The 127,415-nt window shown below is 55.4% G+C and overlaps 1 protein-coding gene across 2 annotated transcripts; it reads right to left on the bottom strand.

Annotated features, from left to right (window-relative positions):
• Positions 1-8,355: 8,355 nt before the first annotated feature.
• Positions 8,356-124,196, bottom strand: IQSEC3 (IQ motif and Sec7 domain ArfGEF 3). Of its 2 annotated transcripts, XM_069491021.1 has the most exons (14): positions 123,658-124,196; positions 93,664-93,741; positions 66,423-66,702; positions 54,654-55,774; positions 52,922-53,083; positions 39,658-39,780; positions 39,035-39,201; positions 20,351-20,490; positions 19,012-19,137; positions 17,170-17,269; positions 16,835-16,996; positions 13,816-13,905; positions 11,903-11,952; positions 8,356-8,787 (listed from the first exon to the last, which is right to left on the bottom strand). In XM_069491021.1, the coding sequence occupies exons 1-14, from the start codon at positions 124,194-124,196 to the stop codon at positions 8,356-8,358; spliced, it is 3,570 nt and encodes a 1,189-aa protein (XP_069347122.1). The 2 variants fall into 2 exon arrangements, with proteins under 2 accessions (XP_069347122.1, XP_069347123.1); XM_069491022.1 differs by lacking the exons at positions 8,356-8,787; positions 66,423-66,702; positions 93,664-93,741; positions 123,658-124,196 and adding an exon at positions 11,744-11,818 and having other exon boundaries at positions 54,654-55,768.
• Between the last annotated feature and the right edge of the window lie 3,219 nt (positions 124,197-127,415).

Genomic DNA, 127,415 nt, shown 5'->3' with positions numbered 1-127,415 from the left:
CTGTCCCTTAGATCTCTGGGGAGAGGGACCCCCTAGTGCTCTTCCTGTCCAGGCCTGTGCCTTCTTCCCACCCCTGTAGCTCCTCTGACCCCTCCAGGGCCCTTGCTGACCCTGGACCCATCCTCTTCCCCTGGCTGCCTCTGTCCCTGCCCCCTCGGTCCTCCCCTGCCCAGCTCCGCGATGAGCGAGCCCACGTGGCTTCCCTGCGGGTGTTGCTGCTTGGTGAAGTAACGAGGGCTCGTTGGACCCGACAGGGAGGAAAAGCTCGTTAACCGTCCATCGATAGAGAGAACAGGGGAGGACGGGGGACACCCAAGAGCCAAGCCGGGTGGTTGCACCCGGTTGAGGTGGGCCGGTGCCCTGCGCCACACACCCGGCACTCTCTGCTTCTGGTCGGACGACAGCAGGGGCAGGTGGCTCGTCCTGGCCGAGGAGGTGAGCACAGGGTGGCCAGGTGAGGTCACAGAGAGAGGAGCGCTCACCTCCTGCCAAGGTTGAGTCCTGCAGGGTCAGTGCCCAGCCGCTGCTGTGACCGGAGTCCAGCCGGAGCTGCGGCACAGCCAGGCTCCCAGGCTTTCTCTGCACACGCCCGTTGCACCTGCGGGCCAGAGCTGGGGGGGGGGGGCGGGGGGAGGCCAGGACCCTCCCAGCAACACCCCATGCGCAGGCTCAGTTCCCGGCCCAGCGGGACTCCCGCCCCACAGGGCGTGTGCCGTCCCTGGCCAGACTCGGTCCTCAGAAAGTGCAGTTGGGATTTGGGTCTGTCACTGGGAGGAGGATCCCAGGAGGAAAGCAGGGCGGAGAGGGCCCAGGACAGGCAGGGATGCCCAGAGGGCCGCCCTCCCCAGCTGCCGTCGGGCCCCCGGTCCCCTGCCTGCCTGAGCCTCTTACTCCGTCGTAATTCTCATCGCGCCTTCTCTGATTCTTCAGGGCTTGTTGCATAGACAGTCAGACTGTCTGGCAATAATGACAATTTTATTTCTCCAATCATTATTCCTTTTATTTTTTTTCTTTGTCTTCCTTCACTTGGTAACTAGAAGTGGTGGCCACAGGCGTCCTTGCTGCCTCCTCGTTGACAGGAATCCTGACATTTCACTGTAAAGTGTGATGGTTGATGTGGGTTTTTGGTAGATGCCATTTGTTAGGCTATGACGTGTTCTTTTGTTCCAAGTTTACTGTTTGTTTTCAAATCTAGAATAAGTGTTGAACTTTATTGATTGCTTTTTCTGAACCTATTGGGATGATCATATGGTTTTAATTTGTTAATGTAGTCAGTTACATTAATAGATTTTTCTAATATTTAACCATCTTTTCATTCCTGGGACAAACCCAACTGGGGTCATGTTAGATTATTTCTTTGTTATTCAGTGCTAGGTTCAGTTTGCTAGTATTTTTGTTAAGCATTTTTGTATTTCTGCTCCAAGCAAGCTTGGTCTGTAGTCTTCCTTTCTCACATTGTCCTTTTTTAAAGGTTACACGAGGCTCATGAAAAGAGTCTGGGGATGTTCTTTTTCTGTTTCTGAAAGAGTTAACATGAGATTGGAACCATCTTTTCCCTGAATTTGTGTAGCGTAATTTTGTAAAATCATCTAGCCTGGTGTTGTGTGTGGGGTTTTTTTTTTTTTGAGGGTTTGTGTATAGACTTTTAACTTTACATTCAGATTTCTTTAATGATTATACATCTTAAATTTTGTTTGTTCTTGAGCAGATTTTGATCTTTTTTCTAGGATAGTATTCATCTCGTGAAGGTTTCAGACTCCCCGCCATAGGCTGCAGCTTATTTCTAGTGTTCTGTGTTTCAGAGAAGTCCCTGCAGGGTTCCTGTCTTGTCCTCCTTGTTGGTCCTTGGGGTCTTTGTGCCGACTCTCCTCTTCACCATCAGTCTTATAAGAGGTTTGTCAACTTTATTAGTCATTTCTTAGAAGTAAGTTTGGTTTTCTTAATCTTTTCTATTGTATATGTATTTTTCATTTCATTATTTCTGCTTTTGTCTTTATTATATCTTTCCTTCTACTTACTTTGGGTTTATTTGTTGTTCTTTTAGTAACTTCTTTTTTTTTTTTTTGTATTAAGTAGAGATGGGATCTTGTTCTTGCTTAGGCTGGTCTCAAACTCCTGGCCTCAAGCCTCCTGCCTCGGCTTCCCAAAGTGCTTGGATTATAGGTCTGAGGCAGCCGACAGGCCTGTTTTTGTAACTTCTGAAGTTAAATAGTCCCTTTATCCATAAGAGAATGACGAACCCGTGAGCCTGCCTGCAGGTCTGACGATGGCATTCTGCAGCTCCCTGGGAGGCAGGACGGGCCAGGCAGGCAGGATGGTGTCTAGCTGATGTCTGGGAGGGGGAGCTGGGCTGGGGCAGGGAGGGCGAGGCAGGTCTGTGTGGGAAGTTGGCCCTCCCTGTAGCCAGTCCCCACAGTTTTCCCAGAGCCAGCCTTGCGGTCACAGGCCTTAGGGTCGTGGGGGCAGGAAACACTGAGGGTCTACTGGGGCCTGGCTGGTGGCTTAGGCTGCCGGGTTCTCCAGGGAGAGAGCCCCCTAACTTGCAGCGGGGCGGAGGGAGGGCAGGGGTGAGGGAACCATTCCCATCCCTCCTCCCTACCTCTTGGGCTCCAGCTCCCTCATCCTCCAGCCTCATCCAGAATGGAATTTTCCCCGTGGGACCAGTTCTGGACCTGCCCCCACCCCCGCCATTCCTGCTCCCCCACCTAATCTCCCTGACTCCAGCTAGGGCTTGGGGTCTGTGTCTGGGCCTGGCTGGCTTCCTGGGGAGGGAAGGGGAGTGGATAAGGACTCAGGGCGGTTGGCGGGTGCTGTGCGGAGTCCTGGAGGAAGGCAGCCCTGAGCGTCCGCGGGGCAGAGCCCTGGGGAGCTAAGGACAAGAGCCCCCAGAGCCCAATGACCGGGAGCCGTGGGCACCAGAAGGGTCGGATGGGCCACACCTCTCCAGCCGCCGCCTCCCCTGGGCACCGTGCTGCACGGTGGCTCGTGCAGGCCCCGCCGCAAGTTCATTTCGCCCTGGTGTCAGCAGACATGGATGTTTGGTCACGCGCGGAGAGCAGTGGCCAGTTAGGGCTGGCGATGGGGGAGGCCTGCCTCGGCCCACTGCCCCACGGGGCCAGCCTGCCGGGGGGAGCCAGTCCTGCCGCGCCCCCGTGGCGCTCACGCTGAGTGCGGGGCTGCCGGCCCCAGGACCAGTGGCAGTAGGCCATGGAGTCTGCTCCACCGTGATTTTACCGCGGCAAACCTGAGTCCGCGAGGCCTGGGCGGCAGAGCAGGAGGTGGACGCAGCCCTGCCTGGCGTGGACGCCTCCCATCGGGAGTCGGGGTCACACCAGCACGTCTCGCTCTGGGCAGTGGCGGCCTCGGGGTCAGAGCAGCTCAGCCTCACTGCTGCTGCTGCTGTTTTCTGGGGTCTACTCCGTGGCTGGGCCCCCTGTGTGGCTGCCACCCCCACCGTCTGCGTGGCTGCAGCCCCCGACGGCCCCCCTTCGACACTTTCCAGGGGCTGTGCCTATGCTGACCATTTGTCCTGGATTTTCTACGAGAAGACCAATTTCTATTTTCTCAATAAACGTGGTTTTTAAATCAATTTTTACACTTTATTAAGATTTGTTTTTCATGTAAGTAAATTCCTGTATCAGGAAACAGTCCTTTGGCAGATCGTCCTGGCCTCTGCCTCAGGAAGGTGTGGTCAGTCCACACTGTAGTGGTGGCCTCCCAACGGTTCCCCTGCCCTCAGACCTGACCTTGACCTTGCTGAATTTTCCTCTTGGAGAGGCCTTCCTTGAATGCTCTCTGCAGAACAGGCTTTCTCCACCGTGTGGGGTGTGTCCCCGTCTTCTGTGTGAGCACAGTCCATTGCTTGCTCATTTCTGATGGCCCCTGTGAACCTGCAGGCAGGAACCGGGCCTGTCCTGCACACGGCTCCGTGCCCGCAGCGCGAGGAGGGCCTGGCGCTCACAGGCTTGTTGATTCACCTGGTTTCTAGCGCGGGCATTGTGCTCAGCCCGAGACCAGTAAACCCCAGACCTCACTGGAAACATTCTGCATCAGTGACTGATGGGTTTGAGGCCCCCCATCTGCCAAGGGTCATTGCAAGGTGACACGCACTGTCTCTACCTCTCCATCCCAATGGCAGATGGCACCAGAGGGGCCCAGGATACCTTCCTCTCTCGCTGGAGCCAGGGGCACTCCTCCCAGATGGTCGCGGGGCCCAGAAGGCTTGGAGAATGGTGCCGCCGCCCCAGGTCCGGCCTCCTGGCCGCCATACCCCTCCCAGGCCTGGGCTGAGCCAGTCCCCTAGGATGCTCTCCAGGGGCTGAGCCTCAGCTGCCTGGGTCAGAGAATTCCCAGGATGGGACAGGTCATAGCTGGCCTGTGCCTCCTTCTGGAATTTCCCATTTCCTGGGAAGAGGGTGAGGTCATGTTCGCTTTCACTTTCGCAGGGGACAAAGGAACCCAGCCAGGGAAGGAGCTGTCTGGATTTCTGGCCATCCGGAGTTCTGGTCACCAGGAGCGCCAGGAGTCCTGGGAGCGGCCGTCTTGGCCAGCTTGGTCCTTCCCCCTCCTCCCAGGACGTGGTGCCCCTGATGCCCCGGTGCTGCTGGAAGGCTCTCTCCTCTCTCCCCTGCCCGGAGAAACTGTGCTATCTCAAAGCCCGTCCAGGAGCTGAGCCGAGTGTCACACCTGGCCGTGGACACTCGCCCAAGCCTTCCTGGCTTGCCCTGTCCTCATCGCCACCCTCCCTCTGGCCTGAAGGCCCTCGGCTGCTGCGCCTCCTTTGCAGGATCCTGGTTTCCGTCTCAGCTCCCGGCGGGCCTGGCCCACTGCAGGGCTCAGGGAGTGCTGGGCACAGTGCTCTCTGCGGCTCTGGGCACTGTCCCAGCCCTTTCCCTGAGCCTGGGCCGCTCCCTTTCAGGGAGAGTACACCTGGCGACAGGCCCTGCCATCAGAAGGGAAAACCAGCTGAGGTGAATGGTCACACTGGGCAGTGGGACGGCTCCCCGCCCCCCACCCCCCACCCCCTCGCTTCCCGCTGCGGAGAGCACTGGGCCAGAGGCGGCCGGGTCTCCGGCTCGCTCCCTGGACACACGGTGGCTGTGGGGGCGCCTCCTCCCTCCAAAGCAGCCTGTGGTCTCCGCTGTAACTTGCTCTTGCAACCGCTAAGAGCTGTGTGTGTGTGTGTGTGTGTGTGTGCACACGCGTGCGTGTGTGTGTGTGTGTTGGCGTGGGGGGTCAGGCCTGTGTGTGCACCTTTTCCCGGCCCTGCTCCCCAGCCCTGCCCAGGGCCCCCCGTCAGACAGCTCCCCTTCTCACACCCAAGGCCCCTTGCTGTCAGAGCCCAGTGCATGTCCTGGGGTGAGGGGGCGCTGCTGTGGCCAAGAGGGGCGGCCTGCACCCCCGGCTGCCCCAGGCTGTAGCTTCGAGGGCGGGGGCCTCCGCGTGTCCTCCTGCCTCAGCCCTCCCCGATCAGAGGCTCTGACTTAGGGGGGCCCTCCCGCTGGGAGAACAAAAGAAATTGAACCAACACAGTTTGCTCAAGTGACATATTTCAATATAATCTCTAAAACTCTATGAATTGAACAGATAAAATACCTCTGGGCTATTTTGTTACAAAATATCTGCCATTTGGATTAGTTGCTGGGTGCAGCCACCCTGCCTTTCCCTGGAGAGGCTTCTCCCCAGGGGGTGAAGGGTGGGGAGGGTGCAGCAGGAAGGCATGTACAGCAGCGCACAGGGGTGGGGACGCGCCTGGCGGCACAGACGCCCGGCAGGCCACGGGAGGACAGCCGGGGTGGGGTCAGGGCCCAGGCCCGACGAACGTGTGTGGGATCACGGCGCCCTCGGAGACAGGCGGGCAGGGGGCTTCCAGGACACGCTGCGGGCAGGCCCTTGCTTCGGCTCTGGCGAAGCTAGTTTCCTCCGCCACTCCTGAGTCTGGAGTCGCAGCCACATGGACAACATTGGGAGAGGGCCCAGGTCCCTAAAGGCAGGCCCAGCAAGTCGGTGGTGTGGGCCATCTTGGGGTGGCTGGGTCAGGGGCTGAGTCAGCACTGCGCTGCCGCCTGGCCTTGGCAAAGCAGGGGCCTCCCACCCGCCCTCCGAGAGGCAGCAGGAGGCTCTCCCAGGCGTCTGAGGGCCCGGAGCGGGTCCCCACCTTGGCGGGTGGGCTGGTCAGGGGCAGAGGCGTTGCAGAGGCTGGTACCTGCTCCCCCTGACAGCAAGCAGATGTGTCCTGGCCTGGCCCCCAGGGGTGAAAAGCCCCTCCCAGCTCAGGACTGGCTCCACAGGCTGCCCGGGCTGTCTGCTTCCTGCAGCAGGACTCCCCGTGCTGGGAGGACCGGCGCAGCCACCGCCCCTGCCCGAGGGTGAGCCTCTGCCCTGGGGATTGGGTGCCAGCCCTGAGGCCTCTGCTGGTCCCGGTCTGGAAAGCGGGGGCTGCCATGGAGGCGGGAGGGAAGGCCCAGGGCTGCTGTGCCCACAACCGCGGCGGGGGAGGGCACTTTGTAAGCTGGAAGTGCCACATGAGCAGGTGGCAGGGGTCCCGTCTGGTGGGACACGGCTGGCTGGGACAGTGTCCCTCCCTCACAGCCCCAGGCACCCCAGCCACACTCACACTCATGGTCTCCCGTACCTCACACTCCTGCCTCCTGTTCGTAACCTTCTATTTTCAGGTCCCCTCATTCAGGATTCATTCCTTCCATCCCCACAACCCCACTTCCTCCCGAGGCCCTGGCGCCTCCTGCCTGGGCCTCCACTTTGGGGCCGTCCCTGCCCTGGCCCCGGGCGCCAGGGTGCCTGAGTCTGTGCGCTCCACTCCCACGGGCTCTGGCTGGGGCATCCCCATCACAGAGAAGATGCAGAGGGGCCAGGGTGACAAGGACAGGCAGAGCAGACGGGCTAGGGAGCCACAGGGGTGACGGCAAACTGGCTGCAAGTTGCGGAGACCAGCTGACAAAGATGCCAGAAATAGACTCACTGGGTGACATCACAGTGACGTCTGGGTGACCACACACAGACACACACAGGAAACTGGGTCACCTGCGCCCTCCGAGAGCAGGGCATGATCCACGCCCTGTCCTCCTGGCCAGGTCCTACAGGCTCACCGGAGACCTGGCCAGTCCCCCTCCCCCCCGCCCCGCCTCTCGGGAGGCTCTGACCGTGGGCTCCGGGGGAGGGGTCTGCACGAAGGACAGCACAAGCCTTCCCACAGGCCTGGGGGCTGGGCCTGCAGGACAGAAGGGGCCTGAGGGCGGCTGCCTCTCTCCCGGCTGCTGCGGAGGGACCCTTCCGGAGGCCTGGGCTCTGTGGGGCCACCGACGGCCAGCTGTCCCCGCCTGCTCGGCCCTGGGAGGTCAGTGAGGCCTGCTCGGCCCTCCTTGGCAACTGGACTCCTTGGCAACTCCAGGGACTTTCAGTCACCCCTGCTGGCGGGGGGTCCGGCACCTCCCGGGAGGGGGAAACATCAAAGGCTGAGGGGCACAGGGGAAAGGCAAACGCCTCTGGAGCCCCTTCTCTCTCACCCCGCTCTGCACCCAAGTCCCTCCTGCCGGCCAGACGTCTTGCCAGAGCGAGCCCCGCCTCCGGCCAGAGCCCCGTCTCCGTGTTTCTGCTTCCGCAGTGGAGGGCGTCACCCAGCCCTGCTCTGTGTCTACGTGCCCATGTACACCTGGTGTTGGCTGGGTGCTGTTTGGGGCTGGGGAACTAAGAAATTCTTTAAAAAGGTACATTTTGCAGACGTAAGACCCCGTTACTCCTCGGCCCTGTTGACCTGGCCCAGGGGGAGCTGAGCGTGCTCCCTCCCGTCCTCCCTTTCCCGACGCTTTCCTGGGGTCCGGGCAGCTCTTGAGAAAGCAGAAGGCCCTGGCGGGAGGGGGAAGGACAGCCCACGTCCTGGAGACCAGGGAGCAGCCTCTGGACCCCGCTGGGCTTGGGGGTGCGGGGGCAGCAGAGAAAGCCCCCAGGGAGCCCGGGCTAACCCTCCTCCACTCAGCGTGGCACAGACCACCACCCTGGGCTGTGCCCTGGCCTGAGGCCTCTGGGCACCAACAGGCTCAAAGTCGCAGTTCAGCTCTGGTTTCTTCAGGCCACGGCCCCACGGGGGACAGTGGGGGGCAGAGGAAGAGGCGGCCGCCTAGTCTGGCTGTGCAGGGCCCAGGAGAGTGAAGTGGCGTCTCCAGATTGGGGAGGGGGTGCTCAACTGAGGTGGGGGATGGTGGGACAAGGCAAACCCAGGTGCCAGGGAGTGGGGTTCTCTTTCCAAAACTATGGCGATCAGTGACCAGGAATGTATTGTGCCAGCAGGTGGGAGCGGCAGGGGCGGCCAGGCCCCCGTGGCAGCAGGGTTGGCAGAGGCTACACCAGGCTCCTGGAGCCGCTGGAGCAGCGGCGCCGGTGCAGCAGGGACCCTGGGGGGCAGAACTGGTGAGGGTGGTTGTAGGGCGGCGGGGGCGGGGGCAGCGGAGGCTGGTGGACAACCTTGACCGGGGAGCCCAGGCCGCCCCGGGGTGTGGAGCCGCAGGAGTCGGAGGAGGACGAGGTGTAGCAGGAGAGAGCCTGGCTCAGCAGGGGCTCCATGCGGGCCAGGCAGGGCTTGTCCAGGACAATGACCTTCACAATTTGCTGGCACTGCACCAGGGTGCCGGGGGGTGTGGGCGGCGGCGGCAGCGGTGGGGGCTGCTCTCTCGAGGGGCTAGGCTGCAGGTCTGGCAATGGTGCCGGCGCTCCGCTCTCGGCCCCCAGCCCGGGCTTGTGCTGGGACGTTTGAAGCCTGTTGTGAATTGACACCTAGTTTAGAAACAGCCAGAGAAGCATGAAATGTTACAAGACTAATTCCCAGCTGCCAGGAGGGCTACCCTGAGCCTCCCTTGGCCCCCCTTCTGCTCTCTGCCCCGCTCGGTCTCTCTACCCAGAGGAACCTGGGACCTGACCCTGGCTGTCCCCGGGAGGGAGCGTGAGCAGAGACACTGCCGTGTGCTGCCGCTGACCATGAGCAGCGCCGTCCCCCCGCCTCAGTCTCCCCCTCTGTGAGGTGGGCTCCGCTGGGTGGCTCTGGGCCACACAGACTCTCCCCACCTCCTTCTCCACCAACTCCGGCTTGCAGTGCAGGGCCAGGGGTCTCGGCCCTCCCCGCCTCCCTGGAGTGTGTGCAGCCCGGGAAGGCAAGGCACAGGGACAGAGTCCGGCACGTGTGGGCCATGCAAGCCTCACTTTGTTAAAGAAGAGCCTCCTCGTCGCTACCGACATCACGAAGGTGCCCAAACCCCAGAATGCCAAGGACCCCTGCAGGGGTGATCTGCACCTCCCCCGTCCCCGGGACTCCCCGAGGCCAGGGCCCTGCAGTCAGGAGCAGCCCAGACAGCCAAGGGCGGAGTCAGGGCCCGGGCCTGGTCAGATTTGCCCGGGTGCTGGAGGTAGCCCTCCGAGAACGGCTCTGATCTGTCCCCCCTGGGTGGGGCAGGAGGTGGTGGCCCAGACACACTCAAGAGCCTCCTCCCTCAGACCATGGAGGTCATTGTCAACCTGCCAGGCAGGGGAGGTGGAGGAGATGGGCAGAAGGAGGCCAGAGGATTCTGGAAGGAGAAGGATTTAATTCCACCCCAAGCTCCCCAGGCTGTAGCTAGGACACACCGCAACCTTCTCCCAACACCTGGGCCCTTCGGGACTGACTGGGACTCTGCTTCTCTCTGGGGATGCTTCCTATTGGGCACCACCACCGAGGGCTGGCTGCTCAGAGCACAGAGGGGAAACCAAGGCTGGAAGGCGGTGCCTTATCCCGGGCCTTGACCAGGCTGGCCAAGCCCAAAATGACCCTGGAGCCCTAATCCCGTTTGGCGGCTACAGGAACAGTTTCAGAGACCCCTTCCTGGATCTGTGCACACCCAGGGGGCTGCTTTCCTCCCAAGGCTCCCAGGCCCTTGTCTGCCCCTCAATAGTCACAAGGCCCCGCCCCCACGCTCCGCATGTTGCAGGCTTTATTTTCCAGGCCCGAGATCCCCCTGGACAGACGAAGGAGCCCCTGAGCCCCTCACTGTCCTGCCAAGACACATGGCAGCCAGAGAGCGTGGCTGGGGCCGCCTCCCCTCGCGGAGCCCTCTGGTCCTCACGCGGGCAGAAGGCCTCTCTGTCACCACCGCTGCTGGAGGCACGGGCTCCTTCCTCACCAGGACTTGCTCCCCAGGAGAAAAGCGGCCTGAGATGGCCAGGGCGGGCTTGTGTCCCCTGCCTCCCTCCCCTGGGCTTCCCAGCTGTCCTGTGCAGACCCCTGAGCCTTCTTTCTCCTCCTCCCTGCGGCTCCCACCGCAGCCACAGCTCTGGGCGGCACCTGGCACCCGCTTCCCGCCCACGCTCTGGGCGGCCTGCACCCCAGCCCCGCCCCAGAGGGGTCCTTGATCTTTAATGGTAAGTGAAAAGCAGGAAGTGACAGCAAAATGCCCTCTCATTCTGACCTTCTCACCTCCCTGCTCATGAAAGAAAGAAAGAAAGAAAGAAAGAAGGGGGCTGGGGGCGGGTGGAGCGTGAGCAGCAGGTAAGGACGGCTCAGGGAGATGGAGAAGCGCCTGCCAGAGGGCTCGCCAGGCGATGGCAGAGGGCAGGGGACAAGAGAGCTCGGGTCCAGCTGCGAGGCCAGGGCGGCGAGGCTGCCCTCTGTGAGGAGAGCAGAGCCCAGCGAGGGCCCTGGAGCTAGCTGAGGCGGCAGCCGTGCAGACGGCCACCCGCCCGGGCGGGGCAGGAGGGAGCGCGTCCCGGCAGCTCAGGCTGAGGCAGGGCGGGCTGGCAGGGCGGGCTGGCAGGGCGGGCAGCCGGGCAGCCGCAGAGCGCGGGGCGGGGATGGAATACCCACCCTGGGGGCTGGTCGGCTGCCGGGGCAGGAAGCTCCTCCGAGTAAGGTGCCTCCTCCAGACACGGGCGTGTGGGGTGGGGGCCGTGGGACGGGGAGAAAGAACTGAGCCCCCCTGGGGCGTCCTGCCCTTCCCAGAGCTTAGGCAGACTGGGGCTCCTCCCTCAGACACCTAAGTGGGGGCCCCTCCAGCTTGAAGTGGTGGCAGTGGGTTGGGGAAGGAGGTGTCTGTGGGTGCAGCTGGGGGTCCCCAGGCTTGGGGGAAAAGTGTGGGGTGGGGTTCACTGGGGTGTGGGGGATGGGGCGGGAGTGGGGTGGGGGAGGGCAGGGCTGGGGCCGCTGCATGCTCCTCCCACAGGTGGCACTTTCTTTGGGAGCTTGGCAGGGGCCAGCCACTGCTGCTCCCCTGTGCCCCCTCCCCCCCGCTGGAGGGTCTTCACATTTGTCAGCTCTTCCCCCAAGAACCCCTGAGGCAGCCCCACTTTCCCTGCCTTGCTGTCTCCTGCACCGTCCCTGGCCTGTGGCCACCTTTCCAGACGGACCGGCCGTTCCGGGGGCAGCCCCCTCCCACCCGTCCCCACCCTCAAATCTCCGGCCTCCGCTGTCAGAGAGGGCAGGGTCTGCCCCAAAGTGATCCCTTGGGGCCTGGACTTAGGGGTGACTCTCTGGAGGGAACCCAGGCTCCCCATGGAGCTCGAGGAAGGATGCTGGCTTCTTGGGTACGGCGGGTACTGGGGAGCAGGAGGCAGTTTGCTGGGAAGCGGACCTGGGGGGCCCTGGGTGTCAGGGGCTCCAACTCCACCTGTGAGTCTGGGAGCTGGGCCTTGGAGGGGCAGTGGGCCGGGGAATGGGGAGAAAGTGCTCGTGGCTTAGTTAGGCGCTGGAACAGTGGCATTACCCATGCTAGCAGTAACTTTTAATTGTATCTCTTGAAATTGGTAAAATGGTGAGTCGGGCTGGGGAGGCATTGATTAACACCTGAGAAGAGAAACAACAGAGACGGTGAGAAGAGGGACACGTCGGCAAGGAACCACTCACCTGGGCGACCAGGCCTCCACTCACCTCCACCGCGCTCTCCGCCGGCTGCTCCCCGAGCACAGCTCCGCTCTTGGCTTTGAACACAAAGAGCACAGGGCTGTTCTCCACCGGCCCACACACACCCTCCCCCAGGCACCCCTGCAGTCGGAGGAGCAGGCGTGAGACCCAGACAAGGCCCTGGGCCTGGAAGGCGGGGCCCAGTTTTGCCACTTTGGTGTGTGACCCTGGGCAAGACGCTACATCTCTCTGGGCCCCCACAGACCGGAAGGTCTCTGCCACTCCCTCTGATGTTGCCATCGTCCAGGCTAATTTACCCGCAGTCCAGGCCTTCCCGGCGTGGGCCGTGCAGGTGGCGTACGGGGCAGGCATGGTCTCCGCACCATGTCGGGCGGCCTCCTTCTCTGCAGGCTCCTTGTTCCCACCCCTGAGACCCCGCTGCGTGGGGAGGACTCCAGGGGCCAGGCCTGCACAGCACTCCCCACAGCGCTGGCACCGTGACGGCCCATAATGGCTCTGTAATTACTGCCAGGCCTTCTGGCTGGCCTGATGTAGCAGCAGGGACCCTGTGGACCCCCGAGGACAGCTTCATGGCGCTTTTTGGCTGAGTCACCCCTGGCTTCCACCCCCACCCCTGGCAGGGGCCCCTCTGATTTCCCACCGCCCTGGGGGTGCCAGTTCCCCTTGCTGGGCTCCCTGCTTTCTGCAGCGTTAGAGGGAAGGAGACCCGCCTCCCTGCCTGGCCAGGGCTGCAGCTTCCACGGGAGAGGCGGGTGGGGATGTGGGTGCAGGGTGGGGTGGCAGGGAATAGGTGGCCCTGAGGACTGGCTCTAGGTCTGGACGGTTGTGAAAATGAGCGGAGGCCCCGTCCTGTGGCTGTGCGGAAACCAAGGGCCCACCGAGAGCTGGTGCGGAGATGCGGACGCACACGGCAGGCCAGACCCACATGCAAAAGTTTCCGCGACAGCAAGAACCTCCTCCTAGCAGAAGGGGCCCCATGTCCTGCTTGGAAAATGAATCGCATGTCTTCGCTGTCCCAGGGCAGGCGTGAGGGCCACCCACGGAGGGCTGTGGCCACATGGAGCCACCGGGGCTCCTCAGCCCAGACCGGGTGTTGCTGTGACCCGGCGGTGGGCGTGCGGGCAGTGGGCCCTCGGGAGCCCCGCGCGCGAGAGGGACCACCGGGTCAGCAGGCGCAGGTCCGGGTGGTTTGCTGGGTCCTGCTGGGACGGGGTTTAACTCTCACGCCTGCTCTCCTCCTCTTTATCTGGGGCTGGGGGAGGGAGGCGGTGCTTCCTGGGACCCCCGCAGGGGCGTAAGGTTCAGGGCAGGATGTGTAGGGCAGGGGTGTCAGAGGCAGGAGGAAGCAGGTCTAGAGAACGTGGCCGAAGGAGGTACCAACTCCGAAGCTGACTTGATTCGGCTGGAGTGAACATTCAACTTGGAGAAACTGAGTTTGGGGGTCTGTCTGGATTTTGGGCTGAGCTGACCTGGCCCGGGGTTAGAGAGTGCTGCCAGCGGGTTAGCGAAAGGACTGCATGGGGCAGAGCCGGATTTCCAGACTCTTCTGGCCACCCTGCCTTCTCACCGGGCTCCCGGCTGGGGAGTTTTTCTCGTGGGGTTTCTCCTGACCACCCTCTGATCACCCCAGTGAACCAGCAGTGTCAGAGAGCTGGCTGCAGGGGAGGGGCCAGGACAGCAGGCCTCTGGCCCGACTGCCGCAGGGCAGACGGCGACATTGCACATGGACTCGCAGCTCTGGTGCAGTTTGCAAAACGGACACGTTTCTCTCCCACCTGCCTCCTCACGCCCACGCCCGCAGCCCCGGTCAGAGAGCACGGCTGGCACCGCTCAGCAGAGAGCAGCGGCCACAGGAACGGGCGCCTCTCCCACCCACACGCCCCAGGACGTGCCAGGCCCCAGGCCAGGCCGACGCTCACCCGTAGGCGATCCTTGCTTTGACTGCGGGTCCCCCTGGGCTCCGGGCTTGAAGGACAGCGTCTTTGTCCCCTGCTGTTTTTCCAGCTCCCCTAAGGGGTGGAGAAACCCATGAAGGAGAGAAGCCCTGAGCTCGGCCAGGCGCAGGTGAGGGAAGAAACGAGGAGAGAGCAGGAAGGGGAGGAAGGGGAGGCGGGCAGGGCCTCCCATACACGCTAGGAAACAGGGACTGGAGGCTGGCCACAACCGACAGCAAGTGAAACGCCCCAGAGCTGCAGTCTGTCCCCCTGTGCGGGACGGTAGGACCCACTCGCATGTCAGAGAGGCGGCAGGAGAGGCGGGTACAGGGGAGGCTGACTGCTTGGGTTTGAATCCTGGCTCAACACTCTCTAGCTGTGTGGCTTTAGGTAACGCCCCTAACCTCTCTGGGCCTCACCTGATGGGACACGTGTGCCCACTTCGGGATTACACGAGGAGGTACACGTCCAGCACTCGGAGCCAGGCCTGGCTGTGGTAGTGCCCAGTATGTCTTAGCTTCTATCACAGAGCTCTCGGCACCGCAGACCTCAGTGACAGCTGGCGACATCCTGTCCACACCCCCTGCACCTGGCAGGACTGAGCCTGCCTCTGCCGCTGGGCCTCTGCAGGGCGCTCAGAGGTCTCCCAAGGAGGAAATGGAAATTCCACGTGCCCAAGGACCTGTCAGTGCCACGCAGCCTGCGTGGCCAGGACGTCTGTCTCGGCACTGAACTTTAATTCCTCTCTGCACTGGAAACCTGTTCCTTCTTGTTCTCCTCGGTGGTGCTTCAGAACTGCCATCCTCGGGGGTCTGACAGTCATTATTAAATCACTTCTCTGGCCTCTCTTCCCGGAGACATGATTCAAGTTCCTTTTATCAAAGCTACTCCCCCGGGTTCCACTGTCTGTCTTTCTGGCTGTCTAGAACCCAGGGACATTGAACTGCACACCTCCACACCAGAACCATTTGTCCTGCTCACCCGGGTCACACCATCAGTCACGCCAAACATTCGTGCTGAACTGGGAGTTGTTTCTCTCCCCCAGGGGGGTCTCCTGGCTTTGGAGAAATTAGCGCCGTGATTACAAGCTTGGGTCTGGGGCACCTGGGTGCAAATCTTGTGTTATCACTGACTGTGAACCTGGACCACTTCCTGAAGCTCTGCTACCCTCGGTTTCCTCATTCGTAAAATGAGGACGATAATGCCCACTCGTGGAAAGTTGAGAGAATTAACAGGCTCAGCAATGAGCCCAGTGCCTGGCGTGAAAAAGTGCTCAGTAAATGGAAGCTGGGACTATTTTTCATTCTCTTTTTTTCTGACTTCTTTCCCTTCCTTCTTCCTGGCCAGCCCTCCATCTGTCCTCAGCTGTCCCCTCCCTTTCTCTGCGTCTGAAGACTGGGAGCCGAGCGTGGGCCTTTTCCCTGCCCCTGCCACCCATCCGCCCCTTGGCCTCACAGACTGCCGATGCCCAGTCCCGTGCTGCTTCGGGAAGGACGGCTGTGCTGCCCCGGGGCTGGAGGAGCCTCTGCCGGCGGTGCTGCGCGAGGTGACGTGCTGTGGCTGCAGGGCCACCCGGGACATTCTGACACCAAGAGAAGTGAAGCCATTTCAAGGTGCATCCTTGAGAATGTTCCAGAACAACAGCCGAGGTGGCCTCTCTGGACATCCAGTCCAGCCCTTGAAAAGAGTCTGTTTGTTAAACCGCTGAACTGAAATGAGCCAACAGCCTGGGAAAGGGAGTCCACGTGCACCTCTCCCCGCCGAGCGGCTGCCGGAGCCACACGCCTCGTCTGCGGAGCTCTGTTTAGCCCCGATTCAGATTGTTTTCTTCGGAAATTATAGACGGAACCTCTTCTCTCACTCTCACAAGTTCATGAACCGTGGAATCAGATTTAAATGCAAACGACAGCTCCTCCACTTCTGATACGCACGACCTGGACACGCTACTTACCTTCTCTGAGCCTCATCTGCAGGGTGGGGACAAACACCTGCCTGGCAGCATCACTGTGGGGACTGGCGGGATACAAACAAACTGCCTGGCACATAGTAGGTGCTTCAGAAATGACGATTAAAAAGTACCACCCTGTCATATTGGTCCCTGCTCAGATACTCCCACTGCCTTTCCTGTTGCCTAACGGTTTACACTGATTTAGAAACACTTTCCAAGTAAGTGGCCACAGGAGCAGACCTGAGGTCTATTTTTAATTTTCTGTTTGAGTTTCTGAATCCATTCGTATTTAATTTTCCCTTAAAATCTACCTGAAGGCACTGCAGTGCTTCAACAGTAAACGTTTGCAGAGGGGCGTGGCTGAAGGCCGTTGCTGCTCTTCTCTGACCCAGAGAGCAGCTGGTGAGCCACCTGGGCACACGGGGAGCCCCGCGCACTCTCTGACACTCCTGGATTGGAACAATCCAGAATCTAGGCATTCCTTAGACGAACACAAAGACAACAGCAAGATGAAGGAGAGTGAGCACACCAGCCTGGGCTCTGCCAAAAGCCAACGTCATGAAGAATAAAGTGGAGGGATGAGTCCAGGTTAAAAAAGATTAAAGAAGGGAAACTAACCAGATGCAACACGCAGACCTGGACTAGATCTGGGGGAAGGCGACGAGAGACCATGGGGTGGGAAGAAAGGCCCCGAGCGCGTGGACCTCACGGTCTGCATGCCTGCCTGGGCCAGCTCACCTGGCGTCCTGGGCAGACGCAGCAGAGTTCTCTGTCCCAAGGGGCCCACCTGCAGCCCCAGGTGCCCAGCGAGATGCGCACACATGTGGCGAGAAGGTGAGAAGCAGTTCGCTCATAGTGGCCCTTGTGACTGAGAGCCCAGGATGGTGCGGGGGTCAACAGATGGGAGGGGCCAGAGGAGGGCAAGCGCAGGACAGGGCGGCTCCCAGGGGTCAGGGGCGTGTCTGTCTGCAAGCTGCCCCTGCCTCTGGTAGCCCAGAGCCTACCCGTGCACCCCTGCCGACTGCCTGGGACAGCCTGGGCACCCCGCGTCCTTACACTCTATCCGGATCTGCTCCAGCTCCGTCACCTCGGCGATGGACTCCTTCAGGTCCTCCACGAACTTCTGCATCTCGTCTGAGCCCAAGGCACAGAAATGCAGCACCTGCTTCTTCTCAGAGCCCGAGAGCGGGGTCACCAGTGTGATGCCGTGAGAGTAATCTGGAAGCCAGACCCCAGGCCCCGGTGGGCCGTGAGCAGCAGCAGCTGAGGGCTGGGGCCAGCCAGCCAGCCGGGGGGACGGGGTCTGTGCGGCACTCGCCTCCACCCTGCAGCCAGCCCTTCTCCCCCCACCCCCGCCTCTCCGGGCCGTCCACCCGCTCTCGGAGACTCACACTCGTTCTCAAAGAGGTGGAACTGCACGCCCAGAAGGCCGACCGCCTTGCAGAAGGTGTACGTGGAGGAGCTCTTCTTCTTCGGGCAGAGTTTGAGAATCTGGCCAAGGAAGGGAGAGTGACACACACCGATGGGTGTGCAACAGGTAAACATACGTGTGCACACGTGGATGCAGGAACATCCAGGGAGATGCATGAACACATGAGTGCACACACACACAGATACATATGTACACACACGCACTCTTAAATACATGCACACACAGATCTACATGTAGATACGCACACACACACGTACATACACACACTGTGTCAAAGTATGTTTCTTCACTGCATAGAACCCTCCAGTGGTTCTTCTCTCCGCATGGGGACGCCGACCCACACCCTGCCCTGCCCGGGTGGCCGTTCCCGCCACTCTCCCTGCAGCTTTCTGCACGGCTGGTCACTCTCACTCCTTGGGTCTTAACTCAAATGCTGCCTCCTTAGAGATGCCTTCCTGGGCCACTCTGCCTAGAAAAATAAACAAAATAAACCCCAAACCGCCCCCTCCACCCCAGTCACTCTCTGCCACCCTGTTTACTGTCTTCACAGCACCTTCTCTCTCTGTTAGGTTGTTCGTTTGTTTCCTTAATTATTTTCTCTCTCTCTCCACTACCAAAATGGAAGCTCACTTTGATAAAGTCAGCACCACCTATGCGCTGGGCTGTGGGAGCACAGGAGACGGACAGAGCCCGCCCTGCAGGTGCGGCAAGAGTGGAGGTGGAAAAGCGTGACAGCAAAACACAAAGTGCAGAAAGGATGCGTAAGGGAATTTCGGAATCTCTAAGTGCTCTGGAGAAAAAGGAGGCGGGTAAGGAACACAAAGTGAGTGGCAGACCTCCTTGCCAAGTGGGCAGGAGGGCCTCCCCGAGGAGGTGGCCCCCGGTGGTGACACCTGGAGGCAGAGGCGGGGCCGGGGTGGCTCTGGAGGAGCTTTCCAAGCAGCGGCAGCGGCCAGAGCGAGGCCTGGCCGGCAGGGGGCAGCTCGCAGAGCCCGAGGAGGCTGCAGGGAGGCAGGCTGGGGACCTGGGCCTGGCAGGTCTGGACTGTGGCACTGCGCGGGGAGCGGGGCAGGTTCTGGGCAGGGTGGCCACATGGCCTGCTGTGCCCTCTGGAAGGATTGCTCCTGCCGCTGCTTGGTGCAGGGTGGGCCTCGGGAGCAGGCAGACCTGTGTGGGGCTGATACGTGAGCCAGGCCTGTCCCTGGAGGCAGGACTAGAATGCAGTGGGGCGGTGCCGTTAGGCTTGGGATCACTTTAGAGGGCGTGCCCGCGTGGCTCACGGATGGAGAGGAAAACACAGGGGAAGACACGTCTGTCCAAACCCTGCTCTGCACTGTCTTCTGGCACTGAGAACAATGCCTGGCACAGTCAACGTGATAAATATGTGTTGAATGGGTTCCTGTTTTCAAAGAGCAGAGGACACGCAGCCCACAGACGTGTGTGTGCACACGCACACCCACGCAGCCCGGCCCTCCCAGGCCCAGGGACAGCGCCTGCCCCACCCAGCCCCGTCCCTCCCAGGATGGCGTGTCGCCGAGCCCTCCTGCCCTGGGTTTCCTGCACGTGGAGAGGCAGACGGGCAGGGAGCCGGCTCCTTTGCACCTTGATTGCGTAGCTGTGAGCAGACCATTTAGCGTCTCTGCCTCATGACGTGGAAAGTCGAATTATCGTACCTGCCTGGGCTTCCTCACGCCCACGCTGTGAAGGCGCTAGGAAAAGCTGCATCCGTCCCATGCAGGGAGCCTCTGCTGGAAACCCCAGACGCCCCCCTGCCCTGTCGGGGTCCCGGGTGGGCGCTCACCACCAGCAGGTCGTTGAAGAGGAACACCTCCCGCTGATGGGCCGCCTGCTTCTGCGGCCTGTTCAGGTCTGTCACCTCGAAGAGCCGGCTGCAGCAGACCAGGCGGCGGTGGGGCACGGACAGCACCTGGACACGAGGACGGCACTCGGCACCCCGCGGGAGGAACCCCAGAAACCACGGCCCCGCCTCACAGCACCCGTTCTCCAGGGAGAAGGGAGGGGGCTCTGGTTCTACTGCAGGGCCTGAACTTGACCCTAAACCTGCTCTCTCCTCACCCAGGACTCTTTCCCTTCCTCAGGCCTCTTGGGGAGCAAGGCCACAGGAGAGGGGGTTCAGGAAGCTGCAGTCAGCGGGGAGTGGGTGGGTGGGGAAGGACACTGGCAGGAGCTCTCAGATTGTTCCGCCCAGCCACTGTCGACCTTCTGCCCTCTATGACCTCGAGGGTGTCCCCATGTCCTGAGCTGTGACCTGCAGCTATGACACCTCCACCTTTCCCTGCCGCGCACCCAGATACAAGTGTGTAAGAGTGAGGGGCTCACAGGGACACCGCACGTCTACCCCAGTGTGTAAGACAAGCCTGTCACTTGCAGCCAGACAGGCACTCAGACCGCAGCAAGGAAGGCTCTAGAGCAGAAAAGGCCAGCCCCGCACAGGCTGGCTGGAGGCGGCCCGGTGCAGAGCCTCAGAGGAGGTCCCCAACTCTCCCAAACTGCGTCTTCCCTGAGCCAGCAATGGAGGCAGGAGGAACGGGACACTTCTCTGCGTCCTTTATATTCACGGTACAAAGTACCTCTGCTGACACAGGAGTGTGGTGACCTACAGAGAACGCTCACTTTAAAAATCATTGCACGCTTGGAACGCGTCGCAGCTAATGGGCACCTCAGTGGTTTGAGACAGCACAGCCCAGAGCCTACTCCAGTCCATTTCCTGCCTTCTATTTATCAGGACCATCCAGGAATGCCTGGTATGCACCCCATCCTAGGAAAGGCATCCCCAACCTCCCCACTGGCCACCCAGATGCTTCAACCCTAGACAACTGGGCAGTCCTTCTTGACATCTCACCTCAGTCTCTCCTGCTGCAGCATCTGGTGGCCAGAGGCAATGAGGAAATTAGGCAATGGACAAAAGAGGAGCCGTGCCTGACACACAGTAGGCACTCAGTAACCATTCAGTGAAAGAATAGCAGGAAGGGTTCAAAGGCTTTTGAAAGGGAAGGAGGAGAAAGGCAGGAGCTACCAGGAGGAAAAGAAGCAGGGGGGACGGAGATGCGTGAGGCTCAGCAACCGGGGAGGCAGCCGACCCCCTGTGTGGCAAGTGCTGCTCTGCGGTGGACACTTACTGTCTTCATGCCCACGATGGACTTCTCCACCTTGGTGACGTACGTCACGTGGTCCTCATTGGACTTGAGCTCCTTCTGCTGTATCCTCTCGTAGATGCCTACCACCAGCTCCCTGGGGATGTCGGCGCCATCGTCCACACCTACCAAAGGGGGGCGGGCGGGGGGAGGTGGAGGGAGGCTGTCAGAGCCCTGGAGCCAGAGAGGAAGCCCCTACCACACGGGGGCTCCTAGAGGTGGCCTTGATTTTGCCATGTCCTTGTTCCAAACCCTTCAGTGCTGAGCCCCATACACATTAAATCAAGGGCAAGTTCCTTAGCCAGGCACCCAAACTACCACAGTACGGCCCCAGCACACATCTCCAGCCTCGTCCCGTGATGTTCCCTAACCAACCTCTTCTCCCTTCTCCCAGGACGCCTTCCTGATTGTCAAATACAGCCTCCATGTTCCTGCTAAGTATTAATAGCTTTGCTTCTGCGGTTCCACTGTCTTCTGTGTGTTTGTTCTAGCCCCTCCCCCACCCCCGCCACGAGGGCATCTTGACGACTTCTGTCTTGTTCTCTGTTGAACCTCCTCCTCCTGGGCCCTCTCTGCCCTCCTGTAGGGAGCCCGGTGCTAAGTGATTGGTCCTAGAAGGGGTAGCAGATCCCTCCCTAATGAGGACATGGGGACAGGCAGACCCCCATGGTGATGTGGGTGGTGAGACCCTCACCCTATCTTCTGCTGTGTGGTGATGATAAAGCTCTGATGACAAATAAATCCTGGGAGGAAATATAATAACATGCAAACAAATTTCTTTTGGAGGTAGAAACAGAGGTGATAAAAAATGTCTTCTTTCTACTTTTTCCAATTCTTTCTTTAATGACTATATGCTTCTTTTATAAGAGGGAAAAATGAAAAATAAAACCACTTCAGCAAGTGTCCCCAAAGAGTGTTCCCAGCTCCTCGGAGGACATCATGTCTTCTAGGAGCAGCTCCCTGCCTTGCCCCGGCTTCTTCACATCTGATCTTGGTTTGTAAAGTTGCACAAATGAGCCATGCAGCCCGGGGTGCTGAGGCACACAGGCTGCAGGCAAGGAAGGGCGGGAGAAAGACCAAATCCACAGCAGTCCCAGTTCCAGGCAGTGGGCCGCACGCCTCTGCTGCGTCTGCAGACTGGGGAGAAAGGAATAAACCCACAAAGACAAGCGGGGTGGGGCAATGAATGGCGCCCGCGACCTGGAAAGTGGACGAATGAGTGGACGGACTAGCAAGGCTGAGAAAGCTGAATCCGGAGCCAGCAGAGAGGCTCGGAGCCACGGGCACCACAGAGCCACCAAGGGCCTTGGAACTGGTGGCAACAGCAACCCTGGAAGTGGAGGTGAAGGTGGGCTGGAGAACAGAAAGCAGGTCGAAAGTCAGTTAAAAAACGGTTACACTTCTCTGTCCCTCTTCACGCCAGCAGAAGACTGGGGGCTCATCTTCTAGAACCCTGGGCTGGGGGACCCCAAGACCAGCCAAGGGTGGGAGTCTGTGCTGAAAACAGGGGGATGAAGTTGATGTCTACATATTAAGAGACTCCTCAACCCTGTTTCTCACAAAGGTCTCAGAACTCTGGCAGCCAGAATCATGCCCTCTGGGCGGCAGATCGGACATTTACCTTCTGGGCGATCAACCAGCACAGGAGAAATATCAGAAGATGCTGTAGTTGGGGTCTCCCAATGAAGCAGTGCAACTAAATCACCCTCCAGGAAAGCCCACCAGTCAGCAGCCCCCACCCATGCTCACAGTTTTTAATCAGTTTTTCAGCAGCTCATCTTTTTTTCTTTTTGAGACAGAGTCTTCTCTGTCGCCCAGGCTAAAGTGTGGTGGCTTCATCACAGCTCACTGCAGCCTTGAACTCCTGGGCTCAAGCGATCCTCCTGCCTCAGCCTCCTGATTAACTGGGGCTACAAGCATGTGCCACCAAGCCTGGCTAATTTTTCTTATTTTTAGTAGAGACGGGTCTTGCTCTTGCTCAGGCTGGTCATCAACTCCTGGCCTCAAGTGATCCTCCTGCATCGGCCTCCCAGAGTGTTAGGATTGCAGGCATGAGCCACTGCGCCTTGCCTCACTCTTAAATATGAATTGACAACCAAATTTTATTAATTATACTTGGAAAGTCTATAACATAAAAGAGAAAGAAATATGGGTAAAAACAAGAACCCAGAAGAAATAGAGGAAAGTAGGGAGAAACCAGAGCAAACAAACAAAACATATTAATATCTTCAAAGAGATAGGAAAAGATATTGCATCTACAAAACAAGAATAAAATGCTATAAAAGAGAAATATTTAGAGGACAAAAGAGAGCTATTGAAAATGAAAAATATGAGAGCAGGAATGAAAAACTTGGTAGGAGGCTTGAAAAATAATGCCACGGACACCTTCCGGAAAGCCGAGCAAGAAAGCGAAGACGGCATACAGAAAACTGTAAAAGTTAAGGAGAGCGGAAATGGGGGGTGGAGGTGACCGCCTGGCTCTCTGCTCCCAGAGAGGGAGGTGAAGAACTCGGAAGCCACACACGAGTGGACCACTCCCCCCAAGGACAGCGCTGTGACGCTGCAGAGAAACAGTGTGGGACACACAAAGCAGGAAAAAGAAAAAGGTGACTGGGAGATAGGGTCGCCAGTCCGGAGCCCCCGAGATGAACAAGAGCGCAGCGACCCGCAGGAGGACCCGGCTCCCCGCCGACGCCCACATCCAGTGGGACAGGGACGTGCCTGAAGTCGGTGCACAGTCGCCCGGGGCGCCGTGGAGAGGGGACAATAGCGGGCAACATCTTGAACTCCCCGTGCTCTGTGCTAGGACTGCCTGGTCTGCGTGATGGCTTCCCGCGACCCCACGGGGCACCTGGCCTCCGGTCAGCGGGGCCAGAGCAAAGGCGGTGAGCACCGAAAGGGGGCTCTGCCCCGGAAGCCGGGCGATCCAGGCGGCTCGGGGCGGGGCAGAAAGAGCACGACCTTTCGCCCGACAGGCGTGAGATTGCGGGACTGTGACACGCAGGAGACAGCGGCTGTCCTGTTGATTCAGCCCTCTGAACTTGCGTCTGCCAACGCCTGAGCAGTCGCCCCCAGGGCCGGCTCTCTGCGGGCGGGCGGCCGCCGTCCGGGGGGTCCGCAGCTCGGACGCGGCTGCGCCCCTCCGCCAGCCCCGGGACTCTGGCGCCAGTGCGGTGGGCTTCGCCCTTGGAGGCGCGGGAAGCGAGAAAAGCCGCTCGCTCCTCCGCGACCGGTCGTCTCTGCCAGCTGGGCCTGTGCGGGCGGGCGAACTTGAGTGCTGCCCCCACGGCTAGCTCCCCAGGGGAGGGAGCCCCCCATCAGAGGGGTCCCCAGAGGCTTGGGCGCTCGGTGGTCGGGCAACAATTCTCCCCTTGCCCAGCGACTTTCGCGCTGCGCACGGTGGGCTCCACCCCTGGAGGTGGGGAGAAGCGAGAAAGACCGCTTGCTCTGTGCGCCCGGCACGAAGCTGCGGGACCTGGGTGCTCTACAATGACTGACAGCGCATTGACGTGGCCGCCCCACCGGCTTAGGCCATCTAATAAGAACGTAGCTCTAGGGCTTGCTCTCCGCATCCGGATGGCTGCCGACAGTGGGGTCTGCAGACGGGAAGGAAAAGCCTGGTCAGAGACCTTAGCAACTCCAGCAATTGACCCCTCTCAGCAGAGGCAGCTTCCCAAGGTGGTGAAAGACCCCCGAATAACACATCAGCGGCTCCCCCAGCTGCAGGTCAAGACCACAGAAGCACACACACACACAAGCCCGCAGGCAGCAGCTGGGATCTGCCCTGCCCCTACCTCAACTTTAACGGGGAATAGCTTCCAAGTAACCCTCGGGAGTGGCGAGACCCTTCCTAAAGATTGGGGCATTTGTATTCCCCATCCAGGGGACCAGAGACCAACACAGAGGGATCACATTACCTCGATAACTGGCTCCTCCACGCAATCTACAACCAACGACAGATAGGGTGACACAGCTTAACACAGTGCCCTCCATCTGAAGCTATTAGAGGGCAGTGGAGTCATACACACAAGTGAGATTCACCATCTGGGAGCTTAAGCTGGGGGACCAAACTCACTAATCTCCACTGGCAAGAGGTGAACACAACAGGTCAGAGGTAACCAACTTGCCAAAATATCTCTAAGGCAATACAAGACCAGCGGGCCTCTCCCACGACTGTTAAGGAACGTCCCTTAGGGGCTTGAAGTTAGGGGCAAAAACCAGTCCTAGCACTCCCAGTTCTCAACCAAGTACCTTGATGAGAGAGAACCAGAGAAAGAACACAGGGAATGTGAAAGGTCAGAGAGAAAAGTCACCCCCAAAAGAAACTATGAGGGAGAAGGAGGGGAGGAAAAAAAAGAAAAAGGAGAAAAGAAACCATGAGACCCTTAAATTCAGATACTAATTTAGATGAAATGATTAAAATGTTGGAGGAAGAATTCCAAATATGGATTGTAAGGAAACTCAATGGAATTGAAGAGAAAATAGAAACCCAACACAAAGAAACCATGTAGAATACAGGAAATGAATGAAAAATTCTCTAAAGAAATTGAAATATTATGGAAGAGCCAAACAGAAATCCTGGAAATGAAAGAGGCATTCGAGGAACTTCAAAACACAGTGGAAAGCCTTAGGAATAGGCTGGATCATGCAGAGGAAAGAATCTCAGAGCTTGAAGATAACACCTATGTGCTAAACAAATCAGATGAAGAAAAAGAACACAGAAGCAAGAGACAAGAATGAAACATACAAGAAATGTGGGATTATGTAAAGAAACCAAACATAAGAATTATAGGCATTCTGGCCGGGCGCGGTGGCTCACGCCTGTAATCCTAGCACTCTGGGAGACCGAGGTGGGCGGATCGTTTGAGCTCAGGAGTTCGAGACCAGCCTGAGCAAGAGCGAGACCCCATCTCTACTAAAAATAGAAAGAAATTATATGGACAGCTAAAAATATATATAAAAAAATTAGCCGGGCATGGTGGTGCATGCCTGTAGTCCCAGCTACTCGGGAGGCTGAGGCAGTAGGATCGCTTGAGCTCAGGAGTTTGAGGTTGCTGTGAGCTAGGCTGACGCCACGGCACTCACTCTAGCCCGGGCAACAGAGAGAGACTCTGTCTCAAAAAAAAAAAAAAAAAAAAAGAATTATAGGCATTCTGGAGATAGAAGAAAATACACAATGGCTGGAAAATCTATTTCTTGGAATACTGGAGGAAAATATGACTTGCCTGGCCAGAAACCTATATATCCAGATACAAGCAGCACACAGAACTCCTGGGAGTCTTAATGTGAAAAGGCATTCACCACATCACATAACTATCAGACTGGCCAAAGTAAACACAAAAGAAGCAATCCTTCAGGCATTAAGACGAAAACAACAGATAACCTACAAAGGAAAACATATCAGACTAACTGCAGACTTCTCAACTAAAACCCTACAAGCCAGAAGAGACTGGACACCCATCCTCAATCTTCTAAAACAGAATAACGGCCAACCTAGAATTTTTCACCTGGCAAAACTAAGCTTTATCTATGAGGGAGAAATAAAGACTGTCCCAGACAAAGAATCACTGATGGAATTTGCGGAAGACCAGACCTGCCCTGCAGGAAGTACTCAGACCTGCATTATACACTGAACAGTGCAATAGACACTCACCGAAGTAAAATCACTCAGGAGTTAAAGATCAGAACCTGGATTCCACAATGGCTCAAGAGGTAAAACAAAACATAAGAATCTACCCAACGATATGAACAGAAATGTACCCCAAATATCAATGCTCTCAATAAATGTGAAGGGCTTGAATTGTCCACTGAAGAGACATAGACTGGCTGAGTAGATAAAAAATTATAAGACAAGTATCTGCTGTCTCCAGGAAACGCACCTCACCCACAAAGACACTTTTAGATTCAAGGTCAAGGGTTGGAAAACAAACTTCCTGGCAAATGGAAGCCAAAAGAGAAGCGGAGGTAGCGATCCTTCTTTCAGACAATATAAATTTTAAAATAGCAAAAGCAAAGAAAGACAAAGATGGTCACTATATAATGGTGAAAGGAAAAATCCAACAAGAAGACTTAACAATTCTTAATATCTATGCATCCAACACAGGAGCACCCAGATATATAACGAAAACTCTGTTGGATCTAAATAGCATGATAAACAGTAATGCCATAGTAGCTCGGGATTTCAACACCCCACTGACTGAATTGGACAGATCTTCCAAAAAAAAAAAAAAAAAGGAAAGAAATAATGGACATAAACAGAGCTCTAGAACAAATGGTTTTAACAGACATCTACAGAACATTCCATCCATATAAAGCCAAATATACATTCTTCTTATCAGCTCATGGAACTTTTTCCAAAATAGATCACATCCTAGGCCACAAATCAGACCTAAACAAGTTTAAAAAAATAGAAATTGTACCATGTATCTTCTCAGACAACAGTGGTATAAAACTAGAGATTAATTCCAACAGAAATACTCATCACTTCACAAAGTCATGGAAATTAAACAATCTATTGCTGAATGACTACTGGATTAAGGAGGAGAACCAGATAGAAATCAAAAGATTCTTTTAACTAAATGATAACAGGGATACAAGTTATCAGAATATGTGGGATACAGCAAAAGCATTCCCGAGAGGAAAACTAATTGCATTAAATGCTCACATTCATAAGACAGAAAGGTCACAAATCAACAAACTAATAAACCATCTAAAGGAACTGGAAAAGGAAGAGCAAATTAATTCTAAACCTAGCAGAAGAAAAGAAATAACTACGATCAGAGCAGAACTAAATAAAATGGAGAATAAAAGAACTATATAGAAGATCAATAAAACCAACAGCTGATTTTTCGAAAAGATAAACAACATTGATAGCCCTCTTGCTAGATTGACAAGAACTAGAAAGGAAAGGACTATAATAAACTCAATCAGAAATGAAAAAGGAGAGGTCACTATAGACATCACGAAAATACAAAACACTATCTTTGAATACTATAAAAATCTATAAGCACAAAATCTGCAAAATGTGGAGGAAATGGACAAATTCTTGAAAACACACAGCCTCCCTAAGCTCAATCAGGAGGAAACAGAATTCCTGAATAGACCAATATCAAGTGCAGAAATTGGAGCAGCAATAAAAAAATCTTCCAAAAAAAAAAAAAAAAAAGCCCCAGACTAGATAGGTTCACACCTGAATTCTACCAAACCTACAAAGAAGAACTCATACCTATACTGCAGAAATTATTCCAAAACATTGAGAAGGATGGTATCCTCCCCAACTCATTCTAGGAAGCCAATATCACTTTGATACCAAAACCAGGAAAGAACACAAGAAAAGAAAACTACAGACCAATATCCCTCATGAATATAGATGCAAAAATCCTCAAAAAAATCTTAGCAAATTGAATCCAACAGCACATCAAGAAAATAATTCATCGTGACCAGGTGGGCTTTATCCTAGATATGCAATGCTGGTTTGACATACACAAATCTATAAATGCAATTCACCACATAAATAAAAGCAAGAACAAAGACCATATGATTCTCTCAATAGACACAGAAAAAGCATTTGACAAAGTCCAGCACACTTTCATGATAAAACCTCTTAATAATATAGGCAGAGATGGGACATTCCTTAAAATTATTAAGGCCACATATGATAAATCGACAGCCAATATCATACTGAATGGGGAAAAACTGAAAGTATTCCTGCTTAGAACAGGAACTAGACAAGGTTGCCCACTATTTCCACTTCTATTCAATATAGTGCTGGAAGTCCTTGCCAGAGCAATCAGGCAAGAGAGGGGAATTAGGGGTGTCCAAATGGGGGCAGAAGAGGTCAAACTCTCACTCTTTGCTGATGATATGATACTGTATCTAGAAAATCCCAAGGATTCAATCAAGAGACTCCTGGAATTGATAAGTGAATTCAGTAAAGTCTCAGGATACAAAATCAATGCACACAAATCAGTGGTATTCATATATGCCAATAACAGTCAAGCCGAAAATCAAATCCAAGACATGACACCTTTCACAACAGCATCAAAGAAAATTAAATATTTGGGAATATATTTAATGAAGGAGGTGAGTGACATATATAGGGAGAACTACCAAACACTGAGAAAAGAAATTGTAGAAAATCTAAACAGATGGAAATCCCTACCATGCTCGTGGACTGGTAGAATTAATATTGTTAAAATGTCCATACTACCTAAAGTGATCTACAGAATTAATGCAATCCCTATCAAAATACCACCATCATTCTTTACTGATTTAGAAAAAATATTCTATGCTTTGTCTGGAACAAGAGAAGACCTCATATAGCCAAAGCAATCTTAAGGAAAAAGACCAAATTGGGAGGCATCAGTCTGCCAGACTCCAAAGTTTACTATAAGACTATAGTAACAAAAACAGCATGGTACTGGCACAAGAACAGAGATATAGACCTTTGGAAGAGGACGGAGATCCCAGATATAAAACCATCCTCATATTGTCATCTAATCTTTGACAAAGCAGACAAAAATATACATTGGGGAAAAGAATCTCTATTCAATAAGTGGTGCTGGGAAAACTGGATATTCACATGTAGAAGATTGAAATGGGATCCCCACGTCTCACCTCTCATAAAAATCAACTCACAATGGATAAGAGATTTAAACCTAAGGTGTGAAACCTTAAGAATTCTGGAAGAAAATGTTGGGAAGGCTCTTTCAGACATCAGCCTAGGTAAAGAATTTATGAAGAAGACCCCCAAAGCAATCACCACAGCAACAAAAATAAATAAATGGGACCTGATCAAATTAAAAAGCTTCTGCACAACCAAGGAAACTATCATTAGAGTGAAGAGACAACCTACAGAATGGGAGCAAATATTTGCTTTCTACATATCTGATAAAGGGCTGATAACAAGAATCTATATAGAACTTAAGAAAATCAACAAGAAAAAATCAAACAACCACCGACAGCAATAAATGGGCAAAGGACATGAACAGAAACTTTTCAAAAGAATACAGAATAATGGCCAGCAAACATATAAAAAAGTGCTCAACATCTGTAATCATCAGGGAAATGCAAATCAAAACTATAATGAAATATCACCTAACTCCAGTGAGAATGGCCCTTATCAAAAAATCCTGAAAGAACAAATGCTGGTGTGGATGTGGAGAGACTGGAACACTTTTACACTGCTGGTGGGACTGCAAATTAGTACAACCCCTGTGGAAAGTAATTTGGAGATATCTCAAAGAGATAAAAATAGAAATACCATTTGATCCAGCAATCCCACTACTAGGCATCTATCCAAAGGAAAAAAGACATTCTATAATAAAGATATCTGCACTTGAATGTTAATAGTAGCACAATTCACAATTGCAAAGATGTGGAAACAACCCAAGTGCCCATCAACACATGACTGGATTAATAAAATGTGGTGGCCGGGCGCGGTGGCTCACGCCTGTAATCCTAGCACTCTGGGAGGCCGAGGCGGGTGGATTGCTCAAGGTCAGGAAGTTCGAGACCAGCCTGAGCGAGACCCCGTCTCTACTAAAAATAGAAAGACATTATATGGACACCTAAAAATCTATATAGAAAAAATTAGCCGGGCATAGTGGCGCATGCCTGTAGTCCCAGCTACTCGGGAGGCTGAGACAGGAGGATCGCTTAAGCCCAGGAGTTTGAGGTTGCTGTGAGCTAAGCTGATGCCACGGCACTCACTCTAGCCTGGGCAACAAAGTGAGACTCTGTCTCAACAACAACAACAAAAAAAATAAAATAAAAAAATAAATAAATAAAATGTGGTATATGTATACCATGGAATACTACTCAACTACAAAAGGCATGGTGAACTAGCACCTCATATATTATACTGGACAGAGATTGAGCCCATCCTTTGAAGTGAGGTATCACAACGATGGAAAAACATGCACCACATGTACTCACCATCAAACTGGTACTAACGGACCAACACTAAGGTGTTCACATGGTAGTAATACTCACTGGGTGCCAGTCAGGGGTAAGTGGAGTGGGGGTAAACCCACAACTAAAGGAAGCAGAGCGCACTGTATGGGGGAGGGACGGTTTGTAGCCCTGGCTTGGGTGGGGCAAATGCATTACATGTAACCAAAATGTTTGTACCCCCATAATATCCTGAATAAATAACCCCCCCCAAAACCCCACCAACAATAGCAAAAAAAAAAAAAAAGAAAAGAAAACTATAAAAATTAGACGGTCAAACTAGGAGAAACAACAACTGAATAATAGGAGCTCAAGACAGCAGTCACCTTTGTGCCTGGAGGTACTTACTGCCACAGAAGACTAGATAAATAAACAGGATTTCAGGTGAGAAGAAAAAATAAAGAGGCAAGACTTAGAGTATCTTGTGAAATAGAGCAGTTTGGCCTCTGGCTCATGCCTCCGTGGGAGATGGTCTAACTGCCTTATAAAGGGGTGGGGGCCCAGATGGTGGACTAGAAGCAGCCCACACATGCCGCTCTCAAGGAGAGAATTGAACGTTGCAAGTAGATGCCCACATACAGAGGGGCCTCTTGGATAGAGCATCGTAAATCACCAGAGAAGCGACAGGAGACACTCGTAGTGAAGGAGAGGGAGACGAGAGAGAGGGAGACCCACTTGGCAAGATCGGAAGGTACCTGGGGGAGGTGTCTACACGTGGGCAAGGACAGAAGGAGGGAACCCCAGATCTCCATGCTCTCCCCATAGACACTGTGACTTGAGGTCACATCAGGGAGATCAGGGAGGTACTTGGAGACTGTGCAGGAATATTGCACTGGAGAGTGGCTGCAATGGGGACCTTCTGTCTTCTTGCTCCCACGTAATTGCAACTAATACCATTCTGAGCTCTCGGGTCTAGAGTGCCTGGTCTAGGCTTTGCTACAACTGCCTCCACATCCCCCCTGCTGGGCCAGAGAGGGAGCAGGAAGAGCAGATGCTCCCCTCCGACAAGCCCCATGACTGGGAGCGAAGTGTGCCCCCACAACAATGGGGGATTCAAACAGAGTAGGAACTGCTGATGCCACCTGAGGTGCCCTGTGGCAACTGCCTCAGAAAGACATGTGCAGACATAGAACCCAAGCTGCCTGTGGCCTGGGCCCATGGCCCTGCCCTGTGGCTCCTGTGCTGCTACCTGGCCCTGTGGCCCTGCCCCATTTGCTGCCTGGTAGAACTCACCTCTGTGATCCAATGCTCTGCCACAGACCTGCTGGCTGCATATCACCAATGCACCTGAACCCAAGTGGAGTAAACACCTGCAGCCTTGACACCTGCAGCCACTGCCTAGCCAGCCTCGCCCACCTGCCACTGCCACTGCACATGGGGAGACCCAGGCAAAACAATCTCCCACAATGCCCACCTATGTAGAGAGGGACTCACCCAGCCCCCTGCCCAAGCTTCCAACAGTGGCCTGGCCACTCTGCATGGAGACCCTCCAGCACCGGCTTGGACTGTGACAGCCATAGGGGAACAGGACAATGCAGAATAGCTACATTACAGGCTCTCAGTGTATCTTCCCCTTCCCTGCCATGTCAATTTTCTGGAGTAGGACACAAAAGCACCATCTAGGGACCTCTCCTTCTTCTCACTAAGTACGAGAGTTTCTGGCAAAGGAGAACAGGTGCGCCACAAAGCTATCTGCCCTGAGCTGAGAGAAGAGGTTTTAAATGAGAAGAAACCAGCAAAAGAACTGTGGTCACATGAAAAAACAAGCTAGGTTGACACTCCCAAAGGATCACAATAGATCTACAACAATGGACCCCAACCAAAAGGAAATTGCCAAAATGTCAGCAATGGAATCCAGAACATGTATGTCAAATAAGATGAATGGGATTGATGGAAAAGTTGAAAAGCAATACAAGGAAGCCAATAATAATTTCAGGAGATGAATGAAAAAAAAAAAAGAAAGGAAAAGAAAAAGTCACTAAAGAGATAGACAACATAAGAAAAGATATAACAGAACTTAAAGAAATGAAAGAGTCATTTAGGGAATTTCAAAATACAGCATAAAGCTTAAACAATTAGTTGGACCAAGCAGGAGAAAATTTCAGAGCTTGAAGACAAGGCTTTCGAACTAATCCAGTCAGTAAAAGATGCAGAAAAAACAATAAAGAAGAATGAATCACTCAGAGAAATATGGGACTATGTAAAATGGGCTAATATGAGTTATAGTTATCCCTGAGGGAGAAGAAGAAAAAGCAAAAAGCATGGAAAACCTACTCAAGGGAATTATTGATGAAAATTTTCCTGGTATCACCAGAGATTCATATATCCAGATACAATGTGGTCATCAAACACCAGGAAGATTCATAGCAAATGGGACATCTCCAAGATATATAGTTATCAAACTTGGCCAAAGTCAAAATGAAGGAGAAAATTCTACAAGCTGCAAGATGAAAGTAACAACTAACCTACAAAGGAAAACTCATCAGGCTAACATCAGAGTTCTCAGCAGAGACCTTACAAGCCAGAAGGGATTGGGGCCTCATTTTTGGTCTTCTTAAACAGAACAACTGCCAGCCAATAATTTTGTATCCTGCAAAACTAAGTTTCATAAATGAGGGAGAAATAAAGATGTTTCCAGATAAGCAAACACTAAGGGAGTGTCACTACTAGACCTGCCCTATAGGAAATACTCAAAAGTGCATTATACATGAACAGCACAATAGATACTTAACAATGTAAAAACACCCAAGAGTTATAGCTCACAGGTCTTGTGAAACAATGACATAAGAGGGAAAGCAAAACAACAAGGTATCAATCAACAAAATGATCAGGACAGTACCACACATATCAATACTAACATTGAATGTGAACGGTCTTAATGCCCCACTTAAAAGGCACAGATTAGCTGAATGGATGAAAAAATACAACCCAAGTATATGTTGTCTCCAAGAAACCCATCTAACTTGCAAAGACTAGCACAGACTCAAGGTAAAGAGACGGAAAAAATATTCCATGCAAATGGAAACCAAAAGTGAGCAAGTGTAGCCATTCCCATATCAGATAAAATAGACTTTAAATCAACAATGGTGAAAAAAGACAAAGATGGTCATTATATAACGGTAAAGGGAGCAATTCAACAAGAGGACATAAAAATCATAAGCATAGGTATATGTGCACCTGACACAGGAGCTCCCAGTTTCATAAAACAAATTCTACTAGATAAGCAAAGAAATAAATAGTAGCATCATAATTGCTGGGCACTTCAACACCTCAATAACAGAACTGGACAGATCACTGAAGCAGAAAATCAACAAAGAAACACTGGACTTAAATGGGACTCTAGAATAAATGGACCTAACACACATTTACAGAAAATTCTACCCCAAAACTACAGAATATACATTCTTCTCAGCAGCACATGGGACATTTCCCAAGATTAATCATCTCTTAGGCCACAAAAAAAGTCTCAGCAAATTCAGAAAAATTGAAATCCTTCCAAGAATCTTCTCAGACCACAGTGGAATAAAACTAGAAATCAATTCTAAGAGAAACTCTCAGATCTACGCAAAGTCATGGAAATTAAACAACCTGATACTGAACAATCCTTGGGTCAATGATGAAATTAAGATAGACATCAAATTGAATGACAAAGGGGACACAAACTTTCAAAATCTGTGGGATGCAGAAAAAGCAGTGCTAAGGGGAAAGTTCATAACCTTAAATGCTTACATCGAAAAGACAGAATGATCACAAATTAACAACCTAAGGTCACATCTGAAGGAACTAGAAAAAGAATAAACCAAACCCGAAGCCCACAGAAGAAAAGAAATAACAAAGCTCAGAGCAGAACTAAATGTAATGGAAACCGAAAACAAATGAACAAACAAACAAAAAAGGATCAATGAAACAAAAAGTTGATTCTTTGAAAAGATAAACAAAATTGATAGACCACTAGCCAGATTAACCAGAAATAAAAGAGAAAGGACTCAAATAAGCTCAATCAGAAATGAAAAAGGAGACATTACAACTGATACCATAGAAATACAAAATGTCATCTGTGAATACTACAAAAACCTTTCTGCACACAACTAGAAAACCTAGAGGAAGTGGATAAATTCCTGGAAACACACAACCTCCCAAGGCTGAATCAGGAAGAAATAAAAATTCTGAACAATGTGTAATGATCAGCGAGATTGAGCCAGTAGTAAAAAAAGCTCCCCAAAACAATAAAAAAAGCCCGGACCAGACAGATTCACTGACAAATTATATTAGATCTACAAAGAGAACTGGTACCTATCCTACAGAAACTATTCCATAACATTTCAAAGGAGGGAATCCTCTCTATCTCATTCTACGAAGCAAGTATCTATCACCTTGATACCAAAGCCAGGAAAGGACATAACAAACAAAACAAACCTAACAAAAAACTACAGTCCAATATGCCTTATGAATATAAATGCAAAAATCTTCAACAAAATACTAGCAAACTGAATTCAACAGTACATCAAAAAGATAATTCATCATAATCAAGTGGGTTTTATCCCAGGGATGTAAGGATGGTTCAACATATGGAAATCAATAAACATGATTCACTACATAAACAGAAGCAAAAACAAAGATGACATGATCATCTCAATAGATACAGAAAAAGCACTTGCTAAACCCCAGCACCCTTTCATAACAAAACCCCTTAACAAACCAGGCATAGAAGGAACACACCTCAAAATTCTAAAAGCCATTTATGACAAACTCACAGCCAACATCATGCTGAATGGGGGAAAAATTGAAAGCATTCCCCCTAAGAACTGGAACAAGACAAGGGTTCCCACTATCAGCACTTCAATTCAACACAGTACTGAAAGTCCTAGCCAGAACAATCAGGTAAGAGAAAGAGATAAAGGACATCCAAATTGGGAAAGAGGAGGTCAGACTATCCCTGTTTGCTGACAATATGATCTCGTATCTAGAAAATCCTAAAGACTCCACCAAAAGAATCCTAGAATTGATAAATAAATTCAGCAAAGTCTCAGGTTATAAGTTCAATGTATACAAACCAGTAGCATTTCTATATAACAATAACAGTCAAGCTAAGAGTCAAATCAAGGACTCAATACCATTCACAATAGCTACAAAGAAAAAAAAAATACCTAGGGATATACTTACCCAATGGAGTGAAAGATCTCTACAAGGAGAACTATAAAATACTGATGAAAGAAATTATAGGTGACACAAACATATGGAAAAATATCTCATGCTTATGGATTGGTATAATCAACATCATTAAAATGTCTATACTTCCTAAAGTGATTTTCAGAGTCAATGCAATCCCCATCAAAATACCAATGTCATATTTCACAGATCTAGAAAAAATAATTCTAAGCTTCATTTGGAACTAAAAAAGAGCCTGAATAGCAAAAGCAATCTTAAGCAAAAAGAAAAAATCTGGAGGCATCACATTACCTGACTTCAGATTATACTACAAGGCTACAGTAAACAAAACAGCATGTTACTGGTATAAAAGTGGAGACATAGACCAATGGAACAGAATAGAGACCCCAGAAATATAACCATAAAGCTATGACCAAGTGATTTTTGACAAAGCAGACAACAATATACACTGGGGAAAGGAAGCTCTATTCAATAAATGGTGCTGGGAACACTGGATAGCCACGTGCAAAAGCATGAAACAGGACCTCTATCTCTCATCATATACAACAGCTAATTTAAGATGGATGAAAGACTTAAATGTAAGGCATGAAACTAAAGATTCCAGAAGAAAACATAGGAAAAACTCTTCTAGACATTGGCCTAGGCAAATAATTTATGAGTAAAACTCCAAAGGCAAATATGACAACAACAAAAATAAATAAGTGGGACTTAATTAAATTAAAAATTTTCTTCATAGCAAAGGAAATAATCAACAGAGTAAATAGACAACCTACAGAATGGGAAAAAATATTTTCAAACTATACATCTAACAAAGGGCTAATATCCAGAATCCACAAAGAACTCAAACAAATCAGCAAGAAAAAGCAACCTCATCAAAGAGTGGGCAAAGGTGTGATCGGAAGTTTTCCAAAAGAAGATGGACAAATGGCCAATGAACATATGAAAAAATGTGCAACACCAGTAATCATCAGGGAAATTAAAATTAAAACCATGATGAGATATCACCTTACCCCTATCAGAATGGCAATATTAAAAAGTCAAAAAGCAATAGATGCTGGCATGGATGTGGTGAAAAAGGAACATTTATATACTGTTGGTGGAACTGCAAATTAGTACAACCTCTATGGAAAATAGTACGGAGATTCCTCAAAGATATAAAAGTAGACTTACTATTAGATTCAGCAATCCCACTACTGGGTCTCTACCCAAAGGAAAAGAAGTCATTTTATTAAAAAGACACCTACACTTAAATGTTTATTGTGGCAAAATTCACAATTGCAAAGATGTGGAATCAAGCTAATTGCCCATCAGTTAATGAGTGGATAAAGAAAATGTGCTATATGTATATCACGGGGTACTACTCAGCCATAAAAAGGAATGACATAATGTCATTTGCAGCAACTAGGATGGAACGGGAGACTATCATCCTAAGTGAAGTATCTTAGGATTGGAAAAAGACACCACATGAACTCTGTAATGACTGGGACCTAATTCATGGGCACACACGGACACGAAGAGATATAAAGGACATTGGAAACCAAGAAGCAGGTTGTGGGGGTGAGGCATAAAAAGTTACCTGTTGGATACAATGAACCCTATGCTGGTGAGGGGCACAGCGGAAGCCCTGACTTCAGCATTATGCAACGTGTCCATGTAACAAACATTTGTACCCCCTTAATATTTTGATAAAAAAATAAAGAAAATGATAAATTAAAAAAAAAGGAGTATGGAGAAAATGGAGGGCAGAAATGATCAAATACAGTATGTAAGAAAACTTCCCATGTGTGGACGACACGTTTCTACACTGAGGAAGACAACCCAGCACGGAGCACAGTGGATGAAAAAGAACCCTAACAAGGCACATCATCTTGAAACTTCTGAACACAAAGGGCAAACAGAAGAAGCAACGAGCTTTGAGAGCGAGAGAAAGAAGAACACACAGAAGGGGAGAAGCCGGAGCGGCAGGGCAGCTGGCAGCTACAGGACGATGCGGCAGCGTCTCCCAAACTCCGACTGACGAGTTTCCAGACTGGAGTTCCACTCCCAGCCAAACTCCCAATCAAGCATGAAAAAGAAATGCCAGGCCTCAAAAAGCTTGTGTCCAGTGTGCCTTTTCTCTGGACGTAAAATAAAGATGAAGAAGCTGTGAACCTGCAGGAGCCAGGAACCCGACCCGGGGCGGGAGGAGGGAGGGCCAGCCGGGCAGCTGTGTGCTGGCCGAGCCACCGAGCAGAGAGCAGACCCGGGGCTCTGGGAGGTGACACTCCCGGATGCCCCCACGTCTAAATGTAGTGAGAGGAGCTTGACGCCGAGGGAGGAAAGCTGGGGTGGATTCGGGCCAGGTCTGCAGACAGCTGAGCACGTGGGAGAAGGTGGCATCAACTGCAAGGGGCAGAGAAACAGAGAGGAGCTGCGGCCACACATGTTCAAGACTCAGCTTCGGACTGCGCCCGCCTGGCCTCGATGTTGGCGCCGTGAAGACTGATTCTAGAGAAAGTGAGCTGGGGAGTGGGTGAAAGAGAGCTAAATCCTCATGCTCTTTAATGGGAAATTAATAGATAATGCTTAAAATCAAAACTAATCATTAACAGCAAGCAGCAGTATATAAAAGAAGCCAGATGCCAAAGTGCACACACTGTGTGACCTCGTTTAGAGGAAGCGCGAGGACTGGCCAGACTAATGGGTGGTGACAGCCTCAGGCAGGCTGTCACTGCTGGGCGAGGGTACTGAATGAGATGGGACCTGAGAGAATGTTCTGGGGAGATGGAAATGACCCAGACCTAGATCTGGGTGTCATTACACAGGCGCAAATGAACACAGACACGCCTCGAGCTCTCACACCGCACACCTCACACACACGTGCGTTTTACACCAACACGAAAAGGAACAGGGGAAAAAGAGGCAGGCACGCGCTCTGTCCACGCAGAGGACGCACAGAACGCAAGCTGAGAAAACTGAAAGTGTCTCTAGAGAAGCAAAGTGGGGAGAGAGAAAAATTTTTCTGTGCTGAGCCTTGTAGGATTACTTGAGTCCGTGAAATTATGTGCATGTATAACTTCGGTTTTGTAAAGGCTGAAACGAGAATCAACTGAGCACACGAACTCCCTGCCGCTTTTGGTTTGCCTCCTGCCAGGCGAGGAGCACACCAGACCTTTTCTTTCGATGAGAAAGGTCTGGGCAGGAGATGCCATGGGGTCATCCGCAAGGCAGACCTGAACGGCCCTGTCCCTGAGGCCCTTCCCTGCTCTCCCCTCGCATGTGGGTGGCACCAGCTCTGGGCCAGGGCCTAGAGGTCAACCGACGAGGGTGTCCTGTGGCGGGCAAGAGGCACTGGCCACAGGCCCCCGTGGCTTTGACAGGGCAGTGGCAGTGGCTCCTGGGAACTCCCCAGACGCCTGGCTCACAAGCGACATTTGCATCCTGCTGCATGTGACCAGGCCCAGAGAGCAGGTGACAACACGTGGCTGGGCTCAGACTCACCGAGCTGACACTGCATGGACAGGACGGGGCCTGAGCAATGGCCTCGCCTCTTACCCCCCACCTGCTCACCTCGCAGGTTTCGGATAAAGTCCTCCAGCATCATCTTCCGGTCAGGCTTGATGTTGGGGCTGTACATGTCGGTGTTGAGGAGGATGATGGCGAAGGCGAGGATGAAGATGGTGTCAGGGTTGTGGAACTGCTGCACCACCTCGGGGTTGCACATGCAGTAGCGCTGGCTGCGGCGGGAGACAAGCGTGACGCTGAGCCCGCCCCACCTGGGCTGCAGCAGGGGGGCTGCCGAGGGGTGTCCCTGCTCCCGGGGGGGCTGCAGGCCTGGGGAGATCACTGCCTGCCCTGGACCCCGGTGCTCTCCCCCACTGAGGGGAGAGGCCGATGTCACCACCTCCGAATGGCACCAGCCTGGCACAGGGGCTCAGCGAAGGCCGGCGGGTGGGTGGGACGCTGTGCGGCAGCCCCCGAGGGCGGCGCCACTCCCAGCCTGGGAGCTGCAGGGCGCCTGCCCCTTTGCTTGCCCTCCCGCCTTTCTCCCCAGCCCACCCTCCTGCCACACCAGAGGGGGCTCTCCATCCCCCCCCCCACGATCCCCCGGCACCTCCCACCCCCAGGCACACAGCGGCTCTGCTTCCCGCCCGGGGCATCTGGAGGGGTCTGGCGGGGGCTGGGGGGCCCACCTGAAGGCCTCAATGAGTCGCTCCACCTTCTGGGCCTCCCCCTGCACGCGGATGTGCGCCTGGAACTTGCGCAGGGCCTCGTCCAGCTCCATGCTGGAGAAGTCCATCTCGTCCACCACGCAGCTGAGGGCAGGAGCGGGCCGTGAGGAGAAGCGGGCCCCTGGACTCCCCTGCACCCGCCCCCGCTGGCCCCTGCCACCAGCCAGGAGGGACAGTGCAGGGTTCCTTAGTGACCCCAGGGCCCCGCCTTGCCCCACCTCTCTCACACCCAGGCGGCCGCTGCCCTCCCCCGGCCCAGCCCAGGCGCAGTGAGGCCGGGGCCAGCGAGGTCGGGGGCAGCGAGGCCCGGGGCAGCGAGGTCGGGGGGCAGCGAGGCCGGGGCAGCGAGGCCACAGAGCAGAGCTTCCGCCCCGGATCCCACGTTCTCTCCTCTCAACCTCAGAGCATGTCAGAGTCAGACACGCCTTTAACAATAAATAAGACAAGAAACACATCACCCCCAGGCGAACTTCCTCTTTCCCCTCTGGGCCTCCGGCCGACTGAACTGTGCCGGTGCCCGTGGCGCAGGCCGGACGCTGAGGGAACCAGGCCCCCAGGCCTCCCTCCAGCTGCCCCCAGCCCACAGGGGAGGCTGTGGCGGGAAGCCCGTGTCCTCTGACGGGCAAGTCACAAACTCAGCCTAACGTGAGGGGACAGCGTGACAGGCAGGGCCAGGTCCCAGCCCTCCCCGGGACTCAGTGTGACTCCGGCTCACCGCCTCGCTCTTGCAGCCCCGGTTTGTTCTTCGGAAAGGGAGGAGGCTGGAGTCCCTGTTCCCGAAGGCCTTTCTGTCTCTGAAACGCCACCTCTACCCTGGCGGGTGTTTCCGAATGTCCTGCTTGGGTGCGTGGGAGGAGGAGGGGTCACGTGCCAGCCCCCCAGCCAAGCAGGCTCCTTTCTCTGGCCAGGCCCCCCCCCCCCCGCCACAGGTCTGGGGCCAGGGCCCACCCAGCACCCCTCCTGCCTCACGTGCCCTGAGCCAGGCTTCCGTCCCGCCGCTCGGCCGTGGAGCACAGGGGCCAGCAGCTCCACGGCCGGCGTCTCCACCTCCCCTTCTGCCCCCGCCGCGCCCCAGTCTCCTCTTGGCTGGCTGCTGCCCAGCCCCATGTCACCCCCACACTGCCCACCCCAGGTCAGCAGCCCCTGTCTGCTGCCATCGTCCCCTGGCAGACTCCATGGCGTGTCACATCCCTGGGCACGGAGGGCAAGACGGGCCACGGCTGGGAGCCCAGCGCAGGGAGGGCTCAGGAAACGCCTGCCTGGTGGCAGCGTGGGTGTCGGGCCAGCTCTGAGCGGGACCTGTTTCCTCCATGATCCCAGCCCAGTCTGGGCCCACTGCCTAGAAGGCTCAGAGACCCCAGCTCTGCTGCCCATCTGCAGGAGGAAGCACGGGGAGACGCCACGGTGGTGGCGGTCGGGGGCCCTGGGGTCCGTGGACCTCCCCGTGCCTTTCCTGGGGAACGAGGAGAGAGCACCGCCGGGGGCTCCAGAGAGGGGCGGGCCGGGAGGGAGCCGGGGCTGCCTTTCCCCCTCCTCCGGCCAGGGGCAGGGCCCGCAGCCACCTTCAGGCCAGGAGCCCACCCGTGGCCTGGTCAAACCCTGCTCCTCTCAGGCTCGGGCCTGGAGGGTGAGGGGGTGACAGGGTGGGCTGGGGGGCAACGCCAGTGTCTGTGCATTTGAGGTGGGCAGCTGGGTCGCAGAGGCCTCTAGGCCAGCAAGGTGAGAGGCTGCTCTGGTTTCTTGGTGGCCCCTGTCACCTCTCCTCTGCACTGACAGAGACGAAGGGTGAGTCAGTGCAGACTGGGTGGTGTCGGCCTGGAGCACCTCTCACCCTCATGGGGCCCAGGAGGGCGGCGGGCCCAGGCTGGAGAGGCCTGGATCCCCGCAGGGCCCCAGAGTGGCCCCGTGTCCCTCTGGTCTGGCACTGGCGGCTCTCCAGGACTGCCCCCATCTGTTCTGCCCCATCCCTGTCCCTCACTGCCCTCCCCCTGTGGGGCCTGAACCCCGAGGGCCTGCACCCGGCTTCCTGAGTCTGTGTCCCTCCCAGAGTCCCTCTCTGTGCACCTTCTGCCCCAGAGCTTGGGCCAGGCTCACCCTGCGGGGATGAGGGCAGGTGCGGGTGGCCCAGGGCGCCGTGGGGTCAGGGGTCTGGAGGAGGCAGCAGGAGCAGCTGGCGAGGGTAGGATCTGCTCAGCCAAGCGCGGTGGCCTAGTTTCCAGCCCTGCACGCAGGTGACAGGCAGCCGCTCACTGTCACCCTCGGGGCTGCTGCTAAAAGCCCCAGTGATGAGCTGGGAGCCCAAGAGCCAAGGGTGGGAAGGGAAGCCGGGTGGGAAGCCCACGGGAACCGAGCCGAACACAGTCAGGACCCACGGGCCGCAGGGCTACGGGGGAGGACCCCAGGGGGCTGGAGGGGCTGCTGCTCCAACATCTCCCAGTGTGCCCCGAGGACCCCATGTTAGAGCCAGAAGGTGGCTGTTAAAATGCAGGTCCCCGGACCCCAGCCCAGATCCAGGGGATTAGAACACTGGAGGCAGGACCTGGGGGTCAACATTCTTCACACCATCTCCAGGTGATGCTTAAAACCAGGTGATGCTTAAAACGCAAAAACCAACAGCTGAGCTGAAGGCAAGGGCAAGAGGGGGCTCGGCCCATTGGAGGCTTTTAAAATGTGAGCCCAGGAACTCACAGGCCACCAGGCAGCAGCCCTCGGGGCACGTGTGTCCCCACGGGCTATCGGCAGGGCGGGTGGTGAGGGAGGATGGATGGAGGCATGGAAAAGCGGTCCCGCCATGTCCCAGTTTCCTGCCTTGTTCCCTGCAGTTGTCACCGTGGGCAGCCGTGCTTGGTGAGCAGGTACTGGCCTGGTCCTCAGACCCTGGGGGAACCCACAGCCCCAGCCGGAAGGGAGGAGGCTGTGCTGAGTGGTGCGAAGGCATGACCCTCCTCCTCCAGGCAGGCCACCTCCTCGCTGTAGAGCTCAGGGTGGGACCAGGTGCCCTCTCAGGCCCCCCCACCTGACATTCTCTGACGATGACTCAGAGGCAGAGAGAGCCACAGTCTGTCTCTCCAGGCCCTGCAGGTGCTCCCACGGGGCGGAGGGCAGGGGACCGCAGGGCCTCTCTGGCTGGCTTTGGTGCACCTTGCCATGACTGGCAGCTTCTTCCCCTCGCTCCTCCCAGGGGGATCACTGTTTGCTTTCCTGGTGGGGCCTGTGTCCTCCCGGGGAGGGGGGCTGGGAGCGGGACTGGCCAAGAACCGTCTCTCCTCGTTGATCCTCTTTAGGTGGGAAGCATCACACAGGTGGTCTTTCCTGGTGTACGGTCTCCCCATTTTACTGAAAGCAAAACTAAGGCCATGTAGGGGCTTGCCCCACGCCCCCATTACTAGGAAGAGCAGGCTTTTGGCTTCCTGGTCCGTGAGCTCCACCCCCACCCACAGCGGTGGGGCCGTCTGCCCCTCCGCCCTGCACGTGTGCTCATGGGGTGGCAGGGGACGCCAACTCCAGGGCAGCAGGTCCTAACCTCTGAGTTCCCATTACTGAGTATGTCCTTAGTGCTTCACTAAGTGTGCAATGACTTTGTCTTCTCAAAGGCCTGTGCAAACTCAACCACTATCCCGTGATTTCTATTATATACGAGGTGACTGAAGCTCACAAGATAGCCGGCCCTGCAGGGGGACTGCACACATCCCGTTCCTCGCTGCACCTCCGGGGCCAGGCAGGCCCCCCGTCCCTACCCTGGCGGGCTCTCTGCCACCCGGCGCCTCTCCCCCAGGGCTGCGGTCTCACCCCGACGGCTGGTGGGGCCTGTTAGGCACCGGGCGGGGGGGTGGGGGGAGTACTGTCACCGTCCCAGAGAACATGTGGTCGGCAGTCAGCACGGAGCTGGCCTGGGCACACGGAGCCCAAAACTGGTGGGGTGGGGAGGACGGCAGTGTCCCTGGCCTCCTGCCTGCCCCTCTCCAGGGCTGTTTCTGACCCCGTGGCGCCCGGCTGACTCTCCTCCTTCCAGCAGACATGCCCCGAGTGGCTGCCGTGTGCGAGGCTGCGTAGGGACCTGGGCTGAGTGGCAGGCAGTGCACACTCAGTCTGTCCTCGTGGGAGACACAGGCACGAAACGGTCAAAAGTAACTCTTTATAACTGATGAGTTCTACAGCGGGAAAGGACAGGGTTCCACAGAGGACAAAGCTATGCTGTGTCTGGGAAGGCCGCTTTGGGGACAGGACATTCGAGCTAAGACCTGAAGATGAGTAGGAGTTGGCCAAGGGAAGGGGTGGGGAGAGCTTTCCGCAGAGGCCCTGCGGCGGGAAAAACTTTCAGGGACCCAGGCTGAAGTGCAGAGGAGCGGGGAGAACGGCCCCTAGGGGGTGGGGCAGGCGGCAGGGGCTCCATCCGTCAGCTTTGCGGGTCAGGGGAAGGATTTTGGAGTTTATCCCGAATGTAGTGGGAAACGACAGAAGGGTATGATCAGAGGTGTGACACGATCCTGTTTGCTATAAGGAGAAGATCTCTGTGGCTGTTGGGGGGAGGACGAAGGGCAGGGAGGGGCAGGGAAGGAGAGTGAATCGGGGGCCTGGCTGTGGTGCTACTGCCCAGGTCCCAGCTAGAGGTGACCAGGGGCTTGGGCTGAGGCAGGAGCCGCGGAGAAGAGCTGAATGCGTGATCTGAGGTACATCTTAGGAGAAGAGCTGATGGGACCAGGTGACAGCCAGGATGTGCGCAGTGAGGAAGAGGAGGAGTCAACAATGCGACCCAGAGCTCAGCCTAGAGCACTGAGCCCACAGGGACTCTTCCCTGAGATGAGTGTGTGACGCGTGTGCTGGGGGAGAGGCGCAGCCTGCAGTTTTGGACACAGGAGTCTGAGATGTCCTTTCAGATAGTCACAGTGTCTCCCTCTCTGCTGCGTCATTCTCCTGGCACCCAGACGCCTGTCTTTTTCATCTTGCAAAGTGAAGCCCTGCTTTGACCCTTCAACGCTCTCTAGTCACTGCCCCTTTTCTCTCCTCCTCTGTGGAGCCAAACTTCTAGAAGACGTCCTTGCTCATGCTGTCCCCACTTCCTCACTTCCAGCCACTTTTCAACCTGCTCCACTCAAGCGCCCCCCACCAGGACCCCACTGAAACGTCCCTTGTCAAGGCCACTGCTGGCCACATGCTGCCAAATCCAGTGGACTCTCTTCCGGCCCCTTCCCAGCCCCTTGGCAGCATCAGCATGGTTAAATCTCTCGCTCTGGAACCCCCTCTCTGGCTCCCATCGCCCCGTCCTCCCCAGGCTGGCTCCTCCTCTCTGGAGGTCCTGCTTGTCCCCTGCAGCCCCCTCGCCTGACCTGACTCAGGGCCGCCCCCAGAGCCCGGCTCCCCCCTAGCAGCCCTGTGCAGGCGTCCTCCCCATTCCGATGGCTCCAGATGCCCCTGCGACAGCTTGTGAGGGTTTGCCTCCCGCAGTGCCGCCCCCTACGCCTTCATTCGTCACCAACCAGCTGATTTCCCCTGGGCCCATCCCTGCTGTTTATAAGAGACCACGTTAAGCGACGGTGCTGAGTGTGGACGGCTTGTGTGAACGACCGACTCTGCGTTTGGTTCCGCTGGACCAGCGCCCTCTGCGCCGTGCCGGGCTGGGCGCGTCCGGGCGCGCAGTCCCAGCGTCACAGCAGTCGCAGGAACACACGTGCGCAGCATCTCTGGCAGGGAAGTCGGGTTCTGCGGATTTTGTTTTTCCTGATGTTTAACAGTTTAACTTACTTGAGTAAATATGTGACGATGTCTAGTTTGATAGATTCTCCAGACAAAATGTCCCCAAACCCAGCATCTCCCTCCCCCTGAAACTGACCGTATCCGCCTGCTTATCATTTGGGGGGACGAGCACCAAGGCGGTGGGCCTGCGGCACAGACACGTCCTCGTGCAGACAGGGGTGTTCCGCGTCCTCAGGGCTCAGGAGGCTGCTGGCTGAGAGCCGGCACCTCTGCCCCCTCCCGTGCTCGTCACAGCCCTGCTGCTTCTCCAGGGCTCTGCCTCCTTGTCCCCTCCCCGTGGCCACTGTCATGGTTTAGGGCCTCATCCTTTCTCGCCACGACTGCTACAGCGATCGCCTCCAAACCCTCTTCCAGAGCAGTCCTCCCAGGCCGCTCCCTGGGTGCCCTGGCTCACGCCCCGCTCGAAGGGCTTCCCACATCCCTTGCGTGAAACCCACGTCTCACAGCAGCACAAGCGCGGCCTTGCGAGCTCCCCGTTGCTCTCGCCCCTCCCGGCCCGGCTCCCCTTCCCTGCACGCGGTTCTTCCTTCCTGCTGCCCGGCCCAACCTCGCGGCTCTCTGCCACCCAACCTTGCAGCTCTCTGCCGCGCTCTCAACCTCTCTAGGAGTCTCCCCAGACCTCCACGGCACCCTGACGTGGCTCCCGCCACGGCGCAGGTCTCCCTGCGTCAGACTGTTCACTGGCCCGTCTTCCCCGTGGGCTCAGAGCTCCCTCAGGAGCTTGCCGAGTGCACGAGGAACTCAGTCAATGCTCTGCAGGATGAACGAGCGAGAGATCAATGGAAAAGTGAATGAACGGGACCTTGTGCGTGTTGGCAGCTGGAGAAGGAGCTTCAGTGGCCTTTGGAAGTTCCACCCAGGGGCCAGGGTTGCCCAGCCTGCTTTGCCAAGATCATCTGGAACTGGCCCCAGGCCTGGACACGGCTGTGGGCAGTGGAGCGGTGTGGAGGGCACCGCTTTGCTCTTCCTTCAGCTGCGGCTGTGAGCGAGGGAGCGGGCAGAGCCGGCAGAGCGGCCTTGGCCAGACGCTGCCCGCCCAGCGGGCTGGCACCTGTCTCGGGGGAGGCTGCTGCCGGGGGCGTCCAGTGGGTGGTGCTGCTTCCCTCCCTTTTCTGCGGGTTTCTGCAGGGGCCGCGGCTGACTCCTCACAAGGGCCAGGGAAACATAAGCACAGACATTCCTGCAGCTGCAGAAACAGGTACAATCTTGCATAAAATTGCCTGTTAACACTGATCTACGTGTGGAATCAGTTTGTGGTGCAGGGAAATGAAGTGTCCTACACACCTTTGATCAGAATGAATTTTGTCATCTCAACTTTTTTTCCTTTCTTATGACAGCAAGACAGTGTCTGGCAGAGGAAACTGGCTGTCAACTGCAAGTAGGTAACTGTAACAGCAAGGCTTTCTAATTGCCTGGAAGAGACACCAAAGATCTGGAAGGCCAAGGCCAAGCTGAGGCCTGGGACGAAGCGTGTGAGCATGTGCTCTGGGGGAAACCAAGCCCAGGTTGGAGGATTAGGAGGGAAAACTAACCCGCCTGTGGCCACGGGAGGTAGGAACCCTGCTTTGATCCTGCAGCTCTTGGCTTATACAATTTGACCAGAAATATCCCCCTCCACCAGAGACTTACTTTTGTTAGCTGGAACTCATAACATGCTCAACAAAGGTCAAGACTTTTTGGAAAAGTGCAGTGTGGCTAAGAAAATAGAGGAGGAGGAAGCTGACCCAGGACCTGCCAGCATTCCTGATGACGGCGTGGGGACAAACATCTCATTTGAGGGGCATCTGCTGGGCTGGCTGCCAGCCACACACTGAGGACTCAGGGCTAAAGAACTGAGTGGCAACAACCCACATAAAATGGGAGGTGATGGGGACACCCGGCGTCCCTGTGTGCCAGGGAAGCACGCGTGGGGATCGCCTGGCCGATGTGTGGACTGTGGGGTGCCGGCCCCACCCCCGGAGCTCCTGGTGCGGCGGCTGGAGGGGCTGAGAGTTCGCATCATGAATCAGCGTCCAGGTGCCACTGGTGCTGCTGGCTGGGGACGCCTTTGAGGAGCACTGCTCTGTGCCAACTCCAGTGGCTGGGGTGGGCAGAGGCCACGCCTCTGTGTCACACACCCTGGGGTTTGCGCCTTGTTCCTGCCATCGGGCTGTGAGTTCAAGTCACGTGGCCCCTTGGGGCCTCCCTCTCTTCACCTGTAACATCCACTGGGCAGGGCTGTTAGGAGTTTTAAAAGAGATAATGGATGTGAAGTTCCTGGTACACAACAGGGCTGAACAAATGATCGTTTTCATTATGTTCCTGGAGACCAAGTCTGGGCTGACATGCCAGGTGAGCTAGTGCACGCGAAGTCCCCTCGAGCTGAGGTTTTCAGAAGACCCTGCCCGTCACCGCCACCAGCTGCCTGCAGTGGCCTCACTAGTCGGCCGGCCAGTGGCCCTGTCGCTACACGTATGCCGGAGAGAGGAACCGAGCCTAGCTCAGGCCTCTTCACAGATAAAGCGGTTTCTCAGCTCCTTCTTCCCAAGGGAGAGGCTCAGAGCACAGCAGAAGAAGTGGAGTCAAGGGACGGGTGGTCCCTGACTCCATTCAAGTCCTCTGCCAGTGGCCAAGAGACGAGTCCTTTCTTCTCTCTGGGCCTCCGTTTCTTCTTCCCGCACCGTGACTAATGACTGGGCACAGACAAGCACCATAAACGCATTCAGACCACGCTTGTCTCGGGACGCAGTGCAGAGGCCGATGGTGCAGGGTTGAGGGTGCAGGGGACGAAGCCGTCCTGCTGGGCTTCAAACCCCTGCATGGATTAGCTCTGTGGCTGTGGGCAGGCCACCCAGCCTCTGTTACTCGGTGCCTTTGCTGGAACAGATTAGTAGCCCTCCCCACAGAGCTGCTGCACAGACGGGACGAGGTTGTGCACGTAAGGTTCTTGGGACAGTGCCTGCTGGCACACAGCAAACGCTGGATGTGTGAGAGCTGTCATCACTATGTCTCACGGCCCGCTCAGTCCCTCGTGGCCCTCCTCAAAGCGCCAGGAGACAGCGACTCCCTGGGAGCCCCTCCAAGTGAGAGGTCCCCCTTCTAAGAGAGGCCAGGTGCAGGCACAACTGTGCGTCTCACAGGGTTGGAGACAGACCTGTCCTGCGCTGGGCTGAGTGCCAGGTGGGGCTGGGTGTGGGTATGTTCAAGGGCATGAAAGCCCGACGTCTATGCTGCAGTGACGCAGCCACAGGGACGCGCAGCCCTGGCCGGGCGCCACCACGCCTGGGGACTCGAGGTCTCCAGACACAGGAGTAAACGGTCCCACACTTGCATGACCCTTCACTGCTCAGGGAGTCCCTTGTCTGTGTGTGTGTGCTGGGGGGCACTGGAGAGGGGAAGGGTCCAGGCCCCCAAAGGCACCATTTCCCACGCGGCGGCCGTGTAAAGCACTCGAAGGAGTGGAAGTGACCCTGGTCTTCTCTCCCTGCCTGCCAGGCCTGTCCGGGCCACCTGGGCCCAGCCCACCCCTCCTCCTGGACTTCCTCCAGGGAAAGGAACCTGTTCTGAGATGACACAGGGCACCACGGGCGGGACGTTCCCAAATCGTTTCTTCCTAGCGATGAAAGGCCAGAGCCTTCCAGGCTCCTGAGTTTGACAATCTGTCTTCACTTCTAAATGTCACCTAAGAAGAACAAATCTGTTACACTCTGGCCAATACATCTCCATGGCAACGAAATAACAAAATCTGACCCAAACGCCAAACTCTGACATGCCTCGGAATTCAACAAAGGATGGAGCAGACGCAGCGGAGGGAAGGGACGCCCAGGAAACTGTCTCCCGGCAGCCCAGCCCCAAGCTGCCCTGCACGCATGTGCCGGCCACGGCAGGCGCCGATGCCCTCCCTGTGCCCCTGAGTCACGTCGGGAAAAGTCGTCCAGGCCAGCAAAGAGACCGCCCGCAGCCAGGAGCATCCCCACCTGCCGGCCTCCACACGCTGCAGAGAGCGACTCGGGAAGGGGAGAGCGGAGCCAAGTTCCCGCCACGCGGAAGCCGAGAGGGAGAAGCCTCCGGCCTCGAGGATGCCAGGCTTGGCTGTGCCTGGGTCCCCCAGCCGGGCGTGCCACTGCCCAGCCCTCCTCAGCATCGGAGAGGCCTCCTCAGACCACAGGAGGGCCGGGAGCTGCCCCTGCCCCGCAAGTCCCAGCAGGTAAGTTCTTGCTGTCTGCCGAGGAGACCTGACTTCAAACCGGACCTGCGATGCTCCGGCGTCCCTGTGTTGGGGGAGTGGGACGGGGGCTCTAAAGCCCGTGCTTTCAAGGGGGAGAGACAGTAATGGAAATAGCTGACCTCCGTAGAGAGTGTCCTGAGCAGGCCCCGAGTTGAGCACTTCAAGCTCATCCTAGACATTGAATCCACAGGAGGCAGCGCTATCATCACCATTTTACCAACGAGGAAACAGGCTGGGTTCTCCCTTACAACACGGACCACACGCAAGCCTTCACACGTGGACACTGGGCTGGGCGTGGCCCTGTGAGCTCAGATGACTTCTAGTGCGTGCGATCTGTGGATGTAGGACACGCAAGGGTGGAGGTGGGAGCTTCCGGGGGCACTGAGGGCCCGACTCTGGGAGCAAAGGTCACCGCCGGGACACTGCTCGTGTCCCGCTCCTCCAGCCCCCAGAGGGCTTTCCGCCTCGCCCTGCCTCCTCGGGCTGCCTCAGTCTCCCAGGGGATGGCTGGTTTATGTCTTTTTCTTCGGCAAGCAGCTTTGTACAGAACGGTGCCACTCGCTGAATGTCACCAGGCAGGGCAGGGGGCCGTGTGGAATCCCTGTGAAGCCTGCTAGGCCTGGGCAAAGTGGGAGAGGGTGATGCGGTTAGTGTGTGTGTCTTCCCTGGGGGGAGTAAGGAAGAGGCGGCGATTCTGGAAGGCTCCAGGCTGGCTGGAGTGTCCCGGCTCCCCTGCCACAGCCTGCCTCTTCCTGCCTCTTCCTGCCTCTCCACCTGCCCCTGGCTCTTTGCAGGGGAGGAAGGCCCTCCCCAGCCCGGAGACAGGCAACCCACAGACTTGGGGCGGGACGCGGTCCTCTCGGCGGCGCCGCATCGGCCTGCCTCGGAGCCCAGGGCCGGCGTGGCTGCAGAACAGAGCACAAGGGGCCGAGGCTCAGCTCTGTACTCAGCCCTGCCTCGCCCACGGTGCCAGGGCCTTCAGCGCTCTCCCCGGCTCCTCCTCCTCTTGCCCCCATTGACACTGCTCTAAGCTCCGGAGACCCCGAGCCGGGCCTCCCCCACATGTGCACACGGGAGGCCCGGCACAGCCCCAGTCTCAACACACAGTAGGCACTCGATGTTTGCTGAATGAACAAGGAACAGCCAGCCCGTTCCCCCACGAACCCTGGCACCCCGGCACTGCCCTGGAGCCTGAGGGCTGCTCTGGCAGGGTGACAAAGCAAGGCCCCAGTGCCTAGCACAGGTGCTGCAAACACCCTAGAAATGGGAACGCCGAGAAATCCACAGGACTTGGAGGGGCCTCCGCGATCCCACTGCCCAACCTTCTCAGACAGGACAGGGACACTGAGGCTTAGAGAGAAGGGACTTGCCAACGCTACACAGCACGCAGCAGCAGAGCCAGGCTTGCCATCTGGGCCCCTGTCCCAGGTCCAGCGTTTGCCCTGCCCCACTGCACAGCCTCAAAGGCGCAAGAGCTCCCCATGACGGCGGCAGGAGTCCAGCCCTGCCCACCGGGCAGACCCCGCCTGGCCCAGCTCCCTCCCCAGCAGGGCTGCGGCCACAGGCTCAGGCTCCCAGGGAGGATGCAGTTAGTTTACTGTGTTCCCAGCACTGCAGGACAGTGAGGGCCTGGCAGGCTGCACTCCAGGGCTGGCCCCACGGGGACTGGGGACGGCAGAAGAAAGGGATGGCAGTCAGGGCCTGGGAGGCAGAGTCACTCCTGCCCTGATCAGAGACACAGCGAGGCCTGGGGTGGGGCAGCAGGAGAGGAGGAAGCCACAGGGCCCAGCACCTCCCCTCTCCCTGGAAGGAGCAGAAAGGGGACCAAGGCAGGGAGGAGGCAGAGAGAGGCACCAGTGGGGGGAGGTGGGGGAAGGAGGGAAAGGAGGGAAATGTGATCTCTGCCTTTCTGTGTCCTGGACACAGTTCCTGGGGCAGCCCCACAGGGTCCCCGCACAGCAGGGCTGGTGGGAAAGGGAAGAGGTGCCCAGGGAGGCGGGGAAGGAAGGGGTGAAAGGGAGACGCAGCCCACTACTCAGTTCTCTTTCCTCCTCACAGCCCTCGACAGACCAGTTCCAGGAGGGACGACGGATGAAGCCACCGAGAGTCAGCGGCAAGAATTGGCTTCTGCCCAGCTTAGGACCATCCGGGGATTTCAAAGTCCCCGAGGTGGGTCCAAGCCCTCGCTCTTCTAACTGCACCCAGACAGCCACCACATCAGTGGTTTTAGGGATGCGACAGAGATTTCAGAGGGCGACTGGTCCCCCACGCACAGTCCACACCACTCAGAGGCCTGGAAACGGAGGCCCAGAGGGCAGGGACTTCTCCACATGGCGACACAGCACCCAGGCTGCTCCAGAGACAGAAGCCAAACCTCTGCGCCCCACGCCAGGGACGCTGGCCACAGCAGGCCACCGGGTGACGTCAGAGCTCCCACACCCTCTCAGACTGGCTGCTCCGGGGCGAGTATAAAAGGTAAAGGTTCTCCCAGGGCTCCTGGGCAAACACTTCTGCTCTCTGTCCCCCAGAGAAATGCAGCAGGGTCTCTACAGAATGGTGGCCTTCAAGAAGGAAGTGAGCTTGGGGGCCTAATGGAAGCCAGAAGGAGCACGGGGCGGGGGGGGGGGGTGGCAGGGGCCAGAGGGGACCTCCTGGGGCCGCAGCCCTTTCCCAGAGAGAAGGCTCAAAGGCCCTGCTCCCCAGCCCCAGGGGACCCCCCTCTGCCCTGCCACTCTGGGGAGACTCTGCCACCCACACGCGCAGGGTTGAGCCCTGGGAGGGCAGCCCCATCTGCCCCCATCTCGCTACTGCACTTTAAACTCTTTTCTTTGGTGGTTGTGATTTTGTGGTTAATCTGTCTTCACGGATCACATTGTTTTCCTGCTCTAAAGCCCTCAGTCTAGGCTCCAAGGACATGAGGAGGAGCCCAGCTGACAAGCCTTCGTCTTTTCCTGGAGAGCGCCCTGAGAGAGGCAGGGAGAGAGGGCTTTTGTCTCCTCGGAGCATTTCTGTATCCCTGGACCCCCGGACAGAGCCTGGCCCTCAGCCACTCTATCAGCGAGTGACCAGGACAGACAGTGGCGCAGTCCCACTGGGGTGATGGGCCAAAGACCGGGATTCTGGCCCCTGTGGCCAATCAGGAAGCTGTGAGGAATGGAGGGAGCATGTCACTAAGGAAACTGCCAAGGTTTCAGAGGTCCTGCTGGGATCCCAGGAGAGCCGGCAGGTGGGGTGGGGCTGGGGCAGCCGGGGCTGGGCACTCACTCCAGCACGTCCCGGTTGAACTGCTTCTTGCTGTTGCCCAGGAACTCTCCGATCATCTGGCGGCTGAGGCCCTTCCGCTGGAGGAGGAAATGGGCCACGCCAATGGGGGTGTCCGGGATGAAGCCACGAGAGATCAGGAACTGGATGCCCTTGTCCGGGTTTCTGAGGGTGGGGGAGAAGCACCAGAGTGAGCCAGGGCCGCCATGACTTCTTTCCTCCGTGTCTTCCAGCCCAGGAAACCCATAAACGTGCCCGGAGGCCCCTAGAAACTGACTTCCCAGGAAATGCCAGGATCCCTCTAGATGGGAGTGTTCCCCCATGGGAAGCATCTCTCACCAGAGCCTCCAAGTCCTGAACTTCCTCACACAGAGGACAGTGCGGGCCGGAGATGGGCAAGGGGCATCTGGTGCGAGCAAGGTGCATCCCAGAGCAGGTGGAGGGGAGGGGCCCCTCTCTGTCCCTGCCTCCGGGGTCTCACCCCAGGCCTGCCAAGGAGCCCCCCACCCCCGCCTGTATCCTGTAGTCAACACCCAGGTTCCCACCCTGGAATCCCCCACCCTGGAGACAGGGAAAGGGAACAGAGGTGGGCTCTCCCGCCACGCCCCCCTGCCCTCCTGCCCTCCAGGCTCTGATCCCAGGCCTGAGTCTCTGCCAGCGGGCGTGGTGCCCTGTCTTAAGGCCACCTCACCCCAGGGTGCTCTGCAAATCCTTGCTGCTCCCTGAGCTGTTTCTTACTGGCCCCGGGGGAGAGAAGTACAGAAACAGAGGGTGGCATTTAGAAGCCTTTATAGTGCTTTGACATTTCCAGGACAACCAGGCATGTGATTGTTTTTCTAGCAACTCATTTCTATTGTATTTTACAAAAGTATCAGCCCGCACTATATTGGGGGGTAAAAAACTAAACTGGTCCTTCATTATAGTAACTATTGCCCTGGAATATGAACTTCTTGAACCCAGGAACATGTCCCACTGTCTTTGTGGTCATGGTGCCTGGCCCCAGTGAAGAACAGCTGGGCGGATGAATGAACACAGGTGCCCGCAGCAGAGAGGCTTTAGGGCAGGGCTGGAAGGGGACAGCGCCTGGAGTGAGGTGCAGAGGGCCTGCTGGCCGCGCCTTCCCCAGGCCGACCTTGCGCTTCCTCTGCTTGGCCTGTGCACACCCGGGTTGCAGGGCTGGTCCTGTCGGGGTCTCAGAGCTGTAGCAATTGGTTGTTTCTCTCCTTCTATTCCCCTGTTCTTTTTCTATCGCACCTCTGCCTGCTTCGCTCTCTTCCCGCCTCCCTCTCCTTCCCGCACCCCTGCCCTCTCCTGCACCCCTGCCCTCTCCTGCCTTCTCCCTGTTTTCCCTACGCCACCCAGGCCCTCATTTCTCCAACCCCACGAGATACTGCAGTTTCCCTAACTTCATGCTCTACCCTAATGATTTCTGCAGTCCTTGCACTGCCTGTACTATTATGTACTTAATAATGTCTTGTCTTTTAAATTCTCTTCTCAAACCCTAGCTTCATCTTAAACAGTAACAGTGTGAAAACAAGTGTTTGATGTGTTATTTTTTCCCCTTAATCCTTCTTAAAATAAACTCAGAACCATTAAAAATAAAACGTGTACTCCCTAAGCACTCTCTGGGGGCTCAGGCGTGGCACCGACGCTGCCCGGGAGAACCGGGCCACGTGGCAAGCTCCCCGGCCCCCTGCTAGGCGGAGGAGGGCCCTGCCGGGCCAGGCTCACTCACATGTTGAAGAGGTTGAGGCCGATGCGGTAGAGCCGCTTGCGCAGGGTGTCGGTGGAGAGCGTGGGCGACCTGCAGCTGGCCGGGTTCTCACAGTGGTAGCGCGGCAGGCTCAGGATCATGGCCTGCAGGGCCTCCTTGGACGCGGAGGCCGACACTTCCGAGCCCGACTTGGCCGACTTGGTGGACGTGCAGCTGCTGCTCAGCTGCTCTGGGTTGTTGCCCGCCTTGGCCTCGGCCTCTTTCCCTGCCTCCTCCTCTTCCTCCTCTGCCTGGGCGACTGAGGGCTCCTCCTCCACCTCCTCTGCAGCCCCCAGCACGGTGGCCCGGCTGGCCTCTGCCTCTGCCTCTGCCTCTGCCTCTGCGCACGTGTCCTCGGCGGGCACGTCCCCGCGGCCCACGGCGGGGGCTGGCAGAGACTCCTGCCCCGGCACCTCGCCCCGCTCCGCCCGGCCCGGCGCGGGCTCCGCGGGGGCCGGGGCCGTCGTCGCGCCCAGGCAGTTGGCCACCGACAGAGCCGCGGAGGAGGAGACGGAGATGTTCTGGCTGGCGATCTGCACCGTGACGTCCCGGAAGGCCATCATGAGGGTGCCGCTGTGGCCCTGGGGCAGGCCGGCGGCCTCAGCCACTTCTTCCGCGGGCCCCGGGCCCGCGCGCTCCGGCTCCGGCGTCTCGGCCTCCAGGTCGGGCGGCCCCGCAGCCGCCTGCAGGGCCTGGCGCAGCTGGTAGGCGCCGCTCTCCTGCAGGGAGCACACGGTCTTGAGGCTCCAGGTGCTGAGGGCGTCGTCGATGGACTTGGCCAGGGACTGCACCTGCTCGGCGAAGGAGTCCTCCAGCTCGGTGAGCGCGCCCGCGAGGCCGGGCGGCAGGGCGGGCGAGCGCACCAGCGGCAGCCCCGCGAGGCCGTAGCCCTCCAGCAGCGCCTGCTCGGCCGCCGCGCCCTCGGCCGTGGGCGCCCGTGCCTTTCGCAGGGAGATCCGCCGGGGCAGGCGGCTCTCCAGAAGCGAGTTGCGGATCTTCTCGAAGTTCTTGCTGAGCTGGTACTGGCGGAAAGCCGTTTGGATGGTGCAAGCGGCGCGCCGGGACACCAGGTGGCCCCCATACTTGTGCTCTAGCATTTCAATCTGCAACAAGGACAGAGAGGGGAAGGGCTCAGCCGGGGAAGGGGCGGTGTGGCGCCGGAGCGCTCGGCCAGGAGTGCGCAGCTGGGGGCCGCTGGCGGGCTCTCCTGGCCAGTCACAGCCCAAGATAGCGGGTCCTTGGCGAGCGAGACCCCTAGAGGTGGAGGGTGTAGGGTTCCATTCTGGCGGTAATGTCCCAGGGGGCAGGAGAGCGAGGACTGGGAGTCGGGTATCGCTGCTGTGGTGAAGACTAAGAAATGCTCATGTCAGAGGTGCCTACGGAAGAATCTATGGGTGAAATGCATGATATCTTGAATTTGTGTTAAAATACTGTCAAAGAATGTGGAAGGGTTAGATGGCACAATATTACCATTAATAAAAATATTTATAAAAGTGATTAGAGCTTGGCGATGGCAAGAGGGGAGTTTAATACACTATTGTTCCTACTTTTGTGCACATTTAAAAATAATGAACAATGAAAAATTAAACAGAAATGCTAAAAAAAAAAAAAAAGTGCTGCCTTTCCTGCTCACCTGCTCCCCCTCTCAGCATTCCTGTCACTGCACTGGGGGTTTCTCTCCTTGGGAGCATCCCTGGGGTTTGACCATCTCTGTGTTCCCAGTGCCCAGCCTGGGGGCCGGCACAGGGTAGGTGCTCAGTAACTGTGAATTTGGTAAAAAGATGGATACATGTGTCAAGAGTGGGCGTCCTTCCAGGCCACCATGACCAAGAGTCCCACAGTTGGGACTGCCACAGCGGGAGCTGCCCCACCCAAGCAGGGCCTGGTGGGGTGGCCGATGGGGGGTGGGACATCCCCTGGGCAGATGTGACCCCAGGAACCTTCTGACGGGACCAGCATGTGTGCTGGCTGCTCACCGGCTCTCAGCTCTCTCCTGTCCCTGGACTTTCTCCTCTCAGGTTGCTGTACTCTCACTTTTTCGCAGCATCAAAACCTCTGAAGAAAGGACTAGGAAGGTGTGAATGACCAATCACGCTTAACCCTGCCCCCTGGAGGCTTCTGCATTTAAATAAGGGACAAGGCCTATGTTAAGGGGATGGGCTTAATTGGTGGCACTGTAGACTCTGATGAGCTCTCAGAGAAGTCTGGGGAGTGAGGAGGTGTCCCTGGCCCTGAAGCTATGTCAACCATACGCTCCACTTGCACACTGTGTCCTTCCTTGAACTAGAGCCAGAGAGGCAGCTGAGATGAACAACGAAGGCAAGAACGGCATCCTCACTCCCATGTTCTCCAAGGATCGTGGTGCGGAGGGGACAGGTAGACAGGCCACGTTTTACCCCTCGATTCAGCACTTCAACTTGCTTTCTGCTCCACTTGATCCCGCAGAGGCTGCCACTGGAATGACTGTCCCCCTTGACCCTGGCACTGTCCTCTTCTCCCTCCCTGCTGGGTACGAGGGGTGACCCCCACCCCCCGAGCAGCAGCACCCCCTTGGCCCAGGAGACCTTGTGGATACAGCTCCAATCCCCAGGGACAGCCCCAGGAAAAACGGGGCATTCTCAGTGCTTGTCTTCAGCTCTCCCGGCCGTGCCCTTCCCCACCCCGGCCCAGGACATCGAGCTGTCTCTCCCCATCTAACCCTACTCTGCGGAGGTGGCAGGAAACATGCAGAGTAAAGTGTGGGTGGCCAGTAAGGCTTCCCACATGGGTTCTCCCAGATGAATTTGCATTTGCATTTTACAAGGTACAAGGCCCTAAGCAGGAGAAGAAAGCTCCACCAGTACCGTCACAATTCTCCTATGTAGGGCTTTCTAGGTGCTCTTAAAAATCATTACCACGTGTATTCATGATGCTGCCTAACGAACTACCACACACTTAGCAGCGTAAAACCCCAGTTCATTTTCTGCTAGTTCTGTGAATCAGTGTGGGCACAGCTCACCTGGGTCCTTGCTCGGGCTCTCTCCAGGCTGGGATCAAGGCATCAGCTGGGGCTGTGACCTCCGCTGACACTCGGGGTCCTCTTTCAAGCTCGCTTTGGCAGAATTGGGTTCCTGGTGATTGTGGGACTGAGGCCCTCAGTTACTAGAGGCTGCCTGCTGTTCCCTGCCACATGATCCTCCCACAACATGGTACTGTGCTCCCTCACGGCCAACAGGAGAGTGCCTCTCTGGGCTTCACCTTCTTTTAAAGGGCTCACCTGATTAGGCCAGACCCACCCAGGGCGCTCTTCCCTTTGATTAACTCAAAGTCAGCTGATCGGCAACCTAATCATGGGAGTGCTATCCCATCATATTCACTAGTTCCACTCATGCTCGGGGGAAGGGGCTCATACGGGACACGTGTACGGGGGGTAGGAGTCGTGGGGGCCACCTTAGAATTCTGCCTCCCATGGCAAGTGGACACTGCCTACCTGGTCCAGGTATGACCTCACATCCCCATCAGGAGTGCAGGTATCTGCCTTGGGCGCATTCTGCTCCTGCAGAAGTCATGCCAGAAGGAGGGCACAGTGGTAGCTTGGCTCATTCTCCCTGCTGGATTCTGGCATGTTCCCTGAGGTCTAAAATGGAGGTTTGGCCTTGGTGTAGGCGCAGTGTCCCTCCCCAAGGGCAGCGCAGAGAGGGAGGAGCCCGTCGCTTCACTGCCTCCTCTCAACGTGTCCGCCTTTCGGCTCCCTGGAGCGTGCGAGAAGCTGCCAGGAGGCACGGGCTGCACATGTCTCTCCCACCTGGCCTGTACTTCCAGGGAACCCCAGGCCAAGAACATCCTTTCAGGTTGTGAGGTGCTGTTGGCAGCAGAGGGAGGGTGTCAAATCCATTGTCTGAGATGCTTCCAAAACGGTAAAGTGCCCATCGCCCTGGCATGGGTCATTCCACTTAGAGGCAGAAGACTGGCTGAAATGACCCTTGGGAAGCTCCTCCTCCTGCTGGCTCACCGGAGGGTCTCAGGGAGGCCAGCAATGCCCTGCTCTCCCGTCAGTCCCACGCCCATCCCCAGCCTCCCCCTCCCTCCTTTCTGCAGCTCTCCACCACCTTGCAACTCTCCCCAGCACTCAGGACCCATCTGCCTCGCTTTTCCTGCCTCCCTAGAGCTCCTTAATCCTATGTTCTGGCCACAAAATCCCTATGCATGCTAGTCACCAGTCACACACGTGTCACCTTCCAGTCTCCACACACATTGTAATTTTCCCCGTGACTTCTGTGTTGGAAGTCACTGGAGCAGTCCCTGATGGGTGATAATTAACGACTAAGTAAGAGGGAACCGTGTCAGGCAGAGCTTCGTGAGACTGCGTATGTCCCCAGGCTGACACCCCCTCAGCCCTGCCTGCCTCCCCGTGGAGACCCGTCCACCACCCCCTCACGCCACCGTGAGGGACTGAGGAGCAAGCACTGTCCAGGGGAGATGCCAGACCCAGACCTGCCCCTTCCCTGCCCCTGCCCCTTCCCTGCCGGTTGGCCTCGGACAAGTGTAACACCTCTGGCTCTCGCTTCCCTGTCTGTCAGGTGAGGCTCACCTTGCTGACTCTGCCTTGCTGTGAGGATTGGATTATTTCACGTAGCACAGAGCAGGTGCTCACTAAGTGGTAAGCTACTCGGTGATGACAGTGACGATTATGTGAGTGAGCCTACAAGCACCGTTCCTAGCCTTGATCCTACACCTGCATTCCCAGCAGCCCATGGACCCCTGTCTGCCTCTGCAAAGCCACTGTTTCTCCCACTTTGCCCAAAGCAGCTCTCCATGACTTCCTTATTGGCCTAACACCACCCAGCCTGGCCACCTTGCCTTTGTCCCTGGGTCCTCGTTGTCCTGTCCTCTGCATTTCCCAGCCTCCTGTAGTCCCTGTGGCTCCTCACCCCCAGTACCTTTTGCAGTCACCCTTGAAGTTCCTACCAGAATGTCCCACATGGGGCTCGCTTGGTCTACCCATTTGGGCCACCCCGGCAGCCCCCTCACCACCTCCCTCGTCCTCGCTCCAGAGCAGATGTGACACAGGCCTTCCTTTGCTTGAGAACCACTGCCCCAAAGAAGCGCAAACACTTCCTCCTGGCTTTCCGACCCTCGCAAATCCGGGCCTGCCTCGCAGCCTCCGCTGACAAAGCCCACACCCCACACCCCACACCCCACACCGGTGGCCCTGCTCTGCCCCATGCACCAGGGGGCCCTGCTCCAGTAGTCACTCAGCTTCTCCTCTGCCTGCAGCACTCTCCCCACCCTCATCCCCCTTCCTCCAGGTAGAAATGTCCCCTCCTGCAAGGGGACATCTCAAATGTGCCTTCTCCAGGAAGCCTTCTCCATCCCCAACCAGACGGGGCGTTCCTGCTGCGGGCGCCAGTGGAGAACGCTGCTTTAGACTTCTCTTTGATTTCATAGTTTCCTCCCAAATCTTTATGGTGTTTACCTACTTCCTCCTCCCCCTGCCCCTCCCCCAGGGTCCAACAGAGCGTAAGTCATTTGCGCATCAAGTAGGTCTTGGTTGTCGTCTGCCCCCATAGAACCCCCAGCCGGTGCCGGCGTTGAGAGCTGCTCCCCAGAAGTGGCTGAATCAGTCCTGGGCTCGCCACCGCTCCGTCCAGTAGTCCAGCAGGACCATCTCCTGCTGACCCAGCCCGTGCTGCCCCCCTCACCGCGCCCGCTGCTTCCTTCCCGCCCCTGCAGCCCGGTGGCCTCCGTGCTCACCGCACCCCTGCTCAGAGAGCTCTGGTCCCCCCAGACTGCCCCTCGCAGGCAAGATGTCATTCTGTGTCTCCGCGTCCCTCGTGCCACGACGGGGCCTTCACAAATGTTTGCAGACATGAACTAAGCTGAACTCTCCTGTGCCCCAGGGAAAAGAAACATCCGGACACTTTTCTGGATCTGGGCTTGGCGCCAAATGCTCCATCATTCCCCCCATTCTCACAGGACCTGGGAACTGACCGGTGGCCCAGGTCAGCTCTGTCCCCCCTGGCCAGCGCCCTCCGGGCAGGTGTGTATGCGGGGACAGTCATGGAGGGATGGGTCTGGGCCAACCCGCCAAGGAGCAGCTCTGCTCCCTTCTCTCTACGCCTCAGGAGTCACGGGGGGTCTGCCTCGCCTCTCCCGAGACACCCATCCCTCAGGTCCTCAGCCAGAAGCAGCAGAGGAGGGGACAGGGGCTCCACTCTCTAGTGAGCCCTCAGTGTCGATTAGAACACGCTCTCTCTTCTCAGGGTACTGTGGCAGCTGAGGGGCTGGGGCTGCTGAGTGCTGGTGGCCGAGCCAGGGCCTGGGAGGCAGAGCGGCTGGCTGGGTGCTGAGGAGCGCGGGCCTGGGTGCGGGGGCTCTCAGACGCGGGCCAGGATCTCCTCCGACCCGAGATTTCTCAATGAGACCACGAAGGCATTGCATGTTTGGAGACTCCAGGACTCGGCGGGGCAAGCCCTGGCGTGAGGCGGAGGAGCAGAGAGCCTGGGGCGGTGGGAGCTTTGGGGGTGCCTAGGGTGGTCCCCAGGAGAGGCAGGCCTGTGCTGGGCAGGGCTGTGGCCTCCCGGAGGGCAGGGGCCGCGCCTGCTCTGTGTGCCACCTCCCAGCCTGCTGTCTGGAATGCAGCCCGGGCTCAACACGCGCGGCACCGGGGCCTGCCCAGAACCTCTCCTGACCGTGGCTGGGCGCGGCCGGGCACGTACTGTGGCTCAGCCAGCACTGAGGGCGTGAGACCCCCTGGGGGAGCTGCCCCGGAGCCGGCCCTGAACCCCAGGCCAGGCTGCCTGCCCTGCCCGGTGCTCCCAGCCCCCGTGCGCAGCTTCACAGAGCCCATCCCCTGCTGTGATGCCAGAGGGGCAGGAGGAGCTGGGACAAAGTCACCGCTGCGGAGGCCGGGTCTTGGCTGTGCGAATTCCCAGGGCTGCGTCCCAGGGCAAGTTACTTAGTGTCACTAAGCCTCAGTCTTCTAGTTCCGGAAATGGGGATAGTAACGGTGCCCACCTCGGGGGGTGCCGTGTAGACCTGGGGAGACGACGCACAAGTGCTCGCACTGGCCCGGCACAGGCCTGGTGCTCAGGCAGGACGGCCAGCACTGTGCACAGCAGTGGCCACCGCCGGCGTGTGGGCGCCTTGAGGACCGGGACTGTGTGAAGTGCACTGTGGGGCCCCCAGGCCTGAGGGAGCAGCTGGGCAATTCGTTCTCCGAGCTGAACAGAGGCGGACAGACGGACGACCCCTGCGGCGCTCGGCCTTCACCGCCGTCCTCTGCAGGCTGCCTCCCTGGTGGCCTCCGTGCCCGAGGTGGAATCTCACCTTTGGAGTGGGACGGAGCCTAGAGACGCTCTGGTGCAAGCCCTTGGTTCACCACGCAGGAAACTGAGGCCCCGAGAGGGGAAGTGACTTGGAAAGGTAGGGCCCACTTCTTGGGGAGGGGCCCGTGCTGAGGCTGAGGCGTGGGGCTGGGGGTCCGTTGGGAGGGGCTGCTCTCCAGGAGGACGTGCTTCTGCCCAGATGCTGGCGTGGGGAGCAGGGCCTGGCTGCTACCGACCACAGCACACGGCCCGGCTTGGACAGCCCCGAGAGCTCTGCTGTTGGGGCAGCCAAGGTGGGCTCCAAACGCCTGTTCCGCAGCAGGATACAAAGTCCCTCGAGAGCGTGAATGAATTTCAGAATCACACCTGGGGCCTCTATATTCCGGCCACAGCCACTTTCCTAAAGGGCCCCCAAAGGGACCTGCATGCTCCCTCCCTGCCCCCGGGTGGTGGCCCCCAAGCTGTCTGAGAGGGAGGAGGGTGCAGGGAGGACTCCTCACTGGGGAGGAGCAGCTGGGAGAACAGGGCAGCCGGGGCAGCCTCACTCAGTCCTTCCCCTGCCCACCCGTTGCTGTGTCCCTTGCGTGTTGCCTCGCGCCGGGGACGACGGTGGGCAAGAGCAGGGCGGCGTCTAGGGCCCCTCTCCCGAGTGCTGCTCTGCACGCAGCACTGGAGGCGTCTGGAGAGAATCTGCCAACTCTGCCATAGCCCTGAGGATGACAGTCTTGCTCTCAGGCGGGAGCAAGTGACAGGCACTCAGTCAACGCACATGCCCAGGCCCCGGTCTGAGCTGAGCCCTGAAGTGTGAGCAGGAGTCACCCAGGACTGGGGACAGGCGGGAGCATTCCCGGCGGAGGAAGGCCCAGAGGAAAGGTGGGCTCCAGGCACTGGTGAGCAGGAGTGGCTGGAACCCTGATGGGGCTGGGTCTGAGGCAGGGGGCCTGGAGAAGCCTTTGTCCTACACACCCTGGGCGTCTCCAAGGTTTTCATGCAGGGGACAGCACGGTCAGAGGTGCACTTCATGAAGACGACTCGGCTGCCATGTGCAGGTGAGGCTGGATGGAAGAGGCTCGAAGCAGGGGAACCAGCCGGAGGTCTCCCTGGGTACAGGCAAGCGGGGGGAGGATGGCCTGGCCTCAGTGGGGGCAGTGGGGACGGCAAGAGAGGGTCAGATTCGGGAGCCAGTTACGAGGTGGCATGTGGGGTTGGGGTGAGAGCGGAGGTGGAGAGACAAGCTGAGGGGACAGTCCTGGGCTCTGGACGGGCCGGCGGAGGAGGCCTGGCAGGCGGGTGGGCTGGGAGGCAATGGCCGCACGAGACTCCTTCAGTCCAAGGGCTGCAGGGTGCTGTGCGGCCGGCGTGACCGTGGGGCCAAACAGGCCTGAAGTCAGAGTCAGGTCCTGGCCCCTGGCTGTGTGTCCGTCCCACCCCTGCATGTCACTGAGTTATCGCTTCCCCTTTTCCTCCTCGGAGCGTCTTTGTCATGTCAGGCGCCGCGCTAGGCAGGGGCTGCGCCGATGAGCGAGTCATGCGCTGGCCTCCAAGGAGGAGCCAGCAAACGGGGAGAGCGAACGCAGTCTGCAGGGCTGCCACGGGGACGCCTGGGGCTATGGAGAAGGGGCCCCCGATGCAGCCTCGGGAGGGCAGGGAGAGCTGCCAGAGAGGAGGAAGGAGCACCCAAAGTGAGTCCTAAAGCCAGAGAAGGCCAAGGGCAGGAGTGATGAGGGGAATAGGACCTGCAGAGATAGAGGCAGAGGGAACAGCGTGGAAAGCCCCAAAGGGATACATGAGGCAGCTGAAGCCCAGAGAAGGTAAGCAACTTGCCCAGGGTCACACAGCTCATTGGCAGAAGAGAGAGGAGGAGAGCTCAATCTTTTGTACACTGAGCCATGTTTTCAAATCCTTTTTGCCCTCTTCCTCCCACCGCCAGCCTGTGCTTGGCCTAGAGAGATACATGAGTCAGATACATGAGCCCAGCTGTTCCCCAAGGCTGGACTCACTGGGCAGGAGGCCCCTGTTACACCCTCTGCCAGTCCTCACCTCGCCCAACTGCATCCCACCGGCCTGAGTGCAAACCCCTCTCTTAGACTCACGCCAGTGTGGGGACAGCCCGCAGAGCCCGCAGAGCCCTCACAGCTCCGCACGCCCCACCCAGCCAGGCACGTCAGACTCGCTCTCCCGCCCGAGCCAACGCACATGGTGTCTTTGCTGTCACTGACTGGACGCTCCTGAAATGGAACCGTAGGCTCTTTGGGGAGCAGGTAAGGGGCAGGGTTTTTTCCTCTTGGTGCCCCACTCCCTTGTTGCTTGGCACATCATAATTATTAACAAATATTCACTCAATGAACTCTTACTATGCCAACGACACTCTGCTAGATGCTGGGGGAAGGACAGGGAGATGAATAGGGGATGTTCTCTGTCCTCGAGGAGCAGAGAGTCCTGTGGCATTGAGAGGACTCGTCGCCTGAGCCAACTGCCCCCGGATCCCACGACAGTGCCCGGACGGACGCCATCCAGCCCTCCTGGGCAGCCACTGTTTCACATGCAGGATGCCTGCATTGGTAACAGGTCTAACCGTAATTAAGCTAAAATCTTCCCCTCCTATAGCTGTCGTACACTGGTGCCACTATTTTTGTCTGGAATGATAGAAAATACATCTAATCCCTTTTTCACATGCCAGCCCTTCCAGATTTAAAAGTTATTTTCCTGTCTACAATTTCTTCATCTGACCCCAGCCCATCCTGTTCTTCAGGAACCTCAGAATTCTCATTTTTTCTCTTAAAAGAAGCCCCCAGAACCAAGCCCAGGATCCAGACAGTCCCTGACTGGTCACCGGCGTGGGGCTGCTGGCGGCTGCTGCCTGCCCAGGGCTGTGCGACCCTGTGCCGGCTGCCGCGGGCTGTGCTCATTCGTCCTGAGCCAACAGTCAACTGAAGCCCCCTCCTCTTATACAAGTTCTTTGGGCTTTTGAAAGCTAAGAGCAGAACTTTGGATTTCTCTCTATTTCATTTGACTTTTTTTTTCATTCAAACCGTGTTTCTGTCCTGATGAGATTTAAAAAAAATCTTGGATTCCATCACTGAGGTATTAGCTGTTCTCTTTCAGCTTTATGTCAACAGAAAGTTTGGTAAATGTAACTTTTATGCCTTTATTCTGTGCCTGGTCCAACTGCTCGACCTGGACAGGACCAAGGACAGCACCCCACTCACCTCCCCAGGAATTGGCACTTATCAAAGTTTATTTTTTGACCATTCTGTTTGAGAACAACCCACCTGACTCTATTGTCATCCAATCCACATACTCCTGTCTTGTCTACATAGTTATCTTTGGAGATTGGTCGAATACTTTGCTGAGAGCCAGAGGCACTGCCGACAGCTGGCCCCGACCCAGGGTACCCGCCTGGCGTCAGTGCCCAAAGAGAAAAATAGGGTTAGTTCGGCTTGACTCAGTCTTAGTGCCCTCTGACCAGCTTCCTTCCCTAAGACGCTCCTCGTCTGCTGGCTGAAGAGTGGTTGTTCAGAACCTGCACGCTTTGGAGCCAGGAGGAACCTTGGAGGTGACTCAAGGTCTAACTCTCATTTTTGCTGATGAGAAAACCAATGCCCAGAGTGCTTCACTGGTAGCCCCAAAGCCACAGGGCCAATCAGAAGAAGAACAAGGCCTGGATCTCATGTCTACGTCTCCAAGTTCCAAGCTCCCTCTGAACACTGTCATGTCGTCAAGTCTTTCTCTAAGCACATGCGCGCACACAGACACACACACTCACAGGCCTTCCTTTGGGTGTCTTGACTGCCCACCTAGACAGACTGAGGCTGCCTCTCTGGGGGCGCAGCGGGGCCCATGGCTGTGCCCTGTCTCCCTGTGCTTCACAGAAGGGAAGACGGAGGCCTAGAGCCCCCCAAAGGTTTCTTCCCTAACAGGGGAGCCTCACACTCCCCATCCGACCGATCTCAGGACTCCTCAGGTTACCTCCAGGAGACCACTGTCCCTGCCCCTCATCTCAGGGTGTGCGTGCCTAGGGCTCGGGCTTCCCCTGGGTGGGCACGTGGCTGGGCTCTGTCTTCTGAGCAGCAAGTGGAGGTGGGACTTCCCCAGGGAACAATGGGCCACCTGCCCAGTGGCCTGGGGGACAGCTTAGGCTTCCTGTGCACTGCGGGAGGAGCAGGGCCCCTGCACACGCGGCCTGAGGGCCTGGCGCTGCAAGGGCGCGTGGCCTGTAGTGTGAAGGCCATGGGTGGGAGTCAGGCAGTGGCCTGTGGCTGGTTCCCAAGGAACTGGATGACAGGGTAGGGCAGATTAGGTCCTCAATTCGAGAGAACTGTGGCAAAAGAGGTGTGCCTGCAGCAGGGTGGGCCCAGATGGGGAGGTACCTGGCGCCCTGGTCAGCTCCCAAAGGCAGGGCCTCTTCACCACCCTCGCCACCCCCCTTGGAGGCCCTGGGTACCTGTTTATTCTTTAGGTCAAGGGAGAGTTCGTAATCGGAGGCAGCAGGGGTGTGGGAGCAGAGCGCTGTCGCCAGGGCAGGCTGCTGCCGGCCAGGGGAGGCCACACTGGGGGGGCCAGCCCTCGGGGAGGCACCCCCCGCCCCCGGCTGCTCCTCCTCCTCCTGCAGCTCCAGGTCTTGAGCCTTCGGGGCATGGATACTGGGTCTGCCGGCTGCCACCACCGCTGCTGCCACCATGGAGTCCTCCATGCCCCCACCGGCCTGGGCGCAGGAGCCATCACTGTGAACAAAAGGCAACGGTGCTCGGTTGGGGGAGGGGGATGCGTGCATGTGGGCGTGGGGGTGGGGCAGAGAAACCGGGGCCCTCTGGGCCAGCCTTTCCAGTGGGTGATGGGCCTTTCTAGTGACAGGGACTGGCGGGGGTGTCTAGGGAGGGCTGCCCTGGCAGGGCAGAGCCCCAGGCGAGGAGGAGGGGCAAGGCTGAGACCCTGAGCCTGGGGAGGTGTTCGCGACAGAGGGAGGGGCAGCTACGGCGGGAGCTCAGGACCCTCTGCTTGGAAGCAGCAGAGCAGAGTGGGAAGAGCAGACTGTCTGCATCCAACCCTGGGCTCTGCCTCTCATCAGCTGTGTGATGTGACCCCTAGCAGGTCACTTAGCCTCATTACACCTGTTTCTCCATCTGTAAAATGGGCATACTAATAGCACCTACCTCACAGGGATGTTGGAAGGCTTAAGCAAAAACTCTTAAGACTGTGCCTGGCTCATGGTCCCTGCTAGCCACGCGTTAACCGAGATACTCATCAGTGGCCTTGCTCCCTGGCCGCCGGCTCAGGAAGCCGCCTCTCCCTGAACCAGCTCCATCTTCTCGCGGCCCAGATGGGTCTGGGGAGAGGCAGGGGTGCTACAGACCTGGCCCCGGCATAAGCCCCTCGGGGGTGGGTGGACTCCAGTTCGGGGGCTGGGTCAGTGAAGAGGAGGGTTCCTGCGCTGTTGGGTGCCAGAAGCTTCTGCTCCTCCATGGGAGCCAGGCTGCGGCCCTCCTGCCTACACCGAGGGGACACCTCCTGGGCTGGAGCAGCCACTGTCCAGCCCACCCAGGGGGTGAGTTCCCTGGGGCTGCACCCTCCCCACCAGCCTCCACGTTCTGCCTGCCCCGGAGGCCCAGGGCCCAGCCACCTCCTCCATGAAGCTTTCCTGAGTGATGGCTGCTTTCACGGCTCGTCTCCGAGAACACAGGAGCTGTCCTTGGAGAGTCCCTGTCTGTTTCACAGAGGGGGAGCGGTGGCCTGGTGAAAGCACGGGCGCAGGTCCAAGCCCTGCCACTGCAGCTTCGGGCAGGTTGCTTTTCTGCTCAGCCCTGGTTCCCTGCTCTGTGTGATGGGGGTGCTGTGTGACGCCTGCCGTGTGGGTCACGGTGAGGGGGATGGGTGTTTAGCGCAGAGTGTGACGTCTGCTGTGTGGGTCACAGTGAGGGGGACGGGTGTTTAGCGCAGAGTGTGACGCCTGCCGTGTGGGTCACGGTGAGGGGGACAGGTGTTTAGCGCAGAGTGTGACGCCTGCCGTCAGGGTCACGGTGAGGGGGACCGGTGTGTAGCGCAGAGTGTGACGCCTGCCGTCAGGGTCACGGTGAGGGGGACGGGTGTGTAGCGCAGTGTGTGCCCAGCGAGTAATCTCTCAGTCAGGCCCTTCCTAGAGGACAGGGCCTGTGTGTTATTCTGTTTCTGTCTCCCCACGTGGTTCTGGGCAGGCGCGGAGTGCTCGGTCAGTGCTTGTGGATGGGCGCATTGAGGAGAGCCCAGGGCCGCAGGGATGGCCTCTACAGCGGACAGTGGCAGGAGGTCAGGCCTGGAAGGGACCTCAAGCTCATCTAGTGCAGCCTCCAACCCCCCCTTTTACAGACGAGGAGCAGCGGCCCAGGGAGCTGGGGTGTGCCTGGTGCAGGAGGGCCGGGCAGCCTGAGTGCTTAGTCCCTCCGGGACTTGGCCGCACGGAGATGCCCCGAACCGCACCAGAGGAAGGGCCCCTCCTGCTGCTTCCACCCCCCTCAGGCTCACAGCGCGGCTTCTCCTGCCACTGGAACAACCATGGTGGGGCCGCGCAGAGCCCCCCTCACCCGCTCTGCACCTGCCCTCCCATCTGTGCCCCCGGCACTCCCTGAGCCCCACAGGTAAGGAGAGCTCACTGGCCGGCCCCGGCTGCAGGGACTCCTCATTGCGGCTGCACAGTTCTCTGCTCCGGCACTTCTCGTGTGGCTGCCAATCAAGCTGCATGGCTGGAAGCAGCTCTACATGTCTTTGACATGTTTTTTTCACTGGTGTAGCCAGAAAGTTCTTTCTAAGATCTAACCTCAACCCCTCTTGCTATAGTACATGCCCTCCCTTCCTTCAGAGCACATGGAAACACTCTTCCCCACCACTAGCACATCTGTGTCCTGGGCCTGAGGGCAGTGTTCCATCTCAGCCATCTCTCCCCGGACTGTCCTTGGCACTGATGCCCAGGGCCTCTCTACCCCAAAGGGTTTTCGAGGCTCTTTAGGGACCTGGTGGCTACTCAGGGGTGGTCGTTTTCTCTCTTTGATTGCTGGAGTGTGCATGGCAAGGGGTACTGGGGAGTTGATGCCCTTGTCACAGTGCTCAGCCAGTGACAATGGGGGCTGCTGGGTACGTTCCCCAGCTCCCCTGTCCCTCAGGTGGAACAACTCTGAGGCAGATTCTACACCGGCTCCCAAAAGTCCCCCGTGGGATGGAGCCCCCGTTGCCCAAAGCAGTGGCTTGGTCATGAACGAACCCTGCTTTGGCTTCTTCTCTCCTGTGTCTCCTTTCCCCACTCCCCACAGGCCCTCCCTGGAGTCACCTTGTCCCAAATAAACTACTTGTGTTAACAAAAAACAAATTTTAAAAATAGCCTTTTGTGTGGGCCTGTTTGTGGGCCACCCTCTGGATGTAGATAGAAGCTTCGAAGCCTTCTCACCTGGACTCAGGCACAGGGCCTGGGAGTCAGGCCTCCCACTGCCAAGTCCAGCAAGCACATACACATGCACACACAGACACGCACACACACTCATGCACACACACTCAGGCCCACATTCTCACACTCATGCACACACACGTGCACACACACTCACACTCACGCACACACACATGCACACACACTCTCTCACACTCATACACACACATGCATATACACTCTCTCACACTCATGTACGCACTCCCACACTCATGCACACACACTCATGCACACACTCTCACACTCATTCACACACATGTACATACACTCTCTCACGCCCATGCACACACACTCATGCACACATACTCTATTGCACTCATGCATACATACTCTCACACTCGCACACACATACACTCCTGCACACACCCATGCACACACACTCATGCACACACACGTGCACACACACTCTCTCACACTCGTGCACACACACATGCACACACTCTCTCACACCCATACACACACATGCATATACACTCTCTCACACTCATGTACGCACTCCCACACTCATGCACACACACTCTCTCACACCCATACACACACATGCATATACACTCTCTCACACTCATGTACGCACTCCCACACTCATGCACACACACTCTCTCACACCCATACACACACATGCATATACACTCTCTCACACTCATGTACGCACTCCCACACTCATGCACACACACTCATGCACACACTCTCACACTCATTCACACACATGTACATACACTCTCTCACGCCCATGCACACACACTCATGCATACATACTCTCTCTCTCATGCACACACAATGCTTCTAACCAGCTCTGTGGCTTTGGGCAATCCGTGTTCTCCTCCTGGGTCTGTTCCCTCACCTGTCACACGAAGGGAGCTTGCTCATATTTAAGGACTCTTCCTGCTTGAACATTCTAGGAGCTTGGACCCCAGTGCCGAGACCAGTCCACCAAAGCCCACCAGCCCCTCGGTTCCAGGCTCTCTGGCTGGTGGAACCAACTCCTCCTTTGTCACCCTATGTGCTCAGGGGCCTGAGAGACTGGGTTCCCAGGTATATGGTGAAGAAGTGTTGGAAAGGGGACCCCCATACTTGCCTTTCTTCTCTGGCTCTTTCCTCACCTGCAGAATGGACCTTCTAGTAATAACCTTGCAAGGCAGCTGTCAGGGAAAGGGCGAAGCATGCTCACACCTGGTACAGCGCCTGGCACACAGTGGCCCTGAATATGTGCAGTGGTGGTGGCTGTTCTCTGAGCTGGAGCCCCACAGCGTGGAGGCCCAAAGGACTCTTCAGAAAGATACACGGGGGATTCTGAGGTGGGTGGGGGGTTCTCAGTATTTAGTCTTGTCAACCTTCACAGAACGGAAACACAGTGTTTCCGTCACTGCTCCTGGCTGTCCCCAGCCCTCCCGATGGACCTGCTTCCTGGAGGTTTCCTCCAAGCCCTGTCCCAGCTACTGGAGCAGCAAAGAGTGAAGGGGCCTTGGTGTTGGGTGTCACCAACACAAGGCTTCTGAGGAACCTGTGTGTAGTCGCTGCCTGCAGGCAGGCCACCCAGCTGTGCCCACCATGATGTGGGGCATTCCCAGGTGGCCATTCGTCCAGTGCCCATCGTCTGGCCTTGGGCTGGGGCACTGTGCCAGGGAGCAGTGGTGGCCTGAGTGCTCTGAACCCCTCTGTGGTGGCTGAGCGTGAGTGGTATGTTCTCAGCCTCTGTTTCCCTCTCTGCGCTCACCTGGAAAGATGGTCTGAGGAAAGAGGATAGAATCTTCTTCCTCGGCTGTCATAGCTGGAAGGACCACCTCTTTCACCCTGAAGACCATCCACTGCAACCCACGGTCCCTCACATAACTGGAGGCCACAGTTCTGGCTCCCAGAACATTACTCCTTCCACGACACAGGCCACGTCTTCAGCTCCCAGAGTTTGCTGGGTGGCCTCACGTCACATGCACCTGCCACCCTTAGGGGGTCAGATCTCAGGCAGCCTGGCCCTTGGACAAGAATTATGTGGCTGGGACTCACTCTGGGCCTGAACAGCTTCTTAGAAGCCCCTCCCCAAGCTCCCGGAGGGGGATTCTAGGGATCTGAGCCCTCGTGGGCTCCACGTCCAGCTGCAGAAACACGTTCCTTAAGTGACAGTCCACTGGCCTGAAGACACTTGGGGCCCCTGCTGGCAAATGAGTGATGCTGGTCCCAGGACATTCATGAGGTTGGGCCCCCATTTGAGAAGCCAAAAAGTAGAATGTGGGTGGCACCAAGACGAGGGGGTTCTTAGAAAGCTTTGACTGTGTCCACATGACATTAGGCTAATACACACACAGAGGCCAAGGGCCTCAGCAGAAGTCCTGCATGGGACACAGGACTTGAGGATGGCAAGTGAGTATCTTTGAGGAATCAGGGGAACAGCAGTTGCTCAGAGGAATATCACACATGTCCAGGAGCAGACCTGTGTTGGAACTGAACCTCTCACCAGAGGAGGGGCACTCAGGCAGGAAGGATGCTAGACACTTGCTGTGCACGCCTGGTCCTGGCACACAGAGATTCCCCAGGGTTCCAGGCTGTCTACTGTCTGCACCCTCAGAGCTGACTTCCAAAAATGCAGATGGGTTAATGACAGTCCTCTACCCAAACCCGTCACTGACTCCCCAGTACTTGGGCGATAGAGTCCATTAACAATCTTACCCCCATCTTCCTGTCAAGCCTCACCCCCATCCCCGGAGTGACCTGTCCATACTGAAACTTTCCCCAGACCTGCCCAGGCCACTTGGGCCACCGTTCCTCTCCATAGTCTCCTTCTCCTGAAATCCCCTCCCCTCCCTGTGCCCTGCCCTTTCACACACTCCTTTCTCTGCCTCGTCAGCTCTTCCAAGGGTCACTGACTGTCCCCAGGAGGAGTCAGTCCCACCCTCCTATGTGCTCTAACAATTCTTGGCACTTGCCTCTATCTCAGCACGAACCACTTTGTGCTCTAATTATTCACTGATGGCCTCTGTCTTCCACAGACTGTGCTGTGCACATGTTTTGTTTTTATCACAGGTGCTTATCATAGTGGGTTGGCTCAAAAGGTGTGTTTAATAAAGGTTAAATAAATGGATGGATGGGTTGGTGGGTGGACGGATGGATAGGCAGATGGATAGCAGGTGGCTGGGTGGATGGATGGATGAATGGATGGGTGGATAGATGGTTTGGGTGCATGGGTGGGTGGATAAATGGATGGATTGGTGGAGGAGTGGATGAATGGATGGGTGGATGGATAGTTGTTGGATGGATGGGTGTGTGAGTAGAGGGATAAATGGATGGACTGATGGATGAATGGATGGGTGGGTGGGTGGGGAGTTGGATGGATGGGTGGGTGAGTGTAGGTTGAGTGGATGGATAGGTGGGTAGATGGAAGAATGGATGTGTGGATGGGCGGATGGATGGGTGGATGGATGTGTGGGTAGGTAGATGGGTGTGTGGATGGGTAGGTAGGTGGGTGGATGGGTGGGAGAATGGTTGGATGGGTGGGTGGGTGAGTGTAGGTTGAGTGGATGGATAGGTGGGTGGATGGGTGGATGTATGGATAGGTGGGTGGATGGGTGGATGGGTGGGTGGATGGATGTGTCGGTGGGTGGACGGGTGGATATGTGGGTGGATGGGTGGGTGGATGGGTAGATAGGTGGGTGGATGGGTGGGAAAATGGTTGGATTGGGGGGGTGAGTGTAGGTTGAGTGGATGGATAGGTGGGTGGATGGGTGGATGTATGGATAGGTGGGTGGATGGGTGGCTGGGTGGGTGGGAGAATGGTTGGATGGGTGGGTGGATGGGTATGTGGATGGGTGGGTGGATGGGTGGGTGGATGGGTGGATGAGTGTAGGTTGAGTGGATGGATAGGTGGGTGGATAGGTGGATGTATGGATAGGTGGGTGGATGTGTGGATGGGTGGGTGGGAGAATGGTTGGATGGGTGAGTGGTTGGGTATGTGGATGGGTGGGAGAATGGTTGGATGGGTGGGTGGATGAGTGGATGGGTGGGTGGCTGGGTGGATGGGTGGGTGGATGAGTGGATGGGTGTGTGGATGGGTGGGTGGGTAGATGGATAGGTGGGCAGGTAGATATCATTTAATCTCCACTACTTTCCCAAGGGCAGAGACACTGGGATGGGCTTGGCGATGTGCCACCCAGACCCTCCTTCAAGGAAAGACTTCTTGCCCACCTGCTGGCAGTGCTGTTGGAGACTGCCTTCAACTGGCAGCCCCATTGTTAGGGCTTGGCTCAGCTCCAGAGGGCCACCTGGCCCCAAGTCACATAATTCCCAGGGCTGTCCACGTCCAGTGAGTGATTGCGGGGAGCGGGGGGTGTACAGACTCCGCATCCTGACACAACATGGGCAAGCTGATAGGCCATTCTTGGTCCAGAGCTCAGTGGGATTGGCAGAGGCTGAGGTTGACTTTTTGCAGTTTGACTTGGCCCCAGGCTGTGTCCCTCCCCTTCCTTCCACAGGTATTGATCCCAAGGGCTTTCCCTGGTAAAAAGCTGACTCACTGAACCCAGGTCTGCTGCCTGGAGAACCCAATGCCCCACGGCTACTCAGCCTCTCTTTTTCCTCCCCGTTTCTTGATGGCCAGTATCAATCCCGTCTCCTGGAACTTTTCCCAGTTCCAGATACCTTTGCTAAGGATTCACACAAGCCAAATTTTACCTTTACGTCACAGACTCCATAGACCCCAGGCTAAGGACACTGTTACAGAGAGAAAATCATGGGATATTTTTCATATGCTGGGAACGGTGCCAAGGGCTGGAGGCAGCTCCATTTGGGCCCCCAACACCACAGAGCTTTTCGGAGCCTGGTCATCTTTATCCTTGACACTGACGGAGCCTGGTTCCCAGGGAAGGAGCTGCGTGGAGCAAGGCCCTCTGCTCTGCAACTCGCTAGCGGGGAGAGCTGAGTCCCACCTAACTCTTCTACGCCTCGGTTTTGTCCTCTGCAAAATGAGGGTGCAAACAGCTCCTTTCCAGGAAAGTGATGGGTCAGTACTCCCTGAACGGCGGCAAACACAGCCTTCTGCCGAAGGACCGGGTGAGAGGGCACCTGGGACAGCCACCAGCACTTGTGCTCAGGCAGCCCCCAGCAGGTGTCCTCTCTGGGCTCCCAGGCAGGCCCTGGCAGCCATGCTGCCCCTGCCAGGAGCTGAGGGGACAGGAGCGACTGAAGCGCTGTGAGAGGGCAGGGGCAGGGCAGGCGGGCAGAGGGCGCAGAGCAGGCCGCCCCTGTCCTGCAGCGGCTGCCGGAGCCCTGGGCACAAAGCCGGAGGCCAGGAGTGAGGCGGCAGCTGCAGGCTCCCCGTGGGAGCTCCTGGTGGCCACGGTGGGGGCGTGTGGGTGTGGGAGGGTGAGGCGGAGGCTGAGTGGCCCGAGGGTCCTCAGTGGGACCTGGCTGAGGCGCTCCTCAGCTGACAGACAGATGCCCCCAGGGGGCCCGGCCAATTGCTGTGGCTCAGCCCGGACCCTGCGGCCATCCCTAAAGCCCTTCCGAGGCAAAGCTGTGAAGCGCTTTCCAGACAAAAGCTAACAATAGGCCACGCATCCCCTCAAGACCTTTCAGCCTTTCCTAAAACACTTCTTTTCTCCCTTCTCTGACTCAGTGCAGCGATTTTGGACAGCCAGGATGCAGGCGCCAAGCGTGGGAAGCCGAGTGGCTTCAGGTCCCAGATAGTACCGGGGTGGGGGGGGGGGAGGTGAGGTGAACAGAAGGCCAGCGTCAGTGACAAGGCAGGAACCAAGGTCACTCCATGAAGATTCAAAGAGCAGGCCAGAAAGTCCTGCCCAGGGGGCAGAGGGTCAGGGCCAAATCCCACCTGGGCCTGCAGCCCTCGCTGTAACCTTGGGCAAGTCACTTCGTCTCTGAACCTCTGCTTCCTCCTTGCGGGATGGCAGTTGGGACAGGTGCTTTGACAGGGGAAAGAAGGCAAGGCCCAGTGTCTGTGCACGGCCCTGCCACTGTCCCCTGCTCAGCTCCCTGGCAGCCCCCAGCTGGGCTCCGGCTCCGGCCCCAAGCCCCAGCCACAGAGCAGAAGCCTCCCGGCTGCCCTTAAGCCATTTAATCCAAATCCGCTGCTGACCGCCACCATGGCGCTGGAGGCCAGGTCTCAGAATAGAGGCCCCGGGGGAGGGCGGCCGTGGCTCACCCACTTCCAGAGGCTGCCCTGACTGCACGGCTGCGACAGCGGCTTCTCCCGCCCCACTCCGAGGGCCCTGTGAGAATAAGTTATTTCCTCTCCTTGTCGCCTCCCTGGAGACTCCAGGCTGTGGTCTCACAGCTGTTCCAAAAGGTGCTGGTGGGTTTGGTTTGTCTCTAGGGGTTTCCTGTCAAAGGAATCACAGCCACTCCTCCGAGCCCTGCCCACACCCAGGCCGGGAATACCGGGTACTCTCTCCAGGGGGGCCACAGGGGCCGCCCCTGCAGACCGTGGCGAAGGGCGCACGTGCCGCCTCCCCTGCTCAGCCCACCCAGCTGCCCCAGGCCTCCCTGCAGCGCCTCTGGCTGGGCTCCGCTGACTGACGCCATCTCATCGCATCTTACGCCCCCACGAATAGGCGTGGACGTGGTGGCGAAATCAAGCTGTGAGGACATCCTGCCCACCCCGCCCCAACACGGCAAGCACACGCATGTATCTGCCTGGCCTGGCAGACAGAGCTCTCTGTGCACCTGAACGCACCTTGGGCTTTCTCCCCTCCCAGGTGTGCTTACGTTACCGCCCTGGGGGAGGCGGGCGCCCGCCGGCAGTCTCGGCCCCCAGCCTGGCGGTGAGGCTGCAGCGGCACAGCCTCCGCCCCTCCTGCCCTCGCGGCCCACCCATCTCAGCGCTGCAGGCAGCAGTTAGATTTGCAGCCTGGGGAACTCTGGTTCTTACCTATTTTTTGCTTTTATTATGAACTATTTTCATATGCAAATATATATAACGTATATGTGAGTATGAAGAAAAATATTCCCATGCACCCAGCTAGAAAAATAGCACATTAAAAACCTTTACTATCCCACATATTCCTAGTCCCTCCTGGAAAAAGCCCCTGTCCTGAATGTGTGTTCATCACTCCTTAGCTTTTCCTTTTGGGCAAATCCCTTCCTTGTTTTTACGTAACCAGTGGTGGCCGCCTCTTCTGAGCACCACATGTTTACAGTGTGCCTGGTGGGAGGCTCAGGAAGGGTCAGGGTCTTGCAGATCCAAAGGGGTCAGGGAAGTGCCTCCAAGAGGGTGACTCTGCACCTCCCTGCTGGCCGGACTGGCACGCTGGAGGGGTCCCCCGGCAGCCGGGCTGTGCCTCACAGTCTGGGACGCAGTGCTACGGCAAGGAAGGCTTTAGAAAAGAAAGGGAGCTGTTCGTTCAGCACCTTCCTTCCCCTGGGTCTTTGTGGCCAGATGGACCCTGGCAACCGTCAGGAGCCACATGACAAGGGCTCCCAGAAATGCCAGGTGACGCTGCGGGAGAGGTCGGCTCAATAGGAGAAGCAGCGGGGAGCTGGAGGGCGAGTGCCTTTAGGGTCCCTGAGAGGAGCAGGCACATGAGGTTAGGGGCAGCTGGGCGCGAGCCTGCCTGCGTGTGAACGCTGGCTCCGCCATTTGCCTGCCTTGGGCAAGTCACTCAGCCCCCTTGGGCCTCGCTGTCCTCTCTGACGGTGTCCTGGTGAGAAGGAAGGGAGTAAACACGTGAAATGCTACCAGGCCTTATAGAAGGAGCAACTCTCTTTTTCTTTTTCACGAGTTCCCACATTTCATTTTGTCAAATAAGAAAATAAAAAGCAAAAGCACCATTCATTTCCCCTGTAAGGTTATAAAAGAATACGAAAAGTAGGAAGGATGTAATTTCAGAATCAAGAACAGTCCTTTAACTTGAACTATCAACTTTCTTATGTTCTTGGTGTCTTGTGCTAGAGTTCCTCCGTCTGGTATAATTTCTGAAGCTCTGTGTTACAGACGATGCCAAGGGAAGCTGCCCAGAAAGCAATCAGGGCTGGGAGGCAGCAGAATGTAACAAGTACGAGATTCAGAACCAGACAGATCGACCGTGGTTAAAATCCCATCACTCTCTAACTGTGTGGCATTGGGCTAGTTCCTTAACCTCTCTGAGCCTGTTTGCTCACGGGTAAAGTAGGGATACGTACTAAATGATTTTGCTGGGAGAGTTAGTGAAATAATGTACATAAAGCCTCTGGAACCTATCTGCTGCTTGGCAAGTGTGGGTTTCCTCTCTGAATCAGGGCCCCTCGCGCTTCCTCAGCTTCTGGCTCATGAGCTGTTTGCTCCCTGGGGAGCCCTGTTACGGTGACTCCCAAAGCCACATGTGCACACGGCCCAGCCCCAGGCTGGCTGAGACACACCCTGGGCTTTGTGTTCTCTGGCTATAAAGTCCCTTCGTGCCGTCCTCCTCCTGTCCCAGCCCAGGGCAGCCTGACCTCACCCAGCACAGCAGATGCTTCTTTGGTCCTGAGCTATTTCCAGGGAAGGACACCTGCTCGCAGGCCAACATCACCACATGCCGGGGAAGGTGTCTGATGGCCTGCAGGTGCCTGTGGGGGCCAGGTGCACACTTGCTGAATCCTGTGACCTCAGGGATGGAAATGGCAGAGCAGGGTACCATTGCTCTGGACATTCGTCTAGTTACTATGGAGCAAGATTCCCTACAGTTCATGTCCTTAAGCTTGCCTACTGGAAGTCCTACCTGATGTCTAGCTTCAATCTTTCTTTTTTTTTTTTTTTATTTCAGCTTATTATGGGGGGTACAAAAGTTCAGGTTACATACGTTACCCATGTACTGCCTATCCCCCCAAGTCAGAGCTCCAGGCGTGTCCGTTCCCCAATGTTTCATAGTTTTCCCTATAGAGGTCCTTTACCTCTTTAGTTAAATATATTCCTAGATATTTTATTTTCTTTGTTGCTGTTTTGAAGGGTATTGAGTCTTTAATTTGGTTCTCCATTTGACTGTTATTGGCATATATGAATGCCTCTGATTTGTGTGTATTGATTTTGTAACCTGAGACTTTGCTGTATTCGTTAATCAATTCCAGGAGTCTCTTGGTTGAATCCTTGGGGTTTTCCAGATATAACATCATATCATCAGCAAAGAGTGAGAGTTCGATCTCTTCTTTCCCTGTTTGCACTCCCTTGATTCTGCTCTCTTGCCTGATAGCTCTCGCAAGGACTTCCAATACTATGTTGAAAAGTAATGGGGACAGTGGGCAGCCTTGTCTGGTTCCAGTTCTAAGTGAGAATGCTTTCAATTTTTCCCCATTCAGTATGATGTTGGCTGTGGGTTTGTCATATATGGCTTGTATCATTTTTAGGTAGGTTCCATCTATGCCTATTTTGTTAAGTGTTCTTATCATAAAAGGGTGTTGAATTTTGTCAAATGCTTTTTCTGCATCTATTGAGAGGATCATATGGTTTTTATTTTTGCTTCTATTTATGTAGTGAATTACATTTATAGATTTATGTATGTTGAACCACCCCTGCATCTCTGGGATGAAGCCCACTTGGTCATGATGGATTATTTTTTTGATAAGCACTTGGATTCGATTTGCTAGGATTTTATTGAGAATTTTTGCATCTATATTCATGAGGGAAATTGGTCTGTAGTTCTCTATTTTTGTTGCATCCTTTCCAGGTTTTGGTATCAATGTTATATTGGCTTGGTAGAACGTGTTGGGGAGAATTCCATCCTTCTCAATATTGGAGAATAGTTTATGTAGGATGGGCACCAGTTCTTCTTTATATGTGTGGTAAAATTCGGGTGTGAACCCATCTGGATCAGGGCTTTTCTTTTTGGGAAGGTTTTTTCTTGCTGTTTCGATTTCAGTTCTTGATATTGGTCTGTTCAGGTACTCTATTTCTTCCTGGTTGAGCCTGGGAAGGCTATGTGTTTCTAAAAATTTGTCCATTTCCTTCACATCTTCCAGTTTGTGTGCATAAAGATTCTTGTAGAGTTCATAGATGATATCATGTATCTCTGTGGCATCGGTTGTGATTTCTCCTTTCATGTTCCTAATGGAGGTTATTAGAGATTTTTCTTTTCTGCTCTTGGTTAGTCTAGCCAGAGGTGTGTCTATTTTGTTTATCTTTTCAAAGAACCAACTTTTTGTTTTATTAATTTCCCTTATGGTTTTTTTGTTGTCCTTTTCATTTAATTCTGATTTGATCTTAGTAATTTCTCGCCTTCTGCTGGGTTTGGGGTCGGTCTGTTCTTCTTTCTCCAGCTCTTTGAGTCTATTCATTAGGTTGTCTATTTGTAAGTTTTCTGTCTTTTTGATATAGGCATTTATGGATATGAATTTTCCTCTCAGGACTGCTTTAGCTGTGTCCCATAGATTTTGATAAGTTGTGTCTCCATTGTCATTTAATTCAAAGAAACTTTTTATTTCCATCTTGATTTCTTCCTTTATAAAGTAATTGTTCAGGAGAAGGTTGTTTAGCTTCCATGACTTTGAGTAGGAATGAGAGTTTCTGTTAGGGTTCATTATTACTTTTATTCCACTGTGGTCTGAGAAGATGCATGGTATAATTTCTATTTTTAAAAAGTTTTTAAGACATGCTTTATGGCCTAGGATATGGTCAATCTTAGAGAATGTCCCGTGAGCTGATGAGAAGAATGTGTATTCTGTGGACTTTGGCTAGAATGTACTGTAGATGTCAGTCAGGCCCATTTGTTCTAGCATTCTATTTAAGTGCATTATTTCTTTGTTTATTTTCTGTTTGGAGGATGTGTCCTGTACTGTCAGTGGGGTGTTAAAGTCTCCAGCTATTAAAGTATTGTTATCTATCATTTGGTTCAGATCAAGTAGGGTTTGCTTTATGAATCTGGGTGCACCTAAGTTGGGTGCATATATATTAAGTATAGTTATGTCTTCTTGTTGAATTGTGCCTTTCACCAGTATACAGTAACCATCTTTGTCTTTTATTACTTTTGTTGGTTTAAAAACTAAGTTATTGGAAATTAAGACTGCCACACCAGCTTTCTTTTGGCTACCGTTTGCTTGAAATATCGATTTCCATCCTTTTATTTTCAGTCTAAATGCATCTTTGCAGGTTAGGTGAGTTTCCTGAAGACAGCAGATACTTGGTTTGTGTTTTTTTATCCATTGGGCCAGTCTATGTCTCTTGAGTGGGGAATTCAAGCCATTCACATTTATTGAGAGAACTGATAAGTGGGGCAGATTTCTATTCAGCTTGTTGAGTAGAACTTCATTGCTATGTTTTCTCTCTTGAGCCATTGTGGTATCTGGAATTTGATCTTTAGCCCTTGAGTAGTTTTACATTAATGGGTCTTTCTTGTGCTGGTCCATGTGCAACTCTCTTTTTAGTACTTCTTGGAGGGCTGGTCTTGTCTTGGTGAATTCCCTCAGTCCTTGTTTATCTGAGAATGTCTTAATTTCTCCTTCGTATAGAAAACTTAGCTTAGCTGGGTACAAGATTCTAGGCTGGGCATTATTCTGTTTCAGAAGAGTGAGAATGGGGCCCCAACCTCTTCTTGCTTGTAAGGTTTCAGTTGAGAAATCTGGTGTAATTCTGATGGGCTTTCCTTTGTATGTTCCTTCTTTCTTTCTCCTTACATCTCGAAGAAGGGACTCTTTAGTGGATATTTTGGTCAGTCTGATGACTATGTGGCGTGGTGTTTTCCTATTTGCTATGAATCTCCCAGAGGTTCTTTCAGCTTCTTGAACCTGTATATATAGAGTTTTAGCAAGGCCTGGAAAATTTTCCTCAATTATGTCTTCAAATAGCTTATCCAACCCTTGCTTATTATCTTCTTCACCCTCAAGAATGCCAATAACTCTCACGTTAGGCTTCTTCACATAATCTCACATTTCTTGTAGACTCTGATCATTTCTCTTATTTCTTTGTTCTATCTCTGTGACTGACTTATTTAATTGGAAAGAGTTATCTTCAATCTCTGAGATTCTTTCCTCTGTTTGATCTACCCTGCTCTTGAGACTTTCCACTGTGTTTTGTAGCTCTCTGAATAAATTCTTCATTTCTAGGAGTTCAGTTTGGTTTTTCTTCAATATTTCAATTTGTTTAGTGAATTTTTCTTCCAAATCCTGTATTTTTTTTTTTTTTGTGATTTCTTTGTGTTGGTTATCCATTTTTTTCTTGTATATTATTCAGCTTGTTTATAATCCATAATTGAAATTCTTCCTGTAACATGTTGGTATTTTGAGTCTGGTTTGTGTCAATTGGTTGAGAGCTGGTATTTCTCTTTGGGGGTGAGATTTCTGTTTGATTCTTTGTGCTCCCCGTGTTTTTTTGCTGAGCCCTTCCCATCTGGATCTATCATTAGATCTTTTCTTACAGTTTTAGTCTGGTTAACAGCACACTTTGTACTTTGTTCTTAGGCTGTGAAGCAATTCTAGGAATGTTGCTTCCTTTGTCAAGAGGGGGAGACTGTTGTGTATTCTTTAGAGTTTTTTCTGCCTCAGTTGGGGGGTTGCTTCTGGTGGGTCCAGCCCTAGAGGATTGGAATGACCTAAGACCATTTTGGTGAGTTAAGTCACTGTGTTGTTGACTTTCAGTTAGCAGGCAGGATCCACACTAGTTGCAGGCAGAAATTCTCTCTGTTTTTGTTTGTTTGTTTGTTTCCTTTGGTTCTTCCTCTATAGGGGTGGTTTCTGTCTCTTTCTGCAGTAAAGACACTGGCTACGGGGAGTAGGAGGTGCCCTCGCTCGCTCAGCGCCCCAGCTGCTGCAGCTCCCACGGGCAAAGGTCTGCCCTGGCCCACTGTCCCCAGGGACCAGGCTCCACACTCTCGTGTCTGGAGAAGTACTCAGTGTTCACACAAGGGCGGGGCCCCTATAGAGGGTCCACGTACCAGGGGAGCGAGCTGCCCAGGGAGCCGTCCGGCACCCTATGGCTCCACAGCAGCTAGGCTGTGGACCCCAAGATGGTGACCGCGTGCCCGCAGATCGCTGGTGCTGGGGGTGACTGTTCAGGGTCCGGCAGGCACTAGAGCCGGGGGCCTGGCGAGCTCAGAAGCCCACAGTAGCTCCCTAGCTAGAGGGCCACCAAAAAAAAAAAAGAAAAGAAAAGAAAAAAAGAAAAAAAAAGAAGAAAAAGAAAAGAAAAAAATGAAATAAAAAAGATAAATAAAATAAAATAAAATAAAAATTAAAAAAAAATTCTGTAATTCGGGGACCCTTCGTTGCTTTTTGTCTTAGCGCAGCTCTGCCCCTCCGCCCACTAATCGCCATCTCGGCGGAGATCCCCCAGAGTCCAAGCTGTACCCCGTTGATGTCTCCTGACCACAGAGTTTATGCAAAGCCTAAGCTCTTGGCTGGGTTCACCGACTAGGGGAGGGAGCCACCCAAGGAGCCGCCCGGCACCCTATGGCTCCGCAGCAGCTACGCTGTGGACCCCAAGATGGTGACCGCACGCCCGCAGATCGCTGGCCCTGGGGGTGAATGTTCAGGGTCCAGCAAGCACCAGAGCTGGGGGCCTGGCGAGCATAGATGCCCACCGGGGCTCCCCAGCTAGGGAACCCCTGAAAAAAGCAAAAAAATACAAAAAAAATCTGTGGTTCGGCGACCCTTTGCTATTTTTCGCCTTAGTGCAGCTCCGTCCCTCCCCGCTAAGCGCAGTCTCGGCGGAGATCCCCCCGAGTCTAAGCTGTTTCCCGTTGATGCCTCCTGTCCACAGAGCCCCACGTCTCCCACGGTGATTCTGCACTGGCTTCAGGCAGGTCTCTAAATAAGTGGGTGTGGAGGTCAGTGGGGAGAACAAACCGCTTTCCTAGGAGGCTGTCCCCGCCCCCCTCGAAGGTGAGGCGGGTGCAGCCGTCCCGCACTCTCCAGAATTTCGCGATCCTATTTCCCGTTCACCTCAGACTTTTCTTGCTCTCTGTGTCCCACGTTGATTCTCCGTGGATTCACACCACTGTTCTTGTGGGGGAGTGATCCTCTAGCGTTGTGGCAGGCCGAGATCCATGCCTTCCTCTCCGGGAGCACGAATCCAGGAGGTCACCTCCACTCGGCCATCACAGGACCCCCGAGAACTATTCTAGCTTCAATCTTTCTTGCTGCACTTATCAGATTGGCCATGCTATTTCCCACACGCCTCGTGGGTTTCATGAGTTATCTCTGAACGTGTTTAGGAGGAAGGGACGATGCTAGGCTGCTACAGCACAGATGGCAAAGGAACATCTGCTCACTGGCTTTGTTTTTTTTTTTTTTTTTTTTTTTTTTTTTTTGTTGAGACAGAGTCTCACTTTGTTGCCCAGGCTAGAGTGAGTGCCGTGGCGTCAGCTTAGCTCACAGCAACCTCAGACTCCTCGGCTTAAGCGATCCTACTGCCTCAGCCTCCCAAGTAGCTGGGACTACAGGCATGCGCCACTATGCCCGGCTAATTTTTTTTTTTTTATATAGATTTTTAGTTGTCCATATAATGTCTTTCTATTTTTTAGTAGAGACGGGGTCTCGCTCAGGCTGGTCTCGAACTCCTGACCTTGAGCGATCCACCCGCCTCGGCCTCCCAGAGTGCTAGGATTACAGGCGTGAGCCACCGCGCCCGGCCTGCTCACTGGCTTTGTGAAGAAGCCTCAGAGACACCAGCCTGGGAAGCACCCCACGGGGCAGGCCAGGGGGCAGCGCCAGGCCACAAACCTTTCCCTGCTGGGGTTCCACAGCCTTCTTCCAGGAGAGTAGGCAGGCAAAGTGTCTCTGGCAAGAAGATTGTCCTGATGAAATGCCTCTGCTCTGAATGCCATCCCAGCCTTCCCTGTGACGGCCGTGAAGCGCAGCTGAATCTTTCCCTCTCCTGCCTGGATGTGTGGGAACTGCTCGCTGCGCCGGTGGCCCTGCGTGACTGACATTCGTCTGGGCCTTAACGTCTTTGGTGTCTTCCCCACATTGGCTCTCAGCTCTCGGAGTCTCTCTTTTCCTCTCTCTCCTCTGAACATCGGGCTCTTTCCAGCCACCACTCTGTGTGTCACAGGCTGGGCTTGAACAGAAACATCTGGAAGACTGCCTCCTCCTCCCGCTAGCGCCTCCGTCCCAAGGGAGGGACCCTCTCTCTGGGGGGCCCATGACCCTGAGCAGCATGGAAGGCGGTGAGTCCCTCCTGCCGGCCATACCAGGGGCTCTGCCCCGGGGCCACCCCCTGAGCAGGCAGCCTGTCCTTCTAAACATCGCCCCGGCAGACCTGAGTTTCTAGCCCTGGGTCCTGCCTGTGTTCTCCCTCTCTGCTGTCAACAGCCCAGCTGTCACACAGCGAGCGCTTACTGAGTCCTCACTGGACAGCAGACACCTGTCCAGTCGTCACGGCATTTAATCCTCCCGAACACCCTAAGAGGCAAGTGTTGTTTTTATTCCCATTTCAAGGATGAGTAAACTGAGGATTGGAAAACTTGAGTGACTCAACCAAGGTCACGGAGTTTGTGAGTGGCCCAGCCAGGACTTGAACCTGGATTTGAATTACCCTAGCTTATGCTTCCAACTGTTCCACATGCTAGTGCCTCCTTGAAGTCTTCTTGAATTCATCTCCTAGCCCAGGGCATTCTTTTACCACCTCCTCACCTCTCTCTCCCCTTTCAACATAGAAGGATCCCGACATCAGCCAAGGCTCACTCCTCTGCCCTGGAGATGGAAGAAGACTCTCCTATTTTTAAGCTCTTTAGTGATTGGGAAACATGAGTGTCTTGTTCACAAGGATAATTTCTCATTGTGAATCAGTAAATTCATACTAATATATCAGTCTCTTATGAATTTGTTTCTGGTGAGTCAGTTCTGCTGCTTCCTGAGAAATCAGGGGAACTCAGGGCAGCCTCACTGTTTCTCCAAGCCATTAAAGCTTCAGTGTAGACACAGAACGTGGTGACCACACCAAGATCCCACCAGTCTGTGTGGGTGATGGCACCTGGGGAGTGACTGCGGGGACACATTCAAACAGGAACCAGGGAGAAGCAGGTCTAATGTCACCGCTCAGTTGCTGCCCACTCTTTGTATGGGCTCTGGTCTTGTCCTCTGCCCGCTCTGCCTTCATGACCTTAAACGCATCGTTCACCTTCTCTGAGCATTTCCGCAGCTGTGAAATGACACAGTGGTTCTCGCCTTTCTGCCTGCTCCCCAGGCCAGCAGCTGAGGGTCCCTGTGCTGAGGACCATGAGCGGAAAGCACGGAGGGACCTCTGTCCCCTGGAAGAGGCTGTGCAGATGGCAGGTGTGAAGTCGCCTTCATTTCCATCATTCCTATCCTTGGAGTGAAAGAAACTACACCTAAGTCCAGGACAGATACTGGGAGCTGCCATCATGGCATGGGGGACGGGGGGCGGGCAGGGATGCTGGGAGGGTCCTTGTGAGAGGGCTGCAGGGCTATCCTTGTGTCATGAAAATCATGTTGTGACCACAAGTGATCAGACAGGAGATCCTAGTGTGCTGCCCTGCCCAAGGCTTCCCTCCCTCCACGTCGCGGCACACCCGTCCCGGTGACGGCACACCCATCCTGGTGACACACACCCGTCCCGGTGACGGCACGCCCATCCTGGTGACACACACCCGTCCCGGTGACTGTACACCCGTCCCGGTGACTGCACCCCGTCCCTGTGACTGCACACCCATCCCGGTGACTGCACACCCGTCCCGGTGACTGCACACCCGTCCCGGTGACTGCACACCCGTCCCGGCGCTGCACACCCGTCCCGGTGACTGCACACCCATCCTGGTGACTGCACACCTGTCCCGGTCACTGCACCCCGTCCCGGTGACTGCACACTCGTCCCAGCGCTGCACACCCGTCCCGGTGACTGCACACCCGTCCCGGTGACTGCACACCCGTCCCGGCGCTGCACACCCGTCCCGGTGACTGCACACCCGTCCCGGTGACTGCACACCCGTCCCGGTCACTGCACCCCGTCCCGGTGACTGCACACCTGTCCCGGTCACTGCACCCCGTCCCGGTGACTGCACACTCGTCCCAGCGCTGCACACCTGTCCTGGAGACTGCACACCCGTCCCGGTCACTGCACACCTGTCCCGGTCACTGCACACCCATCCCGGCGCTGCACACCCATCCCGGCGCTGCACACCCATCCCTGTGACTGCACACTCGTCCCAGCGCTGCACACCCATCCCGGCGCTGCACACCCGTCCTGGTGACTGCACACCTGTCCCAGTCACTGCACCCCGTCCTGGTCACTGCACACCCGTCCTGGTCACTGCACACCCATCCCAATGACTGCACCCTGCAGCCTCCGGGCTCCGCTGTTGGCATCACACCACCTGCCCTTTGTTTGCTCTGTGGAGGCTCCTGGTCTCTGCACGTGGATGTCTCCTCCCGGGCCAAGGCACAGTGCCTTTTCGTAGAACCAGTGCCAGAGGGGCCTTGGGGTCAGTGTACGCCCGTGCCACGGTTGAGATGCCTCTCTAAGTGCGGTGGTGAGCGGCACCAGCCTGTCGGGGGCCCGAGTTCCCCCAGCTGGAGACCTGGGCCGAGAGCTGCCGCCACAGCCTGTGCTCTGAGCCCGCAGCGCCTCCCCTCTCCGCTCCTCTTCCGCCTGCAGACGGCAGCAGGCCCCCCTGCACGCACAGACGGCAGTCCTTCTAGTTTTGTTTTTTTTCATCACAAAAGAAATCTCTAAAAACCTCCTTTCCTGAGCCACTCCAAGACCTCTTTTTTTTTTTTTTTTTTTTTTTTTGAGACAGAGTCTCGCTCTGTTGCCCGGGCTAGAGTGAGTGCCGTGGCGTCAGTCTAGCTCACAGCAACCTCAAACTCCTGGGCTTAAGCGATCCTACTGCCTCAGCCTCCCGAGTAGCTGGGACTACAGGCATGCGCCACCATGCCCGGCTAATTTTTTTTTTTGTATATATATATTTTAGTTGTCCATATAATTTCTTTCTATTTTTAGTAGAGACGGGGTCTCGCTCTTGCTCAGGCTGGTCTCGAACTCCTGACCTCGAGCGATCCACCCGCCTCGGCCTCCCAGAGTGCTAGGATTACAGGCGTGAGCCACCGCGCCCGGCCCCAAGACCTCTTAAAGGCAGTAAAGTCTTTAAGAATGCCGGGCCTGATGACATCACTCTCGCTATAGATTATTTCCTCTCTTTTGGTTTGATGAAACCAATTTAAAACCTTTTTGCCATACATCAGATACACATCTTGAAATTATAAATTATTTTTGTGGTCATGTTATTGCTTAAAAGATAAATGACCGAGTGAAGATGACCTTTCAGAAGAGAAAACAAAACAAAAGCATGGGAAACAGCGGGGTTAGAAAAACCTCCGGGCCCACAGAGGGCGGTTGTTCTTCCTGCGAATGAGAAAAGAATTTCCCAAAGATTCGCCAGGAATTTCTCAGTAAATGGAACAAGAACGTATGTTTCAGAAAACTCGGCAAACTGCGTCAATGAATGCTGGCGGGACAGAGAAAACCAGGTGTTCCTGGTGGCATCTCTAATTTTGTTGTTCTGGAAGCATTATCTTTCGTTATGTTTGTTTCCTTAATGAATAAAGCTGAGAGTCGTTGTTTTCCTTCCTTCCCTAAAAATATTCTCTTGGTCACTTTTCTTTTCTTTTTTTTTTTTTTTTTGAGACAGAGTCTCACTTTGTTGCCCTGGCTAGAGTGTCGTGCCATCAGCCTAGCTCACAGCAACCTCAAACTCCTGGGCTCAAGGGATCCTCCTGCCTCAGCCTCCCGAGTAGCTGGGACTACAGGCATGCGCCACCACGCCCGGCTAATTTTTTCTATATACATTTTTAGTTGGCCAGATCATTTCTTTCTATTTTTAATAGAGATGGGATCTCGCTCTTGCTCAGGCTGGTCTTGAACTCCTGACCTCGCACGATCCATCCACCTCGGCCTCCCAGAGTGCTAGGATCACAGGCGTGAGCCACCGCGCCCGGCCTGTTTTTCTCTTTAGTTTGGTTGCTCAGATGCATTTGGCTGTGGCTGCCGGAGTGTGCGGGCAGCCTGGGGTGGGGGCAGGAAGCAAAGGCCCGGCTGCCTCGGTCCCCAGGGACCGGGGGTGTCTGTGGGGAGCTAACCCTAAGCAACTGCTCCCTGTGGTCAGGGAGGTGGGGAGCAGCTGGCTCCTCTGCCTCCAGTCACTGCACAGGCTGGACGACACCCTCCCGCTGTGCTCACCTGACCCTGAGCCCCCCCGGCCCTGGGACAAGGCACTCACTGTTTCTGATCCTTGGTTTCCTTACCTGTAAAATGGGAATAATAGTATTCCATGAGCTTCTCCTGAGGATTAAGTAAGATGGCCCTGGCACAGCACGGAGCAAGCACTCAGCGCCTGACGGCTGGTGCTCTCTTTGCCCCCTTCACGGGCAGGAGACACAAAACAGAAATGCGGAGTTAGGGGGATTCTCCTCTAATCGTGTCCAGACGTGCTGCGGACAGAAAGTGGTCTGTGTCAGCTAGCAGCTCTTGGAGGCCGGGTTTGCTAAGGACCCTGTGCTGACAACCCAGGGCACAGGCAGGGGCCGGCCGGAGAGGATGGCTCAGGGCTGGGAGGGGAACGCACACAAGGGCATGGGCCTGGGCAAATAGGTGGCTCCAAACATGGATTTCACATCTCAGCTGAGGACAGCCCCTTGAGCAGAAAGCAGAGAGTCTTGGCAAGACTTTCCCATTACTCTCTGGAATGTTTTTATGTTGTTTTTTTTTTTTGTAATGCAAAGATTTATTATAATAGCTCTGTCTCCTAAATGGAAGACAAAGCCAATAGTATTAAATCTCAAGAGTCTCGGGAATGTATTGCATGCCCCACTCATAGCCAGCATAACCTACTAACTGGTTAGTAGTTAACATTTGCAAGGTCTGGAATGTTTTAACACCCACTCACCCACCCACCCCATAAAGTGTCCCAGTACTTTGACATCTATTGTGGTTTTTGTGCCTCCTGAGTCTGGCAAGGAAGACACAGTCGGGGCAAAAAGCACGGAGAGGTAAGTGACAGGTCACACAGGTCAGGGCACAGATTCTTTTAGCTCCAGGACCAATTCTCCTGCCATCTTCCGGGTGGGCGCCCTCAGGCACGGAGCCCAGCCCAGCTGGAGTCTGCTGTGTACACAGAGACCCTCAGACCCCTGCACACCTGCTCGCAAAGCCCACACCAGAGGAGCAGGCCCCCCCCTGCTGTCCTGTGCAGGGCTGCTCTGACCCCCAGCAGACCCCAGGAGTCTCTGAAGCCCGAACCTCACCCTGGCCGCCGGCAGGAAAGATGCTCCCACCACTGCCGCCCTGCAGGGATCCCGAGCCCGGAGCCAGGCAGGCTGGGTGAGGCGAGCCTGGGAGGGAAGCCCAGGGCTTTCCTGTGCTTCTCTAGGGAAGAGAGGATGCAGCTGTTTGGGACGGGCACTCGCAGCCGCCCTGAGCAGGAGAAGGCTGGCTTCCCAGCAGCCTCGGATGTGACTAATGGAGCAGGCACGTGACATAGGCGTCCCAGCCCAGCTGTTTGAAGACTAAACTGTATCGATTGAGAATTTAATTGCTCCATAATCGCTGAGTAAACACTGGCTGGTCCATTGATCGTGCTTCGGGCCCATCTCAGCCGGTGGGGGGAGGCGAGCAGAGGCGGACAGGCTCTGGCTGTGCCGGTGCAGAGCTCTCCCTGTCAGCCTTCCTGGCAGGGCAGCCCTTCCATCCGCCTGCCCCCTCCGGCTGCTCAGGGTGAAGAACACCAGCCGCAGGGCCCTCCCACCCACTCTGGGAGGGACTGGTCGGGCAGGAGGCTCTCTAAAGGGGCATAGCACCCTTAGCAGAAATGCAGGCTGCAAAATCTTTTTTTTTTTTTTTTAAATTTCAGTGGGGAAGGAATGTAAAACCCAATGCATAGAAAAACAAAACACTAGGAGGCTACACACTAAAATATTAACAGCAGTTAATTCTATATTATGGGATTCAATTTTTATTTTCTTCTTTATATTCTGTATTTTCCACATTTCCAACAACCAGCATGTTTAACGTATAATCAGAGTAAACAGATGCTATTTAAGATCAAATGAAACGGCTGGAAAGACTTCTCTTGAGCTCTTAAAAGACCCCAGAAAATCCTGGCTGGAGCCCCGAGGGAAGAGGCTGAGTTTTGGAGTCGGACCCGCCACCCTTCCAGCTCCAGAACCCGCTAGCAGCGGCCCCTGCAAGACGCCTAACTACTCGCCGGCCCAACTGCCTGTCGGTAAATGAGAACAACACCTATCTCAGCGAATTAAGTGAGATAAAATACTGAGCGTGCTCAGCGCAGCGTCCCTGGCATGTTCAATAACTATTCGCGTCTCTTCCGTCTTGGAGTGAGGGTGGGGAGCCTGAGCAGGAAGAGCAAGGCCCGGAGTGACCCAGTTCAGCTGGCTGAGCCCAGAGGCCAAGACCCCTCACTTCCCAGGCCTCTGCCCCGCCTCTGCACCCCACCCCCCTCGGCCGCCCCCTCCTATGACTCTAACAGAAGGCAGTCTTCCTCCTCTTCCTCCTCTCTGCCCCATTACCACCCACGGAGACAAATGGGCTGCAATTCTGCTTGATGCTGGGAGGAGGCTGGCCAGCCCCGTCATTGTTCAGAATGTCACCGAGAGCCTGAAGGGGAGGGGAGCTGTGGGGCGGAAAGTAGGGCTGCAATTACTGCCTGTTCAGTCCTCCACAGTGACACCCTGGCATTCGCTACAGCAGGGAGGGGGAGGGGAAGGGGCCACGACCAGCTCCCCTGCCCCTGGGGAGGGAGAGCCTGGCTCCCTGTTGCCATGCTGGCTGGCTGGGGGGAGGGGCACCACCCCAGCTTCTGCCTGAGGCCCGTCTCCTGGCAGGCACAGGTTTTCTGCCTAGGGGAGAGCGGGGAACCAGGGCACAGGGGAACCCATAGCTCTACCTGGCCTCCAGCCTCACAGAGCTTCCCCTGCCCCGGCTGCGCCACTGCACGCAGCGTCAGACACCGCCCTCCACCGCCCCCGCACGACACCCAGGCTTCCAGACTCAGTTTCAGGTCTTCCCATTCGTGGAGCAGCACACCCTGGCAGGCTCCAGGCCCAAGACAGTTTCTCCTGACGCCAACCCCAACTACTCCACGGGGGCTGTGGGCTGCGTGAGGCTGGCCCCTGGCCCAGGCTCTGGGAGGGGAGGGAGCAGAGTTTCCTCCCTGCTGAGGGTGGCTCTGGCTGAGCAGCATCTCTGCCTCTCTGACCAGAGAGGTGCGTGGCGTGGCCACCGCAGCCTCCAGCACAGGAGCCTCCCAGCCCGGGGCTTGCAGCTGGGTGGGAGGGGACAGAGGAGGTGCCGACCTTCGCCTCAGCCAGGGTGCGGAGGAAGAAGTGGGGGCAGCTCCTGAGGCTGGCAGAGGCCACAGGCCAAAGGCCCCGGGAGCTGATGGGCTGTGGATTCCTCGTCGGGGTCTCCTGTAAAGAGGAGCTGGCTGGGTTGCTGGGAAACCACACTGGCCAGCAGCCTCTCTCCAGCCCCTTCCCACTGGGAGCCTCCGGGCGAGCGGGTGTGTGGGCGGGGTGCCTGCTGTGGAGGAGCCGCAGGGCCACCCCGAGGGGCAGCCTCTGCTGAGGGCCCTGCCAGGCCTGAGCTTCTCCATCCTCGCTGAAGCCGGGCGCTTGCGTAGGAGCAAATGTTCCCTGGATTGAGTTGGAGGGATGGGTGGGGGCAGGCAAGGCAGCTTTTCTCCCTTCTCCTCCCTGCCAAGCAGGGACATTTCCAGGAAGGAGAAGGGCAGTGGTGGCTCACGGCACGGAGACAGGGCCCTCAGGGTCACCCCCGCATCACCCCCGTTCCAGATCTCCACTCCGGCCTCTCTCCTTTCTCTCCCACTGCTTCACTCTCCCATTTCTCTTCCTCCTCCTCACCTCCCTGTGAGCCGTTTTCCCTTTGAGGGTGCCCTAACACCCCACGAGATGGGGAGCTTCTCCAGGGTCCCGGTGGGCCTGCTCTGTCGTTATGTCCACAGACTCAGCACGGAGAACACCCAGAGTGTCAGCTCAGCACTCGGTCCTTCCCTTTTGCCTCCTGCCTTCAACCTGGTCGGCCGGGGGAGCTCCCCCCACCCCAGCCTGGACTGAGGGACCCCTAAGGTGTGTGGCCTCTCCTGGGCCCACCTCCCAGCCCCTCCTCAGGGTCCTGCCTCATTCTCTGACCTCTGCTGCCTTCCCTTGGAGGAAAATGAGCAGTGACACCTTTCGGGGGTGGCTTTCTGTACCCCAAGGTCAGTAGCCACTACTTCTGGTTACTGTCTCGTTATCTTCCAGGGACCAAGGGGGAAAGGTCATGGAATCATCGAGTCTTGAACCTGAAACTGGTGCACACAGAAGTCACGTGCCCTGAGCTCACGTGCAGGCGCTGGTGCCACTGTGTGACGGTGGCCCAGTCCCCGAGCCTTGACCCTCACTCTGCCCTCACACACGCCAGGGAGAGAAAACCTGCCTGGTCTGGCCTCACCGTGCAGCTGCGCGGCTCAGCGAGACGGTCTGCAGCTGCTGCTGTGTGGCGAGACCAGGCCCTTCATTACGCAGACAGGGAAACTGAGGCCGGGGGAGTGACATAACTTGCTCGACGCCATTCCTACAGCAGGACACGGAGATGGGGCAGATTTTAGGCCAGAGTCCAAGCGAAGTAAAGAACCCGTCAAGAAGAGAGAAATGCTCAGAGCAGGGACAGCAAACGCAGTGGAAAGGAGAGAACGGAGTGCGAGAGTGACAGCACCCAGAGGTCACCGCGGGGCGGGCGTGGCAGGGCGAGGGCACGCGGGACACACGGGCAAGACCCCAGGACAGGAGGCAGCAGGAAGAGGGAGGATGGATGACCGGGAAAGGCAGGGACAGGCTCAGCACGGGACCCCCAGGGCTGGGAGGGCCTCATGGCGAGTGGGTCACCTTGTCCCCGTCATGGGGGCAGGGACAGTGACAGGGAGATATCAGTCCTGGGGGTACTGGAAGACACTCCTCCACCGGGGAAAGAGGAAGGCCGGGCACCCACCGAGTGCCAGCGCCCCCCTGTGAGAGAGACGTACACGGTACGGCCACAAGCAATCGAATTTCCCATGCTGCTTTCACAACCTGCACTTTACGTGGGCCGTGTAGGCGGAAGGAGCACAGGTTTGGGATCTGAACCACAGGGCGTAAGGGCCTTAAAAGCTGGGAAAGGCTCGTCTGGGGTCCAGAGGCAGGAAAGAGGACGGAGGTCTGAGGAAGGAGGTAGAAACACACAAAAGCACAGGAGCTTGGAGAGCAGGCGGCCGCCCAGCGCGGCGGGTGTGCTCTGCTCTCAGAGAGGGAGGGTGGGCTGCGGAAGGGAGGGGCAAGTTCCCACCTTGGGGAGGCCAGGTCGGAGCACTTCTGCTCGGCGTCCGCGGCGGGGCAGCAGAACTGGTGCAGCACGGTCTCATTCCTGCGGGCACAGCACAGGCAGAAGGTCAGAGCCGGAGACAAAAGCGGTTCTGCCCTGAACCCCGCTGCCCCTCCCCTGCCTGCGGAGCCCCTGCGGAACAGGGACGCAGCCAGACACGGCCCAGGAACGCGCAGCGCTGACTCTCCGCCCGCCCACGGCCTTTTTCAGTCACCCCTGGCCCTATTCACAGGCCCCTCCTGCGCGGGCCTCGCCAGCCCCCCTCACCCCCCAGCTCAGTCTCCCCACCTCTGCAGCTCCCTCCCCTCACTTCTGCAGCTCTGTCCTGGCCAGCTCAGTCTCCCCACCTCTGCAGCTCCCTCCCCCCACTTCTGCAGCTCTGTCCTGGCCAGCTCAGTCTCCCCACCTCTGCAGCTCCCTCCCCCCACTTCTGCAGCTCCCTCCCCCACCTCTGCAGCTCCCTCCCCCCACCTCTGCAGCTCCGTCCCCCCACTTCTGCAGCTCCCTCCCCCCACTTCTGCAGCTCTGTCCTGGCCAGCTCAGTCTCCCCACTTCTGCAGCTCCCTCCCCCCACTTCTGCAGCTCCCTCCCCCCACTTCTGCAGCTCCCTCCCCCCACTTCTGCAGCTCCCTCCCCCCACTTCTGCAGCTCTGTCCTGGCCAGCTCAGTCTCCCCACTTCTGCAGCTCCCTCCCCCCACTTCTGCAGCTCCCTCCCCCCACTTCTGCAACTCTGTCCTGGCCAGCTCAGTCTCCCCACTTCTGCAGCTCCCTCCCAGGCCAGCTCAGTCTGGCATGTGGATTTGCCATTTGTCCCGCTAGGTCTTTTCTCACAGTTGGTTCTGTGTGACCCTGTGCCCCTCTAAGGCCCTACAGGGCAGAACCGGGTCCCTTCACCCGGGATGCATGGAAATGCACGCGGCCAACACGTGTAAGCCGAACATACACAGACACAGGCATCGGTACAGGGACCTCAGTGTGCCCAGCTGGAAACCCCAGGTGTGGTGCTCCATGGGGCTTGTTTGGTGGAGACGAAAAGGCCCAGGAGGCAGAGATCTGGGTTCCAGTCCCAACCCCACAGCTAGTCAGTCAGCTGTGCCACATGCAGTTCACGTCTTCTGGGGCTCAAGTTATTTACTAATGAAATATTTGTGGAAAGGAGGAAATTTTGTGGGAAGGCGAAGGGAGTTGAAGAAATAGGGAGTTGAACCAGAGAAGCGTTCTCGACTCCAGCTGCATATCAGAATCACCAGGAGATTTTTAAAACTACTGCGGCCTGGGCTTTCATCCCCCACCCCCTCTGATGCCTGTGGTCTGGCGTGAGTCCAGGGCGCCAGGGCTTTTAAAAGGAACTCCCAGGTGATTGTCAAGGCAGCCAGGATTGAGAGACACGAGGCTAGTGGATCCCCAAGGTCCCTTCTGCCTCCACAATGCTGTGATTCTAATGTCCACTTGGCGCCAGCCTGGGCTTTAATACTGAAATTACTTTTGGATAAAGTCCTGCCAACCCACCGCCTTCTCTCCCGTAGCAGGGGCCGCAGTCCTGTCCTGCGCATCCCACAGGCAGAGACTGTCAAACCTGGAAGGGCCCCTGAGATCATCTGAAAGGAATTTTCAACATTCCTTTAGCTTCAGGACACTTTGTCCAAACCACATCTTTCCTGGAAGCCTATTTTGTAAAACAATGAGAGCAGAACAGCTCGCTGGTTGGGGGTGGGGGGTCTGTACCATTCTCCAGCCCCTCGGCCACCTCCCAGGGCCCACAGGCTCTGAGACCAGAAACGCTGGGTTTGGCTATCGCCACGAAAGAAAATAACACTGGAATCTATTTTAATTTAACAAAAAATTGGTTCCAGAGCAATTATATGTTTAAATAAAATAAAACAAGGAAAAATTCAGAAGGAAACTTAGGAATACAGCTTATGTGTTGGGGGAGATTTTTAAAACAAAACAGGAAACTGAAAAGCCATTAGAAAGATAAACATGTCTGGCTACATAAAATGAAAACATCTTGTATGGAAAAAGATGCCCTCGTAAGTCAAAAGACAAAGGAGAGGCTGGGAAAATATATTTGCAACATAAGTGCCAGAAGGCAAGTCCATACCGTACACGGAGCAAACTCACAGTGCGCAGGCCCAGCAGCAAAAACGGGCTACAGATACCAACAGCAGTTGACAGAAGACAAAACCCAGAGAGCCAATAAATACCGGGGAAGATGCTCTGTCTTACTAGTAGGCAGGAAAATGCAAATGAAAGAAACGCTGAGATGCCCGTGTCATCCACCAGCTGGTAAACGTGAAAAAGACACTAACTACAAGTGCCGGTGAGGATGTGGGGAGAGGGTGCCCCCATCCGCCACCTGTGCAGATGCGAATTTCTACAGCTGGTTGGGGAATTGAAAAGAACACATGTCTTTTGATCCAGCAGTCCCACCTCTGGGATTTTATGCTTGCAGAAATGCAGGTGCCTATTCATAGAGTAATGAGAGGGACAAGCGGAGGCAGCCTGAGTCCCGTCATTCAGGGACCGGTTGAATTAGTTGTGAGACCTTCATCCACACCATGGAATTGTGCACCTGTTACACAGAGTCAGCTAGCGCCCTTGCTCCCAGCGGGGATGGTCACAGTTTTATAAAACAAACAATGACCGTTCTCCCCCCCTCCCCCCCCCCCCCCCCCCCGTACGAGTTCCGCCCACGCACACTGCGTTTCTGTGTGATGCTAGCTGAGTTGCTGGCACTGGCTGCCTCAGCAGGACACGAGTGGGAAAAAGAGCGTGGAGGCAGGAGAAGGAAAAGGAAAAACAAAGCTTGGTGTCATGTTAACTGAAAATGTGGAATATAAATTCCCATTTATGATACAACTTTAAAAACAATACATCTTGGACAAGACGTAGAAAGTGTCAGAAACCAACACAAATATTGATGTCATTTCAGGATACATCATGGGAGATTTATATCTTGGCTTTTCATTAATTTAATAGATTATTGACTATAGATTATGTATAATCTATAAACCATAGATTATTAATTAATGCAATGAATGTAAAATTTGGAAAGAGCAATAAAGAAAATAATTGAATCTGACCCCCCCATTTTACAAATGAGAAAACTGAGGCTAAGTGGAGAAGTGATTTGTCTACAATTGTTCCCCGGCCGAAATCCCTGGCCAGTCTTCGAGCCCTGGATTCCTGGGGCAAATCAAAGTCTTTAGAGAACTGTCTGGAAGCTAAACATCTGATAGCACTCAAGGCTTCTCGGGGAAGATGGAAAGAGGAGACAGATGCAGGAACAGAGGGCTCCGGGCTGACAGTGGCAGGAAGAGCCAGGCGCGCGGCTGACGTGGACGGTCCACAGTCTGGGCCCCAGCTCCAGGCAGGTCTGCAACTCCTGACAAAAGCCATCAAGGGCACAGGCAAAGAGGCACAGCTTGTCACCACCCACGGCACTGGCGTTTCAGGAAGGAGAGCCCACAGAGCAGTCACAGGCTGGCTCTGTTCTGATCCTGCCTCTGTGTCCCAGGGGCTGCTTCCCAGCACTGGGAGCCGCTCCTCTGTCCAGGCGCTGTGGGCGGCTCCTGAAGGTCCTCCCAGGTCCCCAGACTCGGCTGCACTGGCACACGCGACAGGCAGTGTAAGCCTGGATGTTCCCAAGTCCTCCTGCATCTCGGGCTCAGGCTGGTGGTGCTGTGGGGGTTGCAGCCTCTCGTGGGGCTTCTGCCAGTGGGGTGCCCGGGGACAGCCCAGCCCAGCCCCTGAGCCCCTCCATCCAGCCCCTGCCCGTGCCCCCCCAAGCCTGGGCCAGGGGCTCCCGTAGAACCCTTCTTGCCTTCTGTCGGGTTAGCTTGCGTTGAATTGTAAGTCCTGCTGTGCCTGCCGCCAACCAGCCTGGCCACCTCCCCTGCCCAAGGTCATGGTCCCAGTCCGCTGGCCAGGGCAGGTCTTAGCTAAACTTGGCTCAGTGCTGCTTTCAGCACCCCAGACTGCCCTCCCCTGCACCCCAAAGGGGAATCCAAACAAATGGACCCAAAGAACTCATTCCCTTTGAAAATAGCACCGAGCTGTGATGAGAAGGGCACGTCCCCCACGGTGTCCCCTCCTGAACCCACAACCCCCGTCTAACCGTGGGAAGACCATCAGACAGACCTCAAGTGGGGCACCCCACAAAATACCTGACCAGTGCTCCTCAAAACTGTCAGGGTCACGAACACCAAAAGGTGACTGAAATTGTCACAGGCCAGAGGAGCCTCAGGAGCCGTGACAGCTGTCATGCAGGATCCTGGGGCAGAGGGACGGCATGAGCAGAGACACTGGTGACATGTGGATGAGGTCTGGGGTTCAGCGGAGACAGATGGATGGCCGACACGTCTGGGGAAGGGAAATGCCAATAATGGCACCTCAGCACTTTACAGCGTGGACGGTGCGGCATGTACGGCAATAAGCACTTTCCACGTGTTAATTTGTTAATTCTCACAAAACCCCAGCATCCAGCAAAACTTCCTCATCACGCTACAGATGAGAAAACTGAGGCACACTCTTGCTGTTGTGTGATCGCCCCCTTTTTGGCAAATGAACAAGCTAAGGCTCAGAGAAGGTAAGTGACTTGCCCAAGGTTGCACAGCTAGTTAGTAGCAGAGCCTAAGCCCCAGGAAGGCTGTTTGCCAGGGTCGTGTCCATTACTCCTCTTCAAAGGGTCTTTGGCCAGTGGGCATCCACGTGCCCCTGTGCCTAGCTCGGCGCCTGGTAGAGTGCTGGCGCTCAGTGTGTGCGTGTGCAAAGCAGCATCACTGCATCCCTGCCCGAGGGAGCCCACGGCTAAGAGCACATCCTCCTCACAAAGGCCGCGGGTCCTGCTTGGTGGCAGCTGGGAGGAAGCCACAAGGCGAACGTGGGCAGAGGGTCGCTGCCCTCAAGCCTCTCCGGGGTCCCTGCTCTCCAGGCCCAGCCTCGCTCTCTTCCCACCCTCCCCAGAGCACTGCCAGCACAGCAGAAGGCCAGTGCGCACCAGAGGCTCGGGAGTCGAACAGGGGACAGGAGGGAGGGGACAGTGTCCTTGGGGTGGCACCAACCAAGGCTGTTCCCGGGATGGCCCCTCTCAGGCTGCCCACGCGTGAGGCAGGGCCGTGGCACGACCTGCTCTGTCCACAGGCCCCGAACGAGGCGGTCTCCCCTCGGGAGGGCTGCCTGCGGTCCTGCCGCGCCCGCCTCGCCAAGCTGTCGGGGCGCTGCCAGGGGCACGGCTCTCCACAGGTGGACCGCAAGCCCCGTGGGGCGCACTCAAGTCCCCACCTCTCAGAGCCTCTGCCTCCTCAGCAGGGAGTGGACGGCCTTCAGGGAGCAGACGCACCAGCGAGGGGAGGCGCAGGCCACACAGAGCGCCGCTGCCGGACCCAGCCTTTCTCTCCATCAGCCCTGACGGGGAGAGAGGGAGAACTTCCCTCCCCAGGGCACGGCCTGTGCCCCTGGGGCCAGTGAGCACAGGGGCGGAGAATGTCCCTCGTTCCAGCAGGCGCCGCGGCTCCCAGAACCTGCTCCCTGGGGCCTCCACACGCGACATTGCAGCTCTCTGTCCCGATTCACCACACCAGGCAGATGGTGACCAGCAACACTCTGCATCCCCATTTCACTGTGGGGGAAACTGAGGCCTGGTGCAGAGTAAGACAGGGTCCCAGCAGGTTGAGCGACTCCCTAAGGCGCCGGGCCTTCAGGCAGGGTGCCCAGGGGCCGGGCCCGGCGGTGCCGCGTTGCTCCTGCAGTAAAAAGAGATGAGAAAGGCCCCCGTGTCCTGAGTGCAGTCACTGCATTTTGGGTCAGGGTCGGGGGACCCTCTAAGGTGCATCGGGAGCGTGAGCGGGACTTGGAGTCACACAGCCGCAGCCCACCCTGCAGCACAGGCCAGGCAGGGCCTTCTCAGAGCCTCCTCGCCACCACACAGGCCCAGGAGCGTCCTCACACGATAGTCTGCGGGGCTCACGGCCCAAAGCTGTGGCTCTGGGCTGGAGAGGACCCAGGGAGATTGGCAATGGAAGAGAACCCTTTGGAAAGGGAACGTGACCCATTCTCAGTCCTTGGCTCCTGGATTTGCAAATGAAGGAAGCTTGCGGTGTCCACGCCCAAAACTTCTTCCTTGGACTCTTTATTCCTGGGTCAATGGCTTGAAGCAGAATTCAGTCCTCCCCGGCTTCAGCGACCCCAAGTCCTCAGACTGATGGAACTGGTGGGGTAGCTGGACATGAGGCGGCGTGTGGCCAGCAGGAGGAGGCCATGTCGGCTGTCCCTGGCCGTGCTGCCAGGCCGGGCTGGGCAGGAGCAGGCAGGGGGCTGCGTTGCGCAGCCAACGAGTTCTGGGGCATCGCCCAAGCAAGATGGGGGTCAAGGGCTGCAAAGAAGGCAGCGTGGACCTGGAGGAAGAGGGGAAGCCAGGGCTCAGCCAGAAAAGAACCCATTTCTCACAGAGCCTGGACGCTGAGCCGGCAGAGCGGCTGGGGCAGAAGAGAGCTGAGGGCCCGCTGGCTGGAAGGCGGGGACGTCAAGTGCAGACAGGAGCTCAGGAGAGCCGCGGCCAGGCTAGGCGCGCAGAATCACGCAGGCTGTGCCCCTCTCCCTTCCTGCATCTACGCTGGGTTTGGGACTCAGGATTCCACGGCGTGGCCATCATCTCCTAACCCAGCTGGGCGGGTGAGAAGAACTGACGCGGCTGCAGCGCCACAGTGGGCAGAGCGGGAGAGGCCTGCAGCGGGGGCCCCCGGAGAACGGAGGAGGACAAGCCAGGACCCAGGGGGCCACTTTGCCCTCTGAAGACAGCAGATTGGCCCCCCAGCCTTTGGAAGGAAACGGCCAGGGAACCTCTCCAAGGGGGCTGCCTTGAGCTCCAGGAAAGGCCGAAATCCTGAAATTGCTGCCAGACCCCCTCCCCCGCCCCCCAGCCCCGCCCGTGAGCGCCTCGCTAGGGGCCAGTGCCGGTGGAACCTAAAGGCTAGGTTTATTTTTTTCCACTTTCTCTTAATTCTCTTACCTCCTTCAGGAAGCCTGTTCTACCTAAACATGGTTAACAGCAAGGAAGGACGCCCTTTTTTTCTCAGAAGTCTCTCCTATACCTGTGGGAGTGGGGGAGGATGAACAGCCAGCGCAACTTTGAAAAACAAGGACGAGTTTAGGACGTATTCCGTGTGCTTTCAAGACTTAAAGCTGCCGTGATTGAGCCAGGGTGGTGTTGGTTTAAGAATCGACAAACAGATTGAACAAAAAGAGAGGCCAGAAATGGAGCCATGTATATCATCAACTGATTCTTGGTAACAGTAGCAAGGTCATTCAAAAGGGAATGACAATCTGTTGAACAGATAGTGCTGGAACAGTTGCATATCCACATGCAAGAAAAGGACTTCAATTCATGCCTTATACCACACAAAAAATTAACACAGACTAGATCATAGACCTAAAATAACAGATAAAACTATAACGCTTATCAAAGAAAACGTAAGAGATAATCTGTGACCTTAGGGTGTGCAAATATTTCTTAGATAGGACCAAAAAGCACAAACCATAAAAGAAAAAACTGTTAAGTTGGACTTCATCAAAATAAAAAAGAAAACACCAACTTTTCTCTGTGAAAGACACTATTAAGAAAACTGAAGAACTCTTACAGCTCAGAAAGAAAAAGAATTGATGGGAAAATGTACAAAAGATTGGAACAGACTTCACCAAAGAAAATATACTCATGACAAATAAGCATGTGAGAAGATGCTCAACGTTATTAGTCATCAGGGAAATTCACATTAAAACCACAATGAGGTACCATCACACACCCACTAGGATAACTAAAATTTGCTGCTGGCAATACCAAGTGTTGACAATGGCATGGAGCACCTGGAGCCCTCACACATTGTGATAGCGATGTGAAATGGTGCCATGCTTTGGAAAACAATCTGGCACTTTCCTATCGAATTAAACATACATTTACCATATGCTCCTGCAATGGCATTCCTGGGTATTTCCCAAGATAAATAAAAACATACTGACACAAAACTAATCATATCAGAAAAAAAAAAACCCACCTGGCAACAATGTAAATGTCCATTAATTGGCAAATGGATAAACAGATTGTCATACATCCACACAGTGGAATACTACACAGCAGTGAAAAGGAACGAGCTTATTGATACATGAACCAACAAGGATGGATTTCAAAACATTATATTAAATGAAGGAAGCTAGACACAAAAGACTCCACACTGTAATTCTACTTATATGACATTCTAGAAAAGGCAAAACCACAGAGACAGAAAGAGGATACGTTTCAGCAATGTGGGAAGGGAGGGGTTAACTGCAAGGTAAACAGGGGTCATTGGGTGATGGAAATGTTCTACATCTTGGTTGAGATGGTGGCTACACAATGCAAATATTTTTCAAAGCTCATCAAACTGGCTGCATTTTGTTGTATGTAATTGTTCCTTAATCCAACTGATTTTAAAGAAGAAAAAGACCAAAGTCTTTTTCTCTCCCTTCCCGGGGAGAGACTTCATCAAGAGGCCTTAGAATAATTTCTTTTCTAACTTCCCTCCCCCGATTCCCCCGGATCACCTAATTATTAACCCCCTTCCAAGCAGCAGAAAAAGACATTGTATTTTCCCCTCCTTTCAATGGCTAGATTGTATTTCCAGAGACCAGATGGCTCAATAAAGAGACAAAGGAGGCCAGGGGGCCAGAGACTGGAACAATGAGGAAATGGAGGTGGGGACGGTCGAGTGGGGGGACTCGGGCCCTGGGCCTGGGGCCTGAGAGCCCCTCAGCAGCGGCAGCACCGCCCTGAGCTCAGACGGAGACCGGCCCGCCCTGGGGTGGGTCAGGTCGCCGTGGGTGAGGGCCCTGACCTGCCCTGCTCCTCTCACTGGGTTGTCGGGATTGCATGAGACTTTGAACATGAAGCTACCTCAGGAGAAACATAATAAACCCCGCACAGACACAGAAATGTCTATTATCGGTATTATCAGTCGCTGCCACTGAGAAACTCCGCAACCGCAGCTCTGTTGCAAGCAAGGCCCCGACAGGAGCCTCCTGGACCCCTCCTCCCTGGCCCCCGTGCCCTCCTCCCGGCCCCCATGCCCTCCTCCCGGCCCCCGTGCCCTCCTCCCGGCCCCCGTGCCCTCCTCCCGGCCCCCATGCCTTCCTCCCGGCCCGGGGCTGCAGAGGGAGGGTAGATCTTCTTGCTCCTTGGTGCAATCTGCCACCGCACGGTCTTCCGCGGAGGGCTCTGGGAGGATCTGAATCAGGCATGATCGCGGCTGCTCCAGCCGCCGGGCGAGAGGTACAGGTGGCGCGCCTGCTGGCACCCAGGCGGGGTGGCCGGCCCGGCTCCGGGCTCTGCCCGCGCCTGCAGAGGCCGAGCCCCCGTGCGGACCCCCCGCTCGCCAGGACCTGCTCTTCCACGCCTGCTCCCTTCCCTCCAGCCGGGCTTTGGAGGCCTTCTAGTCCTCACCTCCGCCGTCCAGGAAAAGAAGGGCAGAGTCCAGGGAAAGGGCGCCTGCCCTTTTCTTTCCGAGAGGTTTTTCCTGAAAACACGCTGCCGGTTCTTCTGGTGTTCACACAGAGACTGTGAGTTTGGCCTTGCCGCAGCACAGCGCTTTTCTCCCGGGCGCCGAAGAAGCCCAGCGCCCGCGGTGCCAGGGCCGCACTCGGGTCCGGAGGGCGGTGGAGAAGGCAGAACACAGAACCTTCCACTGCAGCTGACGAGGCTCTGAGTCGGTCAGTTTTATGTGCTGCTGATGCCCAGTGGGTTTAATTTTGAAAAAACGGGTTTCCTTTTTTAACAAAAAACAGTTGAGAAAGCAGCCTTCTGACCCGAAGCTCCCCCACCGCACTGCGAGGGGCTCCGCGCTCAGCTGTCCGCCTCCCTCCAGGGCGCCCTGGCCCCACGTGGCGGCGTCAGGAAGCTTCCCAACTCCCCTGTACAGACTCTGCCTCAGTTTCCTCATCAGTAAAGTGAGGTTAATAACACAACTTCTTTAAAGGATTGTATGAGGATGAAATGAGCTAAAACACGTAAAGCAGTTACAGCAGAACCCGGCTTAGTGAGCAGCAGCTGTTGTTAATACGTCCCACCTCCCACTCGGCCGCTCCCCAGCAAGAGGGTCCCCTCCTCTCCAAGCCCCATCCAGTCTTCTTCCCTTCTCCTCCTCTGCGGGTCTTCAATGTCGTCACTGACAGAGGCCCTTTCTCTTCAGCATGTAAATACGCTCAAACCTCTTATCCTAAAAACATGATTCCTCCCTACAACACTTCCCTGGGTTACAAGCTTTCCTTCCACAGCCAGCCTTCCAGAAAACTTGTCTGCTTGCGTGAGCTTCTTTATACTTCAATCTCCTGCCAACTTGCTGTTATCTGAGTTCTTCCCCCAGAGCCCCAACAGAACTTTCCCCAGGGATGTCTCCAATGATCCCTTAGTTGCCAAATCCAAGGGAATCTCTGTTCCTAATTGACTTGACTTTTCTGTAGTATTCGCTGAGCAAAATCTCCTTCTTGAAACACCCTCCTCCCTTGACTTCCAGAAAAGTGATCTGCCCTGGTTTTCCTTTTCCTCCTTTTCTGCATGGTAATAAGAGGAAATCAGCCACCATGCTGGGAGGAATCCCAGATGACTCCATGGAGAGGCCCACATGGAAAGGAACCAACGTGCCAGCCATTGGATGCTCATCCTACAGATGAACACTCCAGCCTTGGCCAGGCCTCTCTAGGTGACGCGGCGCAGAGCAGACAGGAGCTATCCCTAGCAGGCCTTGCCCAGACTGCACGCTGCTCAGCAAAACAGGTGCTTACAGATTTTGCATTTGGGGTAGTTTGAAGATACTAAGTTTTGGGAAGGTTTGTTACGAGCTCTCATGGCACCCGGTGGGTGTTTGCGCCTGGTCCGAGGGGCCACCCACACGGAGCTGTGAGGGACCCACAAGTTCTCCGGGGAAGGCACCCCACTGGGGCCCCTTCTCCGACTGCAGGGAGAGCCAGCAGGCTTTAGATTGGAGAAGACCTGCGTTCAGGCCTTGCCTTCCCACTGGGATCGCTATGGAATCACAGGCAGATTATCCGACCTTCTTAGTCTCTGTCTCCTCAACTGCAAAGGGGAGGCCATAAAAGAAACGGCCTCATCTGGCTGCTGGGAAGGTCAACACCCTTGCCATGATCCGTGCCACACTCGGCACAGGGCCCAGCCTGGAGCAGGAGCAGAAGGAAACGTCTGCCCTGGCCCCGCGCTGACACGGGCACGCACAGTCCAGAGTTCAGAGTCCCTCTTTGCCACTTTCTAGTTAATAGCTTGGCCTGGCTGAGCCTCAGTTTCCTTTCCTGTAAAATGGATACTACCAGCACCTACCTTCAAGGCCTGCGGTGACGAGTGAATGAGCTAACATATCTACGGTGCTTGGACCCGTGGCCAGCCCCGTTAGCATGCCCTCCCTGGCCCCGACCCACGGCCTCTCCCTCCGCCCTGGGGCTGCCACGATGCTGTGGGGACAGCAGAGCCTGCGTCCACGCCGCCACTTCACAGCTGGGGAACAGACTACAGGTGAGGGAAGCCTCAGCCAGAGACCCCAGGCTTCTCCACGGCCCTATCCAGATTCCGCCCAGCCTTCGGGGCCAGTGCCAAAGGCGTCGCTCTCAAGGTCTCCCTGTTTGTTCTTGTGCCTGCCCATCCCCCACGCTCCTCCCACCCTACTGGCCCTGCTGGCCGCTGCCCCGCCTGGGCCGGAAGTGCTCACCTCTGAGCCCCTCAGCAGCTGCCCTGAGACACCGGGGGCTGCAACCTCAGTCTCTCCCACACTGCGTCGCGGATGCCGTATCTCCCTAGCCCAGAAGGAGTTTTCCGGAGCCACGCCTGGGACCAATTCATCTCTACATCCAGTGCGGGACACAGCCTGGCACGTGCCTTACAGTAGACGCCACCTGCCGACTGACTGTGTGCGTGTGTCCTGGCCCCTGAGGGTGCTGGGGAGAAACGGGCAGTGAAGCGTGCTCATCCGTGAAACACGCACACGCATGGGAGCAGCAGCCCGAGCACGCGCCACAGAGGTGCAGGCTCCTCCGCACCATCACATGCCCCAGGCCGTGCGCAGGCACCGTCCACGCTCCACCTCCGTTTAACCCTCCTTTCACAGACGAGGAGGCTCAGGGAGACTCAGATCCTGCTCAGTACGGACAGTCTCCGCACCAGCCTGGCAGTCTTACGGGGCTCAGCTCTCAGCTCCGGACCGGAAACTCGGCCTGTGACTGGCCAGGAGGCCCCAGCCCCTCCTCCTTCCGCACCGCCACCCAGCCAGCCCGGGAATGGGCGGGGCTTCCCCCCACGCCCGGCTCCGCGCTGCCCTCTCGCCCTCGTGCCCAGCCGGGTGGCACTGCCAGCACCCCCAGGGCCATCCTGGTACCCAGCTCGAGGCCCAGTGGTTTGAACCGCAGCTGACTCTGGAGGAGCCGAGAGGGCTCCGGCGCCAGGCTGGCGGCGCAGCATGGACTGCAGGGCCGGCCCTGGCTGTGTCCAGCCACCTTCCCTCACGGGGGTCTCTTTATTACCTGGCAGATGGGTGCCTGGCTGTTGGGCAAAGCCAGCTTGGGAGGATGCATCAAGGCCACCGGGCCCCTGCCAGCCTCAGACGCTGCTTCACTCAAGTCCTGCCTCACAACACCAGAGCAGCCCCCTACGCTGCCTTCCTGACCCCGGCATCAACTGTGGGCCCCCACTGTCTCTCCAGGAGTGGCGAAGGCAAGTCCCCACCAATAAGGACTGCATTTCTGCAGCGTTTCTGACTTATAGAGCACTTTTGAATGCCCTAAGTGTAGTACTGTGGATAATTATTATCGCTGGCATTGATGTTATTAGCATTATTAATGCCATGTGACTGGTGAGGAAGCTAAGGCTAAGAGAGGTCTGATGACCTCCCGAGGACCCGCAGCTGCGACGTCCCCTGCTGCACACGGCCTCTGGCACCCACCCTCGCCAGTCCCCTTCACCCCAGGCATCCGCAGGGGAGGAGGCTGCTGGGCTGTGAATGGCAGAGCCTTGAGCTCGCCCTCCACGGCACAGACGCTTGAAGTTAGAAGCATAAAACCTCTCCCAGCTAAGCCCCAATCCCATAACTTCAACTGATCTCCTAGCACCAGCTCTGCTCAGGTACCCAACCCAGATGCCCACAGAAACACCTGTTTGCTTCTGGTGAATCGGCTAAACTCTAGCACTCAGCATACTTATGTGCACCTGCTTGGGTGTGCAAAGACTGATGCACACATATACCCGTGCCCCCTGCTGCACACACATACATGCATACATTCCTTAACGTGCACTTAACATGCATACCTCACTTCATGCACACATTCAGAGCTCTCAATAAAATGTACATAAGTCCTAAATAAACTCCCAGTCTCTCACTCAATATAAACTCCCCAAGCCTATGCACACTCCTGGATGTGGAAATACATATATACACATGTACACATGTGTTTTCACATACAACCTTGCATGTGCATGCATACACAGCACACAGAGGTGAGACCAAGGATGTTTTGTCCCCTGTGTGAGCCCTTCTAATCACGTGGGCCTTGGAGGGATGCAGTGTCCTATGCGGACTCACAAACCATTCATCTTGCAACTACATGTGGGTGGTACTTGGCCAGTGCGTGAGCTCAGTCCTGCTGGGCACGACAGAGATGAGGGGCTGCGGGCCAAGTTCAGAGCTGCAGCAACACGGACAGCTGTCATATGGGCATGGTGCCACTGGCCTTTTTGTCCCTAAACATTGGTCCATGTCCCAGATTAGGCTTTTCCTGTGGGAAGCGCTTCCCACGCCACAGGGGACTCCTCCTAGAGTGGGGAGAGCTGTGTTAGCTTGTAAAAGGCTAAAGCTTGCATATGAATCCCGAGACACCTCTTTAGCTGTGTGCCTTTGGATGGGCCACCTTAACCTCTCTGAGCCCCAGTAATGAGCTCTGTGAAGTAGGGATAGTAATACCTTCCCATAAATGCCTAGCATGCAGCAGAAATTAAGTCCATGGATGTTGAAAGAAAGGCTGAAAAGAATGAGTGACTCTCAAGTGGCTGTGAGTTGCACTCCCGGGCTCTCTCTGTGGAACTGCTCTCCCGGTCTGCCCTTTGAACCTGCAGTCTGCTTTCTAGTGTGGATCTGTCCCCACCCCCTTGACTTCCCCTCAACCTCCCTCCCCTCCAGCCCCAGCAGAAGGCCCAGCCCAGCCCCAGCCCCTCCCTGTCTCTCGCCCTCCCTCCCGGGCTCCCTCAGGCCCCCCTTCCCTTCATCTGTTCTGGGACATGAGCCTTCCTTCCGTCCAGGGGCTCTGTGTGAATGTTTTCCCCTCCGTCTCCACGCAGCTGTTTTCTTTCATCTCTATTTCATCTCTGCTCCAGTGGCTCCTCTTCGGCGAGGTCTTCCCTGTGAGAACTGCCCTCCTCCCAGCCACTCCTTAGTTCCTTTCAGTCCTTATGGATTCACAGGGCACAGGAGTGAATGGACTCACTTAATATCTGTCTTCTCCTCTTGCGTGTGAGCCCCGCGGAGGCAGCAGGGTCTTGGTCTGACCGTTCACCGTGAACCCCCAGCGCCTGCAGCAGAGCTGACGTGCAGAGCCCAACACATCCATGTAATGGGAACGTATACCTATGACTCCTGCCCTTGAGCAACCTAAGCACAAGTCCCCGTCCCTCAATGACAATGACACACTCAGCTCCCTCTGTCTCCACTTTCCTTTCTCCTGGGCAGCGCCGCCCCCCGTACTTTCACTTCTTCCCCAGCCCGGCTAGCCGAACACGCACAGCACTGGCGTGAGCACGTGTGCAGGTGTCGGTGACTGAGTGTGCCCAGGCTGGTCTGCTCTCACGGCTGTCACGCAGGGAGCTGCGCCAGAAGCCCCTGACAGCTTCATTTAAAGCACACTTGGCTGCCTTCCTTCTCCTAATCCTTCCTGAACGACAGTCTCCAGGGCTGGGCTGGGCTGGGGCAAGTGCGTTTTGAAAACACTTCTCTTGGAAACTGGGACGCACGTTACTGCAGCCGCCTGCAGGAAGGCAGTGGAGAGCACAGGCTGGGAGACCGACTGCGGAATCGCACCGGCCTGACTCTGGACAAGCAGCCTCACGTTGCTCGGGATACGGACTGGGCCCCGCTCAGGAAGCTGCTACTAGGACACAGTGAGCGAAAGTCTGTCAAGTATCTAACACAGTGCCTGGCTCACAGCAAGCACATGGTAAATGTCAGCTTCCGTTAAATGATTGCTTTCCTCTAGGACGACACAGCCCTTCTCAATTTCCCTACAGTGCCGAGGACAGGGCCTTCCCACGGGCAGACGTCAGCCCGCGTGGCCCGTGCACAGCGCTGACACAGGTCCCCACCGTACAGAGCAATCCTCTGCACCGAACCCACTTCCCCTCCAGCAAGTGCCCCGTTTCTTTACTTTATTTCCATTTCTTTATAGCAAAACTCAACAAAGACTTCTCTACATTCACTTTGTACAATTCCTCCCATTCTGTCACCTTTTACATTTTTATTAGAGAAATTTCAAAAACATATTGTGCCAATCTTCTACCTCTGAATATATATATATATTTTTTTGCTGGAGTATTTTAAAGCAAACCCCAGAAATCCTATTATTTCACCCAGAAGGTATCTCTAACAGGTGAGACCTTTTAAAAGCTATAATACCAGTATCATTATTGCAGCTAACTACATTAACAATAATTCTCTAATGTCAGCTAGTACCTCACCTGTGTTCAAATTTCCCTGATTGCCTTAAAAATGTCTTGTTCAGCTTCTTCCTTTGAATCAGGACCTAATCAAGGCCCACATGTTACATCTGGTGGATTTGTCTCTTGCGTCTCTTCTCCCTGCTCTCTGGAACCCCATTGTCCAAGTCCCATCTGTCTATCAAAGATACGCTTTTCCAGGTCAGCAATAACCTGAGTGTTGCTAAAGCTGACGGTTGGTTCTCAGTCCTTGTCCTCGTCCTCCCCCACCTGTGCGCGGCATTTGGCTCTAGGGGCTGTGCCCTCCTGAGGGAAGCGCTCCCTGCTGGAACTCTGGGTGTCTCCCGGCTGCTCCTAGCCCCACCCCCACCTCTGTGCATGGCTCGCACCAGGGCACCGCCCCGTCCTCTGTCTTCTTTAGTCTTCCTTTCTCACTCCTTGGTGGAGTCCTCCAGGCTCAAGGCTTTAAAAGCATCGAAAGTTGGTATCTCCTCCCCTTCCAAGTGCCCAGTGAACATCTCCACGTGAGTGTCTAATACTTGTCTTAAACTTAATCTGCCAAAGCTCCACCCCCATCTTCCCCCCCAGATTCTCCCATCCATCCCTCTAATAGCTTTGGCCCCACCATGGTCCTCGTCCTCCACCCCTCTTTCTCTCACCCGCACTGGCCCTCAGGGAGTGCTGTCGGCCTGACTGCTGATTGTCACGGTCACTGCCACCCCCCCTGGTCCAAGCTACCAGCCTCCTACCTGAACTCCCTGCTTCTATCTTTCTTCCCTCTTCAACCCAGCATCCAAAGTTCCTTTTAAGCATCTGCTGCTCAAAATCATCCAGAGGTTCTCTGTTTTTCTCAAGGTAAATGCCAAATATTTCACAATGGACTCCAATGCCCTCAACAAGAGACACTGGCATTTTTGGCAGGAAAACTCTTCATTGTGTGGTCTGGGCTCCTGTCTTAATTGAGCAAGCAGGCAGGCTCCTGCTCTGGCCTTCGTGCTGCTCTTCCTTCTGCCAGGAGCTGCTCCCCCTGCCAGGAGCTGCTCCCCCTGCCAGGAGCTGCTCCCCAGATGGTCACAGAGCTCCCCACCGCCCCCTCCAGGCCTTTGCTCAGGTGTGATCTTCCCAGGGCACCTGTTTGAAATTGCAAATTCCTTTACTCCCAGGCCCCTGCTCTGCCTTCTTTTCCAGAGCACTGATCCTGTTCCATGTATCAATACTACACATTTTCACTGTGGGTCTGTTGCTGTCTGTCTGTAAGCTTCAAGAAGGGATTTGGGAGTGTTTTGTTCACCGCTGGCACACAGTACACACGCAATAAGTATTTGCGAGGCAGATGAAAGAATACAGATGCCATGAAAATACATACTTATGTAGAGAAGGAAACAAGCTTTTCTAAGCTGTAAGAATACAGACTTAGTTTCATCCTTAGCAAGGCCTGGGGTGTGCTCAGCCTGGAGTGGAAAGCAGGGGAGGGACTATAAGAAGGTCAGTTTATTTCTCAGATCAGGTCAGGAAGGCTTCCTGGAGTTGGTGGGGTTTTAGGACTCACCTTCAGCTCGTTTTGAACCAGATTATAACCCAGCTACCCCAGGCAGCTACCCCAACCTTGATGACTGCTAACAACAACAGGCGCCCCAGGGAACAACAGTCCAGAGAGATTCCAGGCGGAGAAGCACACTCGCTGAATCTTATTTCTCCTGCAATTTACCAGCGTCTGTAGGAGGCTGCAGCAGCATGCCAGTAGCTGCAGGGCAAGTTCAAATGGAGCTCCTCAATAACGTCTGCCTCCCAGCCACCCCTTGGCCCTTAGAAAAGCCCACCCCAAATGATTGCACAAAGGCAGGCTACCCAGAACTTGCCGTGCAAAACTCAGCGGACAGGAAGAGGGACCTAGACTCACAGCTGTATGTACGCTGGAATACTTTGCACCTACTAAAGAGAATGAGGCAGCTCTTCTTATACTGAATATGGAAAGATCACTAAGATACATTATTAGGGGGGAAATCAAGGTGCAGAACAGCACATAGTATACTGGTATTCATGTAAAAAGAAATATACACACATAGTTTTGCTTGAATGTACATAGGATATCCCTGGAAAGACACCGGGAAATTGCTAACAGTGCCTGCTGGAAGGTGTGTGTGGGTGTGGGGGGTGGTTAGCAAACAGGGACAGGGGGACACTTTTGTTGTAAACTCTTGTATCTTTAAATCTTGTACTATGTCAATGTATTATCTATTCAAAAAGAGTAAATTAAATTTTAAAAAAGAACACAACCAGATTGACAAAAATGAAAACCAACAGGGCCGTGTGAAAAGTCCCAGCATTTTAGGTGTTAAAAGCCACTTGCACAAGAAATATACGTGGCCAGATGCCAGAGTCCTTCAAGTACAAGAGCCCCGGGGCTTCAGCTGACCTCATTTGTGATGATTCCTACCTGTGGCCCAGGCTGAGGAAGCCAGAGGGTTCTCAGGCGCCATCCAAATCTAGGCAGGGCCCAGAGCCTGCCCGCCGCTGGGGAAGGGGTGAGGGAGGGCCTCCCTGTGCCCAAGCTGGTCACACGCCAGGGCTGCAGGGCTCACTTCTGGCTCCTGTGTCCCAGGAGAGCAGTGACTGAGGTCAGGCAGAGCCACCCACAAAGCCATGTGGAGCAGGAAGTGCTAGGATTAGGGGTGTCAGTCTGAGAGGAGATGGGGGTGAGTAGATTGGAAGGCAAAGGAAGGGCAGGGTGGCTGCCTTCAACCATTCAAGGGGCTGTAAAATCAAAGTGGGAAGGAGGAGTCCTATTCGGAGCCCTCTAGAACTGCGGTCCCCAATCCCTGGGCTGCTGACCAGGACTGGCCCATGGCCTGTTAGGAATCTGGCCGCACAGCGGGAGGTGAGCAGCAGGCTAGCAGGTGAAGCTTCATCGTAACAGCCGCTCCCCATCCCTGGCATCACCGCCTGAGCTCCGCTTCCTGTGGGATCAGAGGAGGCATTAGAGCCTCACAGGAGCGCGGGCCCTACTGTAAACTGCGCCTGCGAGGGATCTAGGTTGCACGCTCGGTATGAGACTCTAACGCCTGGCCATCTGAGGTGGAGCTGAGGCGGTGATGCGAGCGCTGGGGAGCGGCTGCAAATGCAGAAGTTTGACTGCACAATGAATGTAATGAGCTTGACTCGTCCCCAAACCATCCCTGTCCCCCGTCAGTGGAAAAACTGTCTTCCATGAAACCGGTCCCTGGCGCCAAAAAGGCTGCGACTGCTACTCTAGAAGAGGCAGGGTGGCGTGGTAAGAGCTCTCTACCTTCACACCCTTTCTGGCCCAGGTCTTGCCACCGGAAGGGTCCCCAGAATGGCAGCAGCTTCCATCCTGTGAGCGCTCGCTGCTGCCAGGCACCGGCTTGCTTGGCATTTTCTTGGCCCCGCCTACGGATTTTCACAGCAAGCCAGTGCGTCTGGGACTGTCCATCTCCCCGTTTCAGGGATGAGGAAACCGAGGCTGTCACTGCTCAAGATCATAGTCAGGAGATGCGGAGTCAGGCTTCAAACCCAGTGCGACGCCCTAAACTGCACCACAGGTTGGGCCGTGACACCTGCAGCCTTTGAACTCCAGGCCTGTGGCCATGAAATACCACCGGTACAGACGTGGCAGGCTAAGATACGGCGGGGCATTTTTTGCCAGGGAGTCTTGGGCACAAGGGACGACTGGGAGGTAGACGTTGAGTCCCCGCTGGGCCTCCCTGACCCTCCTAGTAGCCCTCGCCTTAATGTCCCCTTTTCTCCAAAGGGCATCCACTCACACCAGCCGGGGTCAGGGCCACGGAGGGTGGGGGGTGGGGGCGTCGCAAGCATCCGGCATTTAGCCACAGGGCCCGGGAGCCCCCAGGGCCTGGGCGGGCGGCGGCAGCTGGAGCAGCAGCAGCCGGCGGTGACGTGGCATGGAAGCCCCGCTCCCCCTCCGTCCGGGAAGGCGCGCCCGGCGCTCCCCAGGCGGCGTGGGCTGGCGGTGGTGCCCAGGCTGCGTCTTGGGGGCGCGGGGGCGGCCCGAATGCACAGGCGCCGTCCGCAGCGGGGATGGCGCTGGCGCGGCTTCCCGGGCGGGCGCGGGGCTGGGGGGGGGGGCGGTGGCATCGCGGTGTGCGGCGCGCAGCCCGCCCACGCAGCCGCATCCCGACTGCGCGCCGCCTCCGCCCGCAGTCCCGGAGCGCGGCCAGGGCGGGAAGGGCTTTTCGGGGCTTGCAGGCTCAGAGGGCGGGGTGCCTGGGGACGCTCAGGCTGGGTAGGGCAAGAGCAGTGTGGTCCTGGATCCTCCCCTCCTGCCTCTCTGGGTTTTACGCATTCCTGGCCAGAGGGAGCCCCGGGGAAATTTCTGATGCACTGAGAGCTCCAAACCCCTGCAGAATTCACCTTGTCCTGCTCCAAGGCCCACAGGGATCTGCCGCCTTCTGTTTTTGAAAGGGAGGTAAATTCAGTCTCACCAGTCCCCCATCTGGAGCTTCCTCCGATGGCCGTGGCATTTAGAAGTCTTTTTTCACATCTAAGCTCTGTCCTTCCTGGTGCAGCAGCCCCTGCTCTGCTTTCCCAGACTTGGTGACCTGGGGCAGAGGGGGCAGGAAGGAGGACAAAGAACGACTGTCTCCACTGAGAAGGAGGGGAAATTGAGGCAGAAGGGGAGGGTGTGAGGGGGGCTGCTGCATCAGGACTCAGGAGCCCTCCTTCTGGGCCACAGTCCTGCTGCCAGAAGAGATAGTCCCCTCCCTAGTCTGCCTAGGGCGGCGCCCCACTTGCCCCTGGAAATCCCTTCCCTAACGTGCTCTGCTATGTGGTAAGTAGCGTGGAGACCGTCAGAGACGCCCGTCGAGCCAGTCTGGAAGCATGACGGAGGGGTGGGGTATGCCCTGTTCCCAAAGACCAGGCTATGCACAGCAGACACAGAAGCCAGACCCAAGCAAAAAATTCCCAACTGCTTCGCAGAGTTTTTTTTACTGCTGTTATTTTTAAATAATCATTGTGTTGAATCAATTCGTTGAAAGAAAATCGTGGTAGAGTGGAATCATTCATCAGGGAAGAAACTGGAATTCCCTCGCCTCTCTGCCTGGGATGAGGAGTGCATTCCTGACGGGAGGCAGGCGGACGCTGGTCTGAGCAGAGGTCACTGGCGCCAGGCCCTGGACACAGCTGAAGACAGGCTGCAGGGAAAATCATGCTGCAGCCTTCTGTGTCAGGCTGCCCTGTTCCTGGGCTCCAAACGCTAAATGTCAACAGAAAGTCCCAGAAAGTACCTGCCCCCACTCCTGCAGCCTTCTCCCCAGCAGCTCGCTCCCCAGGGGCCTGGTCTCCTGCATGCCCGTGGTGCGGAGTGTGAGGATGGGCATGGAGGCATTGCACCCCATTTTGCAGAGGGTAAGACTAAGGAGGAGCAGGCTAGAGAGGTGATGCCGAGACAGAAGGAATCCCTAATGACGGTGTGACAGCACCAGGGTGTCTTTGGGGGACAGTAAGATAAATCTGTGCTGGGCTCTGCCATGAGGCTTGCACACTGTGCTGTGGTGTGGGTTGGCCTTCAGCTACCCCGTGCCCCAGTCAGTAACACACAGTCACCTTGGAGGGGCTGTGCCCACTCAGTGCCCCCCCACACCATGCACACGCCCACTCGCCCTCCCAGCGGGGTCCTGGCGCTTACCCCGACACAGCTGATACTGCCTGGCTGAGAAATAGGGATAAGAGGCCTGGAATGTGGGTGCTGGTTCCTGTTGTGTCTCCCAGGCCAAACTGTGACCCCAGAATCCAGCTCGCTCTCCTCTCTTCCCCTAGAGACATGGCCACAGTTCAGGCCTCCTTTCCCTCCTGTCCTCGATGGCCCATTGCCTGGTTCTCATTCTGCCTGCTCACAAGGCTTGTGTGTGTGTGTCTCTGAGCGCTGAGGTGAAACCCTCACTCCACGGCCTTGCTCATGCTCTGTTCCCAATGCAGCCTTCCAGGCTGACTGGTCAGAGGCTGGGGTGGAGGGGAAGAGGCTGCTCACACACGTGGCTAGGATTGGGGTGGGCTCCGTTAGCTGGGAGGGGCAGCACCCCAGTCCAGCTTTCCTCATGTGCTCAGCTACAGGCCAGTGTGTGTTGCGTCCAGCACAGCCTCCTCCCTGGGGGGACTTCCTCCTGCAGAGCTGTCCTCAGCCCTGACACCACACTGTCTCCTCCACCCGGCAATCCGAGAGCCTGCCTGGGCCCTGCAGACAAAGCATTTGTTTACTCCACCTGTGTTCACCGGGCACCTCCGAGGTGCTGAGTTGGGCTCTCATCCCCGTCCTCTTCTGGCTCTTGCCAAACCAGCGTCTACTGCCTGCCAGCCCCTCCTGTCCATAGCGTCCCACCCCAAAGCACACCCAACAGAGTCATGGGCATTTTGCCATCCAAAAATATTATTTTAAGATCCTAGAAAGGAGCAAATGAGCTTAGCATGCACCATTATGCTCCTTACCTTCTTGTCTTGTGACTTTCACACAGGAAGCTCATGGGAAAGTGTCCTTCTATACCCCCAGTCATTACTGTGCCACCACAAGTCCGTGTGGGAGTGCCCTGTGTCCCTCCCCTTTCCTGCCCAGGGCTGCAATTCCAATTCCCCCCGAATTTAGTGGAGGTGAAGATACGTCTGGACTGTCACATCGTCCCTCTGGAGTCTCCTACCCTGGCCTTCAGCTTGGCAGTGCTACCATGGTACCCTCCTCTCTCACCAAACCCTGCTCTCAGAAACCACACAAATAAACTCCCTCATGCGAAAGTGTAAAAGACTGATAAAGCTAAATGTATTGTTTTTTTCCTGTCCTAGAATTTGCATTTTAACAATGGGATAACCTTGAACCTCCTATTGTGGGGTTGTTGCCATAGGTGAGATATTCTGGAAGGGAGAGGGACCTCCTTAGGTCCCCTGAACCCCAGTAACTAGCTATAGGTTTGCCCTACACACCTATGGAGCAGTCGTGACAAGCTCTTTTGGCCCACCACCATGTAATGTCAAGAGCACTGGATGAAGGGCTAAGAGAATCCGAGCTCTAAACCTAGTTCTGCCACTAACTAGTTTGGATGCACCAGTCACTTCCCTCTTGTGCCTTAGCTTTCTCATTTGCCAAACAGGAAGTTTGGACCAAGTGACTTTAAAGGATCCTTCCAGCTCTGACATTTGCTTAACTTCCCGGAGGGGCTGAAGGACCCTGATTCAGCTCCTAACGCCCTCCAGCCTCTGCAAATGTGGCTTAGAGGGAATGGCCTGATGCCAGCATGGAGCATGTGGTCCTTCTTTGGCTCGGGACTTGGCCAGCCTGCCTGCATGCCCTCTGTCCATAGCCAGGAGGAAAGGTACCCCTCACATACACTTGTCTCACAGAGTTACATAACCCTTCCAGACCAGTTATTCCCAACAAAGCAACAGCAAAACAGCCTGTTCCCTACCCCACCCCACACTGTGCCCCAACACACACATACACACACACACACACACACACACCCCGGCAATCTTTGCCTATGGTGGCCTCGTAGCCACAATCACCCTGGGAGAGAATTTTGGAAGCCCACCATATTTTCTTTTTCATTTCTTTTGGTTTTCCTGGAAGGCATCTCATCTAAGAAAAGTCTTTAAGAGAAGAAACTCATTTACCTTCTTTTTTTTTTTTTTTTTTTTTTTTTGAGACAGTGTCTCGCTCTGTTGTCCAGGTTAGAGTGCCGTGGCATCATCATAGTTCACTGCAACCTCAAACTCCTGGGCTCAAGTGATCCTCCTGCCTCAGCCTCCTGAGTAGCTGGGACTACAGGTGTGTGCCACCACACCTGGATAATTTTTCTATTTTTAATAGAGACGGGGTCACTCTTGCTCAGGCTGGTCTCGAACTCCTGAGCTCAAGCAATTCACCGGTCTCGGCTTCCCAGAGTGCTAGGATGACAGGCATGAGCCACTGTGCCCGGCCTCATTTACCTTTTAGTCCTGACCAGAGAAAGCAGAGTCCTCCCCCCAAACCCCTCCTCAGACCACCCAGAGGATCCACAACAGCACGTCAGGCCTCGTCTTTCCTCACCACCCCCCTGCTGTTCTTCCCAGCTTCCTGCCCTCAGGACCACCCTCCGCTCTGCCCTTGACAGGTCAGTAGACCTTTCCCTAGGTGAGACTGTAGTTTCCCTATTCAGGAAATGGGGGTGCTCATTTTTCTCTGCCTGGGGCACTGGGTGATATCTCAGATCTCCTTGATTAATGTCCTTAAGAGAAGTGCAAGTAATCTTAAAATGCTGCAGAAGAGATTTGAGCTGGACTTCAAGAAGCACTTCCCAGCTGTGAAGTGTGAGCTCTCATTACAGATCAGTAAGGGCTGGTGGATTTGTCCTGCCCGGCTGCTTTTCAAGGTAAGCTCGACATCCGTGTACCTGGAATGTCTTGGGTGCACGTTGTCCAGAGGGAGAAGGGTAAATGAGAAAAGGGCGCAGGTAGAAAGGTGGCCTGGCAGAGTAGAAGGAATCTTGAACCTGGATTCTAGTCTGTCGCTGTTGTCTGATGTAGGATGAGCCTCTTATCTTTCCTGCGCCCTGGTTTCTTTACCTGTAGAAATACTTACTAAGTGCCCAAAACAGTACTAAACAGATGCCATTATCTAATGTTTAAACTTTATGGCAACCCTTTAAAGTAGATATTACTCCTCATTTTACAAGTGAAGAAACAGAGACTGAAAGAAAGTAAATGACGCTGCCAGGCCTCCGAACCAGCAGGTGGTGAAGCAGGGTCACATTGTGCCCGCCCCGGGCCCACGTTCCGGCCGCCGGGGTCCTGAACACCGTGTGATTCTATGGATTCCTGAAGTTCCTTTCAGCCTGGAAAATCTAACTTCTCCCTTTCCTAACTCTCTCTTTCTTTTTGGTAATGCCCTCATTTCCTGAAATGAAGATGGACACCCCTTTCCTTTGCGGAAACAAGAAACCCTTTGCAGCCTGTGTGGGGGCCTCCCCCTCACGCCTTTCCAGAAGTGGAGGAGGAAGGTGCTGCGGTGGCCCAAGCCTCAGGAGCCCTGCCAGGTGGCCTGAGGTTTGGGAATCTGCGAGGTGCTGTGAGCGTCCCCGGGACTTCTTCCTAAGAAACTCCTTGCTAGGATGTTGCAGCCCTGTGTCCAGGGCCACTGACAGTATGTTTGGGCTCTGGTGAAAAAAATATTTAGGGTCCCTCAATAAGGGCAATTTGTCCAAAAATCTTTACCTGGGATGTAAATTCCGAAGTTGGGTCTCTTTCCAGACCCTGGGCCCAGATGTTTGTCCCAGCTGTCCCCCCTTTTCAAATCACCTTCCCTTGCATTCCTTCTTCACCCAACCCTGACTCCATCTGCCTTTTTCCTTAAGTGGCCTTTGCAACTCTGGCTGCACAGATACTGGCTGAATCAGCAGGACCAACGGCTGCTCCTGTTGCTTGCTTTTGGGCCGGTGGGAAAATGTGCTAAGAGGCCTTTGTGAGGCCTGTCCGGAACTGTGTGGGGCCGGGCAGGGGCTGGGAGTGAGGCAGGGGCAGGGCGGAGTGGGGGAAGCACCGCTCAGGGGCTGGTGAGGAGGAGGGAGGCAGTCAGGGTTTCCCAGGGACCAGAGGCTGATGGTTTCTCTTCAGTTTTGCTCCGTGTTGGATGAAAGGGAGGGGGGGGGCAGTGGTCCAGGCACTGGGAAGGCAGAGGACAGGGTCTTTGCGAGTGTGCCCTGCGCGCCAGCTTCCAGGTATGCACACAAAGATACGTACTCCCTGCTCTCAGTGAGCCTTCATTCTGGCCCCACCGTCCATCTTGCTAGCTAGAGGCTCTCTCTGTGCCGGGGCAGGGGAATGAAGAGGACAGGCGGATTGGTGAGCATTGGCCATGTGGTGCTTCTTCAGCAGCCAGGCCTTCTGGGCACAAGGTAGGCAAGGGCCTGTGTGCCGGGGCTCTCCCTGCCCTGCGGGCGGCACTGAGCCTGGTGGGGAGGGGTTAGAGTCGGGGATGCACCGCCCGAGGATGGACGAGATGCACAGGCAATACAGATATCTCCGTGGATCGACTCTTCTGGGCTCCGTTCCCTTTCCAGCTGTCCTTGGCTTTTACAATTCTGACATAAACCCTTGACTTCAACCAAGTCAGCCTTCTTCTCTCTGGCTCTGAACATGGTTTGTATGCTCACCCTTTTTACCTGTCCTGATCTGCTAGATGGTAGCTCCAGGCAGCCACGACATGCTTACACTTGTTCAGATGTTCTAGGCATGGTCTCATGTAAGTTGAGCAAGAACCATTTGGTCCTTTCCAATCTTTCCACACACACAGTACAGGGTTTTGAATGGACTGGACAGTTACTACATGTAGTTGACTGACTGATAGACTTTCACACTCTCTTAATAGCTTCAAGGATGGGCCAGTCATGAGCTGCCACCTTCAAGTAGACAACTCTGACCCAGTAGTAGCAGAGACACCTGTTCCAATCAGCATCTTAGACAGCTCAGGCTAAACCCACGTCCACAGTCTCCAGGCATGTGAGACCACGGAGCTCCAAAGGTGACTCAAGATTTATTTCATGCTTAAAGGATGACGGTAGACAGCAAAGAGACTTCCCTGTGTAGGCTAAGTGGAGGAAGGATGGAGAGAAAAAGGATGAGAGAGACAAAGTGTTTGAGGGAGAGAAAAGAAGGGAGTCAGGGGAAGGAAAGAAAGTAGTGAGGAAGAGGAAGGATGTAAAAGGAAGACAAGGGAGGAAGAAAGAGAGAAGAGGACAGGAGCTTCTGAGCCATTCAGACTTCACAGCTGTGCTGAGGTAGGGAGCTTGGAGTAGGAGCTGAATTTGAATTGTAATGCAAGAACTTAGCCACTAGCAGCCATCTGCCGGTGGACTTGGAGACACGGGCAAGCCCTGTCATCCACAGACTCATGGCTGCACAGGTGGGCAGATGTGCTCAGAGAAACTGTGATCACGCTGAAGCCAGCAGCTTCAGGTAGGGTCATGTGCTTCCACAGCAAGGGGACTTTGCCAGGTCAAGTTGAGGTTCTGGCTCCAGCCAGGAAAGGAATAATAATCAATTCTGTAGATGCTGTGAGCCTTGATTGAAAAAGTAAAGAAGAGGAAGCTATGCTTTCTGCTTCCTTTAAGAGACAAAAGCAGTGAGGGGCAGAGCTTAGCAAGAGTCAGGAAGCATGGAGAGAAAGCATTTTAACCCCTTGGGTGTTTTCCTTCCATAATATCTCTGCACTCCCCCGTCCCCATATGGTTGCTTCTTTGACCTGACCTCCAAGGCCACCACCTTTATATCGCCCTCCTTCAGCTGAAAGGCCAGACTGCATATTAATGTAGAGCAGATGGCAATGAAATGATTCATTATTTCCCAGTCCCAAGTTCCCCAGGGCTTCTGCCTCTACTGGAATTGGGCAGGAAAAGGAGTCCTAGGGGTAAGAGGCAAACTGTGTGGTGAAAGACTGCATCTGACCCAGTGCCTGGCCCTGGAAACCGTCACCACCCTTCGGCCACCTCCCTGAGGCTGCATTCTCACTATAATGAGGCCGGAGGAGGAACGAGAAAAGATTCACAGCAGAAATACGATCAGGAGACCCTCTGTGCCATCTCTCCCTCCTACTTCAGCAGGCCCAGTGGAAACCAGACGCCGCAGGGAGTGCCGGGAGAAAGCCCAGGGAGAGGGCTGCTGGCCCGCGCTGCTCCTCCTCACCTCACCCTGTCCCTGGAGGTCTCGCCCTGCCCGCTGGCTCCATCTAGCCTTGCACCGTGGAGAGGTATGGGCAGCGGAGAAGACACATGGGCAGAGAGCAGGCTGGGGCCAAACATGGCGTCAGCAACGATGATTCCTTCCTGAGGTTCTTTAACTGGTGTTAAAGTTGGGCAAAACCATGGGGAAGGAAATGGGTGATCCAGAAGGTTATTCAGCCAGCCAAGATGGCCATGGTGTCACAACCAAGGAAAGAGAGCTGTAGGGAGAAGGTGAGGCAGGCATGTCGGTGGTCTCTGAGCCTCTGCATCCGCAGGCTTGGGGAGCAGGGAAATAGCAGGACAGAGGAAGGAGATGGTCTTAGTGCCAGGCACAACTTCCTAAATGAAAGATTTCCAACAACTTTCACTCTTCTCCATGCTAATTATTTCTTATTTTTGTTCTGCTCCCTTAGGAAGCAGAAGCAGGACAGGTGAGAAGGAAAGACGAGCACGTCATGTCCAGGATTCCTCTTTAGTACTGACATGTGAGGCTGGATTAGGAATCCAGGCGATCCCTAAACCCCTGCATCCCCAGCAGGAGCGTCTGGGTGGAAAGGTTTGGGCTCTGTAGGTTGCTTTGGTGGCCACAGAAAGGTCTTTGCCCAGGAAAAATGATCTTTCCTCAACTCTTCATGCCTGCACAGTCCCCTGAAGAGACACAAAGGAAGTAGGGGTGCAGTGGGAGAAAAGGGAGACACCAGAAGCCGGGAGCAGAGGAAGCAGGTGAAGGATCGTAATTATCAGCAGCTGTGGCCACCCCCAGGGAATGGACTGGAGTGGCTCTTTACCCCGTCTGGGAAAACATCACATGCTCTCTTGTACGTGGCCTTTTGCCGATCCATGGGCACTGAGGGAAAATGGACTTTCTGCTTTTTATGTGAGATGAGGGAAGAAAACTGTGAAACCGAGGGAAGGGAACACAGGGCGTGGAGTGAGTTGGGGTGGAAAACTGCATCTTCTTGGGTTTAAATCAAATGCTTTAGGTCTGCCAAGCCAGATCATCCGCCTAGGTCTTCACCCCTAAGATCTCCCAGTTCCGGTCAAACCTGCCCTGTGAGCTAACGCGCCGTAACCCAACTTCTCTAACTATAGCAGATGGGAGAAGAAAGTGAGTTTTTAAGGAATACGGCAAATCTTCACAAGTGTCCCCTAGATTTAAAGCACACTTGAGCCTGAGTGAAGATGAGATTCCTGGCTCTCCTGTCCCCTCTTGCTCCCTGGCCTCCTTTAGCAGCACCGTTGTCAGGGGCAGGTGCTGCCCAGGCACTGATTTCCTTTCTCCTGAGCTGTTCTTCCATTCGGTTCTCCCATCACCTGTCTAATCAGAGAAAGGAAGCTGACATGGCCGCAGCCTTCCCAATACAGAGGATGGAATATTCCAGCCCACTTTCATCCCTTCTTCCCGTATTCCTAGTTCATGGGCCTCTCGAGTGAAGAAAGAGCTTGAGGCCCTGGGTCCTGGGGGCTAACATTTCTCTCAAGCCCCAACACACGATTCCTGTCATCACCCAGTCACCAAGGGGAAATAAGGCTCAGAGTCGGTAGCCATAGCAGAGAGCCACAGCAGGCATTATACCCAAATACCAACTCCGTCTGCCAACGGTCCCCTCATCATTGTTCACTTTCCACCACGGCCAACCACGCTGCACAGAAATCCTCCCTGAGTCCGAGGAAAAAGCTCTAACCAGACTGAGTCCTCGAGCTGTAACTGAGTCCTCCATAGGTTTGATGGGGGGGGGGGGGAGGGTTCCTTGCAGCCCTTTGGCTCTGTGGGGAGTCACAAGAAAGGTGCCCACTCAGGTCTGAGTGGAGTAGGCTTCCCCCAGTGAGCCACTCCTGGCTTTGACTCCCACTGCACCAGTGAAAGAGCCAGCTCATTCCTCTGGGAAATTCTTTCTCCCATCCTTTATCTTCTTCTATTTGCAGCTCCCCTGCCCTCTCCCACCTCTCCTGCTTCTCAGCGGTATCCTCTGCCTCCTGAATTCACCTCTACCCCAATCCTACTCTTCCTGGACTCCAGCCCTCTCAAAGCTCTTAACGTGCCTCTTTGCCAAGCCTCCGCCTTTTTCATATCTCACTCTCCATTCAAATAATTGTACTATCCAAACTCTCTTCCAATTTTTTTTCTAGCTTAAAAAATCCTTCAATGTTTCTCTTTTTTTCAGTTTGATCTTCACCCCAACTTCCTCCCAATCTAGTCTCCTTTAAACCCCGCCAGTTCCCAATATCCCCCGTCATTTAAGACCCATTTCTTCCTCCTCTGCCCCCAGTGACGGCCTGGGTATTCCTTTTTGCTCCAACATCCGCCACACCTTCTCAAACACTGACACCGCTGCCTGCTTTCCTCCAGATCTCCTCGACACAGTTCTACCCCGAGCATCTTCTCCCCCCTTCATCTTCACAGCACCCCAGTCCTGCAGACCCTCACGTGCCCTTCATTTCCACCATGGCCCCTCCTCGTGCCCACTTGCTTCCCCTCCTTCCACCGCAACCATCCCCTCCTCTTCCCCACTCACCCGGGCCTCCTGCTCAGGACGCCCTTGCCGAGGGCGGCGGGGGATTTGTGCTGCAGGAGGGCTCCGGCGGCAGCGCAGCAACTCGGGGGACGCTCCTTCTCCTTGTCGGCGACGGCGACGGCCCCGAGCGTCACCGGGTGCTGGTGGGGCGCCTGGGGCGCCTGAGCCCTGCCACCGGGGCCCGGCTGGGGCTGCGCCGGGAGCTGGCCGTGGTGCTGGAGCGACTGCGCGGGTGCGGGCTGCGGCGCGGCGGCCGGGAGCTGTCCGTGGTCCTGGAGCGGCTCCCGCGCCGCGGGGGCCCGGGGAGCCGGCTGCGGGGCTGACGACGGGGGCGCGAGCCCGGGCGGAGGCTGGGCTTGCAGCAGCCGCTGACGCTCCCACAGGCTGCGGTTCTCGGCGCTGAGCTCGTCCAGCCGCCGCTCCAGCTCGTCGATGCGCTGGCGCTGGGTGTGGATGAGGCTCTGCTGGTTCTGCACGATGGCGGTGAGCTCCTTGAGGTAGAGCACGGCGCGCACCGGGTTCTCCAGCAGGCTCTCCATGCCGCCCGCCGCCGCCTGCGCCCCGCCTGCGCCTGGGCGGGCGGCGGGGAGCGCAGGGCGCGGGAGCCCAGCAGCCCGGCGGCGGCGCCCCCCTCCCGGCCGGCCTCCTCCCGCGGCCGCCGCGTCACCGCCACACAGACTCGCACACGCGCCGGGGCGGGACCGGCGCCGGCCGCCCGCCCCCTCCTCCTGGCTGCGCGAGGACGCCGCGCTCCTGCCGGCAGGGCACGGGGACGCGAGGCAGCGCGTGCAGGGCGCGGGAGCCGGGTAAACCAAGGCAGCTCAGGATGAAGGAGGTGACTCCGACTGGTGAGAAGGAAAAGGGACCAAAGGGGAACAGTGGTCCTGGGAAAGTGCGGTGAGACCACAGGGGAGGAGAAGCGGGCGAGAAAGAGGGAAAGAGGCGGGAGAGGCCAGCGGCAGACAAAGGGAAAGCAGGAGCGGGCAGAGAGAACCGCGTTCAAGGAGGAGGCACGGGGCTCTAACGGGTCACAGAGTCTTCCTCCTGCGGCCCCATCCTCTGAGGAGAGCCCACACTGGCCTCCTCTGCGCGCGGCAGTCGGTCCTGCGGGAGAGCCCCCTGCACGCAAGACTCGTGGCCCCTGCGAGACCCGAGAGAACTCCTGGTCCTGGTCTTTCCTCCAGCCTCGGGGGAGCGTAAGGTAGGAAGCCTGTTCATGCTGGGTTTTCTCCGGGAATGAAACCTCGGGAATGAGACCTCGGGACAGTAAGTTTTGGGTTCTCTAATAGGAACACGAACTAACTAAACCAGGCCCTCTGTGGCATGGGCTTATGCTTCCAGAAACTTCTGAAGAGACCATTCTGTTTGACAAACATTTATGAAATGCATGCTATTACCAAGCACTGGGCTACATGGTGGTAAGATAAGGTTGACTAGGAAGGAGTTTTTGGCTTCTCAAGGCTTATGAATAAGTGGGTGAAATGGATAAGAAATAATTCATTTTGATATGTGGTGGTGGTGGCAAGTGATGTGGCCAGAGTGCCATAGGAGCCAAGAGCCAGGAAGGCTTCTTGGAGGAAGTGACCCCTGAGGTGGGAAGGGTTTCCCAGAAAAGAAGGGCAGCATGAGCAGAAGCTCAGAGATAGGAATCAGCATGGACCGAATTGTTCATTTATTTCTACAATAATTGTATGTAAAATACCCACTGAGTGCAAAGTAATGTACTGGGATGTATGCAGGCTACACCTAGGCTACATTATATATATATATTACATATATATATATAATGTATGTAATGTAATATATTATATATAAACTAAATTATAGTTTTTATAATCAAGTTGATTCCATTCTAGTGAAGTATTAATAGATATGACATGTGTATGAATAAGTAAAATACAAGTCAGGATTTCTGTAAAAGCTCTTCAAACCAAGTACCATAGGAACCCAGGGGAGTTCACTTGTTTGGTGATCTGATAAGGCCCGATGGAGATGTTATCCAAGTTGGGCCATGAAGCTTAGGAAGGATTTCAACAGGTAGAACAGGGGACCAGAGATGGGGAAGATATGTCAGGCAGCAGGAAAAGACTAAGGAATGGAAACAGAGCACTATGGTTTCATTTAATTTGGCAGGAAAATGACCCTTTCTTTCAAAAAGGGAGTGGGACAGGAAGGAGGCAGGGCCATGGGTGCTCTTAGCACATTTGTTGCCGTGCTGTTCCATTCTTCACACAGGCGGTCCACCAGGCTCCCTGTCTACCTCCTGTTCCCCTAGAGGAGGCTTATTTGTGGATATCATGTGCCCAGTGAACGGGGCCACCCACAGCATCTGGTGCCAGACTTGAAATGACCTCATGAGGGAGAATTTGTGCTCAGCAAATAAACTGGTTTCTCTGCACTTGAGTGCAGTGCTTTAATTTTTCTTTTCCCCCCATTAATCTTCCCAGCAAACTTTTTTTTGTAAAGAGTGAATGAAGGGAACTTATCCACAGCTGAGCCAACAGTTGGGGGAACAGAGCACCCAGGAGGGTAGTTGCAGAGTGACCAGTGTTCCAGCTAAAGAATGGAGGTTGGGGGTGGAATAGGTCACAGAGAAACTCAAACACTGTTCCTCTGAATTGTCTTTGCTTGCCTAGTTGATTTGTTGTCCAAGATTTGGGTGCTCATAGAGACCAATACCATAAGTGAAACGTCTGCAGCGTAATTATCCATGGGGCTTGTTCACCGTGCAGATTTCTAGGCCCTATATCAATCACTAGGGTATGGGAATCACTAGGAATGCGGCCCAAGTGTCTTCATTCTTTAAATATTTTTTTCTTTTATTGAAATAATAAACTTATTGACTTATAATTTACATGCAATAATATAAACGTATTTTGAGAGCACAGTTCAATGAATTTTGATAAATATGTACACCCGTGTAGTCACCAGTACAATCAAAATTTCCATCTTTGCAAAAAGGAACCTCATGCCCCTTTGCTGTCAGTTCCTCTCACCCTCAGCCCTAGTTAACCACTGACCAGCATTCTGTCAATGTATGTTAATTGTGCCTGTTATAGAATTTCGTGTAAATGGAAATCATACAGTATTTACTCTTTTGTGTCTTTCTTTTTTGCTCAGCAAAATGCTTTTGAGGTTCATCCATTCTGCTATAGGGATCACTAGTTCTTTTTATTTCTGAGGAGTAGTCACAATATATAGATATACCATCATTTATCTATCTGTTCACCTATTGATGGATATTGTGGTTGTTTCCAGGTTCTGTTTATTTTGAATAAAGCTTCTATGGTCATTAATGGACAAGTTTTTATGTGGACATATGTTTTCATATGTTACAGATATTTTATCAAGAGTAAAAATCTAGAATTGAAATTGCTGGATGATATGAAAGTATGTGTTTAACTTAATAAGAAACTGCCAAAATGTTTTCCAAAGAAGTTGTGTGATTTTTTTACTCTTACCAACAATCTGTGAGAGACTCACATGTTTCACATCCTTGCTGACACTTGGTATTTCCACCCCTTTTATATTTAAGCTATTTGAGTGGGTGAGTAGTACTATAGCAATATGGTTTTAATAAGTGTTCTCCTGATGACTAGTCCTGTTAAACATCTTCTTGTGTGCTTATTGGCCATTTATACATCTTCTTTGCCTACTGTTTCTATTGAATTGTCTTCTTATATTGAGTTGTAAGAATTCTTTATATATTCTGGAAAGCAGTCTTTGTCAGATGTATGTATTGCAAATATTTCCTCAGT

This window comes from Eulemur rufifrons, chromosome 16, assembly GCF_041146395.1.
Source record: "Eulemur rufifrons isolate Redbay chromosome 16, OSU_ERuf_1, whole genome shotgun sequence".
NCBI lineage: Eukaryota > Metazoa > Chordata > Mammalia > Primates > Lemuridae > Eulemur > Eulemur rufifrons.
Note: the sequence above shows the minus strand (reverse complement) of the source record. Positions and strands in the feature narration are given on the sequence as shown.

What these genes read in the sequence shown, in the direction of transcription:
- IQSEC3 (XM_069491021.1), bottom strand. Translation starts at nt 124,196, where the DNA reads ATGGAGAGCCTGCTGGAGAACCCGGTGCGCGCCGTGCTCTACCTCAAG. An exon ending in TTGACCTAAAGAATAAACAG is followed by an intron (nt 55,775 to 66,422) that starts GTACCCAGGGCC and finishes TCCTTGTTGCAG; the next exon opens with ATTGAAATGCTAGAGCACAA. An exon ending in CGACTCATTGAGGCCTTCAG is followed by an intron (nt 39,202 to 39,657) that starts GTGGGCCCCCCA and finishes CTCCCGCCGCAG; the next exon opens with CCAGCGCTACTGCATGTGCA.